Raw genomic sequence first — 127323 nt, forward strand, 5'->3', positions numbered from 1 at the left:
TTATTCTATTACTCGTTTGGTTTATTGATTTAGAAATACCCACTCACCGATGATAATCAGGATATATTATTTTATTTTTCACTTACTACATTTTTCCTCTAGTTAAATATCTGAGAGTGTAGATGTGTGCGTGTGAGTTTGTTAGGTTTGAAAACTAAATCTCATTAAATACACACTTGAGACCAAAACTTCTAGTTTAACAACGTATAGTTCATATGAAAATTGTATAAAGTTCTCTGATACATGAGTTATAAGTGTTATCATCTTATCGATATGCGTATGCAATATACTAACATGATATATATTATATATACATATATACCCCTGCTTGACTTTTCATTTGTTACCTTTATTATTATTTACTTAAAACAATAAAGCATCGATATATTTAGAAATTATTGTTACATAATTATAACATATATGTATTAACATCATAATATATATACATAAAATTTATTATTATATCAAAAATCATGCTATCATTATTTATGGTAATCAGTTTAAATACTTAAAAAAAAATCATAAAAATAAGTTTATAAAACATATCTATTGAAATAGAACGTCTTAGTTTTAACATTCCTCAAATAGTACAAAAAAATCTCAGAAAAATGAAAATATTGTCTTTAAGTAAATTTATAAACTCCGAAAATCAGATTTTAGATGCTGAGAGAAGCGATTTAAAGTAAAACATTGCCAGTAGGTACTTTTCAAAATAACCGAGAAAAAAATAAGAGAAAAAGGGAATTTTTACGCAAAACTTGTATTTAACAAAATCAATTTTTGTTTTTGTAATTAAAAAACAATTAACTGTAGACATTTATCATAACTAACATTTGAAAATGTAATACAATGTTCCTCATAAATAGTTCACAATGAAACTAAAACATGTAAAATGAATACAAACCCAATTATTTTTTAACAATTACATTTTCAAAATATTATGTAGATTAATTTAAGACATTATCTACTTATTTTATGAGCCTAATCACACTGTTTAACGGTATTTACACTAAAATTAATAGCACTGATATATTAATATGGTATAAATGCATATTATTATAATAATTAAATAGGTACTAATTATATAATAAATGCGATATTTCCGAAAAATAGTAAATCAATCTACTTTGATATTAATAATATAAAATAAATGACTTTAATAACTAAATAATAAATATTACTTCAAAAAAATATTAATATCAAAAAATATATCATCACATGTACTTAGTGATATAGGCCGACAGACCGCCTCCACTCAGAATCGTTTTTCATTTATAATATTATGATATATCGTTTAATTCAAATTTAACACATTCATTACAGTGACCCACTTGACACTTAATGTACTGCAGTAGATGTACATTTCTAAAATACCACTACCACCTTTATTTATAACTGCATTATTGAAAAAGGAAAGGGGACGTAGCATAGTTTATGAAGCACCCTGTACATTATATAGCCATGAAACGTGCCAATAGTAATGTTTCTGTCCCTCACTCTTCACACACTCACAAACACAAATAATTTAGTCATTCGTTGGTAGATAAATCCAAAATAACAAAATAAGATTAGGATTTAGCTATAAAATAATTTATTTTCATTGCCATTCGCTCAATGCAAATAATTATATGCTAATAACACAAATTTAACTAAAATCTATAATACTTACATTATCAAACTTTTTTGAAACCGCATATTCGTTGTCTTTCTCTATATAAGGCTGGTGTACCGAAATTGTCTATATACTGCGCCGTCTAACTAATATCACTAATATCAGTAATAATACTCACAGTATTATTATTAATATTATATATATTACTAGACTAACAGTATATTATGTCGACTTCAAACAATAAAAATGAACTAATATAAAATACAGCGCTACATATTAGAATATATCTGTTTTAGTGTACACCGGCTCACTGAAAAATCTTCGTCAGTGTAACTCTCTTTGTGCACTACGAGTATTTCAACCGAGATAGGCAATCCGCCTGTACTGATTGGACATTTTTCAACATAGTTCAATCCATGCCATAAAGTTTATACGATCCATTTAAATTTTTATTCACAAAAAAAAATTGTTAACAATAAAAATAATTGATGGTAAGTACCACACGTAATAATACGGAATAAACACCGAAATAACAATATTTGCGTCAGCGGCCGATGGATAACCAGTAATGACTGAAAAAATTATTAGAACTTCGTAGATTCATCTACAATGTAAATTGTACAATTGTAGATAAGAAAACTAAATTATCGTACAATATTTCAAATGAACGAAAAACCCGACTTTTATCTAATCTCATTTTGACTATGACACAAAATATGTAGATTTATAAATAGTTTAAAGTTTTTGAACGTTTAAAATAATACATATTGGTATGCGGTCCAAATGATATTGAATATAGTATAAAAGAAATATAATAATAATTTAATAATTTGAATTTAATTTATACAGATATGCCCGGGGAGCCACAGAGCATCTAGACCAGCGTTTCTCAAAGTGTGGGTCATCAGTCAAGTTTTAGTGGGTTGCGAACAATTTTTTGAATTATGATGTCAATGCAGTTATTAATCATTACAGAAAACAAGCACACATTTCGCATACACCTCATTATTAAAAGTACATTTATTAAAAAAAATTGATTATAAACCTATAAAATACTAAATATATAATATTAAAAATTTATACATATTTATATGATACAAATTTAGTTTTTTAGTTTTTTACAACTACTTTTTGAAAAGTGAAACAACGTGGGTCGCGAAAGATTTTTTGGGGTAAATTTGGACCGTAGTATTAAAAATATTGAGAACCACTGCTCTAGACTACTCTCGCGGAGCGCAGTTTGAGAACCGCTGCCATAAACTTTTTTTCGTGTTTTAAACAAATAATTTTTGAAATTTTTGTTAAATTCTACGTGTATTTTTTGAATCTATAAGCTACAAATATATGGACCACTCGGCTTCAAATTAATCGATCTATCTTTCTATCGTTTTCTGTTTTTCAATTATGTACAGTTTAATACAATACCCGTGGGAACCTCGTAAAAAGTCGGTTCATCTGTTTCAAATACTTCCCGGAAAAAGAGAGACATAAATAGACGAACAGCCAATAATATATCTGCGCGTGTCTCATGCAATATTACATTTAATCATCGTATACGTTTAAAAACCATACATAGTATAAAATGTCGATACTATGCATTTATAATACAAAATATAAATGATAAAAATTATTATAAGATTGTAATTATCCTAGAATTGGAGACCATATTATAATTGACCGCGAAAAAGCTGTATTTATCCAAATAAATCTTCACCGCTTAAAGTTTATATAAAATGTTCGTGAAAAAAAAATTGATCCAATGATGATAATTTTTTTTTTTCTGTATCTATTAGCATCCTTATAAATAAACCAAAGACCATTCCAATTTAGTTATTCGAAACAAGATACATGTGCTAGTCAATATTGAGAGGCAGGATTTTCCGTGATTTTATAAATACAGCCTATAACTTTCCTCAATAAGCGGGCTATAATCTAACGCAAAAAAAATTCTTCAAATCAGACTGGTAGTTATACTGAGATTAACGCGTTCAAACTACAATCACTACAGCTTTTTAATCTATATTAATAAAAGGCAATGTGTGTGTGTGTGTGTGTGTGTGTGTGTGTGTGTGTGTGTATGTGTGTAATTCATAGCCAAGTCTATCACATTCGTGATTCTGAAATTTAGTACTTAAGTAATACTATACGCGAGGATGAGCACCTCGAATCAACATTTTTAAACTTTGCCTTTTAAAGTGGGACCCACGCAGAGATTTGTTTACTCATGAAAAACGATTTTATAAAGATAGAATTGTCATTGGTTACAGACAGAATAAAATAGTTATATGAAATATAATTTTAGATCTATATTTTATACTTGGTCAAATCCGCCAAATGGTCGTACTAAAATTATGATGCGTATATAACTTACGTTTATCGGAGTTTTAGGATAGAGTAAATCCACTGGAATTATTTAATTTGTCATGAATAATGCTGTACTACCGTTATCAGCTAAATTAAATTTAACACAAAGTGTCGTGTTAATATATTTTTATTTATGACCATGAAATATCAACGAAAATGCTTGTACCTATTGTAATCATTAAACAGTATGTTTATAATACAATAATTAATAATTATTAAATATATTGTAGATTAATAAATAATATTTAAAAGAACAAAAATATAACTAAGTACTGTGATTAATATTTAGGTATAATTTTTTTTTTTTTTTTACATTGATAATCTTACATTAGTCATCCGATCATCGATAAAATATAATTCTCTTTAAATTTTAGACAACACCCATCTCATAAAGCTGCCCGATTTAGTATACACACGCAGCAGCGTAGTATTAAAATCGTCAAATATGAACATAAACATATTTCATTGGATATAAAACATGTTTGTAAACGTCTCGTGTCAAAATCATGTACAAACTGTAACTGTAAATACTTAAATATTTGTGATTTTTTTTAAATTTTACCATAATATTTAAGCGTTGATTTGTATAATAATTTATAATAAATCGGTACATCGTCCTAATCATTAAACAAAATATTACCGCGATAATAATTATATTCTAATATATTTGAATAATTTATAATGTTGCTAATATTTATAGTACCTATTTTAGATCAGACTAAATATGGAATTACATAAAATAACTTAAAAGCTATACACCGTTTATACACACCAAATGTATATTTTAATTAATATTCGAAAATTTGAAAATACTTGAAGTTTCTAAATCTATATTTTTGGTCATAATTTATTATTATTCATTTTTATAATAAGTATTAAATTTGTAATTATGTAGCACTTTAATCATTTACGTTTCATCAAGAATATGCGAATTGATAAAAATGTTTTTTGGTACTAAATATTGTCAGCTTAAATAATTTTTTTAAAAAGTATTTTGATAAGAAAATGTTTGAAATTATTTATAAGGGAGGTGTACTACAAAAGTAATTCTCTCTCTCTCTCTCTCTTTATATTTCAAATGAGCAAGTTCGGCGGTTAGTAAATATTTTTTCAACCAGATCTCATTTATCTACAGCAGTCATAGACTAATAAACTACAAGTTTTCGGGCATTGTTTATTTTGAAAATATAAACTGACTGCACTGGGACGGTAACATTTTCGCTGACATTTTCATTTTCTGTTTTATTTTATTTTTTTATCCTCTTCTAAAACTTGATCATTATTGTGTTGTAATCAAAAATCATAATCCTCGCACAAACACTCACTATGTAATAGACAGCTGCTGTATATATACAGGTACAACGCGTAGTTTTCAACGGTGACACACGCAGTTACAAATCTTAACAAATCTTAATGTAAATCTGCTATTCATTAACAACTCATTTTCGTGTGCGTATATAATAGTTACTAATCGTATATTTATGACATAATGGGTACCGTACAATTAAAGCAATAATATACAGACCAATGCTTTTTTTTTCCAGCAATCGTTCCTATTACTTCGAAAGGATTTAAATTCATTCTGGCCTTTTCTTTTTGAAAAATTTTAGATTGTTGAACATTTTATACGTTGCTCTCAGACAAATAAATCACTCTTATTAGTATAATTATTAATGAAATCAACGAAATATTTTCGTTTTCGAATATTTACCTTAGTTTTTTATTTTACAATTTGAAGCAGAATATTCGCTTGGTCTTTTCGAGTATAAAGATATTAAAATATTTTCAAAAATAATTTAAAGTAATGTTACATTTAAATATAATTTTGCGGTACAGCACGACTATTATATAATATTATTACAGCTTTGATATTTTCGATTGGTCGTGCGCTGTACATCGCGGTTTTCATAAAAATGTCCTCCTTGGTTGGATTATTATGAAATTCCGAAATGACTCAATATAATATCTATTTCGGAATAATCGGCGATCGCCGTTAAAATAATCGCTCTGTATAAACTGCAGTTTATTACATCTATATTATTCGACTATAATATGCGGCCATAAAGCGTACGACGGTTCATAAATCGGAATCTCTGCCAAGTACACACATCCATAACAATATCTTGTTGCGAACGATATATATATATATACGTATATTGATAATAATAATATCATTGTTGCCGTCTGGTGAATCGGTTAGTAGTCCAATGACCTTATAATGTACTCGCAAAATGACACACAAAACATACACTTGACAACATTATGTTCGACGACGAAATCCATTGATGACATTGACGATTTGTTCGTAATACGATATTCTAATACGCGCGTATAATTATTGTGCATGTATAGTTAATAATCGTGCGGTGTCGTTTGATGAGTGAGGTCGAGGGCAGGACGTGCATTAGCACCAATTTTTTGTAAAACACCTCCATTGGCCTGCCAAAAATAAAACCAAAGCGCTGATATTATGTATTTTTAAACTGCAAATATTGAATATTTTGTATTTTTTTTTTTTTTTTTACTTTTATACATTTTTATTGTGGTTCGAGTGGTTTGACAACTGAAAGTATTTTAAATTTAATTTAAAATATTAATTAATTTATTGTTTATTTTATTATAATTTGTACGTAGTAAAAATATTTGTAACCCATAGAAGCTGAGACTGTATTAATGATGAATTGACACCGTAACATTTGATCAACGTTTTTAACTATTAAGCATTAACAAATAATATTTTATAAATATTATATTCACTTATTAATTAATATTTTTTATAATATTAATGATAATGATAATAAAATAGCTAAAAGTATGTAAAAATATTTGTATTTATTTATTTGATACTTAAGCTTATAATTATTTACTTTACTAGAATATATATGCCACAAGAGTCTTTTTTGTGTTTTAAAAAAAAAACATTAAAATTCTATATTTAGTCATGCCCCCGATATATTTTAAACTCTGCAAGAGCAAATCAACATTTAATTTTAAAATGGTATAATTTTAAATTTTGTAACAGTACATTTGGCACGGGCCCAACGTTTGACCTGTCGTGTAATAAGGATCCACCTTTTATGTTCTGCGACCTAACCACATTTATAATTTATAAAATATAATAAATTATATATTTTACTAAAAAATGATAATGGTTATTTATTGGCATCAGAAAAACAAATAAAATATACTATAATATAATAATAATGTAATACAGTAATTCCCTTAGGGAATCGAATAGCTAAAGTTCTGTACTTACTACATATTATGATAAAACACAATAAGATTAAAGTTCAGAAACAATACACTGATTTAATCATATCTAAGTCGTACATTGGACCACTTCCGAAAATTTATGGCAAGGTTGACATATGACAGCACCAGATATTATGGGATCGAGCAATCAGCTTATTAAGCATAATTATTGTTGAAAGTCTGCAACGTTAGGCATAAAAATAATGCAACAACGTTGTTTTTTCAAAGATAAAAAAAAGTATTTTCGTCGCTCGACTTTCTATTTTTATTTTTTGCAACAAAGTCCACGCATAATAGTGTATTTAAAATATTTATTTCTTAAGTAAATCAACCTAAAACTTGTTTTCCGACATTTCATCATACCTCTAGAGAGTTTTATCTTACAATGTTTATACATTATGCTATGTCATGTTTATTGAAATATAAATTGAACAAATTAATTCTATAATATTAAAATTATAACGTACAAAAAATATTAAAAGAGTAGATTTTCAGATATCGATCACTATTATCGCATAGGTAGGTGAATAACCATACGAAGAAAATATGAGTATTTATACAATTAATTAATACAGAACACAACGATAAATGTTTAATATCAGAAAATATATCGTTATAGTAGGTTATTGAGACTATGGTTTAAGCATTAGGCCGATATAGACTCTATCAAACTTATTATTACCCAACGCGACAAATTTTATTTTATTATTTATTTATTATTTCTTTTTTTTTTTTTAGAACAACAAAATGTACCTAATAAATACATGATCATAAAAATTATAGCCGAAAACAATTTCAGTGGAATAATACATTTTAAGATACGTATATTATACGAGTATGTAATATACAAACGTATACAACATACCGAATAATATTAAATATATAAACATAATTTATGTACGCATTAACACTATATAGTACAATGCGCATAAAATATTATATGATTCAAAAATATTTTAATCATTTTCGCTCCTACACGCGAGAACCAATTTTGAGATAACATCGTCGGCATGACGCGGTTAAGCTCTGTACACATGTACGGTCCAATCTTTCTAATTTGATGTACGACATGTCCGACTACGACTCCGCCTTTGGCACAATTAAAACTCGTAAACAACGCTTGATGCTTGAATGAACGGAATAAAGTATGACCCTTATATAAAATCAATTGTATTCATATGTACTATGTACTGTTTATAATTTACATTCGAGTATTGTTAAATATGGCAAAATGCTATACGTATAGGTACTTACCTACTTACCGACCTATTAAAAATTTAGCTACGTACAGTATACCTATCTATTTTTCAACTATAGGTTTGTATATTGCACGCATACTGTTATTTTATTTTATTTTAATTGGAATTTATTTCCGTCAATGAAAAATTATTATTATTATTATATAGTGTTACTGATTTCACATTTAATTAAGTTGAATCAATGCCATTCACTAAGTTAATTATTGTAAAGTTTATAATACCTAATCAAAGAAATATTCAATGAGACTCTTAATGTATACAAATTAAATTATTATGAAAAATTAAAAATTGTCACTTATAAATAAAGACCCCAATGCATTTTACAGGGAACAAAAATTACTCCCGACAATTTCTCGGAATTAAAAAGTAAAATAAAACATAATACGGACAATAGTAAATACGTGTTTTATAATAAATCATAGAAATAAATTAAAACAGGTATATCATTATATTTTATTATATAATTGTATTGTACTGTAATTGTACAGTATTATATAATACTGTTAATGTATATAAGTATTATACTTACCTAAAATATATAGCCACCAAAAAAAAATGTATACTAAATAAATCATTTTTTGTTATTAATTTACAATAGTAAAACATAACATTTTATAACAAGTTCCGTTTACAGCATGAAAATATACAAAGAAATTATTTTAAATGTGATTTCAGTTAGCTAAATCCTGGAAATAACAACTCACTTTTGAAGTCTTTCATCTTTGTATAAACAACTATAGTTATATATATAATTCTACCTACCATATTTCATTACATCCAAATAATTATCAAATGCATTAAATCCCGACAGTGGTGAACAGATAACACATTTTTGAGGCAATTGTCTCAAGACAATTTAAGAGGATGTGAATGGGGAACTTAGAACTTGATAACATATGAATATAAATGTTTATAATTAAAGGTTGACATTTATTTTAGATTCTGTCCGAAACGAAAATTTATATAAGTAAATTTATTTTTCGTCGGTATTCTTTTATTTTTTTGTGAAAATTTTACACGGAGGGACGAGTGTTATGCAATAACTAATAAGTAATAAGATAAGAATAAAGAAATGCACAACACAAAATTGGTAATTTTTAACTATTTATTATTCAATACTTAACACATTGTGCAATGTATAAAGGTACTTACATTATTGTTAGGTGATGATTATTGTTAATTAATTCAGACATTCAGACATTCAGTCGACAGTCGTAGGTAGGTACCTGAATATCTGATACATTTTTTAATCGAGTACCTACTTAGATTATACATCAATTTAAATTATAAACTTAGCTTTTTAAAAGTTTTTTCAGATTTTTGTAAATGTATTATTTTACTAATTTAAATAAATTAGATAGGTAAACATTAGCTTAAAATAAAAAATACTGATAAGTTGATAAATTTTATATATAAAAACTTTAATAGACATTATAGCGAATAATAAAATTGTCAAAAACTAAATTGTTATTAGTTATTTATAAGGTATTATAATAAAACATTTATTTAATACTATTTAATAACAAAAAAAACCTGTATTATTATTGTAATAATAGATTGATACATTAATTTTAAAAATTAGTTTAAATGTCGTATTATTGATAGGTAGTTTACCTACCTACAACTTAATAGTTAGTAGTTACTAGTATAAAGTAAAATATTAAATTTTTAATTAATAATTTAAAAGAAAATATTTTACATTCCAATTGTATATTATTTTTGTAATTTTTGACTGATTTATAAGCAAACATTTAAAAAAATATATGAATATTATGTAAATATAGTTTTCAGTAGTCATAAGTAAAATAAATTATTAATATGATGTAGGTATACTAACTGGTGTGTAGGTATTTAAAAATAACATGATTATAATTATATAGGTAGATTATAACATATTAACATAGTCACATACCTAAGTAATGTTAAATACTGATCACCAAAAAATGATTTCCCTCAGGTAAAATGCATTCTGTAGATAGAAGTATAAATTGTGATGAGATGAGAGGATCTTATTAACTCACAAATATTATTAACTAACTGAATTAAGTTTAACCCTGTCATCAATTCATGAAACCATAATACCTACTTACCTATTTATGTCTATCCGTTTGATTTTTAACGTTATTATGATTTAAAGTAACTTTAAAAGTGGTATATCATATTATCATGTTACAAAAATAAGGACCCAGTCACCCAGCCCAATAATATCACAATCGTTCTATTCGTAATTATAAATCATCGGTTTCGCTTTTGTGAATGGATCAAAAATCGAAATTTCAAAAATTAAAAACTAATATCATCATAATACAGCGGCGTCATCTAGCTGCTAATCATCGAAACTGATGAAAACAATTTGGTTTGTTGTAGGTACGTTTGTAAGTCAATAGACAAAACATGAGCGTGTGGCATCAACTTAATGAATTAGGTGTAACAAAACCTATTATACATTTAAATATATTTTAAAACAATATAAATATTAAGTATATAACCATCACAGTATCTAGATACAAATTCAAATTTATCAGTAACTATACAAGAGTAATTAATTATTAATTTGCCAAGAGGATTAGAGTATTTTTTTCTTTACTTTAATAATTAAAGGCTACTTAAATACCGTATTTAAAAATTCTTGAGTCTTTTTTGTACTACCTACTTAAGGAGTGCCATGTGAAGATTCAAACTTCGTTTTTTCAAATGAAAATCTCCTTTTCTACTGTAAATGATTTAGTTGGTTATTTTTTCTTAACATTTTAACAAATCAGGATCAAAATTCTAATGAGTAGTTTTTATTATTTAACTATATGCACTGAGGACAATAGTTTCATGATATGGTTATAGTGATTACTATAATAACTGTAATAACTGATTAATATTAATAATATGTAAAAATGGTCCAAGTATAATAAATACTGGATCTCATATAATATCAATTTTATATTTTTTAAAACTATTTTTAATGGCTATTATCAATAGTATAAATATTTTGAAAACCGAGAAACTACTCATTAGAATTTTGAATTTAGTATATTATTATTTTCAAAAATAAAATTCACTAAAATGCTAAATGATTTTGCCACAAAAAACTCGTTAACTGGTAAAATAAATTTCAAGAATATAAAAATTTTGTCTTTTGAGTACATTTAAAAATTTCAAAAATCAGAATTTAAATAAATTTATTATTAAAGGTAATAATTGAGGTGAACATATTTAAAAAATTATCTTCATCTGAACTGAAAAATATTTGTTGTTATCCGTGCAAGATTAATATCTATTGAATATATGTCTGTATTTGGAATGTACCGTTTAAAAAATATTATAAACATTTAATTGTTATCATTCGTAAATTAAAAATTACAATTTCTTTTAAAAATAAAAATCTCCATGGATATGTTGAGTAGGTAGTATTACTCGTTTCTGAGTAAAAGTAAAGTCTCCAACTTTGGTGGTAGGTTTTGAACAAACAAGGAATGTATGATAAATAAAAACAAAAATAAAATAGTTCTCACAACACAACGGGTATATATTTAAATAAATACATTTTTGTTGTTTTTTTTTCAATGATGTGTTTAGTAAACATCATTGTTAACATATCAACTATTTGATTAACTGTAAATACACGCTTCTGTCATAGATTTCACATAGGAATTTAATCGGATTAAAACATATATTAGAGACAATATTTCTCAAAACTTGTAGGAGGGGGATACATATGTAAACAATGACCACAACTGATTGTGTGGCATTGCTCTTATGCAACTTAAAACTTACAATACAAACTCATATTATTCGGTTGAGGAGAGGAGGGAGGAGAAAATATTACTCTTCTTATGGCATCTCAAAGTTGCGTGACGCACGCAACAGTGAATGCGCAACGGAAAATACATTTAATTTTGAAAAAAAAATGAATAAATAAATAAATAAAATTATGTTTTTTCCGCGCACAATAATAATAATCATACATATAATAAAATAATAATAATAATAACTAAAAATAAAATACACACTATACAATAAGAATAAATAAGATGAGAGTTATCATTCGCAGTAAAATGATGGTAAATAAGATGTTCATGAGAGAGAAAGAAAATAGAAAAAAAACAATATAATTGATTTTTTAACGCGATAATCCTACACGAAAAAGTTACATATTATGATTGTTTTATGTGTGTACGCCTAAAATATAGCATAAGTATCTGATGAAAATGATATATTAAATTTTAGTTAACTATTTTATTGTACAAAAATAAATGTGCGTTGAGCAAGAATCTTTTTGTACTCCCTTATGTTGAAACAATTTAATACTTTTCAAAACTTTGAAAAATACAACACGAGTTGAACAACAGATTAATTTGATTATAATACAATATATAGTTTTGACAATAGTTGGTCCTGTAGATATGTGTAAAGTTTTTAAGATTAGTCAAAATGTTAAATTGTTCTAAAGGCAATGAATAAATAAATAAAACATAGAAAAACTGAAATATTTCTCATTAAATCATTAGAAAAAAAAAAACGTCAAGGCCAAAAATAAAATATTCTTTAATAAGCCTATAATAAATATTTTCTAAATCTAAAAAATAAAAATTCTTTGAAAAGTAATACGTGGGGAAGAGTATTTTTTTCATTTAATATGCTTTTTGTTTTTATTGTTTTTAAGGAGTTTAAAGCAATAATAAATGTGGTTTTCGTTGTTTTGTTATTATTGAGACGTGAGGACGGACGTGTAAATAGTAGATGTGACTAGTAGATGATCCGATTAAAGAATTTAAGAATGAATCTTCGTTCATTTTTAATAATCTAGTTGTTAATAATCCATGGTAATTTTTTTTTTTACTCGTTTAAATATTATTATTTTTTTGTTTTAGTTTGTTTATAAATAACAATGATTTACAGATCCGACTCGCCGTATAAGGCAGTTGAAAATGACATGTAGTCCAGGGCTCCTGGTACAGCGTTAACGCCCTTGTATGGAGCCATGCGCTGTATACAGTATTCTGCCTGATCTGGTGGAAGTTCCCGCCTTAGTTCATCAGACAATATGTATGGCTGTAATGAAATTGATGAAAAATTAATAAACAAAATCTAAATTTCAATATTTTATATAAAAATAATTTTATTCTACCTTGTCGCCTGCTAGAATGCGGAACGAATCAATCACTTGTTCAGCAGTATCAGTGTCTGTAGATTCTCGAGTCATAAAGTCCAAGAAAGCATCAAAGTGCACGTATCCAGTACTATTGGGATCAACTACAGCTAATATGCGTTGGAAATCAATTTCACCCTGTGCATCATAAGCTCATAGTTAAGGAACACATGGGAACAATCATTGAACAAGAAAATACAATTTACCTGTCTATCTTTTCCAATACTATAGCCAATGGACACCAAACATGATTTAAATTCTTCGGGTGCCAATCGGCCAGTACGGTTCTTGTCAAAATGATTAAAACTAGCCCTAAATTCGTTAAGTTGTTCTTGAGTTATACCCTTAGAGTCCCTGGTTAATATCTGGTTTTCAACTTCATTCACATTGCGGTTGATGGATGTCAACAATTGTTCCCACCCAACACGTAGTGTCTCCATTGTATATTGAGTGTACCTACGGGCAATGGATTAGTTTAATAAGCTGTTGCACATTTTTATAGAATACTTTACCTGTTTTCGAAGATCATACCCTCTTGTACAGCTTGGTGGATTTTCTCTAATTCTTCAATATGTGGCTTGTATGCAAATACATTCTGTTCATATTGTTTCAGTTGGTGCAATTGATCTTCTAGAGAACCTTGCAATCCCATACCGATAGCTGTAACAGCATCCATTTGCCTTTCAATCCAAGGACCCACTTGGTTTGACTTCTCCGCAAATTGACGACGTAACATCTCATTGTCTGTAAAACAAAATCAGTTAAAAAAAACAATGTTATAAATACATAAACTGCAAAAAACCACTGTAATAATTACTTTGTTGTTTTCTGAGTTCAGCTTGTAGGGTCGTGTCTCTTTGGGGCACTAGATGTTTCACTTCAGACCATTTTTTACTTAAATCCTATACATAGAAATATATGAAAGTCATGTTAAAAATAATAAGTGTTACAAAGTTATACATACGCTAGAAGTCAAAGTAGTGTATGGGTTCTGAAGACCACCAGGTATTTGATATTTTTGTACAGTTGACTCAACATCTTTAACCAATCCAATAATAGAATTGTACTCTTTGTCAGCATCAGACAAAGTAGCCTTAAATTGTCCATGTGCATCAATCAATCCTTGGATTTCCTCAACAGTATGGACAATGAACATATCTACTAAATCTTCACGTGTACCATCCAACCAGTTGTTGAAAGGCTAATTTAGTAGAAAATTATAATTAATTTTAATTTTTAAGTCTTAAAAGTTAAAACCAACATTTGTTTTCTCTTTATCTTGTATACAATAAAAGTATACAACTCTCTGGTTCAGTTTAGAAAAAATAAGTTTATTATACATTTTATAAAGAATATTTTTTATGCATTGATCCGATAAATTGGCATATTAATGTACCATTAACTTAATGTATCTTGTTTTTAACCAATAATAACTTATTAAAAATTAACAAATATTAATGTTGCAGCCCATTAAGCTAGTTTACAGGACTACTTCTTTAATTTCACTTACAGCTGCTCTCTTGGCAAATTCCAAATGCAATATATCAATTTTTTCCAATATTTTTTCCGCATCGTCCAAATCAGTTCTGCGTTTCTGTGTCAAGCTGCCTAATCTGTCCCATTGGTCACAAATACGTTGACAGCGTATATTCACGCTTGTACTATCGTGATATTCCAAAGTACTAAAAACAAATAAAGTACGCAAAATGTCATACATTTATAATAAATGACTATAATACCTAATAATAAGGAATCATTAATTTACTTTAATTCATGTGCAATAGCTGCGATTTGTTCAACTCTGTCTTGATGTGCAGCTAGATCACTCTCAAAGGCTTCATGCTTCTTCTTCAATGCCTTCAGATCATTTAGCTTGCATTGCCTAAAGTCAGAGCTCTGCAACATCTCTTCTTTGCCACGTGTCCAATCTTCATGAGTGTCTGCCTTGGCTTTGAACTTTTGTGCCAAATGTTCCAAACGTTCTAGTCTCATCATTTCGGACAACAGCCAGTCTTCAAATGACTTTTCCGACTGTTCAAGACCTTTCCAAGCATTGGCAATATCCTATTAAATCAAATTTACAAAAATTTCAATAAACTAGTATTTTATGGGGAAGAAGAAGGAAAAAATGATTACAAAATAGACTTTTACTCACGGAAACCATTTTTCCCTCAGTTGGCATGTATGCAGGTCTGTTGGATAAACGCAATTTTGTTTGCAGCGTGTTAAAGTTTGTCTCGAGCTTGGCTTTCTGTTCTACACGTGGGGGCTTATGTTTACGTCTGTAAGTACGGTATTCTTCGAGCCTCTTCTGCACACCAGACAACGAGTTATCGGCCTGTCGGCTTTGCAGCCATGGCAAAGTACGCCTGATCCATTCCAATAACTAAATAATAGATACACGAAAATTATATATCAACAAATGTCGATATTTCCTGCCAGTCGTAACTTGTAAATAATATACTTACGTCACTGGCCAAACGTTCGTATTCTTCCATCAAACGCTCGTTCTCTTGGTTTACTTTGAGTACTTTACAAATTCTGTTTGCTGCAGTCTCAGCCTACAAAACGTTCAATAATCATAAAATCATAATTCATAATCCAATAAGGATATTAGTCACAAAAAGCTATAATGGTAAAAGGCACAATTACCTTCTGGGCTCCAGAAAAGCAATGGTAATACGATGAAACATAAGTCATTATGGCTCTTTCGTCTGGCATTGCCGTATTGGTCATATCTATCAATGTTATAACAAACATGCATATGTTAAATTCACTCAAAACTCAAAAGCAATCAAAATGTAAATTTAGTGTTAAATATATTATATATATTATATTATTATAAACAATTGTGTTGTTTGCAGTCACGCGAGATATTTAAAAAGAGTAATTTATTTAATTGGGTCGGCGTTTTTTTTTTTTTTTTTTTTGATTGCAACATTTATGCTATTTCATTATTATTTTCTGCACCTATTAAAATTTAGTTTATAAATTTTTGTTACCTATAATTATTATATCGATACCACAATTTTATCATTAATCATTAATACACTATATTGATCTCCTACAATTCCTAATTATGACGATTAAACAAATTTACGTTAACAGCTAATCTGTACTTTAAAATAATTGTATCATATTAGTAATACTAATATTATAAACTAGTATTACCATTTTTTTAAGTTCCGTATTGGTACTATATTATAATACCTAATATATTAATTATAGCGTAACAATTTTACCTTACAATTGATAAATACCCTATTAAAATGTATCATTATATTATAATTTGTAATTTAAAATTAATTATATTTTTGTTATACTTATTATAGTGGATTACTTGTTATAGGTACGTAAAAAGAATTTGGCATGCTAAAATCTTCAAATTGTAGACCTGCGTGGACATTTGAATTAAAAAAAAAATTGAAACGACGCCATTTAGTTTTTTTAAATTATTAATAGGTATTACAAAAGTCAAAAATGTTTTTTGTTTTTATCAATAACGAGACAATTATACATTTTATATATAGAAATAATAAAATATTTGAGGAGAATCGTTAGGCTTGACTCACTATTTATATGTAGATATGTAGACAGTGGACACATATATAACATTAGTAGGTATTGGCATATATACACCACGAAGAGAAAATCTATTCTAAAATTATTTAACTATCACACAAAACGCAGACGTTTATTATTATTGAAAGTTTGTTAGTGTGTTTGGTTTACACTGGACAAAAGCGGGATGTATACGCGTTTTTACCTGTTGCGCCCCTTGGAATGCGTGATAATAACACGACACATAGGTCATGATCGCGCGTTCGTCCGGTTTCGGAGTGTTTATCAAATCTATACAAAACACGACCGTGTAAAAGTTTTTATTTAAAATATATTACAATTACAACGAATTCATCAGTATAATAATACTACTGGTAATAAGACATGGAAATGGCGCCAATAACGATGGTAATATTTATTTGTATTGAATATATTAGTGTATTCTCCTAACGCGCGTGGGACAAAACGGAATATATCATAAGTCACAATTATTATAATATGTTTAATATTGATTATATAATGACTCGTTAAGCAGCCATTATACGATAACGAAATAACAGTAGTGCAGACGTACCTTCGGGGTCCAACATACGAGGTATGTCCAAGTACTTCTCAGCGACATCGAACGCGGTGTTCAAATTCTGTAGGGGATTATCCTTAGACAGCTTGTGATAATCGATGAGATCGGGCCGATGACGGTGAATGAGGGCACAGAAGGCCAAACCGTCCTTGAAACTAGAATTAAAATACAGCAGAGTTAAGAGACAATAACTAAATTATGTATAATGTACAAGATAAACTCGTAAGATTGTAAAAAAACTTAAATATGATGCAGTTATGAGTCAAAAATTCTTAAAATATTCCATTTTTCGTGAACTTAAAATATGAAGAAAAATAATATATAGCCAGTACTATTGCAATGCAATTCGCAATCTACTCAAACACACCTGAGATGGAAGTTTTGCACGTTTACATTCTTGTACGGGGCTGTCTTACGCTGGCACCACAGCAACAAACCTTCTTTGGCGGTCATCTCTTCCACGGAAATGTCTTGGATGGCGAACCTTAAGATGATCGTCCAGATCATACCCAGAGTCATTTTTAAATTTCCATCGACAATTTCTACAAATGGGTAGAAATCATACTATTACTTATAAATAGTTTTTAAATAATAATACAATAAATAATAAATTTTTTTCATTAGGCTTTATCTAAATCCGGGACCTAACAGTATATAATATACTTTGTCTTTGGTCGACGTACCTTCGGCACCGATCGATACCAATTTCACGCCCTTGCTGGCAATGAAATCGAGTGCTTTGTTGACATTGGCGATCTTGTGGAAACGCATTTTACCTCTATCAGGTTTTGGTAACGTTTCGCCAGAAATTACTTCGAGGAGCAACATAAGTTTGAGCCCGTTGCGGAAGTCCTCTTCAATGTTTTCGATGGCTGTGCCCGCTTTACGTAAGTGAGAGTTGCACCATGCTGTAAAGGTCTGAAAACAATGAAATCATTTATTATTATTATTATTATTGGTCACGGATTCATAAACAAAATATTATATTATAATACACCTATTACATAGATAACAGAAGTCTATCAAAACATACGATTTTTAATATTTTCATATATATATATATATACCTATATTTATATAATCAAAATAATAATCTGATACGTTATTTATTCCAAATTGGATATTATACAATACATATATTATATTACATTTTAGAAACTTTTGATAAAAAAAAAAAATAATAAACAAAAGAAAAATTGTATAACTTATAATTTATAAGTTGCATATTTACATACATTTCTAGAACTCACTTATGCATTATAATAAAAAAAAGAAATAATAATACCACCTTGTAGGTATATATTAGTAGAAACAGTAGTTCTCTCGCGTATGTTTTAAAAAAATGTGTTTGTTTAGAATATAGATTAATGATTTTAAATAAATTATTAACGTAGATATAATTAACAGATGTGACTTATTGTGACCTACATTTTAATTATTATTTTAGTATTAGGCCAATAGGTTATATATTATCCGTGGTAAAAGTATAACTAAAACTTGAAGAACAAAATGGATTCCTCCATTAAATTTAGTGAAATTAAATTGATTTTGAACGCTTATGTAACGAACGAACACGAGAAGTAATAATAATATTATATAATAAAACGATAACAATAAATTCGGCATTCGCGTTAAATTAAGCGGGCACGAGGCTTCATTAAAATCAACAAAGCCGAGTGTGAATTTGTTTTAGTACGTATACAATATAATACAAACGATAACGGGAATATTTGAATAGGAGAAAATATGACTAAACGATTTTGAACTAGTTGCTTGGACAATATTATACTCATAGTAGTTGGTTAGTGTACACTGTACTTACAACAATCGAAATACAAATCTTACTTTCTACATAACTTTTCACGTTCGTCAATATTTATATTATTTATAATTATATACGAGCCTCTCTCTATACATAGAATAATTTAAGGAGACTGGAGCATTATATATATTATATAAAATCGATAGATCAGCAATTGTATGAACGATTATTGTTATAATACATCTACGTTGTGGTCATGCGGTCAGTCTATCTACGGAGGAGTTCAGCATCAGCATTCACTAATCGTATACTGGGTGTTCGTAGTACACTGTCCATTTAAGAGTTAACCAACTAAATTTAACAAGACTGAATAAAGATAATATTTTTAAATTTTCTTCGTTTTTTATTAGTATACTTAATTATAATAAATTATACTTTTTTTAAGTAATAAGTATATTATTGCAATATGGTAAAAGTAATAAGGTTTTATGCAATTTTTATTAGATAAAATATTGAGTTTTATACTTTGGTTTTGTTGTAGGATTTCAACATCATATATATATAATAGACTTATAAGTCAAATAACTTAATATTTAAGTTAACCCAGTAAATTATTTTGGTTTAAACAATTTTTGTTTTATAATATGAAGTACTTTTAAGTTATAACACTAAAAATATTTTTTCTTAGTAAAAATATCGAGGTTGATATTATCTATTGTTATACAGGCAAGCTTTCGGATATACATATTGTAGTATAATCTGTCTTACTTACAAATAATTATATAAATATAGTAATTTACATAAATTTATAAGAAGGAAGATGAACAAGAATTGCTTAGATATAAATTTAAAACAAGAACGGTGGATCCACATTGGCTAATTCCATTAGATATCATAATATTATACATCGAATATTAAAATAGGTAATAGGAAATAAGTAATTCAAATATTAAAAAATAGTAAAGGAAATCATATTTCGCTCGTTTATAAACTGAAATTGCATTTATTAACAATAAGCTTACAAATAAAAAATTAATATTTCAAAGTTTCAAAGCATAATAAATATAAGTTATTTTTAAAATACTTTAAATTAGGATTACTTCCTTAAATACAATTAGAGCAGTAATCCATATATACCCGTTATCGAAAATTGTCCAAGAAAAAAAGCAGGAATATAAAACGCACAGATTCTGGTCTCTGCAACAGTTATGCGATCGTGGTACGATCGAGGTACCTACCTAATAAGTAAAATAATATTAATCATCGCATAACCTTCTCAAATTATAATTTTATTTTCATCTTTATGTAGATTAAATTTTAATATAAATGTTAAGTACCTTATATAAGTACATTAGATTAAGATATTATACAGGAATGCACAATAATTGAAGTGTTTTGAATAAGTATTAAGTGAGTGAATAACAGTATAAGCTTATTATGAATAATATTCAAATATTAAAATTTACACTTAATCTCAATTTATGTATTTGACAATTTAGCATCAGGGAAATTAAATATTAAATTTAAACAAGCTTAGAAGGCATATTGGTAATATTATATTACCAATAATAATATTACCAGTAAAATATACGTTTAATTATTGGGAGGAGGACTGGGGAGAATTATTTAAATAAACATTTTGTAAGGGATGAAATATAAACATTTCTGTTATTATCAACAGTTGTCAACCGTTCTCCAAATTTACATTTCTTTTCTAAGCTAATGCAATTAACTTATTATTCAAACTGTAATAGACCATTATACATATTTTGCATTTTCTAAATGATATATTTAATGATACGTTTGAAAACAAAATATAAATTAATCATGTAGGATAATTCTTAGATTAAATAATTATTTTCTTATATATCGGCTAGCAATAAAGATATTTAAATTAAAATATTTAGTATTATTTACTTTCGTGACTTCTTAATATACTTAAATATTATTCAGCATTATTGAAATTCCATAAATCCGCAATTCTACTTCAGTTATAATTTATTAATTATCGCTGCTTATCAACATAAACTTATAATAAATATAGATACAACCCAACAATAAAGTATTTGGTATCTTAGGCAACTTAGATATGTTTACCTCCACGCTGAAGACAACACCAATTTAAAACATTTATACTATTGTGTATTATTATAACAAAACTACATAGTCATTAGTTTTGTTTTTAAATAAATTGTTCAACACGGAGTCCATAATCATTAATTAGTGGGAAAACGTAATAAGTCACCAACAATGTTTTTAAATTTTGATATTACAAATTAATTTTCATTGTGTAATTCCATTATACAAAATTTGATTAGTTTTTTTTTCTACGACACGATTCTAGTTTTAAGCATTAAAATTAAAAACGTGCCGTAGAAAAGAATGTAAACCTAATATTATGTTTGTGATAGATAACAGTTTCTAAAAAGAAAACGGAACAACTGGAGGATTAGACAAATATTGTTCAAACAAAAATCTTAATGTAACTCATGTCTCATAATATAACTTAAGTAAATATTTTTAATAAGTTGTAATAACCGTAAAAATGGTTAAATATAAAATAATATGTTCTTAGCTTATTCATCACATAGAGGTAGTACACCTTAGGTACATATTATATCGATATATTTAGATACTGTTACATAGTTACATTTCAATACATTTTTATATATTATATATTCTTATTACTTATATTTGTTAAATAATTAAAAATAATTTATAATTTATATGTCCATACAGAAAGAAAATTATAAAAAACTAAACATATTACGCATTAATAACTGGACACTATTACAATTAAGTAAGTACATAATAAAGGCAATGACTCTCTCTGTAAATAATTCCTATAGTAAAGCATGAATTCCCATTATACATCATTAATTAAATAGTTAAAATAAATATTAGCAAGACTTTAGACTATTAACTGTAAAGTATAATTATGTAGTATACACTAAATATCCAATTTACTATTATTTTTATATTGTACACAAATATATTTTATTCTTACAAATCACGAAAGCCAACCACTAATGATTGAGAAACGATAGTTTTATGAACATTATAAAAAGTGAAATAGTTGAAATAACTAATAATGACGTCAGCACATTCTAAGAATTCATAACACATATCAACTATAATATATCTATAAACTGTAGTGTATATATTCGTCTATATAAGTGAAATACTGAAATGCCAATCAAGTATGATTTTGCAAAAATAACCATTCGTCATCTCATATCGTTATAATTGCGAAATAAATAATAATATATACGCATTATTTAACGACATAAATAAAATCTATTCAATCATATAGTGGCTATATTTATTATATAGGTATTATAAATTCAAGTTCACTTGTAAGTGATCACCACAGCGAAAATGTTGAACGAAATATATTGATTTAAATCCAATTTCCGTATTTAGTCTTCAGCTGCAATACAGGATAAAAAAGTCTCAATAACCAAACGACGCGATTGATATTTCATTTTACACCATCGTCACTGTGCAGTATAAACTCTTTCCCTCGATCAATTGCGTAAAGCCAACACTCGTTTTTTATGTAGCACGGGCGTCGACGGGAGGTCTTTTTCTATTGTTTACAATTATGTCGCAGGTGTATAATAATTATTAAATTAATATAACATTAAGCTCTATACCTATAGGTAATATGTATAACCCACGATTTACAAACAATAAAAATATATATCTCAAAGATGGCCTTGAATTAAACGGAAATTTTTCATCTTATTTAAATCGACTGAATTTTTTCCCTTTACGATTCCGTATTAAAACCTTATGTTTCTTTGTGAAACTTTCCGCGAATGAATGACGTATTGATTTTTTGTTTTTTAATATAATTAGAAAAAATCTACACATCACCCTTTTTTAAATAAGCATCGCCCAATTTCATGCTAAATAAAATTGTATGCCTATGTCGGTAAACTAGTATGATAAAAGAAAAATTCCAGGATATTAAGAATTTGATGTATACGTTTAGAAGAACTAATTAGAAAAAACTCAGATAAGGTTTTGTACATCGTGACGTTTTTTTAACGTAGACAACAATGCGAGCAACATCAAGTTATTAAACAAAAACGTAAACAACTAAATAATATCATGACCGAGGAATTTACACGGATTACCATTTATTTTTATAATAATGAGAATTGATTATGTTTTTGTACAATTTATGTATATTTCCGAGGCAAATTTATTAAGGTAATCTTAAACCTAGAAGTTCTATAATTTAATAATTGTTTATTATGATTCCATATTCATATTTTTAAACTGATTAAGCTCAATCAAAAAAAAACTTCACGCACAGTATTTGGTGCTTTAACCAATTGATAAATATTTTTATTGAATGAGTTTCTAACTTTTATTACATTTTTTTCTTTAACTAATCTAAAAACTTTTATAAAATATTTTATGATTAATTTGAGAATAAAACAATAATATTGCATCATTATAGATTTTAAATTTGTCAAGCACTGTTAATTACAACACTAAAATGTTATTGTATTATATACAATAAATTACCATTTGCTCAAAATCTATGTTCCATGAGTCATAAGTAATCATAACAATTTAGAAATATAATATAGACTTAAAATTAATTAATACTAATTGTAATATCTATATAAAATACAAATTTGTATGTGTCGTCATGAAACATGACGATAAACTTAAAATACACATCCATTATAAGTAACTTCAATAAAAACTAAAAAATAAGTTGTTCAAATGTATTAATGATCTATAATCATATTATTTTAAAAAATTAAATAAGTTTAAATTAATTTTAATTTAATAATTTTTCAAAAACTGTAAAGCGCAATATTTCTTAAATAACTAGTAATCACTATTAACTCTAACCAAATATCGATCCTATGACCCGTATACAGATGAAACGGAGGGCTATATGAATCAGGAAAATATGCAGAAGGAAAAAAAATCTGGGATTGATATTTTCATGGAACAGTATATCAAAGAAATGATATAGTAGAGGAATTATATTTGCAAGGATTAATATATTCTTGGAATGATATTTTTCTAAACAGTCTTATCTAAGGAAAATATAAAACAGTAAATTAAAACACGGAACCATATTTTTCAGGAATGGTATAAATTAGCAAAATATTGCTCAGGACTGTATAAATCGGTACATTTTTGAGTATATTATACATGTGGATCCGTATTAATCTAAAAAATAAAGCATAGGACTGGATGGGACAGGACAGTTATTTATAGGAAAATATTCACGAAGAATAGTATTAAAAAGAAATATTATTTTATATGAAAAATACGGATGCTGCGTCGCCACTCGCTCGCTGGGCTCACTCGAACAAAAAAAACGAAAATATCCCTTGACTTGCTATGCAACACCACATCAAGTGGATCACTGGGTAACCACAGTATAACTATGCATATTACCCTAACCACTCTTATCATTTTTCGGACAAGTGCTTATCACTTAATAATTCCATATAAGTAAATAAGATTTAATTATATTTTAATATCTTTCCGTATTTTTCTTAGAAAATAATATTTCTTTTTAATACTATTCCTCGTGAATATTTTCCTATAAATAACTGTCCTGTCCCATCCAGTCCTATGCTTTATTTTCTCGATTAATACAGTTTTAGATTAATACGGATCCACGTGTATAATATACTCAAAAATGTCGTCCCGATGTATACAGTCCTAAGCAATTTTTTGCTAATTTATAACATTCCTGAAAAATACGGTTCCGTGTTTTAATTTACTGTTATATATTTTCCTGAGATAAGACTATTTAGAAAAATATCGTTCCAAGAATATATTAATCCTTGAAAATATCATTCCTTTATTAAACCATTCTTTTGAAATATCTTTCCCTACAAGAAATCTAGTCCGGATAATTATTTTCCAGAAAAATACGGTTCCATATGAAAATTTTCCTCGTTTATATGCAGCCCCTGATGAAACGTCAGAAGCATTATCATTTCTTGTAACCAAAATTGTGATCATTGCCCTTATCTAAAGACACGTTGTATAACTAATATATTTTTACACTGATCAGCATATATCTCATTTAATAAAATGTATTTATTAAAGGTATTTAACTTGTATTATATTATCTTATAGCCACAATTATGTATGCACTAAATTAAAGTATTATTTGTCTGCGATGTTTATACGTGTTAAAATTGATTAAACTTAAACTAAGTTAAACAATTAAGTTGTCAGTTTTAAATTTTAAAATAATTAGTTAACGGTCAATGTTGTATAATATATACATAAAACGTTATTTATTAAGTAACTTTAGAAACTATTAAAGTAGTTGCGACTTGGCTACCAACCAATGCGTTCAAAATTATTTCAGAATACTCAAATAGTTAATTTAATTAATGAATATGTGTTTAAATTACATTATATTACACGCTTTTTACTTTGGAACTATTGCAAATGTAAATGATAGATAAACACTCATTGAAGTTGAACATTTTTGTTTTGGTAGGACATACTTATATAAGTAGGTATAATAATACAAAGAGAAAAACTTTTATTTTTCGAGTGGCTTATTTTTTAAATAAACAATTTTATAGTTGGAATAGGGTATATTATAGTTGTGAATATTACAGTACCATATATATATTAATTATACCAACAACAACTTGTACATAGGTACAAGAGGATTAAATTATGTATATATTACTATAACTAAAACATTTTGGCAGATTTTTGCACAAATGAAAGAAATATATTAGCTGGGCGCGTAACACATTACGATCTAACTAAATAAAGTCAAGTGAAATTACATAATAGTTACAATAAATTTAAGATTTTAAACCAAAATCTAAAATAAGTTATATATTGTCCTGTCTACATTTTCAAGAAGAGTGATAAATGGCAGGTATTATTCCATGAGAAAATAATTAAATGTTTTCTGTTTAAAATCTCTTACTTCTCCCTATTAAATTATTTTTTCATGAGTAGTTGGTAGTAGTAGGACTGTAGGCACTATAATAAAAATATTTCTCGACATTCGGCAAACAACCACTGTTTAGTTGTATGAAAAAATATTTTAAATAATGAATAGCTCTTTTTATTATCAATGGTATAAAAAAAATTCGATTTTATCTGAATTATAAATTAATTTAGTTTAAATAATTTTCACTGCAGTAAAGTGTTATTCTATTATAATATTCTTAAAATAAGGAGACTAATATTCTAAACATTACCACAGTACTCGTATTCATAGCCAATAAAATCTCAAATGAGGTTAAAGACCTAATAAAAAAAAAACATATTTTTTTTTCGTCAAAATAAACAGTGAATTTCCATAAAGTAGTTAACTTATTTTCATAGAATATTATTCTAAACGAGACACAATTCTTATAATGAAACGTCGAGTCGTTTGTATCATGGTTGAATGACGATTACTATCGCTGACGACTTAACTATTTTACAGTTGGATAAATTTCAATAAAAAATAACTGTTGAGTAAAGCTAGTAATAAAAACAAAAAGGATTTTTAGATAAAATATATAAATTTTTTTTTAATCCCACTAAAAAGCTTTTAGGAACAATAACATGATTAATCCCGGGCCTTGGAATGCCAACGAAGACCTAATAGTCCGAAAATATCACATTTGTCTCGGAGATCAATTAGTACATTTTGTACCGATTATTTCTTTTGTATACAATTTATCAATCATACACGCTCTTATATACCCGCTGCTACCTATTATAAATGCATTTAAATTTTACAAATACATACAATTTTATAAAAGGCAACAATGACCATCGTTGTAATACATACGAAGATAATATTATATCTTATGGGATATCATAATATATAATATGTTTAAGAATTTCTGAGCAGAGGTCATTATACCACATCACGACTACGTCAGACAACCGCGCCGCAGCTAGCCCGCCACCTGACACAAAACAACACACCAGTTTCTCTCGCGGACGGAATAGTTAGTACTTCTTTTCCCTTCCTTCTTACTATTGGCCCGATAAATGCGTGCGTGACCTATTTATGACCTACTCTAAGAACCGTGTCTAATTTAAAAAATAAATAAATAAAATGTAAACGTCCAAAGAAATATCTAAGAAAACTCGACGCAAAAGCGGTCTTTCGACTAAAACCGTACGCGGCTGGGTATAATATAGTTATCTACCGGTCTTTTATAAGTCAAGAATTATTATATTTATGTACATTTTATTATATTATATTACAGTTGAACGTCACGGAACACCATAAAATTGTCAACTGACTACGATAGTAGGAAAATAGTAGCTATCGTCTAAATGTAATGTGTATAGTGTAAAAATGTACTCTTAAAAGTGACCAACAGTCATACAATTAGACATTACCATACGTACATTATGCCGATTTTTAAACTTATTATAATAATATACTAAATTGGCATATTTTTTTTTTTTTTTTTTGTAACTAATGAGATACCTATGCGCATACCAACGACCTCATTCAGACTACAAGAAAATAAAAACTATTATATAAATATAACTACACACCTATACGAAGGTTTTAATGGTTTTTTATATACATTAGTAAAAAACTGAACATTCAAAGTTAATTAAAATAGAAAAATACAACAGCTAAATGTAAATATTGTATATTGTGTAGATGTAGAGAACAATACGAAGTATATAATATGCAATTTAATTTGTTTTATAATATGTCGCGACTATATTATGCGGCAGCGTTTTTTTTTTAATAATAAGCAAGTTCTCGGAATTAGCTACTGTAGAAAAGTTACAAATCAAGATAACTTAGATCATCGTTTTAATCGATGCTCGTATAAAACTTCAGTTTCTCGTCATTCCGTCCCACAAAAATTTATAAATTCAAAATAGTAGTCAATGATGGTTATTAACAAATAACTTTAATAGTGTCTTTGTATAAAAATTTGACGATACTGAATCTTGAGAGGTTGTGTTATTTATTTATATAAATATTGTACATACACTGATCACTTGTATTTATTATTTATTATATTACTAATTATTATACTAAATGCATTATTAAAAATAAAATAAAAACTTCTAACCGTTACATTTTTAAAAGTATTTTATGTAAATATGTTTAATATCATGTCTAGAAACGAAAGTTCCAATTGACCAATTATAAACTACATATAATATGCATGTCAGTAATATTTTGAGGTAGGCAGAAATAAATTCTGATTTCTGGGAAGAAGTCCAGAAAATTTAATTGGTTAATTAATAGAAATTTCACTTGATGTCATGAATAAAAATTGTGGTTGGCCACTCGTTATTAATCGGGACCGAATAAAAAAATCTAAAAAAAGAATTAAACATAAAAAAATGTACATAATATTACTAATGGTTCAGTTTCATTATGTAAATATATAATATAAATATTAAATACATTAGACTGAATTTTACAGAAATGTTAAATGAGAAAATGGATTTAAAATAGTAAACATTTTAAAAGGTATATTATCAAATCCCCATATCTTCTAGACCTAACTGTCAAGAAGAAAAATATAATGGATGTATGGAATAATAATCAACAAAACAATGTGTTATTATTTCAATTGAAGTTTAACACACAGCGGTTAATTGACGTACTATTGAAACCAAATTGTATTGTGTGTATGCGCAAAAGGGAAAATGTAATAATGTTTTAGCTATTTTATTCGCTGTAGTGCTATACCTTTACGTTGAACGTCGACAAACCATTTATTATAAATACCAACTAGATAACTAAAGTCTACACTGAAGCCGAAGCAGAAATAAAATCATCAGAATTATCATGTTTTAAAATAATATTAAATTATGTATAATCTATGAACTAATATTGATTTAATTATAGGTAGGTATTATTATAAATCCATATATAATTTAACAATTTTATAATAATAATTATATAATAACAATATCATATTATGTTATCATTTAAATAATAATCATAGCCAATACATATATATTACAGATGTTCATTATTATGCAAATTATGACCTAGCTTTAAAAGTGTATATAAAACCGCTATACCGATTTAAATATTTGACAAATCAATGTACACACATTTATTTAAACGAAAAATGTAATAGTTGATATAAATATGCCTATAACACAAAATATCCTAACATAATGAACTACGATACCTATAGAATTAATAAATAGTATTGATCAATGATTGGTAATTATTAAATTAAAGAAACTTAATACAATTTATAATTATAAAAGTTAATAAATAATGAAGACCAGAATATAATACATAGAACAAACGAGATTTGTGTTTCTCAAAATCTATAATACTTTTACTATTATAATAATTTATTACATTGTAATTCGACTAGAATTTACAGTGAAGTTATATGACTAAAATTAATGATTTTCGTGGTAAAGCTAACATATTTTAAACTTTTGAATAATTGTAATCAAAATCATATCAGCGCACATATTTGTTTTGAATTATATAAGTACAAATTTATAAACATATGTTTGATAATTGTATAAAAAAATAGACAATATTTCACTTTCAAAAAGTCCACAGAATAAAATAGAACACATGAATTCATACAACGATGCACTAACACGGAAAGCGACCCAATAAATATTTTCGGATGTTGGCTCAGCTTAGCGAATAGTTTTATTTTAAAACATGTTTCACCACGTGGGTAAAGTTCCTTCAAAAACCGTATTTAATTTTTAATAGCACCATACACAATTTCAGCCGTTTTGTCGACACATTTTTTTTTTTTGTCAACAAAAAAATTTGAACTGCCTAATTAAACACGTAACATGATTTTAAAAATAAGTAATTTTACAGATAATATATGGCAGCAATATTAAGTTGGGCATTTTTTTCTAAAAGAGGACGAAAAGAATAAAACATGCTGTTAATTGATCTTATTATTATTTAATAGTTATTTATATTATAGCAATTTGATTATATTCTAATTCTTAAAAATTTAAATAGTTTGCTACAGGTAGTCGATCAGTACATATTCAACATTTCTTCATAATATCTAGTACATTTTAATGATGTTTTAAATATTCGATTTTTATATTAACAAAAAAGTATAAATATTTTTACGCTTCAAATCCATTAGGTTAATGTATGCTATCTCGGTATATTTTTTAAAACATATATGTCACTACAGCAAACACTGTGTATAATGTGTATATATGGTATATACTATGAGGTAACCTGAAGGTCGTTCATGATGTCCATGCGTTGTCGCCTTTAACGAGTTCAATTGATAAAAATAAGACAAAAGGAAAAATGTGCCAGCGGCTATCCCGGGTATACCGTAAAGACTAAAAACTAATGACGATATAATTGTTGAGAATAGTCGGTAATATTATTATAGTATAGTGATGTATTTTATACACTAATTTCATAACAGGGAAATGATTTTTTTTTTATATATATAGAATTATTACACATGGCTCCTAAAAGGCATATCCTGTATATTTATAATGCATAACTGGCAAGTATTTACAAGTGTATATAATGTATATATTATATAGGTATACAATAATACATAATACACAATCTGAAATCGTATCCTTTTCTTTTCGAATAGTCCTGTTACCCGACTATTGTTTAAGTTCAAGGACACAATAATTATTACGACTGGTTTTACTACTCTTCCTTAACGGACATGTGCGTACGTGATGTACAAATGATAGTGGGAAGGGGTGTCGGACTGTCGAAGAAGAGTGTACATCACACGCGCATCATGTGTTCAAAAGTGTAATTCGACACCGAGAAAATAATAAATATATAATATATATAACAACATAATTGAATTCGTCACGTGCCTTAGTTAACTACGCACCGACTTGCTTCTGAGTGTTCGCGAAAATGGCATACCACCGTGTTTTTACGCTTATTCAATAATAATAATAGTATGAGGTAATAAAAATATAACAACTCGAATTCGGATAGAAAACTTTCTAACAGTTGGAACACAAATCAACTTTCCGGTGGTCCTACGTAAGACGAATTCCTCACCCCCTCATGTTATACCTTAAAAGTCTAAACATATACGAATATTGATCGTATTTGACATTTGAGTTAACAAATCATCAACAACGACGATGACACAACTGTATTCTATAAATAATAGGTAATTTACTAACATGGGCATAGGTATATTTCTATTACACAAAATATGATTGATGGTTCCGAAACAAAATAAAAAAAATAACGCATGGGATGTCGGACGTGTATAGTAGGTGTGTGTATATGGGGTTCTTCACGGGCGTGGTTAGGATTTTAACATGTTACATATTGTGGGTTATAGTTGTAACAACCTGCCGCGGCCGTTACGAAATTTAATATAATACAGTTAAAAACCGAAAATGCGTACTTTTACATTTTAAGTAAAATGTCGGAATAACAAAACTACTGCAAACTATGACCACAACACGATAAGCAACCCGTAATTGAATTTAGATTTACGACGACGCAACGACAACGTGCCGATTTCCACAACTTTAAATCACCATTGCTCACTGCTCCGGTGTTGTACGATTATTATGTAGGAATGTGACCACTGGCGACCCGCCGCGGAAAACGTGATGATGGCGGTTTTTTCCGCCAGCACGTATTGTATCAAACACACGGACGCCGCCAACCACGCGTAAGTTATAGCAGGTTATACAATTACAATAATAATAATATTGTTCACCCTGGTCCTTCCCTAACCCCGTCAGCTACGAGAAGAGTACGTGCTAGCATAATAATATAAAATTGTATATAGTGTATAGATATACCTATTGTACTACGAGTATAAAAATGTACAACCGACGAAAATCTCGATATAATAATCAGAGGACGATAGTCGGTTGACCCGTTTTATAAAAATTCGAAAATATTTTTTATGTTATAATACTTATAAAAGCATGTTAGTCGTTAAATGACATAGTTCATCATCGTTTTTATAATAACTGTTAATACATTTATTTATTTATTTATTTATTAGATACACTTACACAATTAAACCTATAGTTAGCATTTGTATACAGAGTATATATAATGTACGCACCTAATTGACGAATTTCAGTACTAACTAATAGTATTATAGTTGTAAGCAGTGCTAATTCTAAACTAAAGCTTGGAAATAATACAATATATTCAAACGTCGTTCGATATCACAACATAAAGTATTAACCATGATTTATTAGACTAAATCGTAGTTATACTAGCAACTATTATAGTATATACGTATAATACGTATATACTATACAGCGTATACCGTATATATTATATAATGACAACAGAATTTACAATACGAACGAGGCTCTGAATAAAATAGATCGTGAATTCGAAACAATGATAGAAAATAATGTAGGCCACAACTGTTTTTGTTTGCCCCTGAGTTTATTCTAGTATACGTGACCTATACTATAGCGCGACGACCGATTTATTTCCCATCGTCCCGAAAATTAACTTTCTTCGTTTTGGACGAAGTAAATGTGAGTGACGTTGTTTACAATAAAATGATCACTTCAAGTATATAGTACGCTTAAATATAACCATAGAACATCGATTATAATTTAAATAAGATTTTTAAAAAAGTATACATTTATGCAAGTTATTAAATATGCAACAAATATACTCTTATCCAAAATGTTTGCATTCATAATATGTAAATTTTTGTCATCTCACCTATGAAAATCAACGAGACTTGATAAGATTTTAAATTAACTTTAAGGTAATATAATAACAATTTAAGCATATAAAAATATTTGCTTATTATAGTTTATGAAAATTACTTTTTAGAATACTTTACATACAATTACTTTGATAAAAATCAGCTTAACAAAAAATATAAAATAAATATATCTTAATTTATCGTATAAAAAATGTTAGCATTTTACTACAAAATAAGCTTTAATATACAAATTTCTTCAAATAAATCATAATTCTACATACAATTATACGCATTGTAAACTATTTTCTACACATTCTCTACTAAACAAATAATTAATATTTCTGATTCCCGTTGAACTGCATAATATACTCATGGTAAAAAAATGAAAATGCATACAAATCCGATCTTTAAATTTATATAATAAATTATACTATTATTATAGGCCATTCGAGGAACTCGAAAATCATTTAGCCATCCTTATTGTAAACACAGTGTTTATATAAATTACAATAAAAAAGGCCAGTCTACTGGCAGTGATTCTCAGAGAGAAAAGCGATGACAAAAGCAACAGGTAGGCGACACGGGGGGGGAACGACAAACATATTAAAGCCTTTCGCGGGATATACGTGCGGGACGTCACGTGCTAGCGCGACGCGCGACGGTCCGAACAGAGGGCAGCTGGTCGAACGGCAGCGGCGGCGACGTGTCGGCCCATTTTTGGTCACCGGCCACCGAGGGGTAACATAATGCGCTGCTGCTACAAGAGCCACGGCCTGCTGTTCATGTATAAAAGCAGCCGTCGGTCGGCGTGGCGCATGCGCGTCTATTTTAAATATTCCGCCGGTCGCCGTCACACAGAAATAAACGAGGATCTAGGCCGACTGGATCCACGGCGAAGCTATAAATATCAGAGGCGGCTGCAGGCGCCCCAATCGTACTATGTATATATGTATATATAATAATATTATATACGTAAATGCGTACGTGTGTGCTTGATGCTCATGTGTGTGTGTGGTGGGTAAACTGCTATATGCCATCTGTCCCCCAAAATCCTGAAGGGAAAATTAAATACGCACTACTTTTTTCTACCGCACCAAAGTAAAATGCCAAACGCTCACGAGTACCTACGTTATTATTTAATAATCATTATGCCAGCTCAATGGATGTCAAATCCGGAAACAATTTTCCGAAATCGGAGCAAAATAATATTTATAATTGGGTACCTTATCGTTTTTATTACGATTTAAATCTGGTAAAATGCCAGGCAGGTCAGGTCGTTCACATCGACTTGAGTTTAAATCCAATGAAATATACACATTTATATTGTTAGTATTGTTACTATAAAGTAAACCTATAATAGGGTAGTCTTATATATTACATAAATCTAATTTAAAATAAAAACGTTTCTACGTTACAGTAGAAACCAATGAAGTCATACAAGTCATAAGTACTCAAATCGTTGTAATACATTTAAAATTAAATTTAAAACAAAATGTATTGCAATTTGAAACTAGCGTATTAAATTAGCTTTTATTTTCTACATGTCAAACCAGCAATAACAAAAAAATAAGAGCGGATACACTATACATAAAGAACGTTGGGCACTCGTCTCGCTTCATTTAATTCTTCAATAAAAAATACTTTTAGCTATTAATAATACTACAAAGTATAAATTCAATTAACTATCAATCAAATACAAAATAACTAATATGATTTAAAGCTAAACTAAATTTTTCTAATTTTTCACATTTTAGTGTTTATAAAAACAAATTTAATTTAGTTGGTAGTCGAAAGTTTTTTTATTTTTAATCCATTTTATAAATTATATACCATTAAAATTTTTCAAGATGAAAACTGAAAATGAATGAATACTTTTTTGCTGTTTTAGATGATATTAGATTATTCCAAAATAAAAAAAAAACTTAATTTTTTTTTTTATATAACAATAATTTGAGTTTATTAAAATGCTCATAATATAATAGGTACACCACAAAAATACTATAACTTTTAAAATATACAATTTTACTGCAAATTTCTATTTTTCGCAATTTTCTGGAAAATTACTAATAAGTGATAATCTATAATAATCACCAAGTTATTACCTGTGTCTATTTTATACCACTATTAGAGATTATTCAGTACACTACTTTTGCTATAAACACTATTATCCAAGAAAAAACAATAACCACACTTTACTAGAACAAAAACTATAGGAATTTAACTCATGCTAATTATTACAATCGTCTTGTGTTAAACAAAATTTCATTACCTATTATAAAATTGTAATATAAGTATACCGAACAACTTACTTACTATCATAAATAGCTATAAGTATCTAAATTTAAATTTTAAGTGGATACTCCATAAGGATTAAGAATTTACATTTTTCTTTATCTAAAATAATATTAATTGGGACAGTTAAACAAATCCGTATAAATAATTATTTATTATCGTTCAAATTTTTCTTAAGTATTTATACAGTAAAAAATAATCCACCTAAATAACTATATTAGCTCTATGTATTACATATTATCGTTGTACACCTATAGTGTACAATTCTTTTAACAAAAAATACTTATCTTGAAAATTCTGAGCGGAATAATGAATGTACATATTGATTTTACAATGATGTTTTTATTATTTATTTACTTTTTTGTTTATGTATACATGGATAAGTATATGATAAAATTATTTTCAAAAATAGGGATGGCTTCTGGTATACACGAGTATACAAAATTTAATTAATTAAACTGATATGATAAAATTCAGTGAATTTAAATGTTAAATTAATTTTAATTTATTCAGTTAAATTGTTTATATACTTCCTGTTATAATTATAATCATAAATTTAAGTAATTAGCGATCCTTAGATTTTTACAAGAAAATTACCACCTCTTATAAGGTGTATTATGATCAGGAATGAATATATGTACCTATTTAAAATTGTATTTATAAATATAGTTATAATGATTTAAATATTAATTATAAAATATCAAAAGCTAAACTGATACAGTTTTTAATTATAGAAAATATGCCAAGGTATCATTTATCTTAAATCAAAATTAATCTCCCAATATGATGAACGTCTCGTTAGGATGGACAAAAACCTTGGTGAAATTATATTTTCATCTGCTCAACAGAGAACTAGATGATATAAATAATTTGATATAACTCATACATGTATTATATATAGCTTAACATTTATAAATAGACAATACGAACTATTCATCACATGAGTCATACGCGAATGATTGAAGCTTTAATAGTAACTTTATATATTTAACAATTAAACATATTATGCTCAACGAATTATTGAAAAATTAGGTATAATACATATTAAATATGTATACATTATAAATAACAATAATAAGAAATACATAAGTATATTTTATTTTGCGAACTGTATACCTATATCATATATACTATATAAAATAACTTAAAAGTATGTTTCGTTATAAAAGTAAAATTTAATTTAAAATAAGATCATCAGAAATGATCTACTTAGTTATATTTGTCATAGTTTTCTATTTAAAAATTATAGATATATTTTCATTAAAATAATTTTCAGTAGACGGAAGTATACGTATTTAATACAGTATTTAATATTTATAAGATTAAACATTTTTAATGTTAAAATTACAAAATGTGTAAAAAAATTACAGTCTATTATTATAAATATAATGGCCAATTAATTTTTTGATTTATACAAATAACCATGGTGGAAGTAATGATTAAAATATACAAATTATGATCATTTATTTAATTTTCAAAACATGCTTTGCAGAAGACCTTTTGTAAACAAACAACAACGTTCAACTATACATCTAAAATAGAAACGAAAATTGAAAACATATTATTTTAGAGCAGTCTAATATAGCAAAAATCTGTTCAAAAATACGCTAAATTGTGATCTCAACTTTTGTACCAGAAATATCTTTATATTACTACTATTATTGTTATAATTTAAAACACTGGTCACTTTCACTCATTTCCCGGATGTATATAGCAAAATGTAGTATACAAAGTAGAAAAATTCGTGCGAAAACGAAAGCACTCGAAAAGTATGGGTATGTGAACAGCTTTCACGATTCTCGTATTAAATTATTTAACAAATCTTCCGCAGCTTATCAAATAAAAAATACTTAGTTTATATTAATATTTTGATTTATGTAGTATAAAATATAAAATAAATATTCACTAATATAATATGATAACGACTATATGAATCGATGAAATCTCAATGATTGTAGGTGAGAATGGATGATGTTGTCAATTATAATCGGGTAACTTTAGAAAATTAGTAACAGCAATCAGTGATAGGTATTAGCAGAATCTTATCTCTCTCGCTCGGCCACTCATTCTCAAGGCTCAACCAATAAATTGTTTTAAAAATTTGGGTGACATATACACAGTTCATTTTAGGTAGCTACTGATCTCATAGGTCTATGTCCTATGACAATCAAATATCAACTTATAGATTCATATATGATCAAATAATATATGATTAATAATAATCGTAAGTCAAATTTCGTTGTAAAAATACATACGTACGTTATATAATTGCATTTATCGAATATCTTTTATAATATTTTTAATCGTAATGAAGTAGGTACGAACGGTAGCTCGTCAAACCTCGAATGAATTTTTATTTTTTATACCTATACCAAATGATGGGCGGACGCTAATAACAATATTATATTATATTGTTATCCCATGAATCGGGTACGGCTGCACGACGGGCGGAACTCAATATAACAGTACTTACAATATTGTTTGTACATAACCGCGCCCGCGTGATAATATACCTACATAATATATGAAATTATGAACACGGGAGTGAAATTGGTGGAAGATGAATCGTAAACGCGATAACGGAAGCAACCGCGACGGAGCACATCGTCGACCTTTCGGTATCGAAACGGCCAGCAGTTGCGTTCTGACGCGATAATGACGTAACAAACAAGTAACTAACTACACGGACTTATACAAATTGTCATCGTTTCTATACATATACGATTAAAAGGAAAAGAAAATCCCACTTAGCAATGGCAACATAAGACAAAGTATTTTTTTACATGCCATTAAAAAGCTAAACATATCTTTACAAAGTGTCCGACAACGATACAAACAATATTTTGAATATCCCACCTCCCCATCATCAAAAAAATAAATAAATAAGTTAACTTTCTCAACAAACCGGAGATTTTAAGCATCTGATTATAATAATAGTTGCAGTTTAAACTTTAAATCGTTCCTAGATTATTGCGAACAACTACCTATTATTATAAGACAAAATAAGTTATTTAAAATTTAAACACAATTTTAATTTACACATCAAAAACAATTCTTACAACAACCTAGAAAAGAGTCGAATAAGATAAATTCTTTTAAAAAAAATTTAATTCCATTCACATCAAGAAAGTAGAATTTGGTCAATCTCTTAAACATAAATCATTAATTTAAGGAGGTGAATGGTAAAAATGACAACATAATACAAAAGATTATGAATGTATGATTATTGTCAAATAATACGATGAGACTGATCAGAATATAAAATTTTTTTTAAAATATGCCTAACACGTCATATAATTTGAAAAATATACATTTAATATAACCAAATTCGCCCCATCCGCTGTATCAAATTAATATAAAAAACAAATGTTATTGTTAATTGTTGATTATGTATTAAATGTTTAGAGTTTGTCCCCCTCTCCGCATTTTAAAATCCTGTCTACAACATCCTTGTCCTAACCAATACCTGAGACCCTATAATTCAACCGATATATACACATATATTATATTATTATTGTACTATAGCAGTGATCGTCGCGGAAGGCCCTCGATGGAAATCATTGACAAGTCCGCCACGCACAGGTTTATTATTTTCATGTCGGCTTTAATAAAAAAAAAGAAAAATCAAACGCGCGTTCAATGTCGTCTCGTTGAACGGTAAGGAGGTGAGAGGGAACGCACCGAAATGAACCCGTCCGAAACCATCTACGCACACAGTTTCCCGTACGTATTTAGTCGTCAACGAAGCTGCGACGTAACAACAGATAAACCACTGGAGCGGAAATAGGCGGTGGGGTGGTAAGCGTATCGCAGAAATAAAATGTTGTGAGACATCTCGCCTGAATACCATATTAATTTTGGCCTGCACTCTTTGATATACCTAATTATATTCATTTAGGAAAAATCTTTTGTCCGTCTGTTTTCGTCTTCTCGCATCACCGCCGCAATTTAGCGATACACAATAACTACCAAATTTAAATATTTCAAAAACGTAACTTACCCTAAGTCCGTTTTTTTTTTATTTACACCAGATCACCATAGTGCACAATGGACGACAGGGATAACCATCAATTAAAGAAATGAGTATTCGATAGGAAATAGTCGTGCATAATATGCAGAGATATGCCTACAATGGCTATACATGCTTAAACATTTTTAAACCTAATTAAGTTGATCATCACTTCCGAAAATTCATTCCAACCCATATATTTTTCGAATATTAATGTAAACATAATTTAAAACAAATAAAATTAAATCTAATAAAGTATAATCAATAAATTAGTGTTTCTACATGTATATTATAATACAATTATCATCAGTATTAATAGCTATTAACTAAATTATATAATACATTAATGCCTAATACCACAAGTTACCCAAATTTATTTTGATTCAACAATTATAAATTAAATTAATAAGTACCTATAGATGGTCAAAAGTTATATTATCCTCTTTGATACTACACAATTGTATACATGTTTTGATTGTTTTGTATAACTTAACTATGGAGTACTCCATTTCCCACAACCCACCGTTATACACATTACGCAGTATACATAACATTTTGTAAACACAAACACATATTATACAATATACAGTGTATCCGCGTATAAATGGTTATTGACAATAAGTAATATTACATTTTATCTACATAAAAGATAGTAAATCAGCGAACTAATTAAAATTATGATCGAGAAAGTTGAATAAAAATATAAAACAAGCAATGAAAATGTGAGTTCAAAACGAAAGAATCACTCATGTAAGATTATTGAAGAATCTGAAATCTGAATATAAAATGTAAAACAGGATTCTTGCATTTTTAATTTAAATATCTATATTAATGTTTTCTTTACATAAGGTCACGAAGCACTTAACAAATATATAATACATTATATTGGACGCATTATTAATATCTGAATCAATTCAAGTACTACACTATTACGTAGTAAACACATAATCAATAAAATTACTCGTAACATTAAAATTATTACACAAATTGGGTTAAAAACTTTAAATAATATTTTTGACTTGATTTTTAGTACCAATAATTAAACAATTTAAGTCTAACAAAAGTAACAATTAAGTAAGTAAGAATTATTAATGATATTACGTTTTAAAAAATTATTAAGATTTTAATAATAATAATAATATTAAGTTTCATTAATTTCATTTAAATGTTCATAACTATGTTTAAAAGAGTTTTTTTAAGTGGTATTATAATAAAATATTTTTCAAAACTTAGCAGGTGTACTAACTGGAACATAAAAAGGTTGAGAACCGTTGATCTAGTGTTGACTGACATACCCTGTTGATTATCCGATTAATTGTTTAATACAACCTCTAAGCAATGTCATATACTTAATATAAACACGATAAATTATAAATTCTCGCAAAAACTCATCAGTTATCACTAATCAGTAACTAGAAATTAGAGTTTATCAGATTTAAAAATAAACTATGAATAAAATGCATTTTTAAAATTTAAAGTTTATACAGATTAACAAATCAATATAAATTATCAATTACCAATATAATGGTGTAATTAATAAAAAGATAATAAAATTATAATTGCAATATTTAATTATTAATGATAAATAAACTTGGACAGACTTTTTTCTTGGTAAAACAATGATAAATAAGTTTGCATAATTGATTTTTAAATGAAGATACAAAAAATATTTTGAATAATAATAATAGGTACTAAGAAACATTACTTATTTTTAAGCTGAAATAGAAACTTCTATTAATATGTTCTTACTGACTTATGGCAGTCTATCCACATTTTAATAGGTAGATATAAATTTTTGTGATAAGTTAATAGGTACTAAAAAAAATATTGCACTAGGTCAATTATCTATGTATTTTTTAAAGAATACCTGATAGAATAAATAAAATAAACTTTTTAAATCAGCACGATTATTAAAGGTCAAATAAATTAAATGTTGATAATTAATATATGAAGAAAATTAAAAACAATACTACATAATCTAAACACAGTTAATTTATTTACAACCTACATCCTAGATAACCTTTAAAGTCATTAGGATAATTGCTCTAACACTAAGTAACAGCTAAGGGCATCTTCAACACTAGCTATTAATATTTAATATTACATTAATAAATCGACCCAACTGAAAAACTAAAACTACATATTATTATTATTATTTATTAAAAATAGGATATGAATGAATTGACCTAGTGTTCTGATTCACCACATACATCATATTATGTAGTTAGACAATGAATAGAATTATGTATATGTATACAATCAACGCAGGCAATATAATACCTATATCCTTAGTAAAGAAAAAATATTAGAGGTTAGCACCGTGAAGATTAGACTGACCGTTGTAGTGGCCTCGATTTTCATGCATGAAAAAACCTTAGGAGATCGGTCACAGTTCAGTTGACTCTATATTCGATCAGTTTAACTAGACTACATAGTAGGAACACAGAATACAGAAACACCAATGTAGCATCTTAAACAAAAAATTAAATTAAATAAAAATATATATATTTTACTTTGGAACTTATTTGGAATTAAACTATTACATAGTCCAAATTTGAATACCTACCAAAATCTAACAGTTAACATGTTTAATAAACCAATTTTAATAGGTTGCTGATTATTTTTAATATATAGTTAATTATGTTCATGAGAATTCACATTTAAGATTAATTTAGTGTTTTACTAATGTCTCTTCTAGAATTTATTTTCTAATAGGTAATTAAAATATCATAAATAACATTCTTTACAGCAAAACATTTTTAAACCTAATACAAATAGCTATCTAGTTTAGAAAATTGAAAACAACAAATACCTATAACTATTAAATACTTCATATTATCTCACCTAACTCATCCAAAAATAAATAAAAATAAATGCCAACAATCAACTGTCTAAAAAATGTCAAACATTTAATATTAAATTACATAGGTAGGAATCGTTAAAAAAAAAAAAGATAAGATATTATATATCCCTACTTTTAATTAATGTAAAGTACATATATCAACTATTATTAATTGTTAAAATGTTAACATTAATTAAATTACAGCAGACTAAAATTAATTTAATTCACATAGATGAACATTAGTAAAGAAATATCGGTTATAAATGTTATAATAATTTAAAAGAGTTAACTTTAAAAAAGATTATAGGTCTATTTGATTCTGGAAAAGCTGCCAACATTTCAAAACTAAATATAGGTGATGTGTAGGATTAGAACTTTTGTGAGCCAAGTTTACAATAACAAATGACAAATACCAATAAAAATTATGTTGAAAATACTTCAACTTACAAGAACATAGTAATACTGTAATAGAGAAGGTATAAAGTTTAGGTAGACTATTTTAATTCATATCAAGTGTGAATGTATATAAACTGGCTTATTTCATAAATCAATTACAATTAATAAAACTGCTATTTTCTTCAGTTAATATCTAAAAACTTTAGTATATTAAATACCTAACTCAATCGTAAAATCAAACTAACATTTCTGAATAATTAGTATAAGGTAAATCATTAACTCAATAGAAAAATTGAAAATTAGTTAACATTTAAGAATAATCTTGTTATATAAGTAATACAACTTTCTTCCTACATCTAATCAAATCAAATAAGTTTTAATATCAAGATTAACTGTGGATTTTTTTCATACTTCTTTTGAAATAACAAGATTATTTTGTAATGTATATCACAATTTTAATACAATAATAAATTATAATACCAATCTAAAATACAATTAATTTGGTTAAATTTATTATCATATATAAGCTAAGCATTATAATCAATATTGAAATATAAAATAAAAATCAGCAAGTAGGCAAAAAAATCTAAAATAATAAACTGTCATATTTAATACATGACAGCATTTTGGTTAGGTTAGGTTAGATTACTAAAAGCCTTTTCAATACTGCTTAAAAGGTAAGTAACCAAAAAATAATTATTTGTTTAGTACCTACTGTTTTCTTATATGAATGTTTATATTTTTCTTTACAATAATTCAACAAGTAAGTACCTACTAGCTTAAAATATAAATAAAACTAAAATTATATATATAGAGGTCATATATGTAACTTGAGCTGTGGAAACTCTTAAGCCACAGAAACCAGATATTGTTATCACTGTGCAAACTTTAGAAGGTAATCAAATTAAGCCACGAGTCTATTTTGATGATGGCAAAATACCCGAGCCTTGGAAGATGTAGCTGTTATCTATGTACCTTAAGTATGTATAGTATGGGATTTTTTTTAAAAATACGATTTACAAGACAACAACTGTGACTGATCATTCGCATTTCGCGATAACAGCAGGTCATCTTAGTGCAATTAAGTAAACACCTTTTCAATTAATTTTAAATATAATTTACATGTAGCACTATGTTGGCGGAGGATTTTTATAACATAAAGTTTACCTTTTTCTGTTGTTTTTCCCACGCTGGGTCCAACAGCCCTTCCCGTTCCCATTCTTCTTCCGGTTCCATGTATCCGTTACTGTAGTCAATGTCGTTCGAATGACTGTTCATGGTGATCATTTGAAAACAACACTGCGGGTGTTTTATTCCTTCGCGACGGTCGTCGACGAATGCGTTTGGAGTTCGATTTTCAAAGTGTTATCTCGACGGTTCTACAACTGCCGGGCGGTACACCATAGAAAAATGTACCGAATTATTTTAAAATGAAAAACAATTTTTTTTTTTTTTTATGATTCTTTGCGACGGTAGATCGGTATTTAAAACACTGGCTGTATATATTTATATAATATACATATATATATTTATACTTTTGCGTGCGTATATTATTACTTTTATATATACATGTACATATATATAAATATGTATATAAGTTAAAACGATAAAAAAAACCGCACTAACGACCGCCGGTTACGCGTATATACATCGAAGCGGACCGTGTTGTTTTGTTGACGCGCCGCAGATGCGTTCTCGTTCGTCCCCTGCGCCCGTCCCGCGATCATCCCGCAACCGACTCCCACTCCGTGACAGCTGGACGCACGCCACGGCTTTGCTCCCACCGCCGACGACAAAAAAACCTACGACCACAGTGTGACCACGCGCCGGGTGACGACTTTTCTTTCTTACGTACAATCGTAATATTCGCGAGTAGGTACTATAACAAGTGACACTATAGTCCGTCCGTACTCCGTAGGTTACGATGATATTATTACGTACGTAGCGTACGTATAATTCGTATAAGGTAATAAACTAATAAAGGTATAATAATAATTATTATATTACGCTAAAGGCTATAGTAAAATTCTGCTGTTTAATAAAAAATAAAAGCAATAATGCAGTATTATAGCACCTACTGGCTACTATAGAGTCTAAATTTCTATAGCAGGTACCTACTACTCATTCGTCGGTATAACTGGTATAAGTACAGAAGTACAGACGGAAATCGGATAGGTAAACAATATTATAGAAGCTAACTAGCTAACATTTTAAAATACCTATATATCTACCTAAAACAAACACTTTTAATTTTATTATATATTTAAGTAGTCACAAGTTATATTACATTATAAAGAAATTTCAAAAGTAAAAAAATCCTCTAATTACAAATATATTAAATTATAAATTAAATCGTAAATTGATATTTAATATTACAATAGGTACATCATATAATTATTAACTATGATAAAAATTACAAATTACTGAAAATGATCATTTTGAACAGTGGTTCAATATAGTATAAGGTACCTAAATGGTATTACCATGCAATTATTGACTTACGTCTTACATTAAAAATAATTAATAATATCAAAATATTCAATAATGAATTGTTATTACTTTAATAGGTGTGTTTTTACTTATTCGCGTGAAGTACTCAATAGTACTTAACATTTAACAATATTTTTATATAGTATTATAGTGTCAAACAATAAGATAAAATTGATTTTTTACTATAACTAAATAATAAGTAATATAGTAGGTATAGTAAGTACCTATATATTTGCTTAAATAAATTAAACTTATAATATTACAATTTTATGCATACATAATTATTTTACTAATCTTGTTAGTTTTTTTTTATTATTATTTAAAATGGTTCAAAATGAAAAAATTGTATACATCCATAAAAATAGTAATTAAGTTTTAAGTTTTATTGCTTAAAGGGACCCAAAGCTTAGTATGAGTGCCTGGTGTGCTGAAACCCAATAATGAATCTTTAATTGAGGCTTAATTATATATTATAAACTTTGTTTATAATATCTATTATTACCTTTAATAAATTGGAATAGGTAAACCTGTGACGTTAGGTGTGTGATAATCTTTATTGGTGGTGATACGAAATTCTATATTTAAACAAAAAATAACAATTTTAGTTATTTTACTGCAATTATAACATTTTGTAAAAAATGTATACATATATTATCATTTTTATATTCAATTTAATGAAATAGACAATAGTCATCAAAATATTAAAAATATTAAATTTTTTTTCAACCTATTTATAGCATTAACCGATTGACACGCGTTCATATTGTTCTACGGTACGCTTAATAATAGTAAATAGTACCTATTATATTTAAATTCTAAAATATTTATATAAACTAAGGATACACCATCCTCTCAGAATCATTTTTCATATTTAATGGTTTATCATTGAATTCAAGTTTAACACATTTATTTTAATATTTTAGTGACCTACTCAATGACTAGGTGTACTCAAAACCTACTATATAATAGCAGAATAACTCCCCGCTTTTATATTTTATTTGATTGTAACATTTATAACCACCGAGTTTATATTTTATTGTTTAGAAGAAAACACGCCTAGGAGTAATAATTAATTATATCAATTGCCAATTCTATAATATTATTATATCTATATAAATAGTAATCATAAATACTTTGAAATAGGTACTTTATATACAATATAGTATTGAATGCTGTAGGTACTGTATAATATCTTTGTTTTTTCAATTTAAAACTTTGGGTATACAAATCTGAAATCGCTTAATTTCCTTAAAATTTAATTTATAATACATTGTTTAAAAAATATATTTATTTAATCAAGGAAACGTGTACAATTGAATCATGAATTGAAATTGCGATTGTATTAAATTGATTATTATTGAAATAACCTTTCTTACACACATCCGTCATCATTCAAAAATAAAAAAAACTTCCGATAAAATAAAATAAGAAGATTGCACTTAAATTCTCTTAATTCAACAATTGCATATTTCTCTTAAAGATATTATTGAAATCAGAAATCTATATAGTTATATGATAGGCGTGCGTACGGGCGTGCCAATATTGTGTCCAAATAATATCAGCTATAACAACTTATTTTATCTATAAGGGGTCCAAAAAGTTCAATACAAAAGACAACCAATTTCCTTTTTTTAGTTATTAAATATAATAAAATAATTTTTCAATACATTTTTTATTTAGATTAATTTGCTAAAAACAGTTTTAAAAAAATTAATTAGAAGTTATTAACAGAGACAAATACGAGGATACTATAAGAAACTTCATATATTTTTAACACAGGTTATTTTTAGAAGAATATATTAAGTATTTAAATATACATGTATAATGATGGATTTATTTAAATATATTTAAAATACTATTTTAGAAAAAAAATTTCAAATAATACTTATTTTTATATTTTGTATCCATTAATCACTTCTTCAGAAGTATAGGTACTTGCATGCCTGCAAACATCTAAAAGAAAAATCACGCTTATAATAATGAATTATATTTCTTAAATAACTTAAGTAGGTAGATGTTATAGGTATATTAAATTAATATAATAACCAAAAATATTAAATAAATTAATGGTATACAATTGTTTTTTATTTAGCTTTCAATCTAACAGTTATTATAGCTCAACAGTTATTAAAATAACAATATTATAATTAATACCATAATAATCAAACATTCATTAGATAAAAAAAATAATAGATGCGCAATTTCGGAATTAAAATAAATAATTTTATAGATTGTAATTTTTATTTTTATTTTTTTATTTACTTATTAATTTAAATCCAGATCTAATGGTACCTAAACAACGTATACTTTTGTAATAACTTATCTTTTTACACAAATAACGGTAGTTAATAATAAATAATAAATAATATGGCTGCTCAGACTCTCGGAGCCTATTAGCGAAAATTTTGTTTTAATTTCAAAACTTAAACAATATGATCAAGTACGACTGTACGAGAATGTACAAAAGATGACGGTCACCTTAGTTTTTTAATAATTGGCATGTTATGTACTTAATTTTAATATATTAATAATTAATTTTTAATTTTATAATTAAATTTCGAAAAATAGGCCGTTTTTAATATCTCAATTTGTACAAGAGCATAATGATATGACCAGAAAGTCAACATTATTAAGCTGTGGCCGCAGTATATGTATACCTGCAGAATACTTAAATTAAAGTTTGCGATGTTTGACTTGTATTTTAACTTTTTAAATGATTTAAAATACATATTATATTATTTTTTATTTTTAAAAAGATATTCCAATAACGACGGTCTAACTATTATACAAATCTTATTAGCGTATATTAAATAATATCTCCAAAAGCAATTTAAAATACATAAATAAGTACTTGACCACTTGGATATTTACTTGGCAGTCACATCTTCGTAAACTGTAATAGCAGCGTAATATATAGGTTTAATAGGTGTATGTCCTACCTTATACATATGTCATGTTTATTATTTTTATTTCTATAGACTATAGCTTGCTTATCACCGTTCAGTTAAATATTTGTATTATGAAGTGACATACATACACAACACATTGCTACATTAACGCACACACTATATGATTTATAACTCATGGAAATATAAAATCCTTAGTTATTTTCTTATAATATATTTCTATACGACTATACCGATGTAATATGTGTTGTATAATATGATAATAAACGATAGATTATACCATAGCTTGTTATGGGTAAGTATGTCTTTTTCAGAAATTTAAATTGCATCTCCGAAAAAGGATCCCAGTTGTGTGTAAATACTGTGTAAGTACTGTGTAAATTACAGTCCACCATTTTTGAAACGTACGTAAATTACATCCAGAAATATTAAAAAAAAACCTGCAAAGTGATACATATAAATATAGGTACATATATGTTTGAAAATTCAGAGAACAACAATTTCAAAAATGATGGTTAAAGATATATAAATCATATACCTAAAACAAAAATACCTAATAAAAGACTTTATACGGGAATAATACAACAATAATAGGTATATTCATGATTCATACATATTTTTACCATATTACTTAATTTATACATTCTTATAAGTAATAATACGATTTTGAAGCATAAACAATATAAACAACAAAACCAATATTTTTAACCATACTAATAATAATATTTAATATACATATTTATATTTTCAGTCGTTAGTCTGAAAAATGAAAGGGAATTATTTATATTTTTAAAAATATCTCCAAACGAAATTTATGTATATATATATAAAGTATACCCAGGTCGCAATTTACATAAAAAAAAAAAATGGACACAATCTATTGCGTTTGATCGTTAAAAAAACATTTCCAAATATAGACGCTATACCTACTACGTGGCAGTAGTAGCTTTTAGGGGGGGCATAGGAGCCATGGCCTCCCCCAGACATCTTACTCTTTATATTGTCAAATATTTTCTTGATTTAATCATGTATAATTTGTATAATATTAATGTAAAAAAATTTTGCTCCCCCCCCCCAGGAAAAGAACTAAAGTCGTCCCTGCACCCTATACTGTGTACACTACCAACTACAGCTAGTGCATTTTACCTGCGGTCTTCACTGTTCTGCAGCAGTTCTTATAAACTGTGGTCCGAAACACTTGCTGCTGGAAGTTCGCAGTTCTATCGATGGTTTTTCAATCACAGGGCTATTTCAAAAACTCTCAACTTTTTTTCTTTTTTAACTCCCTACTCAAATAAAAAACTTTCAAAAATTTATAATTTTAAATTATTCGTATATGGTTATTGAACAATTATAGTTGTATAAAAATAATTTTATCAAAAGTATAGGTAAGCTATAACATGTATATTTTATTTAAAAATACTATACGCTGAGTATTTTATAATTAATTAATTTCTTTTATTATATTATATTCGTCTTAGTATCATTTTTTTTTGTTTTTAGACACTCTCGTTTATAAAAACAAAGATTTTATTGATCCAGAAGAGTTTACCATAAGGAGATTATTAACTTTAAAAATCAGGTGAGTCTACCACCACCCTCGACCATTGTACGGACACATAATATACGTAAATAATAACGCAATTGATTGGTAATAATTATTAATTTGAAAGTATTTTATTATTTTGTACATGAGTTATTGCAACTTTTTTTTCTGGTGTAGCTTTATAAAGTACCAGATTTAAGTCTTGGATGGCCGTGGAGCAGCTACAAATAATGTAGGCCACTTTAAAAATAACGTTATTTATAAATCATAAAATTCATTAATTAAATATTTTTTTAGTTTATAATATAAATGAAGATGGATTTAAAAAAAAACATTTCAACTAGATTCCTTATGACACAATATGTATTCATTTAAATCAAGTTATACGTAGGGATATAAGATGAGTCCATGACAATCTTGAATAAATGGATACAGAGAATTTCTTAAAATATTTTTTACTTAATCATTATTTAATATTCTTAATAATTTATCAATTTACAAAATTAGAAAATCTAGGATATCAACACGAGGACTAAAATAACCACAACCTTGAGACCCTAGTGCAGTGCACCTCCATTAAATTCAGTACTGGCTTTATCTTATTTTTATTAATATGTAATACACTGTAAATATAATAATATACTTATTCTGATTCAAATTTAAAAATCACTGTTATCTAGTATACCAGTATGTATTATAAGTACACTATACGCTATACGAATTCAATTATGTATTGGTTCTTTTTGTGCTTAAGCTTAAAATATAATTTATATAACTTGAAGCTCTATAGGGATACTTTACAAACAATTTGAGATGAATTAAAGAGAATTTTAAGCCAACACAAATCAAAAATAGATAATTTTTAAATTATCTGGGTAATTACATACATTCTTATTTCACATGCATACTGCATATCTATTATCTACACTATAATTAAGTTTACAAAAATTTTAATTCATGAGTAAATGATATAATATTGCTATAAATATTATATCATTTTAGCTTTTGCATTACCTAAACAAATTTTGAATGTTTATTTAGAATTGTCATAAATTACATAAACAGTATAAATACACAAAAAATATTATATTTCTGATCACAGATCAATATTGGATTAATTTCATACCAATCTCTGGTATTTCAGTAATTTCATAAATTAATTATTTTAAGACCTTTATTTATGTTATGTAATTTGAAACCAATGATGGATGTTTTATTAATAGAATCTGCACTATGGAAATTGATGGAAGCAATATATAATATTTTGTATACAGAAAACACATTAGTCATAGTAGCTATAACAACTAGTAAACTTGGATTAGTAGAAATGTAGAAACTACTGGCATGTTTATTATAATTTATAACAATACGTCAATATAATTTATTAAGTACCGTGTGGGGGTTTCATATAGTTATATGTTATACTAGATTATACTCAAATAACTATTTATTATACTTTTGAAGTTTAAAGAAAACCAATTAGTTCAATTTAACAATAATTTTGTCTACAAAATTTCAAATTAAGTGCATGTAAATGCATACTGTTATAAAATTTAAAATTTAAAGGAATTAAAAAAATATATATGGAGTGTGAACATATGATATATTTTATCAATACCTTTTAGTTTCATTAAAATACTAGTTCTATATCTAGTACCACCATAGACGCAATTTGTGGGGTGCTTGGGGGTGCTTGGGGGTGCTTTAAATGAATTAAAATGTAATAATATCTACCTATTATAAATCTAATTTTTATAAATTATGGATATTGGATAATAATAATGTTATGAAAAAAAAATATTTAGTATTAAGTATTTCTATATATTGAATATTGATTTGAGTAATAATTTTAAACATTTTGATTTCAATATTCTATGCAGTTTGTGATACTATAATAGACTGTTAATAGTAGTAAAAAATAAAAATGTATAAACTGTACCTTTGTTAACTATATTTAATATATAATTAACTATACAAAAGTATAATTGGTTTATTTAATATTGTAAATAATTTAATAATGTATACAATTGAGTAAATAGAACTTACTGAATATTTTAAAAATTAGTACCTACGTGATATCAGTACACTTGTCGCTAGCTAATCTATAAGTTTTAAAGTTGTTTAATTAAACAAAAAGTAACTAAACTTGTGGCATAAATGTTATAATAACTAACAAAATTTAATAAAATAATCTAGTTAGGATGTTATAAATTTGAAGAAAATACCCAATGCTTTTCAAAATAATTAAGGATACATGAAGGTAGATATATTTATTGTTATTAATTATTACATGAATATTAACGCAAAATCTGTTTTTGATGAAATTGATTTTTTTTTATTGTAATTTGAAAATAAGTGCTACTGAGACATGACTATTATCATTTTCTAGAAATGATATAGACATTAGTTTTTAAAATATTTTTGTTCTTTCTACGATATTATTTAAGAATTTAAATTTTTCGATTAATATGTTAGGATAAGTAACATTTTTGTTGCCAAAACATTTTAGATTTATATAAGGTTCCTCGTAAGTTGGACTTTTAACAATTAAAAAAAGTGTGTAAGTTGTGAGTAAAGTTATAGATTGAGATATAAGTGATAAAATATGTGATGGAAAATTACAGTTTTAATAAAGATAAAATATATATTTCTTTTTATTAAAATAAAACATTTAATTTTTTTTTTCATGTAACATAAAATAAAACAAATTTTTACCGTTTTTACCATAAAAAAAAATATACTTACTAAGATAAATTTAATCTTTAAAAATTATTTAAAGTGGTTCATAACTTATATAAAAAAAAAATATTTAATACTAAGAAAAATAAGAATGTTGGCAACCAACATGATAGTAGTTTGTACATAGTATTTATTACTTAATATACCTAGTCATACATGACTATCATATGTATAGATGTATAGTATTTATTATTGTACGTTGTATAATATGTTTCATTACTATTGTGTGACCTCAGTCCCTCACTATATATTATACTGCATCGACATCGATTTCCTCTTTCTTGACACTGTAGAACTTTCAAATGATTCATTAAACCATTATTGATTTAATACTATAAAATCAATGATGAAACTTTATAAATTATAAAGTATATCTATACTGTAGGGTACCTCTACTTGCTACAAAATATTTTCTGAAAAGAAAATCTGCATTGTAATAAAATTCTCATAGCTTTTCGGAATCCGTTTAGAATTTAAGAAAAATGGTTTTTGATAATTCCTTTGATTATTTAATACACAATTTAGGGGTAATGTTAAATTTTAAAAATTCTTGTTAATTGTAAGTAACTATAGGAAAAGCAATCACAAAGTTTTATCACCTGCAACTTAACATTAAAACTAATAATTATAAATTTGTCGAATCATTATGGTAAACTATAATTTTAGTATTTTTTAACGTTGCCATTTATACATTATTTCAGCAGAATCTACAAACAAATAATGGAATAATTGAGTCAGTTTAGCGATATATAATTATTAACAAAAATATATTAATGGAATAGTGGAGGTAACTGTATACATCGTTACTATATTATCCTTATTTGTATTCTATATTAATGAATAATTGGATACATTGTTTAGAGCTGATAATAATGTTTTATTTATTTCTACTCAAAATTTCTAATTTTAAGAAGTATAAATACAAGTGTTATAGTTAATGCATTTAAAAATATCTTTATTAATATTCGTAAGCACGTTATGTTTTTTTAAAGATGTTGTGTAACCTATAACCTATGCGTATTTTAATATACATATTTAACATAAAACTTCATTACAATATATAAGTGTATTATAATTTGTATATAATTTATTTTCAATGACATATTAATAAATTGCTTGAAGTATGCAGAATGCAGAATGCAGATGCCAAAAGGTATAACTATTTATAATTTATATATATATATATATATATATATGTATGTATGTATAATTTAAACTTTAACGATAAAAACGAATATAATATAACAATCAAGTCAGTGGTAGTGTTTCATATTTTAAACAAGACAAAGAGTGAGCCATTTTTTTCCACCGCCTGAATATTCGTTTAATAAGATCGAGATTTTAAAAATATACACAAAGATACAATTATATTAATATTTTTCACTCCTAAGCAATATTATAATATAACAAAAAGTATGGTCCTCCGAAAAAATACTCCCTCTATTAGTTACACCTTTCTTTTGTTCATTTGGATAAAGTCAAAGTAATATTTGTTTAAAAATGCCTGTATAGGTGCTATATATTGATTTATATTTTATAGTGTCTAATATTTATAAATCACTCAAATCTAGTCAGTATAACAATATGCATAATAAATTAATATAATAAATGTGACAAAAGACAATATAATAAGACAATTATCAGTATTTAGCAGTACCTACTTAGTAGTAGTCAGTAATAGGTACTTACGTTAATACGTGTTTATGTGTTTACATAAAGATATACCTGCAGGCTATTGCCTATAATATCCTTTATACTATATATTAATTTAAAATCGCTAATATTGTGTTCATATTTATGTTTAATCTAAGTTTTATCTACCACTGTTCGTAAAAATGTGTAGTTATTCACTATATATTATTGAATATTTTATGTTTGTTATAGTAATTTGTTATGAAAAATAATTTGGATAAATATTATTAACATGCAGTTATAACGGACAAGTTAGATAGTAATTATTTAGCGGCGTTGAAGTGTTATACCAATATATTATGCTATATACATGATTACGACTTCTATATTATTATATTTATATACTTATTATAACGCATCAGTGAAACAATTCAAACAAATAACTAAATGTCTAAATGTATTTTATAAATATTTATTTATGAAACTTCAAGTTTTTTTGAAAGAATGTATTAAAGTAATTTTAATAAAATCCAATCAAGTTGATAAAAATTAAATTGTCAACTGTTGTACATATTAATGAAAATAAATTGCACCCAGCAATATTTCTTATAAAAATAATTAATCATATCTACCTATCGTATGTAAATTTAAATGGTTATCTCGTTTGGTATCAGATATATATTTATAATAATAATAAAATAAAACAATATTAATAAAATATAAAATTCAAATTATTATCCGATAATTGGTAGATACTTCAGATGCTTGATATTTATATTATAAATCTGTTAATCGAATTTAAGTCCGGTTTCCACTGTGGTACTCTGCTGTGTGTCCGGCATTTTGTTACTTAGATATTAAATGTATATACAGTACAAAACACGATATATTATGTAGTGGAAACATGGCTTTAAAATTTACTTAATATACTAGTAAGTAGTAACTTGTATTATACTTATACAGCTATACCAACATATTACACAATATGTTTATTTATATAATATGTTTAAATGCAATTTATTTATGTATGTATTTTTTATTTAATTTAAAATAATTATAAAACTATACGTTTCTGTACGTTATATATGTAGGTAGTAAGTATGAGTATAATAAATAATAATATATTATTATATATAATAATAAAACGATTATATTTTTAGCTTTTAAAATTAGTTAAATAAAAATAATCTTATTTTCTTATATCTGTGTAATATGGTCGTACATAATTTGTGTACATTCTTTTTGTTCATTTCGAACTATTTTAGTAAAACAGTTATGCATTGTTCAATTTTTGGGTTAGGCATCGATTTACTCGCTTACCTTACATCAAATTACTGTACATCATTTATATACTAGGGTGGCCAGACGTCCCGTATTATAGTATTATACAGAAAAGTACTGTATTTCAAAAGTCTGTCTCGTTGTCCCGACATAAACTTCCGGAACACAAACTATTAAATTTAAAAAAAAATATATATTATAAAGCTATGTAGTAAAACATTTTTCATCGAGAATAATTCTGAGTTTCATGATTTCCTGATAGAAAATAAGGCACTTTTAAAACATATACATTCATCCGAAAAATAATTGTTTAAGGACTCAAAAACTATATTATTAAATTCCCAAACATCAACTTCGAACACCCAGTTAATATGATTTAACTGGGTGAAATCATATTAATCCATATTATTAATAGTTAATACTAATAAATATAAAAAAAAATATTTATTTATCCTTATTTTAGTCTCGTATTTTTATATTTATATCTGTCCACACTATATTTTATACATCATCAGTTTATTTAACAATCAAATTGGATGAAATTAAGAGTACCCAAAAAATACAAGTTGTTTATTAACTTACAGCTGAAAATATAGCACTCGTAATATTTATTTTTCAAAATTGCATGTGTAGGTATTTATGTTTAAAAATATAAACGACAAAATTAAACAACATAATGAACTATGTGGACTAAACTCGTAAATGGAAACTGGCAACCACGATCAGATTATATCATGATATGTATATAATTATAATTATATATGATTATAATTGGAAATTTAAATGAATACGTTAATTAATTATAAATTAATTTTTTTGTATTTTTTACCTACTTAATATATTATGTGAATTAAAACTATCTTTGAATTATAAGGTTCAACCAAAATTTTGTATTATATAAGTTCATCCATTAATCTTTTAATATGTGATTTACAAGTTTACAACTTATTCGATGACTGATGGTTTAAAACATAAACATAATATAACCGTACAGATATCTATGAACGTCTTTTTTTGGATAATTATTAATTTCATTTATTTTATTAATTGTAATAACGGCGTACAATACATATAGTAATAACTAATAGAAAATAGGTTATGCATAACCATGGTATCCATAATTAGTTACGTCTTATGCTTATCTAATTTTATTATGATGAGTTTTTGGTTAAGCTGATGAATTTGTAGATTGTTATGGAATAATCAACATATTGTAAAAATATACACCTAATTATTGAAAGTTGAACTTTATTTTTATTTTTTTTTAGAAAAAGAAGAAAATATACAATCTATATCAGATCATGGACATAATGAGTATATGTGCGTTAAGAGAGAAAGAAAAAAATAATAGAAGATGAGATACATAATTTGGAGAAAGAAGCCACCCAGTGATGACACTTTCAATGTGATTTAAATCCTGAGAGATTTAATTTTAGTTTATTCATTTGCTTTTATTTTTTTTAATATAATAGATCTCTGCACCAATTACGTTTAAGTCGTCTTGGAGGGCTACCTGCAGGGATTTTGAGGGATGAGAAATTCTTGATGAGAGCATTGAATGAACTTTATTTAAAAAAATAAAATACCAAATTCATCAGACTTCATCTTTATCTTCTTACTGCTCAACGCACAACTATTATATGAGTTTCAATAGGTCTATATTAGCCATTAGGACACAGGTGGGTTATACCAATTTTGAGTTTTTTTTTTTTTGAATATGAATCCTCATTTTATAACGATTTTTATAGGAGTCTGTTGAAGCACTTTCAGTACCTCTAATTTATCCTTGTTCATAAAGTCTTATAAATCTTCAGTTTACCAACAATGTTTTCTTGATTTTGAAACCGAGAAAGTAAAATCAAAATTAGTTGTGTAATAAATATTTTCCTATAACTGTAATGTTTATATTTGTTATGGTTATTATTGTTTGTGTGGCAAAACAAAATATGATACTATATATATATGAAAACCCACACTACAATATTTTTTTAAACAGACGCCTACAATATGGGCAACTATAATAGGTACTTGGTACATATAATAATGCAATAATATGAATGAACTAGTTTCTATACCGCTATTCCTTTCACTTTTAATTTAGAGTAGTGTTATAGTCTCGAAGAAGTTATGAATGATCGTCTGTCCAGAGTGCACGTTTTTTAGAATTGCTGATTATACTTTATTTCAATTTTGTAAATAATAATAATAATATAATGCAAATTGCCGTTAGAACACTGTCGTTATTTTTCATTGTCGTGATACTAAAGTTGGCCGAATCTACTATGTATATGAAACATGGTCAACATTTGGAACCAGGTATTTTTTAAATTATTATTATTATTATTATTTGACAAATCATAGGTAACTATAGCGGTATTTAATCTTCCTAAGTAGTTTTTACATCATTTCACTAAATGAAGATGTATAAATGTATTTTTTTTTCATATTAATAATACAGGTACATCGTACATTAATACAATATTTTATAATTAACTATAGCTTATAGGTAATAGGTATAGATGATACATAATAATAGTTTACCTATCTGGCTGTACATGTTTAATGATTTATCCACTATCTAAATAAATAATATACAATTCCTAATATTTCCATAAAAAAATTAATAAATAAAAACTAAAATTATTAATTTTATGTGTTAATTTTAATTGCATAATTACTACAGTTTTGGAGCCAATATCATCAACTGTTGAATCTATTCCCATTTACAAACTGTCTCGTGGATTCGAGACTGGTTCAGTTAAAGAATACATCGATAAAACTACATTATTGACAGGTAATTGATATAGTCTATAAAATTAAAATAATATTATTTTTAAAGCGTGTGTTCACTGTTATTATTTTTAATATTTAGCAAAAAATATCAACAAACTTAAAGAAGATGAACCACAGAAAGAAGAAAACGCTAAAATCAAATCTCTGATCGACTAGTTAAAATATATTTATACTTATTGTTACAATTTTTGTTGGTTTTTTTTTATTAATTTTTAATGTATACTAATGAAAACCGTTTTGTATGATATGTTAAAATTTAAATTAAATAATTGCGTATTATTTTTTTAATTATGTAATGCAATAACACAGTTTAAATATAGTACATAACTTTTTTCATTTTTAACAAATTTAATCAATTATAAAAGAAATATAAAAGAAAAACGTGTATAATACTTAACTTATATATTTTATCATTTATTTTATATCTATATATACTTACTACATCAATAATCTATATATTTATTTGCCTATAATTCTACAATAAAGTTACAGATTTAGTATATAAGATATCCAATGATGATTTAACAATTTTCGTTTCCAATAATCGATATTAAAGATACTTAAAGTCCTAAACTACCTAAACGATATTGTTTAGATATACTATGCAAACTGAAGGAAAAACATACGTAAAAGAAACTTTTTTATAATATTATTAAAAATTAATAATAATAATCTACTTAAACATAAGAAGTATGATACGTTTTTTCGATAACTATTATAAATTATGATATATAAATATATAAAACGTAAATAGCTGACAATAAATTATGCATAAATATAAGGTAGTATAAAATAATAGGTATATTGTATGAATGGAAACAGCAATAGTGGTGTATTCAAACTCTTTTGATTATAACGGCTATCTTAACATAGAAACCGAATATATAGTATAAATAGTATAATATAGCTTATAGGTAAATGATATTTATTTATTTTAGAAATTTCAAAATGTTATGTTTTAATTTTTAACTTATATTTATTATAAATATAGGTAAAAAACAAAATATAATTATAGCAACGTCCAAAAAATAACTTGCCAAGTTAACTATTCCGTGTGTAGATTATCCACATACCGATACACAAAATACATTTGAATGGTCAAGTTAAGAGTAGATTTAATGAAGAAAAAAATATAACCAAATTATAAAACGCGCCAATGTCTGTAGAATTTGGCATCATACCATGTTTTTTATATTATTATATATATTTATATATATACAGAGTTATTCGTTATTTGAAATAATTTGTCTATTGCCTTATTGTACTGACCAGCCTCCTATGGGTCATCGGACCTTACGGCTTACGCGATGTGACTACAATTCTTTTTGGTATACTTATGTCAAAGATACAACACTGATATTGCACGTTATATGCACTTTTCCCCAAGATTGATAAAATATGCAAAATATGCATTTTAAATTTTAATTGTTTAAACTTACCATGAACAGTTCGTATTTCTAGCTTGATTTACTATATAAATCGAGAGCTTATTAAACAATATGCAACACCTACAACTTTCAAATCCTAGCGATAATTTGTAAAATTGTTCATGTGTCATTTGTTAGTCCGTATCCAATTTTTTTTCTGCGTTTATTTGTTTATTCATGAAATTATTACACTGGTATAAGTACACATTTAATCTATTTATTTGGAAGACGCTAATAAAATATCTAAAGGCGTTAAGCCTTCTAGCAGTCACCGCCTAGTGACACCTATGCTAAACGTTCTTAACTCTAAGATTAATTGTAGGTCAAATTCACTTTAATATTAAAGCTATTACTATAAACAATAATAGGTTGGCTCTGCTAAACGCAAAGTTACTAAGTTGGGTGTGGTTCAAAGAGAGAAACAAAATAGTGAGCTGACATCCTCTTACGCAGCTATAGCAGCTTTTAACACTAATCAAATAAGCCATTCAGGCAGTCGGCTGACATCTAATATCGACTCTAAAGCTATTACATGTGCAACAAGCAAAAATGTACGAGGAGTACCGCCCTTGACATTGCGTGATGTACCTATACTTACGTTGGTAATAAAAATAATATTAATAATACGGATTTCTGTGCATTCATTCCAAGCAGTATTATTACGTAATACGCGGAACATATATATCGGGTGATATTTTTAACGTAAAATATTCATTATTTTAAAAACTTTTAACGTATTAAATAATATTTTTCTTACATAGGTATAGGTAATTTTAAGTCGTTAAAAAACAACATTCTTCTAAGAATATATTTTTAAATACTATATTTCATGATTATAATTATTTTATGTTTTTAAATAAAACGTACATTTAATATTCCTCATTGTTAAAAAAAAAAAATAGAATAACTTTTGGAGTACTTTTAATACATAGAAATTGAATTTTGGATGAGCGAAATTGGTACAGGGATATCCCAAAAAAATTGTATTCAATACTTCACTATAAACTTTAAACTTAAAATAGGCAAATAGCCAATGGGTACTTATAAGTTATAATAAACTATTTAACTAATTTTTCGAAATTTTATAAATATATTTTCATAGATCAAAATGAACTCCAAATATAATATTTTACTCCTGATTAGGAAATTAAAAATGTATGTTGTCAATCAAAAAAGTAAAAAACTTGGAAAATTACAACAATAAAAAGTATAATTTTTTCCGAAAATGTTTTTTGTAACGACTTAAAATTATGCAAAAGAAATATCTTCAAAAAAATACTTTCTGAAATAATAAGTATCTTACGTAAAATAGATTACCCCATATAATAGTGACGACAGCCGGTGAACTTTTGTTACCGCCTACTTCACTCTAATGTAACGAAAACTGCACCTAGAATGTGTAAATGGGACAGTTAAGTAGACAGTTTAGTTCCAAATTTGAAATTATATTTATGGCTGAATTGCTTCTGATAATATAACTAATAGTCTGATAAAATAAATATATATAGGTAGTTGCGATGTTGAATTTTTCTGTTGTTATATTATCTACGTGCTACGCGTCATTTTTTACCAACGATATGAAATAACTGCACCATATGATGCTTTCATACAAATATAAATCACTAAATCAGTAGCATAGTTACTATAGTCGATCGACGGTAGGTCGACGGTAGTAAAATTCAATAAACTGCAATAAAATACATATTATGCACCTATATAAATATAAATACGGTTATTACTTATTAATATTTGTATACATTTTTTATCACTTTTGATACTTCAAGTACAATTTTTTGACGTTTTGTAAACTGATAGGTAGTTTATTATTTGTAAAGTGAAAAAAAAATGTTTTTTTTTCATACTCAATTACTCAGGTTATATTTCGGCTTAAATTAGGTGTACCATTTGGATTTATGGGATTCAACTGTAAATACGTAATACGTCTGTAATGTAAAGAGGTATAGATAGATATTCAACACCAAAATTTGTGTAGAAATATTGCATCTACGGACATCAATGATTACTTGTTCTAATGTTAATGTTCTATGGAGTGGTGTTATAGGATAGACACAAGTGACACGGTTCGACGGTTCAGAATATTATTTTAAAATATTGACTGTAATGTGCGATACTAATAACAGTAATAACTGATTTTCAAAATCATATGAACATTTATCTAAAATATTATTTGTCAAATAGTTTATCTACGATCTACATTAATGTCCATAAAAAGTGCATATTATGTAGGAAATGGACATTGGGCACAACTACACAAGATACCTTATAATATAGATATCTTAGTACCAATATTATAATAATAACAAACTTCGATGTTGCATGACACCATTTTATATATATTTCCGTTATAGTTTATTTGCATAAATCATTTATGTAGTATACACTTACGTAAAAAAAAATATATATGGCTTTAAAATGCAGGCACGTATAAAAAAAAAAAATTCGGGAGGTGGGGGGAAACCCCCCTTGTATACGTGCCTGTTAAAATGTATATGCATAAGACCTATATTTAGCCTAGGTACTAGGTAGGTAAATAGACGACTATGCATTACATAGGTACATTATTTTTTGTTTATTTTTCTCTATAATTTTGATAAATATGAGAATTTTTAATTTTTACTTTTCTAAAGTAAAAAATGTATCTATTTACCCCCCTCCCCCTCGCCCAGGAACCGAAAAAAAATTAATTATTGAACATGTAGGTACCTACAGGCTACAGTCTATTCAATCTAAATATATCTACTATTAATTTTGTAAAGGCTCTCGGGCGCTCTAAATTCTAGTCTATTTCACATCATGAAGTGATGACTAACAAGAGTGTGAAAGAGAGAGATAAAATTTAAAAAAAGATAATATTAGAATAGTTAGTACTTCGGAATATTTTAAAAACTATAAGCGGCCAATCTATATCTTGTTGGGCTAAACTCGTGTTGAAGGTTTACGATTATCGTGAACTCGACCCTCGTTTATTTTGACACATTACACTCATCTCCATTACATTTATTTATTGGAACACCGACAGGCGGACATTATGTTGAACTGAAATAAACATTTTTAATGGGTTTTATTTATTTATGTACGTGCCAAGTTTTTGGATTTCAACTAACCGATTATTCTAACGGATTGACGAAAACTCTCATTAACATTTTCATAAAATTTTTAGATAAAATAAAATATATGTATAGGTTTACTGGTTTACAAATACATAATAACTAATAACTAACAGTTTTTCGCCGTAGATATTAATTTATTTGAATTAATTGCCCGTGAAGTTTCACGATAAGAAAATATTAAGTGTATATCCTGTTGAAAGAAGATATTGCTTTAATAAGTTTAATATCCTGTCTCGATTACAAATGACATGTAGTACTAAATATATTATAACAAATAAATTAAATAAAAATATTTTAAATGAACCAACGTTCATGTATTCTAATAAAATATTTAGCAACAAATAGGGAAATTTAAATTTTAGTTTTGAGTTTGTCAGTCTTTGAAAAATTTCAGAAATCTGAAATAGGATAAGATAAACATTTAACTACATACATTTTATACTATAAAGTTACTAAATAGTGTAAACACCGACCACATTTAAAAAATGTTCCGATTTATTATGATAGGAAAATAATGTTTTCAGAAATAGTAAAATGATTCAAAATAAAATATTACTTTTGTTCTAGCACTTGCATACAATTATTAATATTATCAAGTCATTAAAACAATTAAATTAAATTAAATTCTTTTTCTTTAATAGAAATAATTTTATTTTTGTAGTTTTGTAACAATTGTTAGAACTTAGAAATATAAAATTGTATGATATTATGTTAAAAACAATAATAAAAAAAAAAAACCAAATAAAATACATTGAAAAATTATATTTCAAATTAATACATTTAATTGTTATTTAATGTGAAAACATACATTAAATTGTTTGAACTTAAAATTAACAATAATATTAAATAAATTGCAATCGGAAAATTAAATTAAATTTGTTAGTTCTTCATATCATTTACCATAGTTATTTTTATATTATAAGTAGTTATTACAATAATCCAGTAGTTTATTCAGATATTTATGACATTTTTAAAAATAATTAATAAAATAAGCTAATTTATTGAAAAATAAAAAAATATAGTACATACCTAATTATTGTATGCTTGTTTTATTCAATAGAAATGATAATAATTAATACACATCTTAAATCATAATAAGATTAAAAATAAAACAAACCAACATCAGGTATTTTAAAAATTAAGAATTGTGTACTTGTTGAAGTTGATGACAAAAAAAAGTTATATGCAAAACACTGTTGAGTTTGAAAGATAAATCTTCAATTTATGTATCATTCTAAATCTGAACTTCTAAAATGTGAATGGTTTAACAGACTCAACTTTTTAACATTTAATACCTGAAAAATAATAGTATACAATTTAGTTGTATTTAAAATAATTTTTCAAATGTATAAATTTATTTATTTATAAAAGCTCTGTTTTTTACTAATGCTTGAAACAAAGGTTTGATAAGAATGTTTCTATTAAATTATATCTAAAAATGATATTGATAAAACATAAAATGATCAACATGAATATAAAAAAATATGAAAATAGGTATTTCATTTTTTTTACAATAAGAAATATTGTAATCACAAAAAAAAACCAGGTAAAATAAATTGTATAAATTTAAAAGAAATATTCTTTATTAATAAAAAATGTAACTTTAACGCTATTATTTTAAGAAATGTATAAAATAAAATTGAAAAACTAACAATGTGATTGAAGAGCTTAGTAAAATAAGGTTAGATACTTTAAAACTAAAATTCTGTTGGAAAAAACAAGCAGAAAACAGTGAAAATTGTATGTGAAGAATAGTAGGGAAAACATAAAAATAAAAATAAATAAATTGAATGAGAAAAATAGTTTTATTTAAGACTAAAAAATATTTACTTTACCATTATTTTTAAGAATAATAACATAAAATTATATAAGATTTGTAAAATCTATTAATTTCTGATAAAGTAAATGTTCAATACATTATAATATCTCAATTAAATGTATTTATTCCTAAATTTTAGGGATACAAAAATTGGTTTGTTTTTTTAACATTTAAGACAATGATTCATTTTTATAATTTAATAAACATTATGAATTTACCTTCGGATTAACATAAATTGGTCTTCCGCCTGAGTTAGCATTTCTTATAAGAGCTAAAAAATAAAATAATAACAATTATTTATTTTGTTATATTATTAGTAAATGTTAAATTTAATTAAATCGTTTATGGATTATTTTTAGAGATACTTGATATGTCTACATTATACATGTTTTATGAGTGGATCTTTAATGCCATAATATTTTGACCCAAATACTCATGAAGAAATGATATTGAAACTTGTTTGGTAATTTTTAATAAATAAATAGTTTGTATAACAACCATATTTTTGGGATATGGCATGTTTTTTCAATTAGATACAATTAGTCTTAAGGTTTTATTGTTAATTAATTAATAATTTCTATTAATACTATTAAGTCATATTATATTATAAATATTTAAAATTATTTTTTATTGTTAGAAATGTTCAAGGCAATCTATAAATGCACAGGAAACAGAAACACATTGTCTAGCCAAAATTATTTTAATTTATTTCTTTCAGTTGAGCGAGGCTACTAAATAATTATATTGATAAAAAAAAACTTACCACTTTTGGAAACAAGACCTGGGCTGCTTTTTTCACGATCACACGATGCGCCAATACGCTCAAACACAGACTTTGAAGAATTAAAACCTAAAAATCAGTATACATTTAACTATTTTAGTAAATTGATATGAAATTTTAAACTCAAAAATAATCATAAATATTAATTTCCAACTATTTTAAAAAATCTAAAATAATAGCACAAAATTTAATCCGTTCACATTAATATTTTAATCTGCATAAAAATAAACTTAAAATGTAATGGTTAAAACTGTTCAAAACTCGAATCCTAAATTCAATTAACACAAATATCCAAATTTTAATAATGTTCTGTAACTGAATTATATATAAAAAAAAAAAAATGCAGAACTCGCTTTACTATATGGCACGTGATCTATTTTTTGTGTAAGTTATCAACTCATTTTAATGAATTAAGATCTATAAATATATATATTTATCATTATATAGTCCACCATTCCTAAATTTACAAATATAATTATTGCAAGTAAAACTCAACAATAATATAGTGGGTAATACATAGCACATATAGTTCTCTAACTTTTAAAGTAATAAAACAAAACAATTACTAAAACTTAATATGTGTTATATATAGGGGTCTATCATCTATGATTATGATTGTAAACAATTATTAAATATATGTATACATACTAAAAATGTATTGAAATTTATGTTTTTAATAAAATAGTATGATAATAATTGAGGCGTTGTGTGGCAATGACAACAATCTCCAAGCGCAGTGACTCTTGGTAATTTTCAAAAAACTGATTTACCATTATTCCTCTTTTTTTTTTACCATGATATTTTTACTTAAATTAATTGATAATCAAGTTTGACTGTATTCCTCGTAATTACCAAGTATGTAAAATGTCGATAATATTAAATAATTAAAGAAGTAAAATAGACATTGTCAAATATGCAACGGAATCACGGCTACCTTTGTTACGGAAATGCTTGGAGTTTACCTCATTTGACGTGGAAAATAATATATTGTCTGACTGTCTGTAATAGAAAAGTTAAGAAGGTGGATAAAGTAGGAGCTACATAGTAACTATCACTTCAAGAATAATTCTAAATAATAATAGAAATGTCTCATTAACAGTGAAAATAAATAATTTAACGTTTATTTAAATATTTTGAATGGAGATTGCTATGTTTGCCACAGTATTAAGATCGGAGATTGCTGTCTTTGCTGCAATCTCTTAGTATAAAAGCATTATATTTCGACCAGGGAAGATGTATGATGAAAATCAGTGTTCCCAATCAATTTGAATTGTCAACTTTGCCACGCAACGCCTCAATTAATAGTAAATTTAAAACTATACATGTATCAACTAATCAACTACTAAATTTCTAAGCAATAGTGGCCCAAAATAATCTTGTTACAAATATTTAAATATGAACCTTTATATTGTTCTAGTTATGAAAATGGGATGGAAAATTAAGCATATTTGCAGTATTGACATTTGATATCAAAAAAATATAAGTTAACATAAATTTTTACAATAATTTTTTTTAAAAAATATTTCATACTTGTTTCTTCCAGTTTTATTCTTTTTGTGAAAGCACTAGATTCTTCTGTTGGAATACTAGGTCCATAATGTGCATCACTAACTACTCCTTTAATAGTACGTTTAAATGTCGCAGAAGCATTAGGTTCACTGACTTGCTTGATTCCAAGACGTTTAAAGACCGAAGACTGTTGAAACAAATTAAATTATAACTTAATTTGAAATATAATTTCATAAAGAAATTGGTTACTTTTCTTGAGTCCGTGGATGAATTAACACTATCAAAATTAGGAGTTGTACTGCTTACATCGCCAACACCCAAACGGTCAAAAACTGAGCTCTTAGGTTTTAATTCAGATGGAGGAGGAGAATCATCATCGCTCTCTATAATAACTGGTTTAATTTTTATTGTAGTTTTAGACTTAGGAACTACTTTTCTGGTGACAACTTTAGTTGAATTATTTGATAGTTGTGAAGGAATCTTTTTTTTCACTACTTTTAATAGTGCTTCTTCGTCTTCTTCACTTTCACTAGAGACTTTGACCTTTTTTGTAACTATTTTTTTTACTTTATTGGTAACTAGATAAATAAAAAAGTTGAGAAATTAAGTATTTTGCTTAACATTAATTTTTACTTACCTATTTTTTTTTTTTGAGGTGAATTTTCATTAGTTTCATTTTGAATTTTTTTAGTTACTAAACTTTCCATTGTATTAGTACTATAGCTATCATAAAAGCCCTTTAAACAAATATTCAAAATGAATTATTTCTTCACAAAATAAATAACAATCAAAAAATAACAATTACCTCTCTATATACATCTTTGGCATGTTTAAGGATTGCAATTATATCGCCAATAACTGTTATACCCATTTCCTTAAGAATATCTTTGTCTAAATCCATTAACATATTAGACTGAATTCTATTTTCATAGAAAATAGTGGCATATTTAGATGATGCAAATGAAGGAATACCAGCATCTGTGAAAAACTTAATCCACCAATCTAAAAAATGATAATTACAATTTTTTAAATGTGTATAAATTTAATCTCATTGCATGTTACAAATTAATAACAAACATACAAAGTACCTACTACCTAAAGTAAAAAGTATTAATTACAAATATATACGATATACATACAATTTATTTTGTAATTGTGAAATAAACAGTTGTTTACTGTAATGAAATAAATAATGAATTTTATCATTTAAGTAATTTGAATTGTTTTTTTTTTTTTTGAGTGATAGAGGGATGGAAATATAATAAATATTTATTACTTAACTTTTAAAAATGTATACCTCAAATAATTTATCAATAAAAAAGTATGAACAAACTGAAGCATTTGAAAAAACAAGTACGTAATACCTGTTCATTGAAATAGTTTGAAACAGTGGAGCAAAACAACACCGAGGGATAAATAACAAAACTGTTACATAAAATAATATATTAACTCGTGACAGTCAAAATACCTAATAGAATCGAATTAACCGGAAAATATAATAGGTGTAGCAATAACCTAATCCTGTATCTACATACCTATATTTTTACTCAATATCAAAACAAAAATTACAATTAATAAGTTTAGAAGGTAACTATTAATGATAATTTATATTGGACTTGGAACTATTAAAAAAGAAAAATGTCTATTAAATTTGGAAAACGAGCTTTTTAACATAACAGACAGATATAACACAATATGTGACACCAAAATCCTTTTAGTTTATTGAACTTTAATTGTTGAAATTAGCATAGTCGCTAATGGTATGAAGAACTCACCTTTGCTAAAAGTAGACATGATTTGGTCTTTAAATTTATATCAATATTGTAAAGCGAATATTACGGAACTATTAAATTCAAAATTATACACTTATTACAAATCATTAGTTACACATAAATACTTGATGTTCAGTAAAAAAAATAAATCAGTATTTAATATTAATAATATCGTTATTAATTTAATATAGTATAATAGCCAGTGACCATTGTACCTAGCGCCTAGCAAGTAGTAGCAAGTACATTATAGTACTAAGTAGCCACAAATCACAATAAGGAAAAAGCAATAAGGCCACTAGGCCGCAGTTGTAGCCCAAAGCCCAATGATTACATCTGCTTATAACCAACATACAGTGCTGACATACGATAGCACAAAATAATTGCGATTCGCGGGTAAACATGGATTAATTCAAATAATAAACTAAACAATTGTATTATAATAAATTATAATATGAAAAGTAAATTATGTAATTTTCAAACTAAATCTAAATAGTATTGTACTGAAACTGTCTGAAAGCTAATAAGAAAATAAAATATAATAATGTTACTCTTATTACTTGAATAATCACCGTTTAATAATAACACATTAACATTTCTTATAGAATGTACCTAGTCTTTAAATAGATAGATAAGCGATGAGTTTGAGACGTTTAACTAAATGTATTGTAATAAACAATAATACAACACCTACTAATCGTTATACATTGCGATTTATAACAATTATTAGGTGTAGTATTATTGTTTATTACAATACATTTAGTTAAAAGTCTCAAACTCATCGCACGTCGACGATAACTCAAAAATTACTATCTAACACTACGTCAAAAACACGATTATTTATTTTTTTTTATCATTAGTTATAAAAAATAATTTACAATATGTTTAATGTTTTTTTGATAAACGTGGCAAACATTAATTATTTATAGTAAAATCACTATAGTCCTGAATTACATTGGTGGTATAGTATTATACTATTGTCACTTGTCAGACTTAAAGAAATTTATTCTGTGCTATGAATTTTGTAATTCGATTTTGGAACTTGACAGTAATAGAATAAATCTTTAACTTGTATAAGATCTACGAGTAATAGTTAAAAATTTAAAATATATATCTAAAATTGATCACGCTGCATAATATTAACTATGTCGTCTATATCACAGTATCACCATTCGATTTTATAATAGCGAGACTATTAACTTATAGAATCTCAAAAAGAATAAATCAATTAAAAAGTGTAGTATATACTTAATTCTAGTAATTAATAAACCAATAAATCATTCTTAATTTATAACAATAACAGCATAACAGAAGTCATTCAATAATTGTTTTTTTTTTTGTCATAGCCCATAGGTATTTATTTTGTTTATAAAATCTGTAGGCATAAAAATTTTTTTTACAATAAGCACAATAGATGGAGGTTAGATAAAAAAGGCTTGATTGAGAAACCATTCAACAATAGTACTTCGTGCCTCGTGACATTGGTAGTAATAATTGTTAAAATTAAAAATATTCAAATTTTTCATATTATAATATACTGTTTACAAATTTGAAATCACCTAAAACATAGAGTACAGACTCTATGGGGCAAAGACAAATAGTCTTATCTTTAGTGATATATTTCCAACCTCCTAGGGATATTCAAACTAGTTTATAGTGATACCATACAAAAGCTTTAGCATTTTAGCAATCAGTACAGGGCATGCATGTTTGTTTTATTATAGTACGCAACAACGAAATACGAAAGTGTTAATTTAACATTATTATTGTATATTATTATGTTGACATTTAGGACATTGACTTTTAGTATTATACGTCGGTTTAATTATACCAAAACCACGTCCCGTAGATCGATTTGGGTTGTCTAGTCGCTATAATTACGATCGTCGTGACTCGTGAACTCGATCTGACAGCTGCAGTAAGTACACTTCAAATTAAAATACGAATTGCGTATGACGATAATCCACCGAAGGCACACCTACACAACTGTCCATTATTATTAAAGCGACCGGTTGCGGGCGGGTGATTCATCATGGTACGATCGTGCAGCTCGTCCAGTGATACATCGTCGGCCAAATACGAATTCTCCGATTCGGATTCTGATCACAAGCGGCGTAGCAGAAGTAGCCGTCCCCGCCGTTTGCCGACCAGCAACAGCAAGAATGCTGTGGCTGCCCGTATAAATCGCATGAAACAGAAACAGTACGTCAAGGACCTGGAGCAAAAGATGTCGCAGCTTAAACGCGAGATCAAGGGTGTGAAACGGGAGCTGAAGGAACGCGAAGAGAAGTGGGCAAGCAGCCGTCGACAGGTAGCCTATTTGCGCGGTATGATTGCCAACAGCCATCAGATCGGCGGTCTGTTGCGCAACATACGTTGGAGGAATATCATCCCACAAGGTAGTAATATTGACAAGACTCTTAACGAGTTAAACTCTGATGCGAGTATTGACCACTTTCCTATTACCACGAGCCATAGTCTGTTTGATGGTTATTTTGATTTGTTAGAGGAAAGAGACAGCAACCACCCCCACATGGTGCCTCCTCCAGTTGCACCTCAAGAAGATGAGGGCTGGGCACTGTTAGATGGTATCAACCCCACAACGACTGAGGTAGGTGTATGCTTACATGTATCTAATAGAAGAATATCTGTCGAGTTTTGTGATGAATGCTCTACCAGATTTTATGATAACCCTTACGGTTCGCAAATTTGAGCATTATTCAAAATTTAAGTGTGAAAATAATAATTTGTATACAGTTAAGTTGTAGCTTATTAACTTGTTTATGACTTAATATTAACCAAAAAAATATTTATACAACATTTATCTTAAATATTTGAATCAAGTGTTTCTTATTATAGAGTACCTACCTTCTGGGATATCAAAGATATTTCTGTTACCTTTGCCTTTAATTGATTTTGATTTAGTACATTATTTATCACTTTGATATAATACTGTAATTTTTAATTTGTATGTTGCATATATTTTTTTAACTGTATTAAGTCTAAAAATAGTATAAATACAATTGAATATTACCTATTTTTTTTTTTTTTATATAAATTAAATTTTTATTAATTATATGTGATTTAAAAAAAAAAATATTTAATTGTAAAACAGTTATTACAATGATTCAGTTTTTTATATAGTTAATAAGTACCTAAAAGATAGTATATTTTAATATAGAAAATTGGTCATGCTTTTAAGATTTGTCTAGCATATATTTTAAAATATTAAACACATAGTTTTGGAAGACTTGTTTAATTTTATAATTAAACAATTGTCTTTCAAAATATGTACTACCAAAAAATTATTTCTCGTTATTAGATAATGGTTATTTTGAAAAATTTCAGCTATTCCAAGAAACCGTCCCATCTAAATATGTGTCAGTGTGCACGTTGTTACCGTAGAAAGACGGTTGTGCGCCTGCATATTCGTGGTGTAAATGATCTTATTAATTAAAAGGTTGGTATTTAAAACATCAATAATGAATGCTTTTTATTTATCTACTCAAGTGCAACAAACACTTTTTTTAAATCTAAGTTTAATAATAATGTTCATTTATACTACTCTCTATACATAAACCCTTAAAAACTACTACTAATCTATGTTGGTTTTTTAGAAGCTGTGATCTCACATGTACAATATTACATACCAAACCTTCAAATTAGGCATAAGGTAAGAAGTGTTTTTGATTTTGATTAATTATCAATGTTTAATTACTTTAAAAGCATTTAGCGTGACCAATTTTCTTATTGAAGACAATGGAAAATTAGTTAGTTTTAAAAAATACTATGAGACATAATTTAACTCAACAGAAGTTATTAATTTATAAATTTATTGTTTTTTTCCATTGTCCTTAATATTTTATTATTATTATTATTATTATTATTATTATAATCAACATTAAGTGTTATATTTACAAATAAATATCAAATTATTTTGTATTAAATGTAACAGTGTTGTTTTATTTTCCTACTATTGTGACTTTGTTATGTATCATCAATACCTCAATTTATTTGATTCTTATTAATAATTTATTCATACCTACTATACAATGTTATTTAAAATTTTTTTATAAAATTATTTAAGTAAACAATCATTATTATTATATTTACTATGTTATAATTTAAATTGTTTTCATACTAAATTGGATGTTAATAACTGGACAAACATTAATTTTAATCAAATAAATATATAAGTTATGTTTATACTATAATTTTCCAATACAAATATTGTAAGTAATAAATGTCATAAGTTAATTATTATTTATTATTATTCTAAACTATGGACTAAGGATGAAAATTTGTTTTAGTTAAGTAAAAAAAAGTAAATATGCAAAGATAAACTTTTATTAGAGAATTATTTTCAAATGCTTTACATGAATAGCATCCTACAAAAATGTGTAATTAATACTTCATTACCATTCCTCAAAAATAAAAAATAAATAATAATATAAAAGTAATAAACATCAATCACTCTTTAAGAAAAAATAATACATTTTAAAAACTTGGAAAGAACAATAATTTAAAATCAATATAATCAATAGTAATGAAAATTATCAGTATATGACTAGAATAATTATTTTTATAAAATATTATAAATGTTGTACAATAGAAATCAAAGTTTGTAATCTGAGTTTAGAGTTTAAAAAATAAAAATCAACAATGACAGTTCACCAATTAAACATTGCTCGTTCTTTTAAAATCCTAATACTCCACGAAGACCATTCTTTACCACTTATCCAAAGTTCATTAGATGATTCTAAACCAGCAAGTATGGCAGCACCCTTCCATGTAACGATTTGTGGATCCAAATCTTTTGGTGAGCTTATAATTTCAATATGTCCTAAAATAACATATATCAATGTTTATTGAATTTGAATTTGTTCATCTGTTGTTAAACATTCAATTTGCTTAGTTCAAAACATACCTCCATAATAAACTTGTTGCGCATTTAATGATATTTTGCTTTTTAACCAAGCACATGCCCCATCAAATTTAAGTCCACCACCTACCACTAAAATACTGCTATACATTTTTCGTTTGATTTCATCTGAAGCTAAGTAGGTACAAATTCAATATCACTCAACTAATATCTTTAAATCATAAAATTTTAACAATTAACTTACTTAAACGTTCAATACTTTGTACAATGACTTTATCAAGACTTTGTGGTCTTCCTGTTTCAATGTCGAAATAATTTCCTGCAGTTTCAATTTGATCAACACATATTTCTTCTTCTGTGGTATGCACAATACTGTTTTCAATTTGTGTTTCAGTTTCCATTTCACGGCCAGTACCACGTCTCTTAAAAAAAAAAAAAAAAAAAAATTGTACAATTATGAAATATAAATAATACACATTAAATGTTTTTTGAATAATTACACTAGTTTCTCTTAAAAACTCTTCATCATAAGGATCTTCAGGTAGTGATTTAGATGTTTCTTGAATTACATAATGATTGTTATCAGTGATACCTAACAACATTGGATTGAACATGCCTAAAACAGCTATCATTGATTCATCACCTACCTAAATGTAACACAAATTTAAAAAGTAAATTAATTTCATTACTTGAGTTTTACTTATTCTTAATTACCTGTATTGTGTATTGTACTTGTCGTTTTGTTGGTTTCATTACAGTTACTGTTTTTTGTACAGCGCCACATCTATCCAAATTTAAATGACAAAAATCTTGTTTCAATTGATTTAGTAGTAAAGCATCATAATAATTAGTCATAGGATTGCATTCATGGTATGGAAAACTACATTTTTTTAGTAGCCAATGAAATGTTTGAGTGATATTCCCTAGAAAATAACATCAATTAATGTTAAAAATGAAGGAACTTAAATATTAAATAACATACATATTTTGAAAAAGATAATAATAATTTATATGAAATAAAATATTTTATAAAAATATACATATATTTATAGTCATTAAAAAAAAATTAAGATTGAGATTCTTATAACATGTGCTTCTTATAATACATAATATTTAATGTTTCTTATACAAAAGACATTTGAAAACTTACCTCCTCCATAACGTAATCTAATCCGTGTATTTAATTGAGATATACCATCTTCTACACAACTCACTGATGTTTTCCTGTGACCAACATCTACCACACATGCATAACCCAAACCAGCACCATAAGTAGCTGCGACATGGTCCTAAATTGAAGTTATGATAAAGATGTACAGTATTAATGAAAAAACTATACACAAAAACAAATTTCAAGTTATACTAAATTACTTGTATAAGAAGACAAGCTTTAAACTTCATACTCAATAATATCATTGACATCATTTCTCTCACATGAACTCTGTTGAATATATCCGGTATAATTAGAATGACTTTATAGTTCTACAACAAAATTGGAATTTGAATTATCAGTGCATAAAATATTTTGAAGTGAACAGTAATTACTTTCAATTTATAATGTTTAATTTATTAAATTACATACAGATACACTTAATCAATATCATATTTCAATAAAAATATTTAAATTAATATTAATTATTTTATACTTCTTATTACTCAAACAACAAACTTCTTGATTCTTATAAGATGAAAATGTATAAACCTCAAATGCCATATAGATATAACTAATAATTAGGTATAAAAATATGCATTATATAACTTATGGTCAAACATGAAAATCAAAAATTTTAATTTATGTATAAAGGTAATAAGGTAATATTATTAATTAATTGCATCTTACGTGGAATTCTGAAGTCTTAATGTTTAGTAATTTGTTTATACAATGTGTCCAAATAGCTTCAAGATCTGCTAAAACAGCTGTTAATGAACCTCCAATTTGACCATTAATGTTTAATTCGCCATTCAATATTGGAAAGAAAACATTATAATCTAGTTCAGAAGCTAAATTAAAAATCTGAAATGTAGATCGAGCTTACTACATAGGTACTCATGGTTAATTAATTTGGTTATCATGATTAATACTGACTTCTTCTCCATAGACATTACCAACTGCAGATGACAAATTTGTGTGTGTCCGTGGTACATTATCCTTGTATTTTGGTACAGAATTTCGATTATAAGCAGCTATTTGTTGAGGTGGTGTTGCATACCTTCTATCACCGTTTGACTGTAAGCTTGACTGTAGCATATGAGATGCTTGCAATCTGCTGTCTTCCATGGCTGCTAATGTATCAGAGTTCTATAATCATACAGAATAAATAACTATAATGTTAAGACAAGTAGTTTAAGATTTTATTAATAATGGGAATAGATATTATATAACATACTTTATATGGAAAATTTGGTAATATTTGGTCCCTCCTCTTCGTTGTCTCTGAAAGTAGATTAACCCTGGCCAAACCGTGAACATATTTGAATGGAGTAACATCACTCGCACGGCCAATTCGTAAATACAAAGATCCAGGATGTATGATGATCACTGAATTTGACGATACTTTTTCTAACTAGAAAATAATCAGAAGTATCGACATGTTGTTATAAAAAATAGATGAAATATATATATATTAATAGAATACGATAATAATTACCTCCACATTGTTTTCATTCACAATCGGCATGATTTAAAATTTATAATGAATGATGCTTTCGCCGATATTGTACTCACTTAAATCTATCCGATATTTTTTAATGGAGCTTTAACAATTCGGAATTTATTTTCAACACGAATATAATATAGATGTCTTATATCATTCTATTAAAATGTTCTTCTACACTGAAAAATAAATATCGTTGCGTGCAACTCGTTTACACAGTACACTTGTAGTGTCTACTTGAGCGTTAATTTAATGTTTTCAAACAAAAATGAAACTGATAATAAAGTGATAAGGAACGATGAATAAAAAATAATGTACTCAATGATAATGGTTATTATTGATAAAAAAAATATGTATTTAGTAAATACTATAAGCATTAAACTGTAAGACACGGTATTTCTAATCAGTATGGATATATTTATTTTTTATTATACACGACCTATAAAAGATAATTTTCTTATAGTAAGTATAAATTGTGTACCATGGGTGTTGTCGTATTGATTAGCCTAGGTGAAGTCCTTCCATTTGAGACATTTTGGCGTGGGTTGGATAGCTTATTCAGCTACTAACTAGTGTCTAGTACTTAGTAGGTCATGGCACTAATTGCGTTTTAAGTACCTACCTTACAACCTACACGACCATCATCAGGAATGTTAGAGGTAAGGGAGTTAATCGCACAGTAATAAGTTATTACGGGTGGACTGTGATATTATTGCGAACGGATATAAAATCTTAATTGCAAAGAGACCAGAGAGTGCTTTAGACTTTTTAGACGAGGGATAGAGATATCATATTCATTATAGAGAGTTTATTATAAACAGTATGGTTAGGATATGGGCTTTAATGATTTGGCGAGGATTTATGTATATAATAATAATAACAGACGGTTAGTGGTTAATCTAATTCCAATTACCTACTCAAATTTATAGTAAAATTTAATTTAACAATGATGCATAGCCAGACCTAGGTTAATGCAATAGTGGCCTTGAGCTATTCCATTTTTGGGGGCCCTAATTTTCAAAAAAAAAAAAAAATGTTTACATGTATTTGTTTATTGATATACTGGAGGCCTTTTTTAAGGGGCCCTGGACTATAACCCTCTTAGTCCCTCTCCCTTAATTCGGCTTTGTGCATAGCAAATCTATCGCGTATAAACTAATTTATGTACATATTTATTACTACCTATTATGGGAAATAAGACATTTCCGAGCAGAGTTTTAAATGTTCAAGATTTAAACATATTTTTATTATGACATCTCCAAAAACTTTTTGTACGATTAAAATTAAATTTTTCAAATATGTACATCAAATAAAACCATCTTGTACAAAACTTTCATAACCACGATTTTTTAGTAAATTGGAAATTTTATTCGGACGAACACAACACTATTATACCAGTCACGAAATAACAACTTGTGTCTCGTGGCCATCTATCGGATTACACATCGACCAACTGTTTTATTTCCTTTTGTTTTATCTTAATTGCTTTGCTTAGAACATAGGTTCGTAAAATCTTAATCTTTCAGGGTCATAAATACCCTTGAGGTATAAAATTGCAGAAAATCAACAATTTGAGAGCCGAGAGGGCGTAATCTTAGTTCCGGAATGTCAATAATATTATGAAAACATTTTCTATTTTCTATTTAATATAATATTATTATTATGTCAATTGTCAAGGTTGCTTTCGTGTCATTAAAAAACTGTAATAAATCGTAATAGCTGAACATTAAATCCTTTGATGAGTGTACCTATGGATGTTCATCACTCTTCTTAGAGCCTCTTTCAAGTAAAGAGAAATCCCCATTGACCCAAATTGAATAGTTTTATTTTTATGTATAATATGCCATAAGTACTCTATATTTTGCTTACGTCCCAATAATAGTTTACGTAGAACTGTTAAAACGAGAGTTTAATTATATGGTGTATGTATAATTGTATATTGCGTGTAGACATATAGTATAAACCTATATTCGATAAATGATAAATTATACTTCATATTTAATATATAATCATATTTACCGACTTACGGGTTTAGATTTAGGTAAATCACAAAAACTATGGTAGATCGTTTACATTGCTTTATAAATAGATCATGCAAATTATGGTAGACTGCTTATTACGACACCATAAACTGCATTTAGTTATAGAATATAAACCTCGAAAAATATTAGGTTATATATAATATATTATATATAACCTAATATAATACCCAAACGGCCGAACGGGCCTCCGATATCATAGGTAAATAGGTAAATATATAGTGATATAACCAACATAGCTACTTGCTAATTGGTATGTATGAGTATTTTAATAATTATTAACCCAGTTGTGGCCCATACCTTATATAAACTAGTATGCTCATTAAGCACAAAATTTATTGTACGAAAAAAATACACGGATTGAATTGTTTGCCTATAAAAAATAATTAAATTCAAGTTATTATTAGAAAATACAGAAATTATTCAAAATAAATTTTGTATTTTGATCTATAGATTATATATATAGGAATGTATAAGTAGTGCCAATAGATGCTCCCTTCAGTCCCCCCCCATTATCACTTATTATAGTAAAAAAATTGTCAACATATTTACTTATTGTTTTATTTGTATACAGATTGAAAATTCAGTTTTCTATCTTTTTAATAATAAAGAAGAAAAAAGATCATAATATATAGAGATAGACAATATTATACAAAAATTACACTTATTTTGATTTGTAAAATATTTTGTTGGAATTTAGTACATATAGGAAAAAAACATATGAGATAATAAAAAATTTCGGTATAACCAAATAACTAAACAATAATTAATGAATACATTATTCACGTTAAAAATACATGGCAATTAATAATAAAAAATAAAAAATTGTATTATATTTACCTACATATTATAGTATCATACTATATTATAATAAAACAATAAGTTATGAATAATAAATATATAAAATATAAAAAAGTACATATAAAACTTATGACTTATTATTCTTAGTACACAAAGTAAGATAACACTTTTAAATTTTAAATTTTTATTTTGATATATAAACATTTAAAAAAATTATCTGCTAAATAATTTATAGTATTATCCCAGGTTCTCATTTGATAAACAGAAGTTAATAACCCCACATGATACTTTTAAATAGTACAAAAAACTGCAATAATTGTAAAATATGGTTTTTAAGTATATTTTCAGTCAAATTTTGAAATTTTTGAATAACTGTACATTATTGAAGAAAAATATTGGTTGAGTATGGTTTAGTGAATCGCCTTGTACACTGACTGTATACGGCGTAGGTACCTATTCAGAATTGGAACGCGATCGCTGCACAGTCGTATTAAAGGGTAATGGGTCAAGAGCTTAATATATATATTATGTACCTACAAGATGAGATTGATTCTGTAACTATTGACACAAATAGTGGTGGGGTAAAGTCCCACTCTACAAAAAAATAGAGTATTCCGTGTATGTTAACAGCGATTATAGAAATAAAAAATATCACAGTCCACGTAATCGGTAGAAAGTAATAGAAACCTTTTACAGCTGAACACTATTCAAAATATTTACATTATTTTTATGATAAATATAAAACAATCATATTATATTTTAATTTATAGTACAGTTATCAAGGTGTATAAACTATAAATACATCTCGATAGTCAGCCAGTACACGCACAAATAATACTTTAGGTATGTTCGATGGCACTATCACAACGAATTATGTTACAATCTTGTCAATATCAGTAATGACACGTGCTTTAGTCTCGTTGATCGTATTATAACAAATTATTTTGAGAAGATACATAAAAAATATGTATAACACACGTACAGAGCGTTTGACAATGTTATATTGTATAACATCGCTTGCAATTCGCAGACCGTATACACAACTATATTATAAATATTATGAACCTACAAGGTACAGCTGTCTAGACTCAGTACACTCTTAAGTCCTGAGTTCTGAGATTTTAACTTTTGAAATATTTTCAAGGTTTCTGCCGAGAGATAAAAAACCACACACGTTTCCACAATTTATTGACAACTAACTATGCTGTTTTTACATTATTATCATTTATCATAATAAAGAGTCTTTTTAAGTACCTATCTATTTAAATATTTTAAAAATTAAAAGGTACTACTGTATATTGGTACTATAATATAAAATACTTTTTTTCGTTTTACTATTGTATTTCAATGTTCAATATTTTCGTATTTTCGTATTTTAAATGTTGTTTCTAAGATATTTCAAATTGTATTATAGTTCTAAAAATGTATAAGTATAATAAGATTTAATTAAACAATTAGTATAGATAAAATATATCTTTACGCTATACCTAGTTAAAATGATTAATTATTATTTATAAGTAATAATTATATATTCATATCATAATAATATATATGGTAGAATAATTCTTGAACCTATTAAATATATCGATAAATAAGTTAAAATGTATATTTATTTGTGATCAACGATATTAGTTCATTTAATTTATTAAACCAAACAGAAAATTATTTGTATCTATGTTCAAACACTTTTGAAAGACACCAAAATACAAATGACATCAAGTTTTTAAGTGCGTATTCTGAATAGTGAATACATTTTGAAAAGTATTCTAACATTTAACAAGACTGTTTATTATTAATAAATAATTAGAAAATTAAATTTATACTTTTATTTTTCAAACCAAAATTTCCCTTTTTTGCTGTAAATTATTTAGTGGATATTTTTTTTTTTTTTTGAAAATTTTAATGTACCAAAATCAAAACGCACAATAGGTGAGTTGATTTCCGAGACCTTTCTCATGTATTAGTTGATTCCCAGGTCATCATATATTTTATTCAATATTTAGTAAAATATTCAACCTATTAGCATAACCCAAGAAACACCACCAGGAGGTTGGCTGACAAGTTTCTCAAAAATGTTGTTTTTTTTAGTTTTTTCATATTTTGAAAACCATTCAATTTTTATTTATTAATTATTTATTGAATTATATTATATTTATTATTATTAAAAACATTTAGAGGTAATTAGGTAAAAAATTATTATTAAAAACATTTAGTAGTAACTAGGTAAAAAAATATAAAACAATTTAGTAATTTGGTAAAGTTTGTAACACATTGTTTTTATAAATTGGTATCTGGTAATGAGATTACCAGTATACCGTGACATCTCTTCTCTTAAAAAATTTGTTTTTCTTGTTGTTTTTTAGATTTCTTAGTTCCATTACTCCTGCATTTAATATACGTTTCTGATTGTACTTCTAACAGCTCATTTATACGTCACGTGCGACGTGTAATGATTTTTTTTTTTTGTAAATTCGCGCGTGGTCTTGGTGGACATAAGAGCAAGTTGTGTGTGACGGTCGAACTCTTTATACGGTCGTAAACTCTTTACTCGTGCAATCTATTGATAATTGATATACAACAAAAGGGAATCAACTCGTACGTACCCTCTAATGACCCGGGAATCAACTCAACGGTGTCGATGCAGGTAAACAGGTACTCGGGAATCAACTCATACGCAACCAATCAAAATTTAAACGAATAGTTTTTCAGTTATTAAAATATTTTAATATTTAAAGTTAAAATATTCATACTACGAATAATATAATCTTTAAAATTACACAAAATAGATGTAAATCGGATTATACTTTATATCACTACTTCTAAAATTATTACAATTTAAAAATGTTGTTAAATTAATTAATATAAATTACCAACATTTTTCAATTACTAATTACTATAGCCCCCATATATACTAAACCCATTTTCCTTAGTATACAATATAATTAAACGACTCAAAAACTAGTCGTTTGAATTTTTATTTTGGTACGTCGGATTTTACAAAAAAAATATCCGCTAAATAATTTAAATTAAAAAAGGAAGGCACTCGTTTGATGAAAAAAAGAAGTTTGTATCCTCACAGAAGTACAAGCCACTCCTTGAATTGTACAATAAGACATCTCAAGAATTTGAAAATAATATGATCTTCAGGTACAAAAGAGAGTTAGCATGCACGTGAATCACTCTGTATATGCCGTAAAATGTATAGGTTAGATCGGCATCATGGGCGAACGAACAACATCGTCACCGTCACACGGTATACCTACACGACGGCTATATGCACGTGTGTAACGATACGCGTTAACCGTAAGTTATTTCGTCTCGTTTATCACAACTTACTTACGCCGGACCGTTTTGAATATGAAATTTTGTGCGATGGCCGTCGTCGTGGTGGACCGCGGTCATATAGGTATATATTGTTATGATAATAGACGTTCACGGCGGTGTACACTACGTACACCGCGCATCAGTGTACCGCCGCGGTGAAACAGTGATCGGTGTCGATCGTACGAATCACACAGTTAATAATTACGCGCGGTCCGTCTTCATTATATATAAATAATAATATCATCATCTAATAATACATACGCTTGTCCGCGGTATTTGATATTGCGTTTATTATGTGAGTACTGCAACTTACTGTAGTCGTGGTGCTGGACGAAATTTCGCAATTTGTTTTTCGTACTATACTATTATATTATATTCAATTATTATTTCCTACACCGTATCACTGTACCAGTTACTACGCACATATACGTTTATATTTATATACCATAAAATATAATAGTATATGTGCTATCTAAAAATATAGGCTTACCAGTACAACGGAATCCTTCAGCTGACCTCCGGCCAAACGACATATATTATTACCATATATTATCATGGAGTGAGTATACGCGGAAGTGAACGTTACGATTATAATAGTAAAAATAATTAACAATTAATAATTATATGTTTAATGCACCTAGCTAACATTATATTGAACGTATAATATTACTACATATATGTAGGTATTATAATTAATAATTAATTATTATATAGGGATAATGATTAAAATCTAAAACGCGTTTTTGGTTACCTACCTGATGTATTTATCATGTTTTGGAGCGCTAGTTATATAGGCAGCATTAATAAGTACCAAAACATACAAATGTTTTGAATATAAGATCGTCATGCAAACGGACACTTTAAATCAAAATATACGTTATGCAATATACCTACTTAATAGGTATGTATAATATTATAATATAGGTTTAGGTATAATGACCAATAGGTGAGTTAGTTACCGATCGACTTAATTGATTGGCAGTGAATAATGTGCACTAATGTCTCCACATGTAATCGCTGTCCACCGATTATATATATAGTATGTCCTTCATGAGTAATAATTATAGATGGATGATCGTATACATAATATCATTCATCACCGTCAGTCGTCATACGTACTATGTTTGTAAAAATACTTTTGACATATTTTTTAAATAGGTAGGTCTTTAAATACTTAAAGTACAAGCATAAAATATTTTTTCCAATAACATTTAAATATACAATATTAAATACTTAACGCATATATGAATTAATTTATAAAATATTTCAAATACTTACTCTCAAGAATGTGTTCAGGAACGAAATTATTTTTTTGAGTTTTTTTTTACTAACTTTAAACAGGTATTTATGAAATTGAGCAGAAACGAGTCGACATCTGACCAATCCCCTCCCAACTTATGGATTTAGCATTAAGTCTATCGTGTATTTTTATCAGTTAGGAATAATTTATATTTTTTACTGTCGATTAGGACATTTTTTAATGTATATTTGAGACACGAAAAAATTAGGTATATTAGTGCTTAGTTATAACAAATATGAATTCATCGCGTAATAATGTAGTATAGCCAGTATATTAGGCATGTATAAATATATTGAATTGAAGCATAAAAAAAAAATGTATATTTATTATGCCCGAGGCGAGTACCTACCACAATACCACCTATGCAAGACGTTAAAACTATGCGATTCGAGGTGCTCGTATTAAAAAAAAATATCATTCACGATGATGACGATTGCTGGTTACAACTCACATAGTCACATTTTACAATAACCTTATATGTGGCGGTGGTCTACAGACTACAACTGCTTTACACGTGTACAACTCTATATAGACATATAATTTGTAATAAAATCAATATATATATATATATTAAATATATAATGTTTACAGATACTTTGGGGAGGGGTACCAGGCAATATAAAAAGTGATAATGTTATCATCAGAGACGGCGCGTGTTATCAATCATATAATTTGATAATCAGTCTTGTACGTAATGCGATATTGTTAACGAGTTAGTTCCGTAAAATAATTATTCTCCGTAATCGACAATAATAATTATTAATTAATATAAAATAGATACATGTAAAATGTTATATTAGTAATTATTAGTGTCAATTGTTTCTATATACGCTAGTCGCTATATGATAGACGATTGCATTATATTACATAATCGACACGCTGACCGCCGTACCTATATTAATTTTATTGTTTTTAAAATATATACAATAATATATTATTTAATCAATCAATGTATATATAATTAACTTCGATACGTACATTATAACGTTTACATACTTATAGTAGTCATATAAACGAAGAAGAGAAGCTGCGATGTATTATACATAGTACATACATCATGTTGATAACATGTTGATGGATTTTAATCAAAATGTATGTAAAAAAATATGCTTGCCAAACCTATGTCAGTAATGCGCCTAAAAATGTTCAAATATGCACTTAGTCACTTAGATATGCAGTAAAAAACCTTTAGTTATGCAATAAAAACTCATATTTATAAAAAAATTATATCAATCTATTTTTCTTTAAGTTATCAACAAAACTTAATCTTATACTTTAATATTTATGATTTCATACTTGTAAGAAAAAAACAAGAATTGTTTTTTATTCATGCGTTCGTTTATTGATTTTTATTGAACTTGTGGTTGATTAGTAGTTTTAACAGTTTAACCGTCTACGTATTAATACATTACATATTGATTAATGTTTATTTTAAGCTATAAAAACATAAAATGTAGTCGTTATTTTTAAGTTTCAAAAACAAATACTTACCTACTTTTTTTGATAGTGATGGCAATTTTAAAAATTAGGTACTTACATCAATACTATTGACGATAATTCAAAATTTTAAATGTTAAATACTCTAAAAAATAAAAAAATATTCACAGTTATGTCAAAAACTTTGATTTAATTAAATCGATGTTATTTGTAAGAAGGGTGTACCGATATCAGGGTGGTAAATTTTTCTAATGTGACAGGCCAAAAATTGCATGATTTTGTTTTTTGCGTACCATTAAATTATAAAAATATTATATAGATGTATTTTTTAGTAAACAAATAAGATATTTAAATGTAATACAAGTAATACTAGTATTTAATATAATACTTTAGTATTTATTTATCTTGTTTGATGTGTTTTTTGTTGTTATACACTAATTGATGCTAATTGTTTTATAATCGGTTTATAATTCGTAATTTTTAATAAAGTACACGCAGCAGTGCATTCATCCGTTAGTTGGTCTCTTCGATCAGATTTTGATGAAATTTATTTCCGAAAAGATTAATTTAGTACATTTTTTGATTTTTTGTATAGAAATATTAAATAATCTGCTTGTACAATAATTACGATCATTAGTCCACGATACACGCACTTACAAATGGACATACATAAATATATTGATGATACTACGTATAAGCGTACAGCTACTTTAACAGTCATTAACCGCGATTATTCAATTTCATCTGTAGATACTAGATAGTCTAATAAAAAGATTTTTTGAAATTTATATTGTCAAAATTCGAACTAATAGGGTGTAATACCTGCTGACGATTATCATAAATCACCTAATATAGCACTCGTAGTAAAATATTCACCAGTATGTCACTTTAAACTCAACAAATATTCCCTACATATATATTCGGTTTTCATTGAGAAATTTTAACTTTCACTAATTAGGTACCAATTAGGTACTATTCGTTGTATCATAGTGGTCCGTTGAATCTTCTCCAAGACGAATCTAACTGATGAAACACAAAAAACCGTAGGCGATCCAGTGGTACCTATGTATGATAGGTATGTATATACCATATAATATATTATTACAATAATACAATTTACATTTCTCAATCTTCGATCAAGGTTGGACGAATAACTGGAGATATAGAATTATACACAACGAGACGACGATACCACAAATAACTTAAACCACCTACTCGGTGAACAATTTTTTTCCTTAAAATTGTAGCCCTACCTACTTAATAAGTTGTATTTCGATGTAATGAATAGCGATCGAATGGTGGGGGACATTGGGATATAGTATGATGTGTATACGATACGTATCGGGGAAGACCCGCGCACACCCGTTTAGTAAGCATAGTAACCGTGGTTCGAATCGATTGTATATGTCTACTTATACACCGGCTAATATAATCACGAAATAAAGTGTACGAGTTTAAAAAAAAATTGCATTTCATTCGTTGGCGTTTTTCGTATTTTATCGTTGTCAAGAGATTCAATTCAAACAATATTTTAATCAAATTATAGACGGAGAATTATTAATTAAATGGTTCGATTTTGCTTGACTGCATGAGTTTTTTTCTCATTCATACGTTGTTTAAATATCGTTTTTTAAGTGAGCTTGTTCAATATAGACATTAGTTATACATAAAATATTTTTTTAGCGTTTTAATAGACGGGAACGATTTAACGAATATAATAAATTATGTACTTACAATACCTCTATTACACGTACCATTGCAACTGGTAACTACCAACAGCATAATTATAAATTTTTGTATATAAGCCATAGGGACGCGAAAATACTAAATCGTTAACCACTTCATCATCGCGAGTCAAATAAATGATATTTAGTTTTTAATTTATGTTTTAGTTTAAAGTGTACAGTAATAATATTATTAAAGTGTGTATTATAATAAGAGACACGCCCGACCTACCTGCAATAACTGCGAGTTGAATAAACCGGTAACTATAAAAATCGCCATATCAGTTAATTTCATACGATTTAACACTAAAACTTGACTGTTTATCCTAAATCCTAAAGAGATATTATTTAGTATTTACACCGTTATAGATAGTATAATATCAGGTTATAGTATAATAAATAGAAATACGTATTATTTGTTTTAACTTTTAATGTATATCTTAAGCTTGTTGGAATCTTAATTATTTTCTATTAAATAATTGAAACGTTATTAAATTACTAATCGTTAAAAAAATCGCAGATAATATGTTTATATACGTTTTATATTTTCCATCGTGTGTCTAATCTTCATACATATAGGTAAGTATATAGGTGCCTAATTATAAGATAAAAACAACTTAATTATTTAGCCATTTCAATCTATTATATAATTCAATAATGTAATAACTATTTATACTAAATAGTATAGAAAAATAGACAATTGGTATATGTATTTTTTTATATATTTTTATTTGTCTTTATAATAACTGCTATGCGGCTATGCTATATTATAAAAATATTGAAATTATAGTTAAATTCTTGTTTTTATAGTCATTGAAATGTATGATAAGAGTTGGTATTGGATAATCCATGAATCCATTTTATTCATCAAAACAACTTGTTTAGTGTACCTAATCCAATCGTAATTTTCGGATAACAAACCAAAAAACTTAAAAATTAACTATTTTAAGCAGAAAACGATAAGTAATTTATGATTTAAACATTTATTAAAAAAAATCTATATTTATGATAATATATTTAAAATCAGTACTAAAATAATATGTATTACATTTATTTTTTAGATTTTCTATTTTTAGATACATTTAAAATGTTTATTCAAACACAATATGACAAACCTAATTTACTTAATGACAACATATTTTTTAAGTTGCCATATTGCATTTTACTTAGTTTTAAGATAATTATTAATTTATATGGGAAAAATCTTACCTATTCTCTAGTTATTAGTGTTATTGCATACTATTTTTTTGTAGCTGGAATACCTGAATTATACTATACATTACACACAATGGTAAACCAGGGGCGTTATTTCAGGTGTGTGAGGTATCAAGTTATTTTGAAATTTTAACAGGTCATACAAAAATAGATATATTACGTTTATCTACATTATCCTGCATACATTATATAACATCATAAACTGAATAAATGCATCAACATAAATAGTAAAAATCAATTTAAATACTAAAATACAAAAAACATTTATAGCACAATATTTGTTTATATACAATTTAATTTAAAGCTGTAATCATGATTGACGGTATACCAATATTGATAAATGTCAATATAAAAATTAAAATATTAAATACAATTTAATTTTAATCATATAATAATAATCGTGCATTATTTCATCTGGGTGTAGGAAAATTGGAACTATTTTAAAAGTAAGGGGTGCAACCACACACCCTGATCCCCTCCCCCAAATTACGTCCCTGTGGTCAACACTTAACAGTGACACCGCCATTCCACTAAGTATGCATGTGTATTGTATAAAATAAAAACTAACTTAAGACGTTAAAACTCTATGTTACAAACCGAAATGAGTAACTGACAAAATTAACAATTAGGTAGCAATGATAAGTGATAACAAAAATATCCATGGAAAACAGGAAAACAATGAACGTATTTTTCAATAATTATAGTTGTTTAGTCGGGAATAGTATATTGTGTGGGAAGTGCGAGAAGTGAGCTAAGTATTCAGTTTTGGGCGAGTGCTGAAATTCGTTCAACACTTAAATTGCCTTTCCGCATGATTCACACATACTATTGTTTATTACGTCACTACAGCCCTAGCTGCCACCTCCAATAACGCCTTTACATGATGAATCGTTTTTAATATTTTCGGTAACTGTATCTAGGTTTTCAAAACTATTTAATATAGAAGTAATTTACCAGCTAGTATTTGATATAAATGTTATTTGGTGTATTTGGACAGTAACTTTTCCGACGTAAGTTATTTGCCATCGTTTCAACAACAGTCATCGAAAATTAAACTTTCGGTATAATTAAGCGTGAAAAAAATACTCGAAATTTTAAACAGATTTCATTAGTTAATTCAGCAATAATCAATTTAATTATAATATTTATGATTAATTATCTAAACAGAATTAAAATTATTAAATATAAGACAAAATCTTAACATAATTTGTTGAAGTTTGATGTCAGGATAATTGGTCATTCTGAAACACTTTAAAACAGGATAGCAGGACGTTATATACAGAACTGGTACAGTCTTGACTAATCCTGCATATTTTAAATAGCTCGTAAGTCGTATTACATATTTTATATTATAATTTATAGTCTTACTACAACTCGATTAAGTTTTTATATTTCAGCCATTTCAGGACAGCTGATCACGTAATCAAAACGTCTCTTAGTCAGCAATGCATTTGCTATAAATTATAATCCTCCTAATCTACTGTACAACAATAAGTCAATAGTTGTTTATTTTGTGTCTACTATCTACACGAGTAGGTATAACTAATACATATTTACATTCCTATGAGATTATTATAGTATAATTTATTATTATTATTTGTAATTTTTTTTTTTTTTTTTTTGGGGGGGGACAGGGGGGCTTGTGTCACGCCACTAGGTCAGTTATAATGTATCGAGTATTATACAAAAAAATATTTATGGCGTGTTTTTAAGTCCTGATTGGCAGGTAGGTACTGTATCGTCTATTTCCGACGAAATGTATACCTATGGGCTACGACTTGAAACGATCGGCATAGTTATTGTGAATACTTACACGGCTACATTTTGTTATTCTGTGAGAAATTGAATACGTTCCGCATGCATAGTCGACTACTATTTATATCTAACATTGTAAAATATCATACAGTTTACAATAATAAAAAACGAATAATTAGTTTTTTAATAGCTAGCATTTGTATTGTGTAAAGCGAAATTAATATTCTATATATACACGAAGTTACAATAAATCATCCATTAAACTATACAGTATAGTTAATGTATTATTGGTTATTATTTAATTAAAAATTATTCGTTATACCTATAATATTAATAATATAAATGAGAAGGTATAGTATGTGTTTTATTATTGATAAACAACAAAGAATGCTGAGAAATAAATTTCTACCCAGTAGTTCATATATATTGTAAATATGTTATAAAGTGGGAAGTTGGGCATTGTGTACAATGTCCAATTAAATTTGTACACTGTATAAGTTAAATATTTAAAATATAAAAATTAAATAAAACACTTTAGTGGGTATTTTAATAAACATAAAAAAAACTTGAAATAGACGTCTCAAATATTAATTACTTACCAATAAAAAGTTTTAAAATTTATTATCCCTTGAATTATTTTAGGTACTTATACTACCTATTAAAAAGAATTAATATCATTATTGAAAGGTGGTTTGACATGCATAAAATTAATATTATTTACTAATTTACTATTAAATTATAGTTATTTTAATTATTAATAAATGTTAAGTTAGACGCATAGTATTATATTATTTTTTATTTATTATAACATCACAACTATTATGGCACTTGGAGTTACAAAGAGTCGACCAGATTTTTTGCATTCACACCGGTTGGGCTTACATAGTGTTTTGCAAGTGCAGCTATCGTACCTTCGGTTACTCAAATAAAACAATTTTCTTGTCGCTTCTCTTAAAAAAAATTGTGCTGGTGGTACCTTATTCGATAATCTGAATAAACATTTATTTGCTTATCGTGAATTTGTGAATTGGTTCAGACCGTCTCAATACATGGATAATGGTTCCCGTAACATAATCTGGCCTTCTCTGACCCTCAACTAAAGTTTGGTCGTAAAACCGCAAAATGTGCATTATTGATAGATGAACCTATACGTCTGTATATACTGCAATAAATCACGTAGGGAAAATAATAAATTTAAAGTATAAAATCTCTATTCATATTAGATAAGATTAATTATTTGTTTTTACATTACTGATTTAGAATTCTGTATATTTGGTTCTAGAGTTGATGAAAATACGTATTTAAAACATAAACGAATGAAAGTGTACAGCTTGGAAACTAATTCTATCGTTGAGAGAAAATGGTAAGTTTTTGTTTTGAGATTGTAACTATTTTGTTTATATATAATAATATACTATAGTTTATAGACTATTACAGTAATAAATAAAATTTAAAATTTCGATTGAGTCGTTTGTATTATACCTTTTGAAAAAGCTAGACAGACTACACATCGAGTCCTTAAAACAATTCCTTTAATAATATTAGTTCCTATGTATAATATATAATATAAATATATTCTTAACATACTCAAACATTCCAACAAGTGCGTAATGGTTTTTTGTTTGCCAATAATCTGCAGGTTTCTGGACTTTTTGACGTGCATGTTTGGCGTGGGTGCTTGGATACTGGTCAACAGCCTATACACGCAGCTTCCGTTGCTCGTGCAGAGTGCGCCCGAAGGGTGGAACTTGCCGTCGTACTTGTCAATCGCCATACAAACCGGAAATGTGGGCCCGCTGCTATACAGTGCCTGGCGCCGGAAATACGGAAACCGTTACGATAGGCCGCTGACGATCGCCGTGCTTATTTTCGGCGTGACGTCCGTGCTCCTGATGGCCGGATTTTACGACGTAACGGGCATCGTGTTCGGCCAACCACACAGTGTGGTACTCTGTGTGCTCACGTTCACCATGGCGTTAGTGGGGTGCACTAGTTCCGTTTTATTCATACCGTCGCTGGCTCGGTATCCGGACATATACTTGGTAACGTACATGGTGGGTGAGGGCATCAGTGGTTTCGTACCGAGCTTGGTCGCCATCGTCCAGGGCGTGGGTACCACCACTTGTCGGACGGTTGAGCTTCCGGATGGGCGGATGTCCGAGGTAAAGTCGACGACCGATGCGCTCTTCTCGAGTGGTCCATTTTTCGTCGGCATTGGCGTGATAATGTTCGCGAGTACAGTGTCTTATCTGTGTCTGGAATACTTGCCGACCTGCAAGAAAGAAAAAATTCGGACACCATCGGATGACCAACTGCACCAGAACATCGGTAGCAGCACCGATAATCGCAGCCGCAGTCTGAACGTGTCGTTATTGGCTGTGCAAGGCGCGATCGTGTTCTTTGCCAACGGACTGTTGCCCAGCATTCAATCGTTCTCGTGTCTGCCATACGGCTACATGGCGTATCATTTTGCGACTAACCTGTCGAATATCGCAAATCCTGTGGCTTGTTTCATCGCCTATTACACGAATCGGACGTCCAAAACCGTAATATACATGTTGTGCAGCATTTGTGTTGTGTCCACAATGTACATGTTGATGACCGCCTTTACAAGTCCGTCGCCTCCATTGAGTAATTCGACCACTGGAACAGTCTTGATCGTGAGTAAAAATTACAACGCATTTATATTTTTATACATTAATACATTTTTACAACCGAAGTACCACATACACATTTTTAATATTTTCGTGTCTTAAACACACGATTTAATGACCAAATTTTTTTTGTTTATCAAAAAGTAAAAGGAATTTTATACTTGGGAAAATATAAGCATTAGATACACAAATATAAAACGTATTACTTATGTATAATTATTATTGATCATGGTTTTTGTATTCTTTTGAATGAGCGAGGGCGTCCTGTCAGGCTTCATGTTGGAAACTTTAAATCTTAAATAATTTTCTAGGTTAAAATTATTTCTATACTTATTATAATAAGTATAGTACATATTATAATAAGTTGTTACAACATTATTGGAGAGTTTAGATATATCATCAATACATTTTAATGTCAATAATTTCTTTGTGTATCACTTATGAGCTAATCGAGTACCAGGTTGAGAATTACTGGTCTATTACTACAATACACTGTAGGATAATATAAATGGTTAAATTAATTTTCTGAGTCAATTTTCGTTTTTGAAAAAAAAATGGTTTAATAATATAATCTGAAGTATTTAAACAAACAATATTTTGGTAATATACATACATGATATTTATAAACATAATATTTTTATAAAAAAAAATGTTAACTATTTTTTACTGTGGTGATTTTTTAAGTTATATTTGATTATATTTTTAGTTACATTCTTAAAAGTGTTGATACATAAGCATAGAGTATTAAACAGTTTTTTTTTAAATTTGCGTTTAAGTATATATGAGCAACTAAATGATAAGGCGATAAGGGATATACTAATTTTAGCATAAATATTTTTTTTTGTTCAATGTAACTCTCAATAATTTTCCTGTGAATATGTAACACTTGATAAGAATTGAATAATAACTTAAACAATTTAATATTACAATAAAATATGTCTACCTACAATTATTTAAAACATTTAAATGTTATTTTATGATATTCCAGGTTTTTATGTGGGCTTTATTCTTTGGATGTGCCTCTTATGTCAAATTATCAATAGCTGCAGTATTAAGAAACGAAGGTAACAGAGGACTATATCTTTACGGCTGCATCACTCAAATTGGATCTACAGCAGGAGCATTGATTGGATTTTACTTAATCAACGTTGTACAATTATTGAAATCATATGAACCTTGTTGAGGGTTTAATTAAATAATATAATTATAAATGTTCCTTTAAACAATTAATAATTGTATTGAACTAAAGTATATTTTTTATGAAGTGTAGAATAAACTTAATAAATTAAACAATGTTATAGTATACATATGTAAAAGACTAATTAATCATGAGATGCCGATGTTAGATTATACAAATTATTTGATATTCTTGACATCGATAACAATATTTGTGGTATATTCAATTCAAATTCTCTTTCTTCACTAGAATGATCAGTATCGTTGGTTTCCAAAATATTCTATATAATAATTTTTAATATTACAATTAGATATGGAATATTTTTAAAATAAAAATATATTTACAATGTTTGCTGAAGCACTAGATGCATTTTGATTTATTTCATTTGATGAATCATGAGTGGTAATTGAACTAGCATAAAGAATATCTTCATTATTGTCTTCCATAATATGATCTATGAAACCTCTTGCCTGAAATTAAGTAAAATATAATATTAATAACAATAGTTTCTAATAAAAGTTGTTAACTTTGCAAACTACAGGGTAGGTGAATGACCCTAACTGTCTTGACCGGTCTTAATCTATCTCATATGGTCAGATGCAACTGTCTTATATCCTGCAACACCTGTGTGTGTGATTATGTATATGAATATATATAAATATAATATACTTGGTACATTCTTAGATAACTTTAACTTAAAACTAGCCAAGTAATATTTTCCAGAAAAACATATAATATATTATTAACTTAACTAAATATCCGACATCAATCTAACTATTTAACTTGTATCATGGGCTGCTTATAAGTAAGATTATTTTATTGGATAATATTTTAAGTCATGTTCTCATAACAATATATATAGATGTATAATCGGTCATCCCCAACTAAGTTCCTTATGATTGTAGATGATTTTTGCAAAATTTAGTCTAACCAATTGTGTAACCCTCTGGATGTAGTTTGATATTCTTGTCTTATGGTTTAATTTTATGGTGTTAAATTTTAATGTGTAGGAAAATGCCAGATTTTTTACTAGGATTAGATCTACTATTAACTATACCTTAACTTGGTAATGGATAATGTATTGCTATGATTACTAGTAAGATTTAACTTTTTTTTAACTTGAGCTTGAATTACATTCTCATATTACACTTAGCAATAGAGATTATATGCAAAACAAAATAATTTAAATTGTCATGTTCTCTAAAAGCTGTGTTCTGCTATCTAATAAGGTATTTCTTGGATCCTTAAATAACAGCAAACTACTTTAACTTAAAGCAAGTCTAAAAGTGGTTTTGTTCTAGAACAGTTTTCAAATAATAATATTTTTCATAAAAATTCACCACTTTTCGCAAAATTATACATCAGCAATAACTAATGAATAGGCTAGGACTTACTTATCTAGCAGATAGATGGGTAGAAGTTATAATAATTAGTGTACATAATTAAATAAATAATATAGAAACAATTTAGAAAATTAAAAGTACCTACCTAATTCTAGTTTTATATTTATGATTGTTTAACACCTATTGATATATTATGTTACATAAATATTACAGAGGGACTTTGATACATTTTTAAAAATTCCAGCTTCAAATTTCAAATTTATTACTCCATTTAACACATATTGTGATGGTGAAAAAAAGTATATGCTAAGAGATAGGCGTTCACTCTTAATATTATTAGATTATATCAAAATAAACTGCAGACAAATGTGTACCTGATCAGTGGTATTATGCATTAAATCAACAACAAAAACCGAATGAACAAACTGTGATAATGTAACGTGTACCTACTGAGTATTTCTGATTTCATGAGTTTTAGACGGTGTTCAAATGCTCAGTTTTATGTTGTAACATTTATAAAACTATTACCGGTTCTTCTTCATCACTAGATGGCAATAAGTTGTACGGATAGTTCCACAAATCACCACGCTGTGTGATTTCTATGAAGTCATCATCGTCTCCCATCTCGTCTAATGTTAGGTCGATGGTGTCCAGTATGTGTAATGGATACACAAACCTCTCGCAGTTGTCATCGTTGTCCCGTATCAAACACATGACCACTGTGTACCACCCGTACTAACGATCTGAAAACTGTTAAGTTGTATCAAATACAAAATTTCGTACAACGATATTATAATTATTAAACAGGCATCGTTTTTAATCACAGACGTATAAGATATAAGTCGCAAGTTGTCGTGTGACAAGTATCGGATTATACGTAATTTAATAATTAGTTATTGATATTATGTCCATACGATTTACGATTAATATTATGGCAGGAACAAGCGATTTACAGCAGTCTCGGTTTTCTTCTTACCAGTGAAATGGGTCAAAAAATCGTACGTCTAGGTCTTGCCGGTTTCAATCGTTGATTTAAAATATTATAATTATAATTTATAGGTGCGTATTACACTGATTAAGCTTTCAGTAAATTGTAAACACATAAATTTGTATTTGTTACGTATTGGCTAATGGACATTGAGCAATCGCTATTTAGTATTTTCTACTTGTTAACAAAAACAAAACAATAAGTCTTTATCAATTCAATTCGCAAACTGACAGTGTGCCATATACGTTAAAACTATATACTGTAAATTATCATCATTATACTCGGTTCTTACGATTCAAATATTTGGCGTACCCGGTCTATGCGACTATAGAACAGTGCACGGATAAAACATTTTTGGTTTGATTAGTTTGTCCTTAGGCGTCAAAGGAGTCATTGTGATGGGTGTGTTAGTATTATTAAACACTTTGAATTAATGATATATATCAGAGTAAATAAAAAAGAATTCTTTTCGAAGACGATCGGTCTTATCATTAAGTATATTTTATGATATATTAAAGTAATTTATTTTACTTTTAATATTACTAATACAGAATAGATTAAATCTATTTACAGTAACTGGTAAGTTGATATAATTTTTTTACCTGAATCTCCTCTATCTATTTTTATGGTGTTATCTTAAGGTTATGTATACCTGTTGGCTGTTACTATTAAAATCTAAATTAACATGAAACAATTTGGGCTGCTAAAACCAAGCTGCTAAACAAATTGCGCATATATATACCATATTACCTACATCGACTTCTATAACTCAAAAAGTATTACAATTTTCTATAAATACCGTAAAACAGTAAAAATAAATTCATAGTACTTATAAATAGATAATGTTATAAAATAAATAATAAATGTTATTGCATGTAATAAAATTCATAATAATATAAAATACATGAAAGTTTAAGTTTTCACGAATGTTTTTGAATTATAACAAGATACCAAATTAGCATATCGTTATTTATCGTTTAAGTAAGTAATTTTGTCAAAATTGGAACTTAAAATGTCTGTAAAAAATAATTGTTTTTATACATCTTTTAGATTTTATTGTTTCAGTATGAACTACTTACAGATAATTTTTATTAAATTTTTAAAACTTAGCTACACAAAAAAAAAAATTAGTATGAATTTTTAATTACAAAATCGCTGGTGAATTTTTGCGATTTTTACGAATTTCGTCTTAGATATGTATTTTTAATATTTTTATACGGATATAGGAATGTATTTTGTGTGATTTTATATTAAATTTTTAAGCATTTTCACCCAACAATAATATTTAATCGATATTTATATAAAAAAGACTAAAAATATTGAAAACTTCTCATGCCCATAAATTACTTAAAAAATGTTTAAAAAATGAAAATTGTATTGTATAATGAAAATGATAATATAAAGGTTTGATGAAAATTTTAAGTATCTATTATTATTATTAATTTTTATACAATTTATACAATTATTTTACGGGTGAATATCGAATGTCGTAAATTTAAACTTGAAATGCTTCAAAAAAATTAATTTGATTTTCTAAAAAAATTATTTTTTTTTACATGTCGTCATGTCAGTAACAACTATAGTCAGAGCTTTGTATCACATTTTTAAATCTTAGGTATAAAAACATAATATGAAAATACATATATAAAATGAACTATGAATTTCTAACTAAAAATAATTTACTAATTTTCATGATTTTTATGAATTTTGAAGAAATTTTAACTTTTAACAGTTATAAAAAAACAATGTAATTATGGCTCCCCATTTTTGAAAATTAAGGATTTTTATTGATAACTTATCATGTAATACTCATTACTTATATACAAAAAAAAACTCATTATGATAAAATTAATACATTCATCGCTCCGGTCGGAATCTATAATTCTAAAATCTAACCTAACATATTATTTCAGTAAGTTATTTAAAATGTTTAACTATATAATATTAGGAACACTTACATAAGGTCTAGAGCCCACGTAGGCATGGACCTCCTCTACCTCGTAACTCCCTCAATATTATCAATAATTTCGAATTGTTATTGCATACATTTCACTTGTAGGTCAATTTTTTGTATTACATCCTTATTGTCTTTCAAACGTTGATAATCAATTGTAATTAATATAATTACATTAAATATTTGTGTAACTAGACCTAAGATAACTTTCCATAGTAACAAACAGAATGTTTTCAAAATCATATATTTATATGAATATGCAGCAATTGATCTTTTTATATATAGAATATAGATAACATATTATATTGTAATATATTTTCGTATTACTTATAATTAAGTTAAAAGACAGAATGTCAGAATACTTTGAAGTTATGAATGAATTAGAAAATTATATGCTAACAGACGAAGAAGAAACATTAGAAAATGATAATACACATTTCATGTCTATTGGAGATTCTAATGAATCTGCATCTCACGAATATAAACAAGAAATTGATAGCAGTTTTCATTTGATTGGTGAATAATAAAAAAAAAAATTGTGGATTTATATACTGCGTGGCTATGTAGTATGATTACAATTTTAAAATAAATGTTACCGAAAACAAGAAGTATAAGTAACAATTGTAATTGTAAAACTGTAGAAATTCACTATCCTATATTATAAACAATTCTAAAGGGGATTTGAATAATAATAATAATAATAATAATATAATTAAAGTATTTTCTATTTACTTTTCATGAGTTTACCTATACTATATTATTGTTATAACCATTATAAGATTTTAATTATACCTTTACTCCTTAATGTTTAAATAGAAATAAATTAAAAATTATTTTTTACATATCTTAGGGACAGAAACAGAAACATATGAATACTGTTCTGAAAGTATTATTTCTCTAGAACAGTCTGAAAATGTTAATAGTGGAACCATAACTTCTCAGACCACGAAAAACACATTAAAAAACCAACAAATCGTACTTGAACCGGATAATCCTCTCATGTTAAAAATTCAAAATATATTAAAAATACAGTTGTTGAAACAAAAGGAAAACATTAAAAAAGAAATATTAACTCTTGTAAGTATAATACATACATTTTACTCATGAAAATAACTCGGCTATTAAATCACCTAAAAAGCATTAATGAATATGTCTTTACATTTTCTGTAAACATAAACATAAACAATTTAAAAGACACATTTCTAAAATGATTTAATAATATTTATATTTTTACATATCATTACACAAACAATTTTAAATAATTAGTTTATGTTTTCAAATCTTGAATGTTAAATGATAATCATTCATAAATTGCACTTTATTACTTTGAAATTAATTCAAACGAATGTTTTAGAGAGGGATAGTTAAAACTAAAGAGAAAGATAAGTCTTCGGCTATTGACCTGATTAAAAATTCAAACTGTCGAGTCACAGCTCAGCAAAAACTATTGAATGACTTCCATCGAATGAAAGTGGAATTGGAAACAGTAAAACAAAAGTTGAAAATGAGTAATGAACAACAAATGAAAAACTACAAAGAAAATTTCGCAAAAACTGCAGACGAAGAAAAAAAATGTATGCTTTAAAAAATATATTATAATTTGTACTTAGGTATCTATAATTAATTTATGTTAGTTTAGTTTTGGTTTTAAAAAGACAAATAGAATGCAGTCGTGGATTTCTAAACGAACTTACTAAGTATGAAAAAGAACAAGAAATCACATTTAATAAGTGTAATCAAACGAAATATCAAACAAACCAGTATAAGAAAAAAATATTAAATAACGAACAAAAACAGGTGATGTTTACTTAATCTTCTTCTAAAAAAAACGCATTTATTATTTTATAAATAAACTTTATACACTGTATATTTGTAGTACAACTTGGTGCAAGTGCAATTGCAATTTGAACTTTTTCGTATGATTTATTTTATAATTGTTCAATAAAATTATATATATTCTACTTCTACAGTAAAAATGTACCTATAATTATATTGGAGCAACATAAAATTTAACATATAACTTTTATCGCCGTACAATTATTTTAATAGTGTAAGAACGTAGCATTTTTTTTATTATAACGACCCAAGGTTACATATCAATGACTCATTTTTTTAACGTTTCTTTAAAATGAATTTATCGAATAGCTCAAACTAGATTAAAATTATTGTAAGTAGATTTACTCATTTCATAAATTGAAAAATTGTCCGTTATAAGTAGATATAAAAAGTGAATTTTACAAGACATTTCCGGACAATATTGAGATAATAGCACTATTTCTAGTACAAAATTAATTAATAGAAATATTTAAAATATAAAATCAAATAATAAAAATCAAAAAATCATATTAATATTTTTTATTTTGATAAGATAACTCACTAAAATTCAAAAATTCAAAATATATTCATTTTTTTCGGGTAAAACTAAAGAAGCTCTTTTCTAATCTATTATTATGTGTAAAAAAATGGCTGCATCCGAATTGTGTGCCAAAAAATAAGCAGTTTTGGTCATCAACCGAATTGCGTGCGTAAAAATTTGAGAAGACGACCGGTTTTCGTCGACTTGCACATATACCATAAAAGTACTATTGTAAATATATCTACTAAATTCAATATAGTGTATTTTGGATTTTCTCTGGGGAATGAGGATAGATTAGTAAATAACGATTAGATATGAGAATATGACTATAATATGATAAGTACCTATATAGGTATTATAAAATTAAAAAAATGTAATTATTATGTATAGAAAATGATAAAATAAACATTTTATGAAAATTTCTGACATGTTTATTCGTTATATTATAAACGTTTAAATAATTTAACAACATCGATTTAAAATATAAAAAAAATATATCTTATACAAAATATATAGGTATCTATTAATAACTCATTATAATTTGAACAAAATAATCTATTTAGGTATTCATTTATAAAATGTGTTTTGAGTAATAAAGTAAATTTTTTACTGCATTTATATTGCATTTTCAATTTTTTTGAAATCTGACCGAACTAACATAGTTAGTCGGTCGACTAATCCCGCACGCAACTATGCTCAGTCGTGAAAATTTACTCAACCTAGAAAATGATTTTCGCACGCAGTTCGGAAACACCGGTAAAAATATCTATTGAGTCAGGGGGAAATTTCTCAGTCCGAAGGGGGGGGGGGTAATGCCCAATACCGCTAAACACCGGGAGAAATGTCCAAACAGGAACCATTAATAGTATATAGCTTGTAAACATTTCTCTATAAATAAACATTTTATACATTATATAAAAATTATATATTATACTATATTTTATAGTATATAAACATTTATAAGTTTATATTTTAAATGTATTTTATTTGTTAGGATTTGTTGTTAATGACTTTAACTCAAGAAAATCTTCGGTTGGAAGATCGTATTAAACAATTAGGTGAACAAGCAGAGAAAAAATATAATGAAAGCGAACTACTGAGACAAAAAGTTATGGACAATTCAATAGGTCTCGATGCTATTAATAAAGATAATGCCAAGTACACATTGTTATGGAATGAAGTTATAATAAGTATTCAACAATGTGAAAAATCCTCGCAGAAAAAAAATAAAACTTTACAGTAATAACTACTACAAATAATAATAATATATATATTAATTATATAAATACCCAGAGAAATTTATTATTTAATAAATTAATTGAATAATATTCTTAGATATAAAATATACATAATATAATATTCAAACTGTTTCTATTTTTAGAGAAGAGAAAAATAAATATCATATATTATTAACTGAGTACTACAGTTACAAACGCAGTTTAAAAAACGAATGTCAACAAAACGAAAAATTGCTCAACTACTTGAATAAATTTACACAAAATCAAAATAATTTACAAAAAGGGTTTAATACATGTTTAGAAAATTTAAACAATTTGAGAGATAAGTATTTCAATCTTTTAAAAATGACGGAAATCGAAAATCAAAACTTAGATGAAGTGATATTTGTGTGTATTTCGTAATATCAAATATTTAATATTTTGAATACAAATAAAAAAAACTCTTTTATAGGAACAACAGTCTGTTCAAAATGAACTAGATCAATTATTGCGTTTAAAAAATAACATATCAAATCAAAAATTAAAATATGAAGATCAAATTTTAGAGGAATATAATAATCAAACAATTACTGATAATTATTGTCAAAAAATGAATAGCAATATTTTAGATTTAAAAAAAAAAAATAATGAAAACGTAATAGCATAATTATATTATGTTAAATATAATATGTTTCTTATTTAAAATTAATGAAATCATACTTAATCACAATACAATTATTATTATAATTTATAAATATAGGAGTTATTATTAGTCAAGATTGAGAACGATGTTTGTCTAGATCAAATAAAATTAAAACAATATCGTACTACAACTTATAATTTAGAAAATCAAATAAAAGAACTCACCAAAGATCTGGATCAACAAGATTCGTACATTGCTTCATTGGATTCTAAACTTAAGAAGCTAGACACAGATATACAAATTAAATCAAACACGATTGAATCGGAATTCAAAGAATTAGAATTATTGAAAAAAAAACATGAAGCAAGTCAATAATATTTAGTATTAGTTAAATTAATATTTTTAACATAACATAGTTTCCATTTAAAATTGATTTCACTTCAGGTTGGTGATGTTATGACTCCACAAATGCAAATTGATCATGTTAGAAGTAACATTAATGATGTAAAAAAAGAAACCAATATCATAAAACAATATTGTATTCAAAATCAAAATAAAAATGTACAATTATTGAATGAAAAAAATAAACAAATTTTTGAACTTAATAAAATGCGTGAATGTAAGTAAGTATTTAATTATTATATAAATAAATGCTTATATAATAACAATTTTGATTCAATTAAATGAAAAAAAGTTTTTATGTATTACTCTAACATATACGAATGAAACAAATTTTTATATGTATGACCTATATTCATTTTAAAAAAAAATTCAATAAATATAAATAATATTGATTAAATAAATTATAAACTATTAAGTTAGTAAGTATAACTTTTTTTAAAATTCATTGCTGAAAGATCCTGATGATATTAATAATTTCATCTTTGTGTATGAATTGAATGATATTTCAATTTGTTGATTGACCAACAAACAAAGTATCCAGATATTCTTGCCTATTGGCTTATCGAAGATCTAGATTTGGTTTTCAACTTGTGTGCACAGAACTATAAGAACATATTTTAAATTTGAGTACTATGCACTACATGTGTTGAATAAACCAGACTTTGCTGTTCGTACAAAACTCTGCAGAGTAAAACCTTAAAACACATAAGTGATTTTCATTTTTCCATTTGGTTAGTAGCATCCAATATTAAAAAATACCCGAGAACCTCTAGAATGCGGAAATCGTCGAGTATTTGAGTAGGCAAAATAAATATTTGAGTTGTATTAAATTTAAATTTTGATTAATGTCTATATAGTCAATATTTAAGACAATTAATAACTTATTTTAATACAAAGTGTAAGAAAAAACAGTATAACGATAGACTCAATATATGTAATATGCATTTTAATTATAACATTATATACCTATGTACTTATGTTAGAATAATACACAATTTATTATTAAATCATTATATAGGTGATTTTTGAAACTTATTCATGATATATTTTAGATGATATACAAAATGTTATAAAGAGTAGAAAAGTTGATCACGAAATTGGTGCTTTATCTAAAGAACTTGATCAATATAAACGAACTCTTACGTATATGAGAAATAAAATTGTGGTATATAATGATGTTTTTGGTAAAAATAAAGGAAGAAGTAGTCAACTTTTAAACGAAAATGAATGGATACAAAATTCTGCTTTAGTTGAATTAAAGGTATTTATGTTATTACATGAAAACTAAAATAAGCAATACTCATTACTATATTGTAAGATATAAGATAAATATTTAAAATCATATTTATTTGTATAAGTACATAGTATACAATTAATATACATATTATATATATATATATTATTATACTTTTTGAAAAACTAAGTTTAATATGTTTTATTTTTTAATACACATATTGTGTTAGTGTTACAATATCTAAGTGTGACAACAACTAAAAATATTTTATAGGAAAATGAAAAACAATGTTTGGAATATATGGACCATTTGAAATTGTTGAAAAATGAATTGAATGAAATGAAAAAAACATATATTGAAAAACAACGGGAAAGTAAATCGTGGGACATTAAAGTCCAGTCGCTTGTTGAAATTAAAACAGAACTAAAAAATAAACAAGGAATTTTTGGCGACATTGATGCTACACAAAAAGAAATACATAAAATGCAGGTATATGTATAGTCATACTAACTTAACAATAATTTTATATAGTTATATTAGTACATAACATTTTGATTAAATTGTGATATTTATTAAATTTACTATTTAGTTTTTATTCTTTTTACTCGTATATAATATATTAATATACTATAGGTTAAATAATAATTTCTTAAAAAAATTTGATAAAATTTGTATGTTTGTAGATAATAGAAAGTAAATTAAAAAAAATATTGGACAAAATAATGATGGATTTAGAAAAATGCATATCGAAACGGGATACGATTTATACTACATTTGCAGCAAAAAATATTCGTTCAAATGTTAAAAACGATACTAAACAAAAATTGTTGAAGATCCTCGATGATTTGCGAATAAAGATAAAAAAAATTAAAACTGTAACTATTTATAATTATTTATGATAATCATTTAATTTAAATATTTATATAAGATTTATATTTATCCAAGGCTTTGCACCGGAATCATTTATTCGAGTTTTGTGTTTTGTGTGTTAAAAGAAAATTTGGGTTATTGAAATCGGGTGTTTTAGGTTAATTACATTTTTCTTTTTTTGTTTACCCAGTGATTTTGTAAACGTAAAGTATTGGAGATTTTTAGTTTTCCTTCCTAAAAGTAACAAGCAAAACTACTTTAACTTTTCCCTGTTTCCCACGAAAAAATCTAAGTAGTTTCTACTGTAAAAAGTATACAAAAGAGACACAAAAAAGACAATTAAAACACCCATAATAAAATTAATACATTCATCGTTACAATGATGAACTTTTACAGTTCATCAAAAAACTTTAAAACATTTTACGTATACTTTTGTATTAATATACTTTATATTACGATATTATACTTAATACGTAATAAAACTTATCAATAAATAATAAATTAATTCATACTTTTAAAATTTACTTTACAGAAATGTAAAAAAGTAGACAAAGACATTAGTGATGCACAAAATTACAAAATGGAATTAGAGTGTAAACTTACACATTTAAGAGATAAATTTATCGACGTTGAACAAAATACGGATGATTTAACAAATAGTATTGAAGATATGAATGCTTTAAAACTTAAAGTTTGTATATTGCTAGTAAAATGGTCATTCATAGTAACTTTAAGATTAGTCATTGAGTTGTACAGAGACCAAGTTATATTCAGTTGTATTTTATTTTGTATATTTTACATATCATAAGAACAAATAACTAATATTTTCTAAAAAAGATTTATGGTTAGTGCAAAGTACTAAAATTTTGAATTTGGTGAACTCAATAAATCTCTGCTCCCCACCCCTATTTGCACCAATTATTATCCATAGTAGTTGCTAAGTATATTGTTTTGTGCTTTAAATAAGAACTATATTTACGGGTAAATAGTTTAGAATAGTATAGTATAGTATTTGTATTATTGGTATAAATATTTTAGTAATACAACCCCATACTCTTCTAGTTACCTTAGTCCTTACTCAGTACTCTCCTAAACAATCCAACCTCGTCCGGTTTAGAAATTAAATTTTTTTTTTATTTTATTTCTTATCGGTGATGTGAATTAAAAATTATTTTTAATTTCGCATTCAATAACAGCCATGCATCTATTTTTTCTAGAACTTTTATAAATTAAACTATAAGCAAAATTGCATTAAATTCTTGGATGAAGTAAGAAAAGAAAAATACCGTTTGCTGATAAAAAGTGAATCCAAAATGAACGAAGCAATTATAGCCCAGCGTTTGAAAAATTCCAACTTAATAACTGTTGTGGAATGTTTAAAAAACGATTTTCTATACTTGGATGTTGAGTTAACACGTTTGTTATTAAGTCTTAAGTCTATTGATGATTAAAAAACCATAAAAAAATATATATACAGCAATAGTTATGTGTATGACTTGTGTATATAATAATATATAATTTATATATATCTAGTATCTACTTACTACATTTTACAGACAATATTAATATATTAAAGTGTTGTTAAAACGTATAGACCATGTGCGCATCACTGGTCTAAGCGTTTCGAAGTAGCATAACATGGTCTGATAACTCCATTCTTCGGTGCATGTACTGTGCACTAATCGAATCGTCAGGACTTCAGGAGTCGAAATAAAGTTAGTAGTAATAATAGCAGTGAGTATAAAGGCTCTTTACAAATAATTTTGTAAAATTACACAGCATATTTTAGGCTTAGTAAGTCTTAAACACTCATTATACTATTATAATAGTAATAAGTAATATAAGTACCTAATTTGTCGATCCTGTATACACTATACACTTGTAATATACAAAGACATTTAATTATACATCAATAATATTATTTCAAAAAGTTCAATATTTTGTTTTCACTTATATAATTTGTTGGCATTTCAAAACAAAATTCTAGAATATCTAAGAAATGAACGAGACATCAGCAATAGAGGACAGGGGTTATCGACATTTATGAATACAAATTTAAATAAAATGGACATAGAAGAATAATTAAAAAAAAAAAAAAATAAGATATAACGACTGACAAATAATTCTTTTATCAAAAGTATTTGATTTTCAAATATAAATACGTCCTAGAATTTTCGTGAATTTTGTGGGTAATTTGATTTTTATTTATTTGTGAGTCACCGATGCTGATGTATTGATGGTTTGCAGGTTACTTTGAATATAATATAATAATTATAGAGCTCGAATGTAGGTATAAACGCCCTTTAAAAATATATTGAAAAATGTCTTTCAAAAAATGCATTTATGACCTAAAAACTCTAAAATAATGTCCTAAATATACTCGTATAAAAAAATATATTATTTATTAAATAAATTAAAATTATTATGTAAAAAATAATATAATATAAAAAAATTAGTAAAAAATTAAATTACATTTGCATTACACTGTACAATAAGAGCAATTTACAATTTCAGCCTTGTCTAATTTAAAACCGGATTACTTAATTTTTAGTTGAAAATGAAAATAATTTTTATTACGAAGTTCTGTGTAGTACTTATATTTCAATGAAGTCAATTTTTTTAGTCATAATATGAGAAATATGTTAAAAATGTTTTTAAAAAATTAAAAACGTCAAAAGACGTTCTTAAATTAAACTTGACTTAATGAGTTGAAAATTAGTGAATTTTCGCAGTGTTAATATATTTTATAGAAATAATATAAAAAAATCGAATTTTCAATCCTCTAAGCTAGCTGTACATTACTAAGATAATATTACTGTGTAAAAAACACTATTGCAGAAATGTTACACTATACATTGTATTGTATTGTAACACATCTAAATCGACGCACATTATAAACGTTGTATAATGTATATCTTTATAAAAATATTTTTAAGCCTAAGTAACCATGTTCACTGAGTGTGTATTTATGTATTATTTATTGGTTATTAATACTACGTAAATGTTATCTGTTTTTATTTTTTCCTTTTCTGAGTCACAGATCATGTCTAATCTGTCAGTGTTTACACAAAACATGAAAATTAAATGTTTAGCTTATTTTTCGTATCTTTGCGTAAGTAGCTAATGACTAATATGATAATATAATATAATAGTGTGTATATAATATTTTAGTCATATAGGCAATGCGTGTAATGTAAAAATAACTCGTTGAAATATATGCATCAAAAAATAAATAAATAAGGTTTTATTTTTTATGCATTAATTATATTTGTATTTTTATAAACTGCAATATTTATTTTAATAATAACAACTAAGTATTGCTATTTTATCATGTAATTCATTATCAATTTATTTTATTTGAGTTAATTTGATATAACTTAGTAAATAGTTCTTTTCTTTAGCTATTTATTTAGTATAATTTAAACATTGTATGTATAGTTTCGGGATACACAGTAAAACTCACATTAATATGTGTGATTCTTATCGTATTCTGGTTGGCCGTTGTAATTATATACTATAATTCAATAACCATAAATACCAGAAAATTTGCAAAATTGAAACTAGATCGCATTTTAAACACAAAAAACGACAAAACTATTAACTCGCCCTTAATCATGCTTTGTACTATGAAGTCACGAATTACAATGTATATATATATACTAATTTGTTTTTGTAGGTATTAACGATACAAACGGCTTATTATATTCACTTCTTTTATCGATCACTTTTCGCATTGTAGTCTTGTGGCTCGGAGTATTTTATAGGTGTGTGTCATCAATGCGGATGTGTTATCATTTTGACATTACATTGGCTTTTGTTTTATTTTTAAATTTTTTTTATTATTATTATTTGCAGTACATAAGAGCTGATGAAGCCTTCTAATTATACATTTTTTAGAAACGACTGTCAGAATGACTGCTAACGACGAGAGCAGATCATACGTCTACCCAGTCTGTTGAAGTCGGCTTATCACGCGTGTAACAAGATCCAGCGGGACATGTACGATGAGCTAGAGGTGATAGACGTCGATTTACGAATTTGCTGCGAGTCGCTGTTCAAAATCGTGAAACTGAATTCGGAAGGCGATGGTTTCGACCCGATCGGCGATAGACGTTCTATGTTCGCCAAAGCGGTGCACGACGATTCGATCGAAAACGCGGTGTACGAGGTGGCCGCGTTTCACGGGCATCTAAATTGCCCAAGGTTTGCTCGCGAAATCGGCGTTCTCTGGCACGACTCGTCTAAGTAGGATCAATCGGCGTGCGATCGAACCGCGTACACGGACAACTTGGACTGTTTGGTGTACGCACACGAGAACGGCAGTGGGTGGAAGACGGCAACGTGCTACACGGCCGCGGACGGTGGACAACTGGAGTGTTTGAGGTATGCACACAAAAACGGCTGCCCGTGAAACAAATTCAAGTATTCTTGTGCTGCGATGACTGGACACTTGGAGTGCTTGAGGTATGCGCACGAAAACGGGTGTTCGTAAGACGAAAATATCTTTTTAGGCTATACGAAAAATGAAACAGACAATTAAAATAGACAGATTTTAATCCAAAGTCACCGTGATTAATGGTGATCATTTTTCGTAGCCTTAAAAAGATATTTTCGTCCTACGAATTCCTGTTTTTGATATACATAATTTAGTTGCGGTCATTAGGACGCACGACAATTGAACGCGTATAATTTTGAAACATGTTATATTTTGACCGCGAAGCCAAACTAACCCCATAACAGTTACAAAGAATAAATTATTTATTTTGCAAAACTACAATTTTTTTAATAATACCGGCAATACCTACAACGACAATAATGATAATATTAATTTGAACTGACAACTTAAAATATGTTATTATCATTGATTAGGTACCTATAGAATCTATTATATTTCTATAGGTACCTAATCAATGTTTGTACTATAGGTAATAAATTAAAACTAAATTTATGTATTCACATGTTTAGTGCTGCATATGCTTTATTATAGTGTTTTTGATGAGTATTGAAAATTAATTAAATTCAGTTTCCGCCCTATGCCATCGTCGAAAAACTCAAACATTCCATAGGTAACAGGTATAAGTTCAATACAGATATGGTGACCAGACGTACTATTTTTCATTTTCGTAGGACAGTATTTTTTTAAGTACATAAAATTGTACTCTATTTTTGAAAATAAAAAAAGGTTAATACATGTTTATCATTTTTATAATCTAATATTAATTTATATTTTATGGTTCGAGCTAATGCAATCTGATATGATTGGTAGCATAGTTAATTTAATTTGTTATCTGTTAATATGTTTTCTACGTATTCAAATTTAACACATGGTATTTTTACCAAAAAAAAATGTACTTTTTTTTTAAAATGTTTATATCTGGTCACTATAGGTATAGGTATTTAATGTAAATGTATAATAATATATATTTTTTTTTATCGTTTATGATGAAAATAGCTCATTAGCAGATAAATTATAATTCATAGGATATACCTATATACAGGAACAGGATCGTTCTCTTGAATGTAAGCAACTTGTATAATATAAACTCCTTTATGGTGATACATACTACGTTATTATAAACATCATTGATCCATTGTGCTTACCGACCTACCGGCCAGTTTGACACAGGTATCAGTTCTGACGTCTTCGATTAACCTGCAAAGATATCCGGCCTCGCAAAAATTGTTGTTCATGTTTTCAATGTTTCTACTGTTCTACCCTCCTGTTTTCAGCCACCGCGAGAGTCATAAAATCATATTAATATTATATTGTAATCAACGTTATTGTATTATCCCAAATCGTCAAAAAGAATTCGAAAAGCACAATTATTTTTAAGATTTTACATGGGCTAATACGATTAGTAACCATAAGTACCATGTACACGGGTGCCCGGGGGCTAAGGCACTCATTGAAATTATTTTGGGGTGCTAGGCACCCATTAGAGTATTGGATATTTATAACGTGAATTTATATTCAAGTTTCAATAATTTTCAAAGAATATCTTTAAGTTTTCAAGAAGTACAATTGAAAATTGAAAACATAATCAAATCTTTTTTTGTTTAACTTATTATTATTTATAAAGAAGCTATCAATTTGATAAACATTTATTTTGTTGTATGATTATTAATAAATATAATATTTTATAATTAATGATGAAATTGCATTTTTTAGTGTACAGAATGGTTAATATTATTATATTGTAATTATATATATATATATATATATATATACTAATAAAATCCATAAGAAAATGTTAAGTAAGTAGTAAAATCATAACACTAATAGACGCAATTGGGCTCTCTAAAATTAAAATATTAGAAAATTGGATTATAACTATAGCCCTCATGGCGATTCCGTGCAATTTTTTTAATTTTACAGGGAAATTGTTGTTGACCAGGGGTTCAGCCCCATCCCCCAAATTGTGAATTTATGTCTATGATACCAAAACTTGGCAAGGCACCCATTAAGTTTTTTTAAACTTGGAGCCTATATTAGTAACAATAAGTAATCATTATTATTTATTATTATATATTCGGATCGGTAGGTACAAGAAGATTCGCTTGTTTTTGCACGCATTGCACGACACGTCGACGCACATCACTTAGTGTGTTGCGAATAAATCGGTATAATCAAATGATATATTATTTCACTGTTCAATGTTAATTGTTAATATTATTCTCTCTTTGAAAATCAACAATTTCACTATACGATTCCGATCGGGGCAATGATGCAAATTTCATATTAATTTAATTTCAAATAATTTCATTATTTTATAATTTATGGTTGGAGCAAATGCAATCTAATATAGTTGATAGCATAGCTAATTTAATTTGTTATCTGTTAATATGTTTCTTACACATTAACAAAGTTTTGTATTTATTTATTCAAATTTTACACATGGTATTTTTAGCAAAAAAAATTACTTTTTTAAAATTTTTATATCTGGTCACCATAAATTGTTAATATTTTCAATTTTAATTTTAAAATATAGACATTTTTCCCGTTGATAAGTTGTTTTTTTACAATTTTTAAATTACACTATATAAAAATATTTTTACCCATTACATTATTCGTTAAACTGCAACCAACTGATTTTTGGAACAAAATATTTATCCACACAGTATGTAAATTAAATTTATTTAATTATAATATGTCGTATCCCTAGTACGTTATTGCGTTACTATTGTTTGTTTACTGTTTCACAAAATGTATAGTTATAATGTTTCATCCTAATGTATTAGGTACATAAAATTGAATGTTTTCTCCACATCGTACATATGAAACGACAATCTGGATATTTTTCCTACGAAATGGATACATTTTTATTACAAACTTCTGAACTAGGCCCAGATAGATCCTTAAGCTTGCAAGTTAACTAACTCGCTAGGTGGGACTTTTTATCGTTAGATTAATTAATACAATTTATTGTTTTAATCTGTTTTAAATTTTTAACAGGTCAGGGTTAGTAAAAGTTTTATAACTCGGTGGGCCGGTACTTACCTTATCGCAGAAAATACGGAATAATGTCAACAAATTGGATAATTAAACTGTAAAATAGGTTTACCTGTACCTTTAAAGAGAATACTGTTTAATAACATGATATTTCAGTAAATACCGTAAAATAATAAAAGTAAGCATTCTAATAGTATAAATAAACAAAATGGATAACGTCTTAAAATAAATAAAAAATCTTTACACATAGTACAATTCATGATAATATAATATACGTAAAAGTTTTGAGTTCCCGCAAATTTTTTTAAAACAAAATAATAAACATAGGTACCTTATTGTTTATCGTTAGAATTACAAGTTGTGAAGCGCGATCTCGCGTAGAATGTCAAACAAAAAGATCATTGGTATTAATAAAACACATACAGATCGTGCTACAAAACCTGTGATCGGCGAAAAACTCGACCATATTACAGATAAATTGTACATATATTACATAAAAGTTAAGTACCCATATAATACAATAATCATTAATATTATATAAGAACGTTTGTCCAAAAGGAAAAAAAAATTCAAACATCCTTATTGTAGCCCAACTTTATCTGAGAGACTTTAAACAGTGACGCAATTTAAGTTTTTTTTATTAAGATGCCCAAATTTAAGCAGGAAAAGGGTTTTTACTCGTCACTCGTCAGACAATATTTTATTTATTATAAAATTCATAATCGTCCCAGTGAAGATTTGAAATGTAAACGACGATATTTTCCTATCTCCCAAACCTATACAAAAATTCGTTATAACACTTTTATCATATACTATATCTAGTAAGGGTGTGCATCATTGTAGCATACCTACTATCTCCAGTTTTTCACTTTCTTTTAAATGTGTCGATTTATGTAAATACGTATTATTTAAGCACTTTAGTTAAGAATAGTATATTATCAATATACTATAATTTCAGAACGATAAGTTCGGTTTTATCAATTTTAATAAAATATCAAATATCACTTGAAATTGAAATTTTATTGAAACTTGTTGCAAAATAATGAAAATGCAAAAGCGAAAAATAAAAACTATATTATTTATTTTGTAGTAATTAAAAAAAATATTATTTGCATGGACTTAATTTTTAATTAAAATTGTTTGGCATTAAGTAAATTATAATTTAATATATACATATAATGAAATATTCAAATTATCTTGTTTAGTTTCAAACTATGCATAGGAATATATAGGATGAAGTATGAACATATTCCACTGTTCTCTTTGATACGTCTGTATTGATTTTAATTTATAAGGTAATAACAACTTTAATATTATGTTTATATTAAATATAATATTAAAATAATTACTAGGTACCTTCATTAAAAATGCTATTGGTTTTTGGCAAAAATTAGTTCAAAAATATTGTATTACTCATAAAAAAAAATTAATTACTTATAAGTTATAAGTAGGTATTATACGTAATCATTACTAGTAGGCATAGGTATTCTTTGAAAAAATATAGGCTGACCAGTAACCTACCATTTCCGCTCAGAATAACGTATTAAGCATAGGAGCAACTAGAGCTATATTTCTGGTTAGGCTAAATTGATATCAGCGACCCGTGGGAGCTTTGCCCTTACACCACTAGTATATTAGGGCTACAGATAAAACTGGATGGGCTAAACCCACCAAAGCCCGTAAAATGACTTCTCCGGTTTCTTTTTTTTTGGTGGTTCAGTACGCGTTATTTATATGTTACTAAGATACATTAAGATCACTGATGGGACCTAGACAATTTGTCCCAAGTCCCAGACACAATAATACGATTTTACTTAACATTCTAAATTCTGCTTGCATGTCTGAGTGCTCAAGTCAAAACTCTAAAAACTTTATTCAAAATCCTCGTCCCTCGACCTTGAAATATTTCGGAAATATTTATAAACATGTGTGTGTAATAGATTATAATTATGATTGAATTAGATTATTTTAGAACTTCCGTTTTGTTAATCGTGAGAAACAAAAAAAAACAATAAGGAATACATATATACCTATTAAAATAAGCCAACCATTAAATATATTATACAGTATTAAAAATCTAAATACATTCCTATATATTATTTATTTGTGATAGAAAATTGAATAAATTATTTATACAAGCCTTTTTGGGGAATTATTGAATGAGTAAATAAATACAATATAAATTAGTTATAATATCATATACAATATTGCATATACATATAGCTTTAAATTTCATTCAACTCACTCAAGTAGTATCTATAAACTTTTTTACATGATAGTTTGATATAACAAATAGTTACATATTATTTTTAAACAAATTATAATAAAAATTACTAATTATAGGTTATTGTAAAAATATTTAATGAATCATTTCAAAGTAGTAGGAGATAATTTTTTATTGCGATGAAATATTAAGAGGACTCCACACCCATCATATGTGTTTTCTCCGTCTTACATATTTTGTATATATAACAAGCAAATTTTCGTTCAACATAATCCATTTTATATTGTTTGATTTAAAATTAGAGTAAATTTACCTATTATAAAACTTAAAGCTAAGAGTATTATCTAATCCATCACGTAAGTTTTTATTAATATTATAATTTTTAATTGAGTTATGAATATTTTTAAATTTTAATATTTTACATATCTATAATCTATATAAATAGATAGTAATTATTAACTTTAAAATAGTAATATCAGTAAAAGCCTATGTAATGGCTTAGGTCCTAGATCATATTCTTATCTTTAAGTTTGATAATAGGTAAATTTACTCAATATTAAAGCTAACAACATAAAATATTTTGTTGGACTCAAATTTGCTACGTTGTATAAGTATGACTTGTATGTATAATGTATGTAAGATGGGAACATCACAAAAATCATTGAAAACACTAACGTTGAGTATAATTTCCAATCTATTGATCTGTACTAAATGTTGAGTGATTTTTTATCAATTTATTTATTTATTTTATCACTAAAATCAATGTTGTTTAATATGTACAGTTTTAAACTATTTTATTAACGTAACTAAAATTATCAATATGACAATATACGTGTAGAAGTATTGGAGATTTCATTACTTATAAGTAGGTACTAGGTTAGGTTAGTACTTGGTACTTACAATTTTACACATTAATAATATTATCTATAAAGTATAAATTATAGAATGTTTCGACGTTTGTATACAGGTAAGACAAAATAAAGTAAAATGTATAATCAACTTGATATGATAACTAATAGTTATAATGTAACAATGTACGTCTTTCAATAATTTGTGAGGGTTTATGTCGAATTCTTCGGTAACTTCGCGCATTTGTTAAACCGGTCTTTAAAGAGTGTATCAAATACAATTTAAAAATGTAAACAAACTACATGCTGCGGAATTCGACCTCAAAATTACACGTGGATGATACCTATTATAAATTTAAGACAGCAATAGGTATTAAACACAACAACGGTTAAACTGCGGTCCGCGATCCTAATACTAGCTTATAGCGTAGTAATAGGTGTAGTGGATACGTAGTACTGTAGGCGGTACCTAAATATTTTAATACTATATTATAATATAGGTAAAGGGCGATTCACCAAGTGGCAAGCATGCTCATCACTATTTTTCGCCATTTTATGGACTTTAAGTATATTTAAAAATTCCAATTAGGTTAAAGCTTAATAACTGCATATTATCAAATAAAAAGGGGTGAACAAACTTGGTAGTTGGTGATACATCTTATACATTTATTGTATAACGTATCTTCGGTTGACAGTTGACACACATATATAAAGTGAGAAAACACAATGATTTCAGTTTTGTGTACTGACATGATGTAATATAATTATAATGCTGTAAATAACTTGGCGTGTACCAACAAAAATATGTAATAATAGTAATAACACAAATGTTGAGATACGATCAGTTGCCCGTAACTAATCACTATTTTGTATACTATATACGATATACCTACACAACAGTTAACAGCAAACTATAATGTATAGTATAGCATATAGATATAATATTATAATAGCAGTGTATCATCGTACAATAACGGACATCCGTATCGGATACGCAAGCGGAAGATTCGACATCTGTACTACAAAATAATAATATAATATTGCGACTACAGATATCTGTACCATCGCACGGAATGTGCGAAACGTGAGACAAAAAACATTTTTAAAAAATTCGAAACAAAATCACGTGCGACTATATGACGATAAAGAAACGTAATAGAGACATAAAAAAAAACAAGAAAAAATACTATTGTCGATGAAGCATAATAATATTATTAGCTACTTGCCTATAACAATTTTAAAATAAATAAATAAACATCACTGCAACGCACGAGACGATTATCCTTATTATAATATTATACAATTTGAATATAAAGACGTTCGACGATATTACGACGAGACTCGCGGTAATCTCTGTGTTCCTATCTACTTGTATATTATTATTATAGATGTATATGGTATATATAAATTAATGTAATGGTCACCGTAAAAGAAGAATAACCGTTAAAGAACGCGCCAGCCCGATGATGCTGGATAATGCGTGGCAGTCGACTGCTCAACACTGCTGCCGTATTATTATTGCGTTCTGTATCAGGTTATACGAGAATTGTATACGGTGATAATATATACCTAAATAATGTATAAAATAATATACAAAACTAACGACATGCCGGGTGACAGTAAAAAGAATAATTTAAATAATTTTACCTGTATGGCTATTTATATGTAGTTAACTAGTTAGGTGTTGAAAAACCCGAAACATTATAATATTATGTGCGCGACTGCTGTCTGTTATATCCCGACTAGTGGACTTTATATCTACTCTGTTACCTACACTCACTAATGAATTTAAGACTTTAAATCCTAAAACATGTTAAGATAGGATACTAGGTTCGTGGAAGTAATTATTAGCCACGTGTAAGACGTTTGTTTTCCAATTTTTTCAAAACATTTTTTTTTATTTTCTTCAATAAAATTTAAATAGTAAGAAAATAATAAAGTTTGAAAATAATTTCAACAAAAAAATGAGGCGATTAAGTGACTGCTACTGCTGTACGATTGTAGGTGTCGAGTAATTAATGAGTAAGTCACTACTGTAATGTTTATGATAAATTTTGAATTCAATGATTACTCTTTGCATACGATAAATGATTCTGAACGAAAACGGACTGTCATATCCGTCTTTATATTATATAATATATATTTTATATTTTATGATATATTTATATTGCTGATATACCTAGTAATTTTTTTTACTATAAGTAATACGGCAGGATGGGTGTTAAATTGGCATATTTAATCTAAATATTTTAAAAATATCATTGTGTACCTATAGTAAAATATAATCATAATGCACCTAGAAGTTATTCAAGTCTTCGTGAAAAATATTTTTGAATCACAAACGTTCTTCTTTGTTTTAATATAAAATTTTATCAAAATTTGAACTTCAGACCCATATCAAAAAATAGTGCCAATATATTTTGTAATTAATATAAGAACAAATTAAGTTGCATCTTATGATACGTTTTTTGAACAAACATACATTTTTAATGTACTCTTATAGAAAAAAAAACTAATAAAAATAAAACAATGTCAAATGTTTATAAATCGAGAAAAAAAAATCAAAATGTTTTGAAATTATATCTTATATTGTATAGAAAATGCTAATTTAAACATTTGGTGAAAATGTCAACTGTATAATATATAGCTATATTTTTGAATTACAACAAAGTATAAGAAAATACATTTTGTCGAAAACTGGTTTTACGTAAAAATAATAATCTTTCCATTATTTTTGTCTTGTGTTTCCTGATTATTTGGTACTTATTGAGGATTTTTAATAATAAAATATGTGCCAATAATAATTAATTTAAAAAATAAATAGTTACTTATTTAACTTAGAATTATTTGTTATTAAGTCAATATTGTTTATTATACTGTTTATGTATCCTTTAAAATAAATAATTTGTTTAATCTTCAAATCGATCTTTATATTATTGTTATTCAATCGCGTTAGGTACATAATATCAATGGCGTATCTAGGGAAGGCACAGGGGCAAGCCCTCTCTCATTCGCCGTATTTGCTATTTTTTTTTTTCAAAAGATTTATATTCTTTATTCTTGTATAATGTATATGAACATATGTATACTCGTACTAAAATATGATAGCTTATGCCCCCTCTCCTAAAAATTTTTAGATACGCCACTGCATAATATTATTACATTCAAATGACCGAATAATTGAATACATTTTATTTTAAAGAAAATATGATTTATATAATTTTATTCTGTAAATTAAAACGTACAATTTATATGTTTTATTACCGATATAGTAAATAAATATTAAAAAATAGATGCGTGGCATATGAAATATATAAATACTTCTAAACTTTTAGATTATTGAATATCAGAATATGACTACCTGTATATTTTCCAACTTACCTTTAAGTTGGTCAAAAATTTGAATTGTTTCACATCATTCATAATATAAATTATAAACCATCGAAAACTGTTAATTCTGGATGACAGGACCTCTCTCCGGACTGAAGCTGACATGACTACCTGACATTTTTTGTGGATGCAACATTTGGTATTTGGCATAATTTAAATATTTATATTAATTATATTTATAATAAGATTCAAATACAAAATAAAACACAAAGGCATGCTTATTACATTAAATATATGTGATATATTGAATATACTCTAAATTTATTGGTATATCGTATAATATTTACCATTGTTTTTAAATGAGCAAAATAAAATTTTAAAACTTAAATACAGTGTAGAGTGTAGACACAGTTTAACTTTTAATTAAATACACAATTTAAATATAGTTATTATCAGCCGGGTATAAGAGAAAATCGTGGAGATCGTGAAAGGTAATAATTCTATATCTTATGCACAGATCTTGCAATATTCTCATTGACGCGCGCCACTTTACGGAGCTATTGTATTCGTACTCGGAGTGAATGTTTTAAAGACAAAAATTTTTATAAATAACAATGACTGCATTTTTTTTTTTAAAGAGACATTTTCGCGTTTTTGGTGAATTTTACAACTACATTTTGAATAATATCAATATTTAACCGTTTTAAGTATATAAATATACAATATTATTATGATTTATGATATACTCAAAACCATGTACAATTTGAAGAACACAAAAACATTAAAAAATATTTCATTTTATTTTTGTACTCGGTTTAAAATGTTAAAATTATTGTTATGTATAATATAATATAACCATATATAAACAAAACAATACATGCGGGCCATGAAATTACGTATTAAAATCGAAAAACGATCAAATGGCACCTCATGTAGTATTTATATTTTATTATATACCTACGTATATGGCCTATAGGTATTATTATAACGTATATATAAGACCATAAGAAGTATATAGTATAGGTATTTGGTGTGGCTGCGTGTGTTTGAGAACTGAGAAGTTTCTATCAATTACTTAATAATAGCCCCGGTGGACGGCTTCAACAACAGTATATAATACCTACGGTTTAATTTGAATCCGTACGAAACCGGTTCTAGAAGTCTGCAGCACTCGGCAGCGTAGAGAATCTTAGACTTGCAGGTAAATCGTTCGTTCTGTATTATAATAACGTAAGGAGGTACAGCGCACGCACACCATCATAACCCGAGCATTTCAAAACCTACCGGACGATTTCTCGACGATTCTGGTTCGATCACGCGTCCAAAACACCGCTATAATATAATACAGGTTGGTCGTCAATTCACCAAGAATGTTCACTCCCACCCCTTTTTTATCCTGTATTAATGTATTTATTCTAATTCTGATTTTTTGAATTATTAGACATACTTAAAGACCATATATGCATACACTTATAGAATATTATTCCGTTTTAAAAATATTCTGTGGTGATACAAACTTCTATTTTGAAATGAGAACAACTAACCAAAAGATTTTTTGACGATAATAATTTTTGATGCATCTTAATCGAAATTCTAGTGAGTTTCTGAGTTTTATTAAACTTTATGTACTTAGGGAAATTGTTCTTACTTGTTTCTTTGTAATGATTTTTCATTGCATATAAAATAGACAAGTCATTATATCTATACCGACTACACCTACTAAAATTGTTTAACAAATTAATATTATCTACTATATAATTTTTAAAACAGTTCTTTATTCGTTCAAATCTTGATTTAAAATATACATATTGTTGCATCAACATTTTCAAAAACGCCATTTTCGTATATCAATTTACAATTAAATTATAAAAACACCGCGGTTCCAAATTAAAAAAAAGTTTATTATTTGCATCACATAGGGCACTCCTTATTAATTAGCATAAAGTTTAAGTAGGTACTACTTACACTGTTGTACAAGAATATACGGTAAAAAAACTTAAATAATTCGGACTTTCAATAAAAACATTATAAAAAAAAAAAACGGGGATGGCGTGTTTGGTGCATCATTCTGTGTAAATTAAACTTTAATAAATTAATAGATAATATATAAAAAGAAAATTAAATACATTGTAAAATTGTTTTAGATTCATCGTCAAACAGTGAATTACGTTTCTTGGAAACTAATAATTTTAATTATAAATTGCATATAATATATATTAACCAACTATATAGTATATACCTATGTATCCGTACCTACTCGTAAAAAAAACAATGATGGTTTTCTTTCCTAATTCATTAATTTGTATTTTAAAAATGTTAAGTTATCATTTAGATTTTAATCTTATGAGCAGCTGAGTAAATAATAATCAACTTCTACTCTTACGCAATGACGTGTTGTTTTTTTTGTTTCTTCACGGCTCACGCCTTATCGAGTTATTTTATCAGAATTGCATCGAAAATTAGACACAGTTAGATACGTATATACTGTATATAGGTGTTTGAGATTAAACAAAATGGCGATGATTACTGCTGCTCATTTGGTTTAAAAATTAGATTTTACTTTGCTGTATTTTAAAGAATAATCGTAAATAATATAGATACTTAAAATGTATATCGATTATTTATTTTAGAATTAAAATAAAGATGATATACTGATATAGCAATTTTTAATCACTTTTTATCCTTTAATATTTATTTAGGTTGTACAAGATTATATATTTACCTACCTAATATTTAAAACTTGAACTTATTAAATACAAACTATATAATACTCTGGATTGAAAAAAAATTATTTTTAAATAATAATCAAACGTTTTATTTATTTAAAATATTGAACTGTTTTTTTTTTTTTAGTGTTCTAAGTCATTTACTCATTTATCTATAACATTTTTTTTTAAATTTATAATTATAACAATGTTTTGTAATATACAAGTACATTATAATAAAATTACATCATATTTATATTATCTACAGTCTACGCTATATAGTTGTATATACGTGATCTACAAACAAAATGTATATTTTACAGAAAAATCACTATATAATTTTATATTTTTTTAAACGTTTATGTATACATTGTCTTAAACAAAACCACTAGTTTAAAGTGTCATAAAAACTTATTTAAAACACATTCCAACCCTGATAATACTATATTAGGCAATACTACATTATTAATAATAGAGATAGATCTTTAAACGTCAAAATATTTTATGATCTCTACTTAAAAGTATCATAATGATCACTATGACTGATAGTAACTAATAATAGTAATAATAATTACTTCTTAATTATTTCTATATATCTACAGTATGCACTTATAATTTGTTTTCACGGTGGTCTATAATTAATTGGTTAGCACCATTCACGAATAAAATCCCCGGAAGTATGACTCAATAGATATAATAAGATATTGCACGAATATGTCTATACAAATGTGTCTTTTTTCAAGAGGGTCCGAAGATGTAAGTATAATATACCGGAAGTGTGATTGCAAAAGGGGATATACATGATATTTTTATGTTGCTTGAGGTTAATCGATAGACAAATGGGTTTCCTTTCCCCATTTGCCATTAATCATTGCACCCCAAGCACTAAAAATGATTGAACGAAGAGGGATAGTGAACGGTAGAAAGAAACTACAAACTATAGCAATAAGTTTTACAAAATACAATACCTGCTATGAGCTGCTGCAAGTTGCGGCTAAAATATCATTATAATTACATTCAATTTAATATAATTATATATCTTAAAATCTTAAATAGTTAACAATATTGGGTAACAATTAACTATTATTCATACAATAGTTAGTAACATTGACGAATGACAATTATCATTTTTATTTATATTATAAAACATATTAATATTATATCTATATTCTTTACGTATATAATATTACATTCCATCGTGTCCTAAAATCAGCCGACAAATATAATTATACTTAACTGTTGATTTTTAACATTAAAATTGAGATAAATACAATTATGAATTTGATTTGATAAAGCTGTCTCATCTAACCTATTTTAGATTTTATTTTTATTAAATAAAAAGTAAATAATAATATGTTACAATAGTATAAGTAATATCTCAATATGAATGGTCTTTAATGGTTTGCCCGTTTAGTAGGTATTTAACAAAGTATTTATACTATAAAAATGATTAAATAAATGTACTTTTATAAAAAAATTAAAAAATGAAATATTAGTGTGGAGAGTTAAAAAAATATACTTATAAAAAAATATTATTATATGATAAAAATAGAATAGTTAAATCACCTGCGAAGGAAAACCGATAACATTAAAAACAAATGCATAAACATTTCTACATTGGTTTCATTATAATTATTAATACAATTATAAAAATGTATAGCTAATCTCTATTATTTGAGTCGTGATTCGAAGGGAACAATGAGCAAAATATATAATAATAATATCATACAAATCTAAATTTAATAAGTCATTAATATAATTTATAACAAATTATTATGAATAATAATATTATAAAAGTATAGCTTTTGAAGATTTTTCTTCAAAACTAAAGGTTCTACATTTCTGCCTACTTATAATTCATAGTATTATGCAACTTTTAGTTAAATATTGATAATAAATTAAAGGATCAAGATAATTTAAATTCTTATGATCGGTTCATGTTGTAACACTATATACGTATACCCGCGGCAGATCAAATTCCATATACGGTTCATTATGATGTCTTTGATGTGTGACGATGGAACATGAAAGGATGTATACATAACAAATATGGATACCAAAACGAAGACTACATGCTGCGTGACAATTTATAAACTGAGGTTTAATCTGTTTTCCTCGGTTTATCCTGCACCTGAGATCTTTTTTTATAATTATCTAGATTCAAAACCAAAAATATTTTATAAGTAGCGCACCGAAAAATATGCACAACTCTATTGTTAAAACGTCATTGTTAATTGCATACAAAATAATGAAAAAGAGAGGTTTTCATTAAACTAAAGCATTTTGTAATATTAAGATCACAAAATATACGCATTTAATAATACTTGTAAGATATATTTGTAATTAATATGACGTGTGTACATCGCGGAGTTATGCTGAATATTTTTAACGTATTTTTTTCTATATAATAGTAGTTCAAATTTTTATTTTCTATCATTGTTGGTTGCAACATAATAATATAATACCTACGGCCATAAGTACGTGTTCTGTTTCGTTAATATGGCTGTACATGGTTAAATGAAACGTTTTATGGTTAAGTCCACACCGCTGTTGCTAGCCAGATACACAAGCAGTGGTATACCTACTGCGGTGATTATTATTTTCACGTAATTCTCTGAAGTGAATATTATATAACCTTAAAATGACACTTTTTATTATATTGTATAGCACGAAATTATTTTTAAAATTGACATTATTATATTGTACATATACCTAGTTATAGTAGTTATCGACATGACAATCTACCTATATGTATTAATTAAAAAGTTTCATAACCATTTAGCAGCTAATGGTATAATATACGTTCAGTATACGCGTATTATTACACTTTGAATTAGTAATTACTTATTGTTTATCACTATCTAACTACCTATCCAACATCCAAGTACTTAAACTTATAAGATCTATTTGTGAGTTTGTGACTTGTGACATATGTGCAATAATTAATAAGTAAGTAATAAGTAATTAATTTATATAACAGCATCCAATATTGCCTGTAGGCATCTGCCACCAAGTTGCATCTATTATATTATATATATATTATTATCTTACTTTGATCATATTGATTCCAAAACTTTTATTTTGACGTTCGAAGAGTGAAAAAAAATTGATCGTATTATTTACATCTATATTCTGTAATCAAATTATGATTATAATTTTAAAACGATTCATGCGAAACAAATTCTGTTGTATTAAAATAAAAAAAATTATAAGATAACTAACTCTGTTAGTTTTTCAAGTGTAATGATCCTTAGATATATATGTATAATGTGTATATATATATACTGAAAAAATCACAGCTAAGATAAATACCGTCACGGTCGAATTGATTCAATGTTGTGCACGCGCGTACATACTACTTCAACTGTATCAATGTTTGTTTTACAAATAATACATAAATATTCTTATGAATCTATAGATAGGTACTAAATTGTTTTTTAAAATCCATGAATGAAATTATAAACACAGTACTTACATAAATTTTCTATCTTCTATTGATTAATGATTTACCGTGTGTTTAATGGTCATATTATATACTATATTAGCATATTATATTATATTCAAGGCCGTAACTGGAGGGATGGTCCAGGGGTCCGGAACCCCCCCCCCCCCCGAAATTTTTAAAAGTACAAATATTTTAATGATGAATATGGTTTATTGACTATACATTTTCGATGTTTATATATAAAAAAAAAATTGGATCCCCCCGAAATTTTTTTTAGTTACGGCCATATTAATATAATAATATAATATGGACTGGGCGTACCTCACAAATCACAATCTGCATTTTCTAGAACCAGCATTGTTAGAAAGAGATGGCTGTAATACCTGTGTAATAGTCCCCAATATGTATAAGGCATATGATTCATTTGTTTATCAATAATCTTCCCAAACTACTCTTTCTACATCCTGCAGTCCATATCTGCAGTACGTATAGTGTCTTATACGTCTAAGTATATCATATATTTATATTTATATTAAATATTAAATAAACAACTTTTCTATAGAAGTAAAAATTAAAAAAAAAAAAGTGTAGCACGCCTATTATAAATACTACATTAAGTGCATTTTATTTTAAAATTAAATATCACTGAAACATTTATAGCATTATGTTTTTTAAATTTTAGGTAAAGTAAAAATTAAGTTATTATAGACTCAGGAGATTTTACATATCACATGTGTTCGTCAGTTACATAATAGGTACTGAACTAGAACTCGACAGAGTTTATAGGTCATTAAAATCAGGAAAGTTTACAATCCGATAATGTGAGAATTCTGAGCTTATTATATAAGTATATTGTTAATTTAATTATTTATAACGATTATAAAAGTCACAAAAATATGGTAAGTTAGGTTAATCGTGTTGCAAAAAAGTTAAAGCAAGTAAGCAACCGAAATTGTGTTTCACCCACAACTTATAAATTAAACAATTTATGGATTTCAGAATTTTACCATATACTACCTACCTAAAATTATAGAAGACATAAATATGTTTATATTCGGTTGATTCGTTTGTTTGATTTCATAAAAACTATTTCATTTTTCCAACATAATCCAAAATTGGCGGAATGTGCAACGATTAAAAAAATAAAAATACTATACAACGCGACATTTATACACTATACTTTACGAACATTTACCGGTTTTTTTTTACTCCTCATATAATACACTAGCTAATACCTACTACATTACAATACACAGTACACATATATATATATAATTATAATAATTTATAATAATAACAACCAAATTATTTATTCGTATAAATCGTACTGAATATTTTAACAAGCTGGCGTAGTACATAATATATTGATATACATTATAATAGCCAATAGGAATAGGTATAAATAATATTTATTATTCAATATTTATTGTACAAATAACTTGTCGAAATAATATATATTTAAATATGTAGAACAATAATAAACGAACAGCGTATAATAGTCTGAGTTACTCACTATATAAAATACGCATTTATACATGCATATAATTCTGACTATTGAGTCCAGTAGCGTAGCTGGAGCTCAATTTAGGGAGGGGGATATTTAAAGATTGTTATAGACCATAAAATATCGAGAAGAATTAAGCTATTACCGTGATTAAAACAACACAAATAAAAATATTATTTGAAATACCGAAGTTTGTACCTTATATATCAGTTGTTATCATCACAAGATATTTCTTAAGTAGTATAAAAAAATTTCAAAATATAAAAAATATAGTCTAGTAAAATATATTTAAAAATTTCCAATATCAGAGATTGAATAAATAAATTATTAAATGAAATGATGGAATTAAGTGTGCGGTTGGTGAATCATTTTGTATAATACGTTTTATACCTATACCATAATAGCTTCTAGCATAATACGTATTATGCATAGGTAGAAACGCGGTCGACGGCCGGGAGTAAAAGTCGTCCGTCCTGCGGGGGAGTACCATATACCTACCTAGCTAAACTATGTACCTGTCTGTGCTATATCTGTGACGTACGAGCAGAACAAGCGAGATGTGATACCGTCGGTTTGTGACGATGGTAACACGCGTGCTCGTAGTCGGAGGCGCGTGGCTCAACGCTTTCCTTTTGCCGCGCGCGCCAAATATCGATCGACCAACGTACTTATGATTATAATATTATGTATATTGTATACACTATACAGTATACATATATTATACACAATACACGCATACACGTATAGTTGGCTAATACACACGCGAACATCTACAGTATATTGTACACAAAACTTAGAATTATAAAAAATATATTTAGTTAATATTATACAATTAACTATGGATGTAAAGCCGTGCATTTCTATAATTTTTACAATCCTCTAAATACTTGTATAATATCGCCCACACTCCACGACCCTTTTTATAAAATATTTTATAATATAAGATTAAATATATTAGTTATATTTTAATTACATATATAATATATACATATTATTAACTTATCTTCAGTAGTTTCTTGACATTATTAATTTGAATTGTAATAACAACGATATATTTAATCATAAACCAATAGTTAAAAGCCTACTAATATATATATAAATACATATATAAGATATAACTTTATTTAAATTTTAGATAAACGATAATAATACATAGTTCATGTAAATATTGTTTTCTTACTTAATTAATCGTTGTATAACTCATAACATTTTTCTCAATTTAATTATAAAAGATTTTTTAATAATAACAACGTTTTTATCGCACATTCGTACATATTATTCTTGTTACAAATTATACTATCCGT

At 26.8% G+C, this 127323-nt stretch overlaps 7 protein-coding genes and 1 pseudogene across 23 annotated transcripts; 4 read left to right on the forward strand and 4 right to left on the reverse strand.

The window, feature by feature from the left end:
• Positions 1 to 11983: 11983 nt before the first annotated feature.
• LOC113554459 (alpha-actinin, sarcomeric) lies at positions 11984 to 44441 on the reverse strand. Of its 3 annotated transcripts, XM_026958348.1 has the most exons (16): positions 43889 to 44441; positions 18455 to 18689; positions 18139 to 18313; positions 17766 to 17926; positions 17387 to 17482; positions 16283 to 16368; positions 16099 to 16191; positions 15786 to 16016; positions 15396 to 15694; positions 15141 to 15312; positions 14595 to 14831; positions 14448 to 14532; positions 14143 to 14374; positions 13837 to 14086; positions 13610 to 13768; positions 11984 to 13533 (listed from the first exon to the last, which is right to left on the reverse strand). In XM_026958348.1, exons 1-16 carry the CDS (start codon positions 44006 to 44008, stop codon positions 13375 to 13377), a joined length of 2790 nt encoding a protein of 929 aa, XP_026814149.1. In that variant the 5' UTR covers positions 44009 to 44441; the 3' UTR covers positions 11984 to 13374. The 3 variants fall into 3 exon arrangements, with proteins under 3 accessions (XP_026814149.1, XP_026814142.1, XP_026814134.1); XM_026958341.1 differs by lacking the exon at positions 17387 to 17482; XM_026958333.1 differs by lacking the exon at positions 16283 to 16368 and having other exon boundaries at positions 17397 to 17482.
• A 19258-nt stretch (positions 44442 to 63699) lies between these two features.
• LOC113548394 (uncharacterized protein C19orf47) lies at positions 63700 to 68811 on the reverse strand. Its single transcript, XM_026949257.1, has 8 exons — positions 68551 to 68811; positions 67581 to 67777; positions 67413 to 67512; positions 67025 to 67353; positions 66797 to 66962; positions 65249 to 65335; positions 64704 to 64756; positions 63700 to 63961 (listed from the first exon to the last, which is right to left on the reverse strand). The coding sequence occupies exons 1-8, from the start codon at positions 68567 to 68569 to the stop codon at positions 63896 to 63898; spliced, it is 1017 nt and encodes a 338-aa protein (XP_026805058.1). The 5' UTR covers positions 68570 to 68811; the 3' UTR covers positions 63700 to 63895.
• Positions 68812 to 70219: 1408 nt separating this feature from the next.
• On the forward strand, positions 70220 to 72406 carry LOC113548392 (CREB/ATF bZIP transcription factor-like). 3 transcript variants are annotated; one of them, XM_026949251.1, is made up of 5 exons: positions 70223 to 70462; positions 70550 to 70943; positions 71052 to 71155; positions 71893 to 72004; positions 72162 to 72404. In XM_026949251.1, exons 2-4 carry the CDS (start codon positions 70577 to 70579, stop codon positions 71947 to 71949), a joined length of 528 nt encoding a protein of 175 aa, XP_026805052.1. In that variant the 5' UTR covers positions 70223 to 70462; positions 70550 to 70576; the 3' UTR covers positions 71950 to 72004; positions 72162 to 72404. The 3 variants fall into 3 exon arrangements, with proteins under 3 accessions (XP_026805051.1, XP_026805050.1, XP_026805052.1); XM_026949249.1 differs by having other exon boundaries at positions 70222 to 70462; positions 70550 to 71155; XM_026949250.1 differs by having other exon boundaries at positions 70220 to 71155; positions 72162 to 72406.
• Positions 72407 to 72994: 588 nt separating this feature from the next.
• On the reverse strand, positions 72995 to 76104 carry LOC113547745 (actin-related protein 8). The gene is made up of 11 exons (XM_026948213.2): positions 76075 to 76104; positions 75814 to 75990; positions 75513 to 75725; positions 75267 to 75440; positions 74798 to 74908; positions 74577 to 74715; positions 74141 to 74349; positions 73927 to 74073; positions 73671 to 73848; positions 73472 to 73600; positions 72995 to 73387 (listed from the first exon to the last, which is right to left on the reverse strand). The coding sequence occupies exons 1-11, from the start codon at positions 76102 to 76104 to the stop codon at positions 73215 to 73217; spliced, it is 1680 nt and encodes a 559-aa protein (XP_026804014.1). The 3' UTR covers positions 72995 to 73214.
• Positions 76105 to 82207: 6103 nt separating this feature from the next.
• Positions 82208 to 93702, forward strand: LOC113550388 (riboflavin transporter 2). 9 transcript variants are annotated; one of them, XM_026952172.1, is made up of 6 exons: positions 86570 to 86965; positions 89137 to 89245; positions 89318 to 89456; positions 90958 to 91038; positions 91315 to 92335; positions 93318 to 93702. In XM_026952172.1, exons 4-6 carry the CDS (start codon positions 90992 to 90994, stop codon positions 93510 to 93512), a joined length of 1263 nt encoding a protein of 420 aa, XP_026807973.1. In that variant the 5' UTR covers positions 86570 to 86965; positions 89137 to 89245; positions 89318 to 89456; positions 90958 to 90991; the 3' UTR covers positions 93513 to 93702. The 9 variants fall into 9 exon arrangements, with proteins under 9 accessions (XP_026807969.1, XP_026807974.1, XP_026807968.1 ...); XM_026952169.1 differs by having other exon boundaries at positions 89318 to 89452; XM_026952171.1 differs by having other exon boundaries at positions 89137 to 89452.
• Positions 93541 to 96025, reverse strand: LOC113550389. Of its 5 annotated transcripts, none has more exons than XM_026952180.1 (4): positions 95771 to 96025; positions 95378 to 95592; positions 93851 to 93976; positions 93541 to 93786 (listed from the first exon to the last, which is right to left on the reverse strand). In XM_026952180.1, exons 2-4 carry the CDS (start codon positions 95561 to 95563, stop codon positions 93652 to 93654), a joined length of 447 nt encoding a protein of 148 aa, XP_026807981.1. In that variant the 5' UTR covers positions 95564 to 95592; positions 95771 to 96025; the 3' UTR covers positions 93541 to 93651. The 5 variants fall into 5 exon arrangements, with proteins under 5 accessions (XP_026807981.1, XP_026807980.1, XP_026807979.1 ...); XM_026952179.1 differs by having other exon boundaries at positions 95378 to 95599; positions 95826 to 96024; XM_026952178.1 differs by having other exon boundaries at positions 95378 to 95599; positions 95764 to 96024.
• Positions 96026 to 98141: 2116 nt separating this feature from the next.
• LOC113548050 (coiled-coil domain-containing protein 40-like) lies at positions 98142 to 105964 on the forward strand. Its single transcript, XM_026948709.1, has 14 exons — positions 98142 to 98307; positions 98642 to 98872; positions 99150 to 99365; positions 99431 to 99588; positions 101142 to 101386; positions 101529 to 101772; positions 101837 to 102019; positions 102125 to 102370; positions 102452 to 102626; positions 103462 to 103670; positions 103917 to 104132; positions 104327 to 104518; positions 105046 to 105204; positions 105731 to 105964. The coding sequence occupies exons 1-14, from the start codon at positions 98142 to 98144 to the stop codon at positions 105962 to 105964; spliced, it is 2874 nt and encodes a 957-aa protein (XP_026804510.1).
• Positions 105965 to 108424: 2460 nt separating this feature from the next.
• On the forward strand, positions 108425 to 108924 carry LOC113549618 (annotated as a pseudogene).
• The last annotated feature ends 18399 nt before the right edge of the window (positions 108925 to 127323 follow it).

The sequence above is a fragment of the Rhopalosiphum maidis genome, chromosome 4 (genome assembly GCF_003676215.2).
Source record: "Rhopalosiphum maidis isolate BTI-1 chromosome 4, ASM367621v3, whole genome shotgun sequence".
Classification (NCBI taxonomy): Eukaryota; Metazoa; Arthropoda; class Insecta; order Hemiptera; family Aphididae; genus Rhopalosiphum; species Rhopalosiphum maidis.

Bases quoted from the DNA above. Each gene is read 5' to 3' on its own strand.
- LOC113554459 (XM_026958348.1), bottom strand. From the start codon at position 44,008: ATGATCACCATGAACAGTCATTCGAACGACATTGACTACAGTAACGGA. The intron at 16,369-17,386 runs GTATACATCCCG...TAACATTGATAG, and splicing joins GGCGCAACAGGTAAAAACGC to ATATGACCAATACGGCAATG. The intron at 13,769-13,836 runs GTAAATTGTATT...TATGATGCACAG, and splicing joins GTATTGGAAAAGATAGACAG to GGTGAAATTGATTTCCAACG.
- LOC113548394 (XM_026949257.1), bottom strand. The intron at 65,336-66,796 runs GTATGAAATATT...ACTGATTTTTAG, and splicing joins AATAAAACTGGAAGAAACAA to GTTTTAATTCTTCAAAGTCT. The intron at 64,757-65,248 runs GTAAGTTTTTTT...TTTATTTTTTAG, and splicing joins AGGTCTTGTTTCCAAAAGTG to CTCTTATAAGAAATGCTAAC.
- LOC113548392 (XM_026949250.1), top strand. From the start codon at position 70,577: ATGGTACGATCGTGCAGCTCGTCCAGTGATACATCGTCGGCCAAATAC. The intron at 71,156-71,892 runs GTAGGTGTATGC...GAAAAATTTCAG, and splicing joins TCAACCCCACAACGACTGAG to CTATTCCAAGAAACCGTCCC.
- LOC113547745 (XM_026948213.2), bottom strand. From the start codon at position 76,104: ATGCCGATTGTGAATGAAAACAATGTGGAG. The intron at 74,716-74,797 runs GTAATTTAGTAT...ACTTCAATTTAG, and splicing joins AAGCTTGTCTTCTTATACAA to GACCATGTCGCAGCTACTTA. The intron at 73,849-73,926 runs GTAATTATTCAA...TTTTTTTTTAAG, and splicing joins AGTTTTTAAGAGAAACTAGT to AGACGTGGTACTGGCCGTGA.
- LOC113550388 (XM_026952167.1), top strand. The intron at 91,039-91,314 runs GTAAGTTTTTGT...AATAATCTGCAG, and splicing joins TCTATCGTTGAGAGAAAATG to GTTTCTGGACTTTTTGACGT. The intron at 92,336-93,317 runs GTGAGTAAAAAT...ATGATATTCCAG, and splicing joins CCACTGGAACAGTCTTGATC to GTTTTTATGTGGGCTTTATT.
- LOC113550389 (XM_026952180.1), bottom strand. From the start codon at position 95,563: ATGTGTTTGATACGGGACAACGATGACAACTGCGAGAGGTTTGTGTAT. The intron at 93,977-95,377 runs GTAATAGTTTTA...ACTTAATTTCAG, and splicing joins CTAGTGATGAAGAAGAACCG to GCAAGAGGTTTCATAGATCA. The intron at 93,787-93,850 runs GTAAATATATTT...ATTATTATATAG, and splicing joins CTAGTGCTTCAGCAAACATT to AATATTTTGGAAACCAACGA.
- LOC113548050 (XM_026948709.1), top strand. From the start codon at position 98,142: ATGTCAGAATACTTTGAAGTTATGAATGAATTAGAAAATTATATGCTA. The intron at 102,020-102,124 runs GTAATAGCATAA...TTATAAATATAG, and splicing joins AAAAAAAAAATAATGAAAAC to GAGTTATTATTAGTCAAGAT. The intron at 105,205-105,730 runs GTTTGTATATTG...TATTTTTTCTAG, and splicing joins TGAATGCTTTAAAACTTAAA to AACTTTTATAAATTAAACTA.